Genomic DNA, 129,873 nt, shown 5'->3' with positions numbered 1-129,873 from the left:
ACAATTTATTACTTCCTCCACTTTTTAATATATGACGTTTTGCTTTTTTCGAGGTGAACCTTTGACTTTAATATTTACAACAAAATATTTGGTAAAAAATTATAAAAATTATACCATTAGATTACTTATGAAAAACTCTTTCATATGAGTATACATATCACTATATTTAAGCATATAATTTGAGAGATATTGAAGAAAGAAGTGTGTGTCTCGAAATGTGATAAAGTCATATAAAGAAAAATAGAGGGAGTAAGAGCATCTCCAATGGTTACCTAAAAGGACTTGCTTGCAAATAAAAAAGATTTCAAGCTACTTGCTTAACCATTGTAGCACTCTACATAAACTAGCTTAAATTGAGCTAGTAGCTCAAATGGTCCTACAAGAAGAATGTAACCAATAGAAAAATAGTAGGTGTATTAAGTGGATTCAATTAAGCTACTAGTAAATTAGCTTAATCATTGGAGCAAATTGTAGCTTGAAATTGTTGTGGCTTAAAAAGTTGATGTGGCAAAGGTAAACTAGTAGCAACTAGCTTACCCATTATAAATGCTCTAATAGATTAAGGTCTTCGGGTCTTTTCCTTCAAAAAAAAATAAATAGATAGCCATTCCTAAACTATTGTATTTTGATATTTTAAAACAATGACCGACATATTAACCAAATCCATAATCATTATAAAATAATATCACTACAAAGTAGCATCATATTATCATATCAAAATCAAAAGCAAAATAAATACAAGTGTAATACTCGATTTTTTTTTTTTTCTTGTAACAAAATATATTGGGCTTCCACAAATTTGGTTAATATAGGTTCACATTTAACAACTCTACTAAGGTTCACCACCAAGTAATAGCCCTTTAATAACAGTCGAGCCCATTAATCGGTAGTCAGGATTAGAGGCGAAGGGGCTTGGGCCATACATGAGTCGGGCTTTTCAAAATTCTTGGCCCAAAAACAAGCTGGTTTGAGACAGGTTAATAGACCAAGTCTTTGTAATCTTCTTAAAATGACTTATCCGTACAAGCTTATCTGTGAAATATGTTTTGTTGGTCCCAATTAAGTCATTATTAGCAATAAGTATCAATGTTTTGAAAATGTGTCCTAGACATGTTTTGAAGATTACTAAGATATGATACCCTACCTATATTGTACACTTTCCAACTCAACTCAAAACTTGTATGGTTGATGACAACTCGTTTTGCTATAGACGGATATTTTGCTGACGGATATATCCGTTTATAGCTAAAGACGGGTCAAATAGTTTGAAAGTGGTGACATTTTTTGCCCCCACCACCCCACTTGTTGTTTTGTCCTATTAGAAATGTGGTATTGTATTTAACCCTTCTTTAGATATAGACGGATATGTGCTGTCTATAATGAGTTTTTGTGGGCTGATGATCACTTTACACATTAACAGCATAATATGGACACTACAATAGGCCTTCATCATTGTCAAATGTCAAGCTTTGTACCCTTAAAAGTTCAATAAACGCCTTGAGAACATTGTTGTCCTTGGCATCACGCCTATATAACCCAACCAAGGTAGGCCATCCTCCAGTCAAGTCAAGTTCTATCTTACAAGTTACAACCAATCGATAATATGAAAAGTCGAGGAGTAATCCACTAACTTAGAACCTCTTCTCTTACACAACTAAAGTCATAAATTTAACGATGTAAGAGAATGTTGTATTATACGTTAACTGTACGTAGAGATGACAAAGTTGACCCGACTTGACAAATCTGACCCAATTCGATAGAACCTGAAATTTAAAGTCTAAAACCAACTCGTTTCTGACCCGATAATCAGTGACCCAAACATGAACCCAACCCGACCCGATATTGACTCGATAAGATTAATGACCCGATAATTGTTAAGCTTAATATAAATCAAAATGAAAAAGATTTAGGGGTCGTTTGGTTCAAAGTGTTAGAATGGATTGGAATGGAGTGTAAATCCAGGGAGGTATGGAGTTAGATACCCATACTTGTTTGTACTTGTTTGGTTTAACCTTGGAATGGAGAAGAAAAACAATATTGGGTGGAATGGAGTTAGAAAGTTGGGGGAAGATATGGGTATGGGATTCCAAGGGGTTGGAATGGAGTTAGAATCCATTAGGTATCTAACTCCATTCCAAAATGTTCCAACCAAACACTTGAATGGATTGAATCCATTCCAATCCATTCCAAAACCTCCAACCAAACACCCCCTTAGTATTTACCTTTATACATTTGATTTGATAACAAAGTAACCAAACCAGATTAGTATCTCATTTGACTTTATGCCACTAAACTTGATAATGACTTTACCAGTCCCGACCTGACACATTAATTGACCCGAAATGACCCGACAACCCAGCCCTAACTCGACGCAATTGGGTATGCTGACCCGATATAACTTGAAGTCGAAACGACTCGAGCCGGCCCATGACCTCTCGCAACCTGACACATCAATTGACCCTAAATGACCCGACGACCCAGCCCCAACACGACGCGAAAGGGTATGCTAACCCGATATAACCTGAACCCAAGGGCCGAGACGACTCGAGCCGGCCCAAACCTGTCCTGATTGCCACCTCCGGTTATATGCATGGAAAATACCTCAACATAAACATATATATTCCGAATAAACATGAGCAAAAGCCCTTAAAAGAACAACAAGAATTGAGGTTTTGAATCTTCATAGTTATGTAATTAGAAAGATCCAGGAAACTTCAGCTTTATACACATAGCAGTAAGCCAGTACAGTAAGTACCAAAATAAACTAGCAACACTATATACTTTCATTTACACTTCTCATTTCCAATCTTAATTACATTGGAAAATCATCAAAGCCATTGATTGCATCCCCACAATTTCCCTCTTCCTTATTGAGAAAACTTCGGTTTTTAATTCCGCCATTCAGGCCCCTCTCGTCGACTGTCCTCCACCTCCGCATGCAAACCACTGGTGTCCTGCACACATAAGGCCAATGTGTCTAATTATCCTGCGATTAATTAAATCGGAACAAATCACTAATAATTCCGAAACCAATCAATGTACTCCGTAACTACTTATATACAAATGCTAGACTACTAAGACGGTCTTACACGATAATTATTAATTATCGAAACTAAATTAACAAAGACATACGTAGAGCATCTTCAGCGGAGAGTCTGCGATCAACATCTTTACAAATCATCTTCCTCAACAAATCCTTAACCGCACTCGAAACACCTCCGAAAACCCGAGTCGGAAACCGAAGGTTTCCCCTCAAAACCTTCTGAAAAACTTCCTCAGTACTCTCTCCATAAAACGGCGGAAAACCCGCAATCATAACATACAAAACGACACCAGCACTCCACACATCAACCTTCTCACCATACCCTCTACCTTCTAGAATCTCCGGCGCCACGTAATACGGTGTCCCTACCACCTCCGTCATCGCCACATCATCCCCGACCAAAAACCCGGCTGAACCAAAATCACATAATTTCACCCGGTTCGGGTTCGATCCTTCCCCCCGGTCGAGCAAGATATTCTCCGGTTTAATATCCCTGTGAACAACCCCGGTTCGATGGCATTGCACAATTGCGTGCAGCAACGACGCCGTAATTTCCCTCGCCTCGTGTTCCGGCACGTGAGATTGCGAAACGATGTCGTATAATGTAGGATGAGGGGAGTAGTCGAGAACGAGGTGGAGGTGAGTAGGTGTATCGTACGCGCGGTGGAGACGCGTGATGTAGGGTGACGTGGAAAGGAGAGAGAGTGCTTTAGGTTCGTTAGTTAGAGAGAGAAAGTCTGTTGGGTCGTTGATGACGGTTGATTTGTTGATGGATTTAACGGCGTAGATTTCGCCGGTGGCGCGTGAAGTGCAACGTGAAACGACGCCGAATTTGCCTCGAGCGATTTCGTCGAGGAGATCGTAGTCTTGGAGTAATGGAAGCATATTTAGGTACGGGTTGCACAAATTCTTGTTTAAGACGGAAATTGGATTAGTTAATGCGTTTAGGGTGGTTTGAGAAGAGGAAGGGTAGTTGGGGTGTAGTTGTATTTAAATAGGTGAGTGAACGGAATGGAATATTCCAAGGTTGATCCAATGCAATGCAACAAATCCCATTCTGTTGCAAATCTTATTAATTGGTGAAATAAATTCAAATCCTATTAAATCTTTTTGAGGAAAGTTATTTCCGTTGTTTAGTTGAATGTAAACTACCCAAATTATCATGTACGAGTACACTAGATAGGTCTATTATTTGTGTTACTTTATAGTTTATATCGGTTAATATATACTTTATCCGTCTTAATTATTTATTTTTTATTTTAATGGTATTTTAATCAAAAATAAATAAATTGAAATTTGAAAAGTTATTTCAGTTGGGGTGTGGTTGTATTTATATAGGTGAGTGAACGGAATGGAATATTCGAAGGTTGATCCAATGCAACAAATCTCATTCTGTATCAAATCTTATTTCATCCTAATTCTATTACTGTATAAATCTTATTGAAATTTGGAAAGTTATTTCGGTTGTTTAGTTAAGTTATACTTTATCCGTTTCAATTATTTATTTCTCGTTTTATTGGATTTTAGTTAAAGGTAATTAAATATATTGAAATTTAAAAATTTATTTCGATTGTTTAGTTGAAGGTAAAAACTACTCAACTTGGTTAAGTTATCATGTACGAGAACTACATATTATCTACAAAGTAACGGTATATCGGCTAATATATACTTTATCCGTTCCAATTATTTATTTCCCATGTTATTTCGGTTATTTAATTAGCTGAATGTAAAAACTACCCAACTTGGTTAACTTATCATGTATGAGTACTAGATATTATTTATTGTATATTGGTTAATATGTACTTTATCCGTTTTAATTATTTATTTTTCATTTGATTGGTATTTTAATTAAAGGTGAATAAATTGAAATTTGAAATGTTATTTAGGTTGTTTAGTTAAATGTAAAAACTACTCAGCTTGGTTAATAGTAGTTATCATGAACGAAGTATATTAGAAATCATTTACTGTATATCGGTTAATATATACTTTATCCATTCCAATTATTTATTTACTCATTTTATTGGTATTTTTTAATCAAAATTAAACAAATAATTGAGACAGATGGAGTAGTTATCTATTTAGCTTATGGATGTACTACTCAATAGTTAGTTACTATTATATCTTTTCATTATCGGTTTTGCCCTAAGCAAGAGCACACATTAGGAACCTAAATGTGGAATATTTATAAGATATTCTCATTAAAAGTTTAAGTATAAACTCACTTTATCATTGTTTATGAAAATATCTTACGAATCTTTACATATTCAACTTATTAATGTGTGTCTTTAGGACACGTATTAGAATAATCAAGTACTCGTATCAAAGAATTTTAAAATATCACATTGACAATTTGACATACATTGGAAAGAAAAATAAAGGCTTAAGTAACGTAAGTAGTACGGAGCACTTCATAGTTTAATGTTCTCTTTGTTCTAATTTTATCAAAATATTTCTTATAAAGAATATAAAAAATAATTATGGAATACATAATTTGGATCGAGATAGTATCATTAAGATATAAGATCGTCGATTGAATTTTATCCATTAGTTTAAAATTCAATTGATTGACATAGTTCTTTCACAAATTCGTATCCTGCTGAGAATAATTAAGTAGATATACTACAAGTACGTATTAACCGAATATACTAATTCGAAATATATACAATTTCACAAATTCTCATCTAAGACGGATATTACCTGTCTTAAGGTTAAGACGGCTAAATACATACTGTATCAAATCACATGGCAAGTTAGCTAGAAAATGTCAAAAATTTGTCTTTATTATCATTATTATGTATTAATATTTGACCCGTCTTAATCTTAAGACGGATAATAACCGTCTTAAACAAGGCTTACCGATACAGTATAGAGTATTAGAGTGTAATTGGTTGAATGGCCGTACAGTCTTGGTCGTTGATTGTTGGGATACGCCTGATAAGTCGATAAGCGGATGACGATTAGTTGGTCAATGCCGTACGTATGACGTAGTATTTTAATATACAAAGAATTCGATTATTGATAGGAGTTTTAGTTGTTGGAAATTTCTTATTTTGGATACATATATCCAAATTTCTATCTTGTAAATTGCTACTCATTTACCAAGAATTTTCGTATATTCGGACATTTCTTAGTATAGTTGTGTTTCTCTACAATTCCTACTTTCCAATTTATAAACATAATGATTTTTTTTTATCAATTTGATTTTTTTTTGGATCGAAATCTAGAGTTTTACTAGCAAAAAATATTTACAATGATTTGACATAAAAATATTTATATTTATTAGAAAATTCTTTCACTAATTTATTTATACCATTGTAAAAAAAAAAACGATAGGTCAAACCGTCAAAGTATCATCTTAAAAACCTACAAAGTTAAAGAGATAAACGTTGATGAATCAAGGGAGTATAAGGTTTTATTTGGTAAGCTAGCTGAAATCTGCAAGTATGCAACGCTTATTGAAAAATGAAAAACTAGTTGATAGCTGAAAATTAGGAGCTGATTAAAGGCAAATTAGATGAAAATACAACCGATATTGGTAAAAATAAGCTATATATAATTTGGTCAAATAAACTACGAATAACTTATTTCTCACGTGTTGCAATAGGTAGCACTTCGTTTCAGCTAGTTAATTTGATTAACTAACTTATTGCTTACCAAACACTTGAACAAAAATAAGACATTTTGATTAAATGAGCTACATAACTCAAACAAGCTATCTGAAATGTCGTGTCAAATAGAGTTTGTCTATTCCCATGAACAAAAATCGAACCTCTAATCTCATATAAGGAATATGGTGAGCAACCCTCATACACTCATTTGGCTCATTTGGCTCATTTGGCATATACCCCAATTGAAATGTTGAAGAAACAACATAAGAAATGAAGCATTCCAACGTGTAATGTAGTGGTTACGTACTTGATTAATAATTCAATAGAGTTAGTAACCCTCTAGAACCACTAAGGTCAGTTAGGAATTAGTAAGCTTCAATAAACCTATATTTGGACATTAGTAGTTTAATTAAAGATACATACATGATACATTGATTAGCATTACCTTCTCTAATTTATGTGGACCATCTACTTTAATTGATGAATAATGCTTACATTAGAGTATGAGACAAAATATCAACCAATAATTCTCCTATTGTGTTTGTGATTAGATATTTAGGTGGATAATGTATCTCATGATAATGCATATAAGATCTCACAATTGTAACTTGAGAATAAATTATGGACTGTATATATGAATTAGCTTAATTGGTAAAGTTATGAAACGTGATACTTATGATCTGGGTTTAAACCCATTATTAGCAAAACCGTCCTTTAAACTCCCATTACACCCAAAAAAAAGTAAATTGTAGACTTTCAAATTCGAAAGCACCCGGTGAAACATCGTTTGATAACTTAACATAGTAGTCCATAGTCCATTATCTAGTTGTTCGAATTGGATCAAAATCGACTCAATCTATTACCATGCAAGTGATACGGATACCCCCATTGGATGATGTTTCTAGTTGTACTAGCCTCAACTAAAAGGATTATATATCGACCCAAAAAATTGGAAACCTAATCACCTCGCGTAATGCCATTAACTTATTTATCCAATAAATTCTTGAAATTTGTTAAATAACACGACCTCTAAATTAAACCAATTTTTTCGGTTATGTCGTTGCATGTCAATTAGCATTGTCAAGATTTAAAAGCATGTCAATTAGCATTAATCACTATCATTTTCGACGGGTTAAGGTCACTATAATGAAAATGGACGCAATCAAATTCTAATAATCTAATTAATCATAAAAATGTGACTCGCAACAAGTTTCGTTTGCAACATAGTAACACACTAACACTAGTAATAAGCCAAAAAAAAAAGAGAGAGAGAATAAAAATGATCTTGTCGCTCATGCAAAGGAAGCATGCGCCTAAATTCCATGCAAGATACCTAAGCTACGTAAATACTACGTACGCGTCTATTAGAGAATGTAGAAGGATGAAACTAGATTATTGATAGTGGCTTTTAGGGAGAACGGAGAGTCAAGAGACTAGACAACGCTCAAGTACATATTAAGGACATTCACAATTTCACATTGCACCTTCCATTTTGTTTCTTTAGGTTAGCTTATTCTTATACCAATTTAAGGTACTACAAGATTTATTTGTGCTTCCATTTATTTCACATTTCACCTTCCATCAGTTCGGATAATCGGATTTTTTGTTCAGCCCTAATAGGAAGTTAGGGACTACAAGATTTATTTGTGCTTAACAAGAAAGAGAAATTCAACCACAAAGTTACTAAGAGGTCGTTTTTTTTTTTTAGGTAAGAAAACTAGATTGATCCTCTAGGGTAGGACCAACATATCTCATCCTTTCGAATGAGGGAGGTAAGTTGAAGCCACCGGCTATCAAACCACCTCGAAAGAGTTGGACATGAATGTCCAACAGAAGCCATGAAGTCAGCAACCGTGTTGGCTTCACGAAAGCAATGTTTAATTATCACTTCATCGAAAAAATGAAGGTCTAATTTCACATCCTTGATAATACTAGAAATTTCCCACGGAATTTGCCAAGTACCTCGAATCGAGTTAATAACACATAAGTTATCACCCTCCACAATTAACTTTGAGATTCCTAAGTATTTAGCTGCTAAAATACCTTCTTTTAAAGCAAGTGCTTCCGCAACAAGGATACTATTGGATCCGCACATTTTTGCTCCCAACAAAACGACTTTACCATTGTGATCTCTTATAGAATATCCTAAAGCAGCTTTATTACCTTCTATTCTCGATCCGTCAAAATTTAGCTTTAGGAAACCGTTTGTAGGTTTTTCCCACCAAATCTCTTCCTTACTAGAATTGTTTCTAGCTGACTCTTCTACCTCGGGATTGTTGAGATCCTTAAATCTAGTCACATTCCATGTCTTAGTGTTATTATTACATAAAGTAATAAGTTTGCTGATACTTAAATTAAAATTATTAAAGATAATATCATTTCTATGGAACCATGCATTCCACCAAATAAAAATAATCTTTATAAAGTCATCTTTTGGAATTAAATCCTTGAGATAATTAAGTTTCGTTAGAAAACTTTGACTTGTAATAGTGCTATAATTTGACAAAAACTCGTTGAAACTAATAATGTTCAGGTCTTGGATGACAGACCCAATCAAGGGACATTCGTAAAAGAAATGATCTTTATTTTCAATAGGATTGTTGCACAGAACACAATGAGGTGGGACATCAATACGACTCTTGAGAAGTCTACTTTTTGTTGAAAGGCCCTCAACACAGGCTTTCCAAAGAAAAAATTTCAATTTAGGAGGAATATTCAATTTCCAAATCCGCTGAAATTCACATTTGTTAAGAGCTTGATCGAACAAACTTTGCGCTAACCAAGTTGCTGTTAAGAGGTCGTTGTTAGGGTTAGAGGTACATTAGTGAAATAGGACAAAGAAACGGACTATCGTACTAGTCGTTATTTAGTCTAATGGGCTTTAAGGGAACAGGCAAAACGTGAGCGGGTGGCCAAAATTATACTCCGTCTTTCTTTGGATGTCTCATTCCATAAGAAATCTTAGTGGTCCAATTTTATAAGTTTGAGTTTTGGTACTTGGAATTGGATCTTGAAAACTAATACTCCCTCCTATTTTATATAAACTTCTCTCTTTCTTTTTTCATCTATTTACAATATCTTTCTCATTTCCTTATTTAGTAAAATTTTATACTTATTTTAATCACATTACCCCACAACAATACCCCACCTCACCCCACAATAATACTTATTTTAATCACCCCACCAATAATAATACCCCACAATACCTTCACTCTCTCCAATTACAAAACCCCACTACAATACTTTACCTTATTTTAATCTCTCTCCTTAATTCTAGTGCCCCCATAAATAGAGAGGTTTATCTAAAATAGGAGGGAGTATGAAATATTTGACTCAAGGCCAAACACAATAATTTGAATATGACCTAAAATCATACACAAACCAATTCGAATTGTACTTGTTCCAAACTAAGATAAATAATCCTACTCAAACCAATTCAAATTGTACGTATTCCACAATAATTGCATTTATTCGAATTGTATTATTCCATAGTTTGGTTGGAGTTTTTCTAACGCATCAATCCATTTTGATATTTGGTCGGAATATTTTTGAATAAAATTAGATACTTGGTTGATGGATTATGTTGGATGTAATGCCTTGAGGAAAGGCAAAAACAAGTTTTGTTGTTTGTCCCACATTGGTGGGTAACAATTTATATATCTTCCATTTCTTACATGGTTAAGTTATAAGTGAGTGGACCAAATGGGTTTTTGTTTTGTGTCTTGGGCCTATGGGTTTGGGTTTAAACACACACGCGTGCCGCTCAGCCCGATCAAACCCACGCGTGTCGCCCGGCCCGACCTCGTTCTCTCGGGTAGAACACATGCGGTGCGGGCTTGGCTTTTACCCTTTCTTTTTGGTCCTGTGTGTTTTTGAACTGTCTAATTTCATTTTGGCGTGTGCGGAATTAGTCAGTCTTTGTGACTGTTAGTGGGTGCGGTTTTCTCTCCCCACTTTCAATCCTTGGCTGCTTTGTTTTAGGATGTTGTTTAGGCTCCTTTAACTGTTCTCGTTTTGCTATAAATAAGAGCTTCTTCTGCACTTTAAACACACAACAATCAGAAACTTTTCTCCTCTCATTCTCTCTTCTAAAATTCTAGGTTAAGTATTTACTCTTGTTCCAAAGCTCCTGGCCTCGAGTGGGCGAGTCTGGGTGTTACAGTGTTAGACCTTGGGGAACTATCGGTGTTTGCTGATCGCCACTATGGTTGCGCCGAAATAGTTTTCAAGGTAGAGACCTTCATACCTCGTCGCTGCAAATCAGTTGTAGTTTTCTAATCTCCTTCTTCCATTGTTACTGCACTTTCGTGATAACAGATTATAACTTCATTTAGGGGTCGTTTGGTTCAAAATATTGGAATTGATTGGTAAGAAGTGAAATAATATATACTCCCTCTTATTCACAATAAACCTCTCATTTCATTTCGACACAAAAATTAAGAAAACACACTACCCCACCATATAAATAAATTTGAACCACACAAATACACTACCCCACCATACAATTAAATTTGGACCACACAAACACTTACCAAAAAAGGAAATAGGGAAGTTATTGTGAATAGACGGAAATGGAAATAAGGAGGTTTATCTTGAATAGGAGGGAGTAGTATGGAATTAGAACACCATGGATGGATTAGGACTTCATCTAGGAGTCGTTTGGTTCAAAGTATTGGAATTGATTGGTACGAAGTGAAATAATATGTAGTATAGAATTAGAATCCCATACCTGTTTATAGTTGCTTGGTTTGCTACGGGAATGAAAAAAAATAACACTATTGGACGGAATTAGACTTGGTAAACGGGTCAACCAGATCCGGTTTGGTCGAGTCATTCAGGTCGGGTTAATTTGAATTCATGTCATTTTCGGATCTGTCATTATCATGTTATTTAAGGATAATGGATCGTGAGGGACAATAAACATACGAGCTGGGTGATGTTCATCAGGTCAATCCAGATCACGTGTCAATGTCGGGTCCTTAGTTCGGGTGTCCAGTATGGCTCATTTTCGGGTCGGTCATTATCAGTTTTGCCGTTACAACCTATTTTTCTGAAGTTTTATGAGGGGCTAGAGGTAAGGTGGGCTTTGGAAATTCAACCCTGACCCGAACCAATTCAAGGACAAGTGTGAGTCCGGTCCTACATTGAGTTGCAGTTATTTAAAAGAAAAAACGTTTATTTTATCAAAAAAGAAAAAAAAGAAACGTTTCTATATCTTCCGTTCATAATTTTGCAGTTTTGTTAACTTCACACCGGGACCTCTATTTACACATCTTATCGGGTATAGACCAGACAGACCAGTGGTGTGCTTGAAGATTTCACCTTCTCTAGGTAAATATTTCACCTTTCCCCTTCCAAATTATTTCTGCTTCAAATTTCACATCTATGTTACTACTTATTTACCTTAATTTAACCCTTATTTTTACCCAATTACCATAGTTTACAAACCCACTAAAGTTTTCACCTTTATGTTTTACAAATTGTTATATATAATATTATTTGTTAACAAATAATCAAAGTTAAACAAATGATTGAAACGGAGTGAGTATTAGGTTTTGTTTGTGTTATGGAGGCAAAATTCATGTAATTAATAGTACAAATAATTTACTTTCACTTCTGAATTATGCTAATTTTTTTCACCCTTGATTGTAATTTGTAACAGGGAAAAAGTTACTGCTGTGAACTGAAGTGAGCAGCATCTTTGCCCATGGAACACAATGGTAAATTTATAAATTTATCTATTTTATGTTAATTTTAAAGTTAATGATGATTTACTTGTTCATAGATGTGTTAATTACTACTTTTTCCGTCCCAATCAGTTGCTTACCTTTGAATAAAATACCCCTCACATAGAATAAGAAATGTAAACAAATGATTGGGGCGTAGGGAGTATTACTTTTGATAAGTTTAAGAGTTGCAAAAGATGTAATTTTGGGGTTAAAATTGACTTTTAGGGGAAAGTGCTATGAATCCGGGGGTTAGGCTTGCAGCCCTTATAAGCAAGAGGGGGAAGCTTAAAGATGAACTTCGGAATATCGAAAAACAGGTGAAAATATTGGATTTTGTTTAATTTATGTGGTTAGGAATTATTAGTAGTTCATTGAAGATGTTAATTTGCATTTTGATGTGTGTATTGTGTAGGTGTATGAGTTAGAGACCAGTTATTTGCAGGATTCAAATCAATTTGGGCATGTTTTGAAAGGGTTTGAAGGGTTCATAAATTCATCAAAGTCGACAATAAAGTACGTATTTTTCAAGTTTTAACTTTTAGGGTGTGTTTGGATTGAGTGATTTGGAGGGAAAAGAACGGGAGGGAGAGTAGGGGATTTAAAATCCCTTGTTTGGATAGCAAATGAGGGTGGAGGAAAATGGAGGGGGAGAGATTTGGAGGGATTCAATTTCCCTCCTCCAAGCCTAATCAAAATCTCTCCACAATAGGCAAGATTTGGAGGGAAATTGTATCCAAATACCCACACTCCATTCCCCCTCTCCTTCCTTTCCCTTCCTTCCCCTTCCCTCCTTCCCCCTCCCCTCCCTTTCCCTCCTTTTTTCCTATCCAAACACACCCTTAGGGTCTGTTTGGATAGCAAAAGTGAAAGGAAAGGGAGGGGAGGGGGAAGGAGGGAAGGGAAAGGGAGAAAAGGGAAGGGGAGGGGGAAAGGGAGAAAAGGGAAGGGTGTGTTCTCTCCAAATCTTGCCTATTGTGGAGAGATTTTGATTAGGCTTGGAAGAGGAAAATTGGATCCCTCCAAATCTCTCCCCCTCCATTTCCCTCCATTCCCATTTGCTATCCAAACAAGGGATTTTAAATCCCCTACTCTCCCTCCCTTTCTTTTCCCTTCAAATCCCTCAATCCACACACCCTTAATATACCCATAAGACTTTATTCTGCTACTTCATTGTTGATTATAGTAGTTTCTGCGAACGGTTGTTTGTCATGGCATGAAAACAATCTGTTATGTTCTATAGATGTTTCTAAAAACTTGAGATTGTTCGTGAAGTTTTTTTTCATGAATAGGTTAGCTTTCCCTTTTTCAGGAAGGGTGAGGGGATTCGTAGCTTTGGTTGAGAGGGTGAGGCCGTAATGAAATTATATGCTCAATACATTTCGGTACACAAATATTCACTTACCCACCTGGCTCAGTTTTTCCTGCCATCAGGGGGAGAATGGAACTCTTAAATAGCTAAGCGCTTCTTGAATCTCTCCCGATGCCTTGTTTAACACTTAGAAAGACCTAATTGACTTTGTTACTTGAAAAGTTCTGATTAAGAAGGGTGTAGCCGAAGCCGCAAAGTGACTGCTTTCTTGTATAATTTTTCAATGACTAGGAATTAACGGTATTCAGCACTTGAGCATTCAACAAGCATCTCCCCTCCTCCTAAAGGTGTAAGCTAAATTCAAAATTTTAGTGGCATACATCGTTATGAAATTTGTCATTTAGATTAGTGTCAAGGTACAAGATGGGTGGCAGTGGGTCTTGCTTCAGACCATTGCTTTTGGTCTGAAATAAGACGTACAACATGTTATCATTTGACAGTAAAATGTTTGTATTTTTCTGATAACATGTTACCATTATTTTTCCCACTATTTTCAGGGTAAAAAGTGACACCTCTAGTGATAACATTTTGTAGATTCACTGCTTACATTTTCTTAAAAAATGGCAACATTTTGCCGGTCTTATTTCAGACGGGAAAAGTGCCCGTCTGAAATAAGATTTTGCGGATGGGTGGGAAGCCCGGGGGCTTTCTGGTTTGCTGCAAGTTTTTGTGAGCTAGTTGTCTTCTTTTTGTATGATTTTCTCTTGGTTGCAGCTGTTTTATTTATATTCGATTAAATTTTTCTTTCAAAGAGGGACATGGGGTGTTTTAAGGCCCCTTGACAGGATGTTACTTATAAGCAGGTGCAGTTTCGTCTATTTGCAGATTTTGTGATAATGTATTGTATATCTAATATCGGAGAGGTATAAGGTACCGGTTGAATGTTGACCGTAAATCCGTAATTGAACCTTGCTACTTCTTTGATTCCTTACTCTTTAGATAATATGAGAAGGGGGATGCTCTAAGAAACTTAAGTGTGTGTTTGGCTACAAAACAAGGAGGGAAAGGGATGGTAGGGTGAATGAGGGAAGGTATAGTGCGCGAAGGGGAGGAGAGGTAATGGAGGCAGTAAGTTTTCTCTCCGGGCCTTTGTCGTAGAATTTTATTTGTCTTACCAGAGGTAACTGAAGGGGTCCATTTTCCTTCCCTACAAATCCCTCCACATCCATTGGTCTAACCAAACAAAGGCAATTACTTCTTCAGTTTCCTTCCCCTCCCTTTCCCTCAATATCTCCAATTCTCCATGTCCAACAGACTCTAGAAATTACTTTTTACTCTCAAATTATTCACCTTTCCCCCAACCTAAACGCAAGCAATATTTGTTGGTATTTAGAATTTTCTTCTTAGGCGGAGCTCGTTCTTGGATTTAATTCAGGATTTGGTTAGTTTGAAAGATTTTTGGTGGATAAATGGTTTTGGTGTAAGGCGAAATATATGGGATTTTGCGGGTTTTCAAAAATCTTTGAAGTGAGATTTGCTGGAGTTGGGTAAGAAATGTGTGTAGGAAAATGAGTTGGACATGTGTTTTTTTGGTCTTGGAGGGTGGAGGTAGACGTGACCGTGGGTTACTCTGGTCAATTAGAGAACAGGTTAAAGCAGTTCGAGTCATATAGGGTTCGGGCTGTGTTTTGTCAATATCGAGTTCGGGGTATTTTGGATTCATGCCGTGTCATAGTCGTTTGGGGTCACGATTGGGTGACGAGCCGGGTTGGGGGATTATCGGGACAATTCTTATATTTTCAAGTTTTGATCGATAATTACATGTTAAAACTATTCTTAGGTGCATATTTATTGGTACTAAGTTACAGCGATTTAGAAAAAAAAAAATGTCAGTTTGATCTTATTTTGGGTCATTATAAGATAATTCGCTAGCGGTTCATAGATCGGGTTGTCATTATCATGTCACAGATCATCGCTGATCGGTTTTGGTTCAGGTCGGGTAGGATTGTTATTGGTTATTTATTTGGGTTGGGTTGGTTCTGGCTCAACAAACTGTCGGGGTCTATTGAGTCAAGTGCATTGTATCGGGTTAGTTTTTGCCAGCTTTACCCGGAGGTCTCCATAGGATACTGGCTGGGAAATACTTATTTCAGTTACAACATGAAGATTAAACCTTTTAGGTAAATGAGGCAGGATTTGTACTTGTCTTCAGTCTTATTTTGATTCTTCTTTTAGTTTTATGACACTTGACACCGGATAAAATGCTTAGACTTTTAAATTTATTCCGAAAGTAACATAACTTAGATTTGGCCTCAGACATGCTCCCCGATCGTATAAGTAGTTTGATGCATTCAAATGGAGTACATATAAACGATAATGGCCATGGTCTGTGAAATTAAGATAGCTTGCTTGTAAACCTTTGATTATGTATTTATGACTGTTGCTTCATGCACGTTTGTAACGTGCTCGAGCTAAACTTGAAGAACTTCCTGCCTGTTGCTTCATGCTCTTTGCGGAGAGTTTATTTTGACTTTTACTTCCCATGTGTCAGCCAGTTCGTCAAGTTTAGCTTGGGCACGTTTGTAAGTGAAATTCGTACAAGTTTGTGCAAACGGGGTGGTAACTGGTAATAATGCAAGTTGCGTTGCATATGCGGTTAGTAAAGAAATCATTGCAGTGGACAAAATTTAATAAGGAAGCGTGAAAAATTGGGGAAGACATCCACTTAAGGAAAACATAAGGAATCGAATGGTATCAAGGGAGTATTTGTTAAAACAATTCTGCCTTTTGGTGTATTGAACTTGATGAGTTGATGTTATTGCGACTACTCGTATATTAGCTGTCCTTTATCTGTGACTTGTTTTTCCACAATGGCTGAAAATGTAACACATAATTTTCTTATCATTTTGGCGCAGCTTGAAAAGGCCCAGGAAGTTTCAACCTGAAGATAGAATATTCTCTTTGTCGTCCATCACCTCGCCTGCTGTATGTAACTGCTAAACTTGTTGCTTTTACGGTGCACTTAGAGTCCCTTCACTCCCCCTCCCATCCGAACTATATATATGATCTAATTATATATTATTATTGTTAGCCTTGACGCCCCTGAGGCATGAAAATTACTGATATTCTGACTTTTATGAGATTTTTACGTTAGCACTATTTTTATTGTACGAATCATTTGAATTTCACATTGTTATTAAACCTCAATTCAATTAATTTTGACTCAATTACACCTCAGTACCTCAGGCTACTGAAGTAGGAAACTCAAACTGTAGGTCAATATAGTGAAATATACCAAAACCGGAAGGCTTTCAAATAAATTTTACCCACCTTTCCTATTTGGAACTTTGTCATGCCTAAAAACCGGTTACCAGTATGTTTCAATTTTCATTGTATTTTAGATTTGGTGTTTCTATACTAAAATAATTATTTTTTGTTCCTTAATTTAAAAGTTATTTTTCAAGACACACATTTTAGATAATAAATACTCGTATTCCCTAATCATGCCGTTCTGGTTGTGGGATTGTTGTCCGGCTTGTCCCCTCCTTGACCCTTTTCCTTGGTTGTGGGGTTGTTCTCACTTTACTTTTTATTTAGGTTGAAGAGCTCAGCGGTGGACGTGATGGTAAGCTTTCACCTAGTTTCCATGCACTCTTTACTCCATTTGTCCCTGTCAATAATTTTCGTTGCACCTTTTGGAGGTGTTTCATAACTAGTCAATAGTTTACGTTTCCATAGTGCGTATGTTTCTTTTGGGTGAAATAGGCATTGTATGTGAAATGTCGATTATGCCCTTTGTATACCCTTCCTCACGGCATCCACTCAGCCATCATTGTGCATAATCTGAGCCACCCTTTCCCATCTCTCCAACCACCATGAGCCATCCTTGTCACCCCATCCACTACCGAGCCTAGAAAATCCTAACAAAAAATGCTCACACCATGTGACGTCTATAATCCTAGCTCCCAAACTCAACAAAAAACCTTGATCCACCCGAAAACAAATCCACCCATAAAGCGGGAAAAAACATGGGAAGTGGACATAGGAAAGATGGAGAGAGCTTGTCATAGATTTGATTGATGGTGGTGGTGAGAATGAGGTCTCTGGGGGAGCGTGGGAGACGGACTGTTATGTGAGACGGATGAGCAATTGAGGAAAGGAAAAGGGAAGGAGCTATGAGAATGTTAAGAGGGTGAAAGGGGAGAGCTAGGAGAGGGTAAATTGTATATTTAACCCTTTTCTTGGTCTTAGTACCAAAAGTCTAAACGCAAAAACGTAAACTATTGACCTGGACATAGCGAATATCTATTTGAAGAAGAGTTAATCTTATCATTTCAATTTCAATTTCAGATTTTGGTCCTGGCCGATCTAAGGGTGGAAGCTTGCCTGCAAATGGACAGTAAGTGACCAGTCGTCGTTTTATTCTCCTTATAAAGATCCTTCCGGACTATGCTGCATAGTTCCTTAACAAAATTTATATATCTGCAGACATATCCTACCTTAGCTAGTTAAGTCATTAAGCGCATGCCCATGAATTTGGTTCCGATCCATTGGCATTGAAAGTGCTCTTATTGCCAAAAAAAAACATCTAAACTTGCATCTAAAATTCTAAATCCATCCCACGATTGCCAATTTTATTACTGTGTGATTCACCGATGAAATTGTTTGTTTAGGGCAAAACAAAAGAAGGGGAGATTTGGAACTTAACACGTAGACGATTAAAGGTATAGATAGATGCAGTAGATTGCAGGATGAAGAGGGAAGTTGAAACATGTGAAACTATTAGATCGACGGGAATGTCTTAGGCTCTTCAATGTAAGTATCACTTAGACAGGTTAGATGATTATGTATGTATGTATGTATGTATGTATGTATGTGTTTGTATGATCATGTATCGTAGGCTCGTAGCCCTTCTGTATTAGCTACGAAATGTGTTGCTCCGTCAATTGAATTGAACTCCCTTTTGAGAGCTGCATTAAGTATTCATGTTGACATGGTCTTTGTTTTGATGGGTGCATGATAAAGACGCGATAAAAATCACCTTACCCAAACGGAAAAGAAGAGTATAAAGCGAGAACTTGAACGCGACTAATTCAATCTCAACTGACCCTAACCGATATGACCTGGTAGTAAATAAGCAGAAAATGACTAATTTGAAACAAAACCCATCAATTACAACAGTTAGTCTTCCTTAAGACGGAGGTATCTGTTTTAATAACAAATATCATCCCACATGGGCATATATGACAAATCTCTTGCTTTTCCTGTGCATTCTGGTTTTGTCTTTTTCATCCCACATGGGTATATTTGACTCGTCTTAATGTTGAAACAACCCAAATCCGTAATGATCGAATCAAGTCACCTGTTTACCAAGTCTACTTGTGTTGACCTATTATTTAGGTAGAAAAGGACAATGTTGAAATTAGTTTGAACAAACCAAACCAAGCAGTCTACTTGTGATTTTTCTTGACAACGCTTATGTGTCGTTTAGAGCCGTCACATATATTAACTGATTTTTCTTTCCGTCAAGTGGCTTCATTGCAGTTAGACTAGTAAAAGTGACCATAGGAGCATCCTAGGGCTTTTGGTGTGCATCATCTGGTAGGGGTGAGCAAAAATATACGATACGGTTTTGCTCACCCCTATCATCTGGTGCAGTTAATTGGAAAATGGTGTCATATAATCCTATCCTTACCCTGGCGCCTATTATTTTTCGAAGAGGCTCCGTGCTCTAGCTAAATGGGTTTAGGGCCGGTTGAACATATATAGTTTTTCAAAAAAGCAATTCTCTGAAAATGAAATGCTAGTTTGTATTGTGTGTAGAGTTGGCAAAAGTTGACCCGATCCGAAGAACCCGATCTGACCCGTCCGAAACCCAACCCGATACTACCCGAAAAATGGGTGAACTGAAACCGACTTGACCCGATAACCGATAGTAGCTTTATTTTTTCCAACTCGAACCCGACACGATCCGTGACCCGATATTTTCTCAACCCCATAGATGACCCGATAATGAACTAGGTTAGGGAATAATGGTTTAAATAACATCAAATTGACATTCATCTTAATTATTTTTACTTAAAATTACAATTAATACACATACACATTATTAAAGATAAAATTACCACCTAAAACTTAATATATACGTAAGATAAAATATATTCTGATAACCTGACCCGATATTGAACCGACCCGACTTGCCACCCGTTTATGATCCGACCCGAAGATAACCCGTCATGAACCAAACCGACTCGAATCCGTCACTAACCCGACATAACCCGAATGAATATGACCCGACCCGTTTTGACCCGACCCGTAATCGATCCGATTGACCCGATTGCCACCTCTAATTGTGTACTGGGTAATACGGAGTATATTGAATTAGTAATATGATCCACAGGAGTCATCAAGTTGTGTGTACTTGTCATCAAGTGGAATGTTTGGGATTTAAGAAGAGATTTGCTATATCACGCCCTCGCTTTTTTTTTCTTATTCTTTTTTATTTTTCATTTATTCCTATTTTGCCCTTAAACTATGTATTTAGTTATGTAAAATATTTCTAGTTTTTTATTTTATAATTTTTTGAGACGGTTTTTTACAAAATTAAATAAATTTAAATCGTACTCATTCATTCAAGACGATATTAAATCGTTACAAAAAATCGTCTAGAATGAATGAATGAAAAAATTATATCGTTTCAAGAATAATGATTACAAGATTTAAAAAATAAAATAAAATTTAGCGGCACACATAACACGATTTAAAAAAATACGAAAATTGGCCTCGTCATGTAGCTTACAAGACACAGGCACACAGCCAAGGACCCGTCATGTGGATTACAAGACATGGCCAAGGACATGTCGTGTGAATTACAAGACACGGCCATGGCACTGTCATGTGGCTTACAAGACATGGCCATGGACCTGTCATGTAAACCACATGACACACCCATGGTTCTGTCGTGTAAACCACACGACATGGCCATGGCACCGTCTTATAATTCACATGACACTACCATGGCCGCGTCTTGTAATTCACATGACACCACCATGGTCGCGTCTTGTAATTCACAAGACAAGGCCACTTTTTTTTTTTTTTTTTTTTTTTTTAATAGTGAAATTTTAAGTAAATGCAACAGTTGGTGGAAAATACGTCTTTTTAAGACCGGGTACATATTAAATTAATTACTCTAAAAATTGCCCCAAACTCAGTTACGACAAAGCGATAATTAAATCAAAAATGAAAAGTTCAACAAAAATCATTTACTATAATACAATTATTAGTTATTGTAAAAGATATTACCAAAATCAAATAATTATAAAATAATAATTTAAAAAACGTCTCCGATTATAATTTTGTAAAACCCGTCTCCGAAAACCATAAACTAAAAAACAAGAAATATTTTTTTACTTTAATTAGTTACATAATCCAAGGGTAAAATAGGAATAAATGAAAAAGTAGGGGGCGTAACAAGTAAAATAGGGGGCGTGATATAGCAATTTTGTTTAAGAATTGAAGATCATACATAGACTAGGGGTCCCTGGTAATGAACTAACTACTTGACAAAGCAGTTGCCATTTTGCATATTTTTCAACACAAATTCTTATTTATAACGGATAGTACCCGTCACAAGCTTGTAAGTTGTAACGGTTCAAATAAAATTCACATGGGTAGATAAAAGATAGACCACATTCTCTCGTGTACCCCCGAACTTTTTCGCTTTCTATGGTGTACCCTCGTTTTTTGCAAAAAAAACTTTGACTGACAATAATTCTCTGTTACGAGTTCAGAAAACGGGTAATTTTTTTTTTTCAAACCAATTATCTCGTCAAGGCCTTCAATTTGAAAAAAAAAAATTACCGCTTTTTGAACTCGTAGCCGGTAGTTATGGTTGGTCAAACATTTTTTAACGAATAAACTTTGACCGACCATAATTCCCGACTACAAGTTGAGACGTCGGTGAATTTTTTTTCAAATGGAAGACCTCTTAAAGACAGTCAATTTGAAAAAAAAGTTTATCGTATTCTGAACTTGTAGCCAAGAGTTATTGACGGTCAAAGTTTTTTTGCATGAAAAGAAGGGTATATCATAGAAAATGAAAAAGCTGAGGGGTACACGAGAGAATATCCCTAAAAGATATTATTTGTGACTCGCCAGACACTCTGATTTTTGTCTTATCTACCCATGTGGGTGATATTTAACCCGTCATAAACTTCTAATGAATCTACCCGTCACAAAAGAGACTTATTAATTGTCCAAATAGATAAGACTTGGCATTTGGCAATTCTGTCAAGAAAACTATAATGTTACTGTGTGTTCTTTTTGAGACTAATCTTTGTTTTATGGTGATTGGCATTTGAGTGGGCTCTCTTTGAACCTTTGCGTGTAAACGGTGTTACACAAATTTATTGTAAACGAGTAAGATTAATAAATACACAAATTTAAGTCAAGTTTGTCGATTAATTAGTTGGATACCTAAAGCGTAAGACTAGCGTCTTGTTTGTGACAGAGGTAATTGTTAAGTAGGTAATAGAGAGTTAAAAAACTAGAAAATGGAAGAAAGTGACGATGGTAAAAGATAAAAAAACACGAGAAAGATAGTACTCCCTCCTATTCTGAATAACTGTCCCATTTGCCATTTCCGTCTATTCACATAACTGTCCCATTTGCCATATTTGGACATGTTTTTTTTACTTTCCTACCCTTGGCTCTTTTCTTTATTTACCACATCAACCACCCTTAAACCATCATATTCAATACTTTTCATTATTTAACTCCTATATTCTTACCCCCTATACAATATTTTTCATTATTTTAACTCCATTCCTTAATTTTTGTGCCATTGTCCAAATGGGACAGTTATTCGAAATAGAAGGGAGTATAATAATTGCTCCATTGGGAGAGCAGAAGAAATTACCGAATTACCCATCTTCTCCAACAAGGCACTGCACCACAGAAAGGGTGCAGGAATTGGAACCTTAATTAGTAGTAATATCTCCGTCTTACCACTAGACTCGAAATCTTTGGTCATCAATTTGATGCTACTGTGATCAAGAAGCGTAAATAACTGTAAAGTTGTAATAAGCATCCACTAAACAAACATAATATTATAATTAAATAATTACTCCGTAATAAGCTGGAGGTTGAAATCATTGACCATCTTGTCTCGTTCCAAGTTTGGTACAAAAAGCATTATTTACCGTGGAAATTTAAACCAACTTGATTATTTAAATATATGAAAAACTCGTCAATTCTCTTCTGGGATCATCTTCACATTTTTGAAAATAAAATAAATTAAAATGATTTATTGACTCAAGGTAACCAAACTTTATCACATTACTTGATTGTTCAAATATTTGCATGGCCAATCAATCATTAGTGTCTTTATCTTTTACCTCGGTGCTCCGGTCATTTGTTATCCTTTTTCATTTTGAGGTGTGTCAGTCAATTGTTATCCTTTATATTTTAAGAATGAATTTGATGAGCAATTTGATTATTTATACTTAATTTGTTCTACTTGTCATTAAGTAATTGACCCCCTCTTCTTTCATTAGTCTTTATGCAAAAACTAAAGGACAATAATTGACCGAGACGGAGAGAGTATATAACACTCCTTGGTTACCAAAAAATTGGAGTGTTATAATAGGAATATTTATAATAGTTGGGCCTCAACCATCACCGAAGGAATAAGAATATTTATAATTGACCTTCGGTCACACTGGCTCTGATACCATGGTAGATTAACCATCTCAACCAAAACCTCAAAAACTCCTCAAAAAAAAACTCGAAGTGGAAACCCTGTACAACTAACCACTCTTCAAGCCCAACGGGCATTTGAGTGAAGAAGCGTAATAGGAATATTTATAATAGTTGGGCCTCAACCATCACCTTAAGATTTTAGTTGAGTTGGTTCATCTATCATGTTAATATTGTAATAAAGAAAAATATTTGGGGGGAACAAACATATTTTAAGATCAACTTTTGTTTAGTATCGACACTCTTTTAAGTCAAATATGGAGTACACAATGTTGTCCTCTCAAAATTTGTTACGTACTCCTTTTCATGAATTTCATCTCATTAACTTTTCACAAAATCTCATTATAGAGAGTACATATTCGTCTATAGTTAAAGACAGGTTAAATATAATACTAAATTTCTAATAAGACAAACAATAAGTGGGGTGGTGGGGGCAAAAAACGTCACTACTTTCAAGCTATTTGACCCGTCTTTAGCTATATACGGATATATCCGTCTATAACAAGACTAGTTGTTAACTTTTATCCTTTCTAAGTGTTTTTGATTTGATTTTGATAAGAAAGGTTGAATGAAACATTGGACTGATACTTTTGTGAGGGAGTTGCGTTGGATTTGTGTTTTGAATCTTTTAGTTGTCATTTCGAGTGATTAACATGAAAAGTTATTAGGGTTTTCTAATATTATGTATGGCTAGATTTTCCTAATATTACTTAGTACGATTAACATATGGTTTCCTAATAGCAGTTATGCGTATCATAATTATTTAGAATCTAAACTCTAAAATCTGTTACATGAAAGATGTCTTTACCAAGAAGGAGTCTATAAGAAAGTTGGAAACTGCGTCGGGTCTATAATTAAAGTTAGTGAATCTGTATATGACGAAATCTTTAACCATGTTGCTTCTAAAGCAACGTCTAAATCCTAAGAATGCAAGAATGTATGTCTCCGAGATCATCTAAATTGGTTGAACACAATATTACTAGAACTCCGTAATATTGATGTTGAAATTGAGAATGGGGTCATGGGGGGGTTTGAAAATTTCGAATAGTAAGACGTGTTGTTCTTGTAGTGATATTGTTCTCCCACAATCCCGTTTTCACGGTTTAATCAAAGAGAAATAAATAACTGAGACAAAAAGAGTACATTATTAGATCTTTTGCGAATTAAGAACTTAAGACAGCTACGCATGATGACATACGTTGCTTACGCTAAGATTATGTTAAGACATTGCTTACCCTTAAATTTTGTCCTCTTTTTTAAATGAAAATGAGGTTTGCATTCATAATCAAATTCAGTACTAGTGGTCAATCGTTATAAAAGAGAACCTTGGAAACGAGTCAATAATATTCAATGTGAACATGAGAAAAGCTTTATCTGAATTGAAATTGCTATTTATATTTTATCCTTAAAAAGGATTTAATATTCAAACTACTTATTAGAATAATAGAATTGTCTATGATTAGTAAACCCCCCGGCCATGACTAATTGTTACTCCGGACTTTTTAGCATTTAATTAATTTACTTTGAATAATTTATCGCAAAGTGGAAATATTTTCTTAGCCGTACCTAATATTCAACTTACTAACAAATTAACGTTAGATTTAGTCAACTAGTGCAAATTAATATAGTAAACCATATTATTTTAATGGACCGAGTTGTTTGTAAATGATGCTTGAAATTTCTTGAACATTCAATACTCCGTATCTCGTATAGTCTTATGTTAGCACAGAGCGTATGAATCATAATACTCGTTGTCTTAACAATAATACAAAGCACACCACTAAAACAACGCACGAAATAAGATAAAAAGATTGTAGGAGCGTCTTAAATCAAATAAACTTTGATCTTAAATAAATACTCCATTCGTTCCAATTATTTGTTGTCTTTTTTCATTTTAGTATGTTTCAGTCAATTGTTATTCTTTCTATTTTAGGAATACATTTGATGAGCAATTTGATCATTCACACTCAATTTGATTCATTTGTCATCTAATAATTGACCCCTCTTCTTTCCTTGATTTTTGTACCAAAAGCAAAGGACAACAATTTACCGGAACGGATGAGGAAGTATTTACATAATGCTAATTATAGCATGGTAATTATATATTTATATTCTTTATGTAAAGAAAATTTTCACAAGACATTTTTAAATAAAAGAGTTAGGCCATGTTTTTTATTTACCGAAACTAGTTGAACTAAACCGTGCTCATCTGAACAGAACTTAGGCCATGTTCTTTTGGACTTAGTTTTAGCTAATTTCAGTTCATATCAATTATATTCAGTCAGTTCAGCTTCATTAAATTCAATAACTCTTACTTTAGTTGAGTTCCGGTCCATTAAGTTAACTTAAGTTCAGATTAGTTCAACTCTTTTAAGCCAAAAAGAACATGGCCTTACAATAAAAGTATATATCAAATAGTTTAGTTGATAAAGTCATAATAAGATATAATACTCATGAATCATGATCTGGGTACAATTCCATCAACATCAAAAACCACTATCATAACTCCCTTTATTTAAAAAAAAAAAAATAATAAAAAAAAAACTCACAATAATTAAAAAATAAAGACCATTTTATTTGTACAAAGTGATCATAGATTCACTCCTTTATCGTCATTATTGATAGGTATATATAACCTAACCAAATAGGTATAATTTTCACAACTTCACCTATAATATAATGATGCCTATATTTCAAACATTTCACATTTCCTCAGTCCTTTTTAAATAATCAAATACTGTATATCTTTGCTATATTTCCGGTCTTCATTAGAATATCTATTATACCTGTGCACTAGTATTTAATAATGTTGTTACATAATCATGCATGTCTACTTTCTTCGTTGGACCTTCTTTAACTTTTACATAATTACTACTTTATGTATAAGTTTTAATAATAATATATCCCTAATCCCATGCATGCAAGTCCTGCTTCTTTTATTATTATAGAGTTTAATAACATATTCATGGATTTCGCGTTTCTTTTTAGCCTTTTTCCCCCTTAATGGTCGTACCGGTACGTAAAGTGTACTCTAGCTTTCTGATTAATATTGATTCTTTTTAAATTGCGTAATTATCACTGGATTGTCGTCAATCATGATCATAAGGTTACAATTGTTGTCTTGTTGACAACTTGACATATATTAGCCTTAATTAGTTAATTTGTGTTTTTTTAGTCTTGCATCCCCTATTTACTAAATGAATAGACGAAACTCCAAATTTTCCCGCCTAAACATATTTCCTAAAATAAAGTTTAGTTATTTTTAGCATATTTATAACTATGGTGCGCTATAATACACATAATCTTTCATATTTATAATCCTATTTGTGATATTCATGTCATTTAGTATTTTACATTGTACACAAAATTATCTCCAATCTTTTTATAATATAAAAAGGATTTTCTTTTTTGTTTAAAGAATCATATGAAAAAAAATCATTGATTTTCTCGGATAAAAAGTTGCGGCTAAATATATATTATCAGTAAAATTTTATAAATGACACCATTAATCTCTCACTAATAGGAAAAACTTTCATTGAAATACTCATTTCATGATTAATACGATTTTGACTTTGATTTTTCAAATCAAAATATAACGACGAGAAACGTAAAAAAAAAAAAAAAGATTAGTTAATTTAAATTTCATAAATATAATACACTAAAAAAAGTAAAACTCTATATATACCGTGCATACATTGCACGGGAGCTAAACTAGTATATTATCATAGCAAGAAATAGCAGAACTACGATTTGACATTAGGAGCGGAAGAATTTCATCGGGATTCGGGAGCGAAGGACTAGAGTGTAATAAAGTAATTCTCTTACTGCTAAGAGAATAAAACTTTTCAATAATTTTCCCCTCAAAATAAATCTGGCTAAATAAGGAAACAATACTCTATTTTTATTAAATTATTATCTTTTAATTAAGATATAATCTTTGATCATTATAGTCTTTTTTTTAACTAAATTATAATCTTTTAATTAAAATAAAATAAAATCGGTATAAATCTAAAATTCGTATATGAAAACCCGATAAATTGATCTTATTAGTTTCGTATAAAAAAAACTTATCACGGTACTTAATTTGTATAAAAAAAAATTATGAACTGATATTATTAATTTCGTGACAAAAAAGAGCTTTAAAATTATTTGAGAAAATTTATAAATTTACATCATTAGTTCCGTGGTAAAAAAATTCATTAAAATACACATTTATTGACTTTACTCAATCCTTTTGATTAGTTTTTCATTTTAATTTATTCTTGGATTTCTTCTCAAAAGGCCTCGTACTATTATATTTTATGAATACTTATAAAGACGTTCTTCCATTTTTACACCACCAATGTGGATATGGGTTTGCACACTAACAATTCACCTCTCAAACCAAGGACTATAATTGTAACTCGAACTTTGGCCTCCATGGAGAAATCGGAACCCCCCGTATTATCGGCGTGCAGACCCCAACCAATTTTTAGGTATCCCAAGCATCACCAAAACTTGATAACATGGTTATGGTGTCGATCACTCGCTCACCCCTGGTCAAGTGAGTGCTCTCACATTGTTCTGGTCATGCGTGTCCATGTGTACCACTCAGGTGCTACACATGCATATTGTACTCCTCTACCTCCAATACCCCATGGATCGGGCCCACCACTTAATCAGAAGTTCTCTAGAACACAACGGTCTCTGCCATCCAACTTAGAAAAGGCACACCAGACTTGTGGCACCCTACCTGATAAGGGTCCACTTAATCAGTAGTTCTAGTACACAAACGTCTATAGAGTCCCACAAGATCTATGACGCCTTTCGTCCATTTCGCCTTGGACCGGGCTTGCTCAAGGCTCCTCCCCGAGTTAGAAGTTCCATGCCTTATAGTTTACGTCACTTTCAAGTCTTGACTCGATACTTCATCAAGCCAGCGTACTATCCCATAAACTTGAGATTTTACAAACAGTCTGTCAAGATCGAGCCCACACGTCCGTGACTCGCGATTGTTATCTGTTTTGCTCTCCAAGCTCCACCATTTGTAATACTACTTGTTGTGCAGAAAGGCATTGATACCCGTTCTTATTGGTCTTTGCTGCACCGGTGTTCATTATCCATAATAATACGATATTTGATCCAGCTTATTGACCTATCCCAATTCGAAAACCCCGATTACATTGATGCTACATGAGTGGCACCCAAATGATCCGATAACAAAACATTCGAAAAAAGACTTGATTCGAATTATTAACATATTCAAACTCGGCTTAAATTACCCATTCCTTCCTTCGAGAACCCGGAGATCGAACGTTTCTCCCAATTCCGCAGGACGTGTTTGCCCCTTCTAAATAATGCAAAATTTTCAATTTTCTTATCCTCGTATTTTTGTTGATTTACCTCATTTCACAAGTAATTATCCTCTTACAAATTTTCACCACTCTAATGACAAATCCTAACCTTGTGAATACCGATAAATCATAATTTTATTCCATCTTAATAAATTAGCCAAATAGGAGAAACCTTTTAACCCCTTAGAAAACAAAACAAAAATAGTGGCATGCACATAATAAGATAAAAACTTTTTAAGAGCCAAAGACTGAGAAAGAGATAGCCTACTTCCAAGAAGTAGCAAAATTCCACTTTGAACCAATATTGTGACACTTATTTTCCTTATTATTATTAATAATAACAACAAACCTTTATTCTAAAGACTTGGATTATTCAAACTTGAGCAACTTTTTTTATCTTATAGTCTCTTCAATTCCACTCCTATATATATACACCCCCAACACACCCTCAGCTAAACACCAAATTTCTCTGACAACTTTTCTTATTGCACGAATTGAGCTCACATAACTTATATACCCATACAACAAAATCATTTCGGGATTAAGGCTCTTTTAAATTTTCGCGTAAATTTACAAAAAGAAGATGGGAAGAGCTCCATGTTGTGACAAGGTGGGACTAAAGAGAGGACCATGGACTTGTGAAGAAGATCAAGTTCTGATTTCATTCATTCAACAATATGGTCATAGTAATTGGCGTGCTCTCCCTAAACAAGCTGGTAATTTTACATTTTTTTAAACAACTTATTTAATTATACTTATCTGCAGTGGCGGAACCAGGATTTGAACTTAGCGTGTAATATTTGTACAATTTTGTTAACTTGAAATGGGTATTTGTTCAGGTTTGTTACGATGTGGGAAGAGTTGTAGATTGCGCTGGATAAATTATTTGAAACCGGATATTAAAAGGGGTAATTTCACTAAGGAAGAAGAGAATACTATTATTCAACTCCATGAAATGATGGGAAATAGGTTAGTTCTAATTACTTCTTAAAATTTATTTAATCGATTTTCGTCTTAATATGTTTGTAATTTAATTTAGACAGTATCATACAAGAATTTGTATTTTATCTTAACGTCTTTTTTTTTTTCGTTTTTTCAGATGGTCTGCCATAGCAGCAAGACTTCCAGGACGAACAGATAACGAAATAAAAAATGTGTGGCATACCCACTTGAAGAAAAGACTCAATAATCACAATCAAACACCAAAATTACGAGGCAGGATGATGATCGAAGAAAATCTTCACGATGATACCCAAAACAACGATAAAAATGCGACCACTTTTTCCAATTCTACTAGTGCCAATAATTTCTCGGATATCACGAGTGATGAAGCGCGAAATTCTTCTCAACAATCTGGTTTTAGTGACGATTTTAGTTCATTTACCGACGTTTCAAGTATTGAAGCGCCAAATTCTATGGATGAACAAAAATACGAGGCAAATGAGTCGGAATTTGATCAATTTCCTATTATTGACGACACATTTTGGTCGTCACCAGAGTTATGTTACGACTCATTTAGCATGGATGTCGTATTTCCTAATGGTACTGAAGAGAGCCAGTATCAATTTCAGACATGTCAAAATGTCGAGAATACGTCAGTAAATCAAGGGGATAACGTCGATTTTTGGTTGGATGTTCTTGTCAATGCAGGTGGGACATTAGAATTGCCTGAATTTGGGGACTTTTTTGTTGGATAATTTAATTTGTTGGATGGATATTCTTAGTACGTACTGTGTTATAGGAGTATACGACTATAAAGGTGGCGGAGACGAAAATTCTTTAAGAGAGTATAGTACAATAGCATTAATCTCGTCTAATCGATTTTGGTTTCAATAGTATCGTAAGAAATGTATGATGATTGATGAATGAATAACTTGAGAAAAATGTATAATGAAAAAAAAATTGACTCGTTAGTAATTTGCCGTTAATTGAATTGGGGTAGTGAGTAGTATTTAATTGTGGTTATTCAGTGCAGTTCTTGACACAATTTTCATTATATTTACAGAGTATTTTGTATATCTTATCTGAAACCGTTTCTGTACAACATAAAAAAAAAAAATTAACGATGTATAGTAGAAATGTAGAATGTCATTGATTTCACTAGGCAAAGGTGCAAACTCCATCTACTCGATCGAGGAGATGTTACTTGGAGAGGTGAAGTATCAAATATGAACTTAATTAAAATTTCAATTATTATCTGTCCCCTTATTGTTTGCTCCAAGATCCGCTTCTATGGATGGACAAAAGTTACTGACCAATATGTTGTTATTGAGACTCGTTTGGAAATATTCGATAGAGGTGCGTGTCCAAGTACTGGACTCTTCTATTTTTGTTAAAAATATGCATATTTTGGCTTAAACTGAGGTGTTAAAGTACCACACACTTGTCCAAGTGTCGAGTGTGGGATACGGGTACATGGGGGGAATCAGAAGAATCGGAGTAACATAGTACAAACGTCTAAGAAAACATCGTACGTTAGTGTACAAGATTGGGGATTGAAAAAGTAGAGTAGCAGCTTGTACTGGTTTACCTAGTCAATGGTGAATTGGTAATCAACAAGCTGAAAATAACAGTGATACAAACTGTGATCTTACGGCTAGCTACTTAGTAAGAAAAGTCATAAATTTGATTAATGCATGATTTCATGCTAATCAATTGCATAAAAGTATGGAGTCATAAATAATTACAACTTGCTGTTATAAAGCAAGAATCGACATGAATCCCTACACTTTCTATTTTCAATGCATATACTCTCAAGTCTCAAGTCTCAACCAGGCAATAAGTAGATTATACATCTGATGTACTACCTCCAATTTTATAGTTTATGAGCATTATAATAAAGTTTTTGAGTTTTGTTTTAAAATTTCTGAGTTTCACTATGAAATTTATGAGTTTATTCACTTAAACATTAAACTCTAAAAAATTACAATAAAACTCAAAAACATTACATATAAGTTTAGTTAAATTTGAGTTTTGACGGAAAAAAATTAAAATCCAACTTATAAACTTTAATATGCTCAAAAAAATACACATATGCTCAAAAACAAATAAAGTTTGAGATAATAAGCTAAAAAAAAATACATATATGCTCAAAAACAAAAAAGTTAGAGGACATCCGATATATGTTCCTTTTTCTCGTTTAAAAATCCTCCCATAAACCAATTTTATGTTACTTTCTCTTTCGGTTTCCTCTTCCCCGCAAAATGGAATGTATTAACCCTCCTTCATTTCTTTTCAAAAATGGAGAGGATTTTAATTGTCTTACTAGAAAATGTGTGGAAGATACCCAACCTTATTTACATGTCATGACGATAATTTTACGAATAAATAGTAACAAAGTTATATGGAAGATAGCATCCCCCTTGGAGAATAAAAATTCTCAACAATTTTTCCCTTCAAAATGAATTTGGTTAGATAAGGAATAAGACTTTATTTTTATTAAATTATTATCTTTCAATTAAGATATAATCTTTTAATTATTATCATTTTTTTTAATTAAATTATAGTATCTTTTAATTAAAATAAAACAAAACTGGTATAAATCTAAAAATTCGTATATGAAAAACAAAAAAACAAATATTATTTGTTTCGTACAAAAAAAACTTACCACTTACTTAATTCGTGTAAAAGAAATTACGAACTGATATTAATAATTTATGTGACAAAAAAATTCATTAAAATTATTTAATAAAATTTATAAATTAAAATCATTAGTTTGGTGGTAAAAAATTCATTAAAATACACATTTCATGACCTTACTGAATTTTTTTGATTAGTTTTCCATTTTAGTTTTTTATCCTGATTTTAAAATATGAAAAATTAATAATATATATTTTTAAAATCTATAAATAGTACTCCCTCCACATTTCTATGTTCTTCTCATTTCATTATAATACTACTCAAATATAATAGAGAAATGGGAAGAACATTAAAATGTGGAGGGAACACAATACATTAAACTAGATGATCTGTCGTTGAACAACAGTCGTCTATTAATCTGTTATACCCAAATATCACTGAGTCTTCACATCTAGCCCATACTTCCAGAATCATGGGACGACAAGGTAACTAACCCAGCTACAAAATTACAATTAAAGCGAAGCCCAAATGTTAAAAAGGACTAAGAAATCCGACCAAAAAAATACAAGGGTCATGAGTCATGACTCATGAATCCTACAAAGACTATCAAAAAGGGAAGCAATCCAGCACCCAACTGTGAAAAAATGGCCCGAAATAAAACTTGAGGCGTATATTTAAAGTTGGCAAAAGATGACCCCGAACCGGACCTGACAAGCCCAAACCAACTTGTGTAAACCGATTCCACGTCATAACCAAACTCTAACCCAATACGAGCCAACCCGGGTGACCTTAATTTAATTAGTCATGCTAAACTGCAAAATAATAGAAAGCCAGATATGGCCGAAAGCACTCAGTAAGGTCATCCTAACTTGTTTATGAGAATGTAAGAGAACTTTGAGAATGTAAAGTCTATATTCCAAAAGTTAAAATTTTGCCTTATAAAAATTTGAATTATTTATTACGGAGTACTATGACAAATAAAATAAAAAGTACAATAGAGGTACTAGTACGTAATTAGATTTGGTAAAGCTGACTCGATTCGATAAGGCTGATTATCCGAGATCAAAAAGAGACTCGAAATTGTCTGACCCCAGTATGATCTGAAATCCAAATTAACCAGATTCAGCCTCGGCATGAACTTTGATTGACCCAATAATGTTGACTCAACCCTAGGTGGCCCAACCCAAAACCACCTGGCGTAATTTATGACCCCGATCTGAAATGATCCAAAGTGACCCTTAGTGACCCGAAAATACAAGTACTAATAAGTCATATTACTATTGTTTACATCAAAATAAAGGGTTGAAATACTAACTAAAGTGTTGTAACCATTAACCTGATCCAAAACGAGCCATACCCGGGAATGACTCAACCTGAAGTGACCCAAAACCGAAATGACCCGGTAACTTGACATCTGAAACTGGCCCATAACCCGAAACGAGTCGACCTTATCTGAAACGAAGTGTGTGCCAGCTTCGAAAAGACCTGGTCCAAACCAATCTGGTTGACCTATTTTCCACCTCTAGTCGATATAAATGGAGGAACATAATATTATGGTACAAATTCATATTCTACATCGGTGGTGTAAAAATGAAATACATCTTTATAATTGTCCATCAACACTAATATATACTACGAAACTTTTTTAAAGTATCCCAAAAACAAATAATTAAATATGTGTGGGCATGATGAGCGATTCTAGGATTTGATAGATGGGGTAAGTAAAAAATTTTACAACGAAAAATCGAGTTATACATTAAAAAATCTTATTTAATTGAGCAAAATGTATGGTGAAAATTAAAAAAAATTGCTCAAATGAAGGATTAAACTCATGACCTCTTAAGATGAGAAAACCTATGACAAACCACTAGGCCAACATAATTAATATGCAACTTTACTAATCAAATTTATATTTATTTTTGACAAAGGGGGTGCGGATGAATCCCCTATACCCCCGTCATAACCGCCCCTGTGTGGGTTTAACTCAAAACGGACAATATATAACGTATTATTATGAACAATAAAAACTAACGGAGCAGAGTCTAACAAGCAATGGTGGAGGGGGGCTAGCAGGGACGGTCGCTTCCGCTGACATTTGAAAATTTTAGTTAAAGTTTTCGAATTTTTTCAAGGTCTCCTTATAATATATATTATTCTTCTACCCCCGCTGAAAATTTTCACCCTGCTAACTTAAAATCCTGAGTCCGCCACTGCAAATAGAAAATAAAACAAAATAGTGCCATGCACATAAGATAAAAACTTTTTAAGAGCCAAAGACTGAGAAAGAGATAGCCTACTTCCAAGAAGTAGCAAAATTCCACTTTGAACCAATGTGACACTTATTTTCCTTATTATTATTATTATTATTATTAATAACAACGAACCTTTATTCTAAAGACTTGGATTATTCAAACTTGAGCAACTTTTTTTATCTTATAGTCTCTTCAATTCCACCTCTATATATATACACCCCCAACACAACCTGAGCTAAACACCAAAATTTTCTGACAACTTTTCTTATTGCACGAATTGAGCTCACATAACTTATAGTATACCCATACAACAAAATCATTTCGGGATTAAGGCTCTGATAAATTTATAAATTTTGGCGTAAATTTACAAAAAAAAGAAAAGAAAAAGATGGGAAGAGCTCCATGTTGTGACAAGGTGGGACTAAAAAGAGGACCATGGACTTGTGAAGAAGATCAAGTTTTGATTTCATTCATTCAACAATATGGTCATAGTAATTGGCGTGCTCTTCCTAAACAAGCTGGTAATTTTACATTTCTTTTACGACTTATTTAATCATATTATTGTCCAGTGATAGAGCCAGAATTTGAACTTAACGTGTAATATTTGTACAATTTTGTTAACTTGAAATGGGTATTTGTTCAGGTTTGTTACGATGTGGGAAGAGTTGTAGATTGCGCTGGATAAATTATTTGAAACCGGATATTAAAAGGGGTAATTTCACTAAGGAAGAAGAAGATACTATTATTCAACTCCATGAAATGATGGGAAATAGGTTAGTTCTAATTACTTCTTAAACTTTATTTAATCGATTTTCGTCTTAATATGTTTGTAATTTAGTTTAGACGGTATTATATAAGAATTTGTATTTTATCTTAACGTTTTTTGTTTTTTCATTTTTTTTCAGATGGTCTGCCATAGCAGCAAGACTTCCAGGACGAACAGATAACGAGATAAAAAATGTGTGGCATACCCACTTGAAGAAAAGACTCAATAATCACAACCAAACACCAAAATTACGAGGCAGGATGATGATCAAAGAAAATCTTCACGATGATACCCAAAACAACGATAAAAATGCGACTACTAATTCCAATTCTACTAGTGCCAATAATTTCTCGGATATCACGAGTGATGAAGCGCGAAATTCTTCTCAACAATCTGGTTTTAGTGACGATTTTAGTTCATTTACCGACGTTTCAAGTATTGAAGCGCCAAATTCTATGGATGAACAAAAATACGAGGCAAATGAGTCGGAATTTGATCAATTTCCTATTATTGACGACACATTTTGGTCGTCACCAGAGTTATGTTACGACTCATTTAGCATGGATGTCGTATTTCCTAATGGTACTGAAGAGAGCCAGTATCAATTTCAGACATGTCAAAATGTCGAGAATACGTCAGTAAATCAAGGGGATAACGTCGATTTTTGGTTGGATGTTCTTGTCAATGCAGGTGGGACATTAGAATTGCCTGAATTTGGGGACTTTTTTGTTGGATAATTTAATTTGTTGGATGGATATTCTTAGTACGTACTGTGTTATAGGAGTATACGACTATAAAGGTGGCGGAGACGAAAATTCTTTAAGAGAGTAGTACAATAGCATTAATCTCGTCTAATCGATTTTGGTTTAAATAGTATCATAAGAAATGTATGATGATTGATGAATAACTTGAGAAAAATGTACAATGAAAAAAAAAATTGACTCGTTAGTAATTTGCCGTTATTTGAATTGGCGTAGTGAGTAGTATTTAATTGTAGTTATTCAATGCAGTTCTTGACGCAATTTTCATTATATTTACGGAGTTTTCCGTATATTTTATCTGAAACCGTTTTTGTACAACATAAAAAAAAAAATTAACGATGTATAGTAGAATGTCATTGATTTCACTAGGCAAAGGTGCAAACTCCATCTACTCGATCGAGGAGATGTTACTTGGAGAGGTGAAGTATCAAATATGAACTTAATTAAAATTTCAATTATTATCTGTCCCCTTATTGTTTGCTCCAAGATCCGCTTCTATGGATGGACAAAAGTTACTGACCAATAATATGTTATTGAGACTCGTTTGGAAATATTTGACAGAGGTGCGTGTCCAAGTACTGGACTCTTCCATTTTTGTTAAAAATATGCATATTTTGGCTTAAACTGAGGTGTTAAAGTACCACACACTTGTCCAAGTGTCGAGTGTGGGATACGGGTACATGGGGGGAATCAGAAGAATCGGAGTAACATAGTACAAACGTCTAAGAAAACATCGTACTTTAGTGTACAAGATTGGGGATTGAAAAAGTAGAGTAGCAGCTTGTACGTACTCGTTTACCTAGTCAATGGTGAATTGGTAATCAACAAGCTGAAAATAACAGTGATACAAACTGTGATCTTACGGCTAGCTACTTAGTAAGAAAAGTCATAAATTTGATTAATGCATGATTTCATGCTAATCAGTTGCATAAAAGTATGGAGTCATAAATAATTACAACTTGCTGTTATAAAGCAAGAATCGACATGAATCCCTACACTTTCTATTTTCAATGCATATACTCTCAAGTCTCACCCAGTCAGTGAGTGGATTATACATCTGATGTACTACCTCCAATTTTATAGTTTCTGAGCATTATAATAAAGTTTTTGAGTTTTGTTTTAAAATTTCTGAGTTTCACTATGAAGTTTATGAGTTTATTCACTTAAACATTAAACTCTAAAAAATTACAATAAAACTCAAAAACATTACATATAAGTTTAGTTAAATTTGAGTTTTGACGGAAAAAAATTAAAATCTAACTTATAAACTTTAATATGCTAAAAACAATACACATATGCTCAAAAACAAATAAAGTTTGATATAATAAGCTAAAAAAAAATACATATATGCTCAAAAACAAAAAAGTTAAAGGACATCCGATATATGTTCCTTTTTCTCGTTTAAAAATCCTCCCATAAACCAATTTTATGTTACTTTCTCTTTCGGTTTCCTCTTCCCCGCAAAATGGAGTGTATTAACCCTCCTTCATTTCTTTTCAAAAATGGAGAGGATTTTAATTGTCTTACTAGAAAATGTGGGGAAGATACCCAACCTTATTTACATGTCATGACGATAATTTTACGAATAAATAGTAACAAAGTTATATGGAAGATAGCATCCCCCTTGGAGAATAAAAATTCTCAACAATTTTTCCCTCCAAAATGAATCTGGTTAGATAAGGAATAAGACTTTATTTTTATTAAATTATTATCTTTCAATTAAGATATAATCTTTTAATCATTATCATTTTTTTTAATTAAATTATAGTATCTTTTAATTAAAATAAAACAAAACTGGTAAAACTCTAAAAATTCGTATATGAAAAACCAAAAAAGTGATATTATTAGTTTCATACAAAAAAACTTACCACTTACTTAATTCGTTTAAAAGAAATTACGAACTGATATTAATAATTTATGTGACAAAAAAATTCATTAAAATTATTTAATAAAATTTATAAATTAAAATCATTAGTTTGTTGGTAAAAAATTCATTAAAATACACATTTCATGACCTTACTGAACTTTTTTAATTAAATTTTATTTTAATTTTTTATCCTGATATTAAAATATGAAAAATTAATAATATATATTTTTAAAATCTATAAATAGTACTAGATTATAAACTAGAGGTAATCTGTCGTTGAACAACAGTCGTCTATTAATCTGTTAGGGTGAGATTATCAGTCAGACTTTCTCAAGTCTTAAGACTCTGCCACATCAGCTTTCCACTAACTTTTATTATTTCTTTATTGTTCAGACTCATCTCAGACTTTATACATTATCCGTCAGACTCACCTAAAACTCTACTTTTCCCCTCCACTTTATTTTTTTAACAAAAAGAAAGGACACATGTTGCCCACCCATTGGATATTTTTTCTTTAAGGTGGGGTCAAGACTCACCCAAAATCTTAAGTTGAGTCTTGGATTTCTAAGACTCAACTTAAGACTTTGTTAAGACTCTGTCAAGACTAGGGTAGATTATTGGTAGTCTTGAGTAAATCTTGTCTCAAGACTTACCAAAATCTTGTCTTAAGACTACCAATAATCTTACCCTTATACCCAAATATCACTGAGTCTTAACATCTAGCCCATACTTCCAGAATCATGGGACGACAAGGTAACTAACCCAGCTACCAAATTACAATTAAAGCGAAGCCCAAATGTTAAAAAGGACTAAGAAATCCGACCAAAAAAATACAAGGGTCATGACTCATGAATCCTACAAAGACTATCAAAAAGGGAAGCAATCCAGCACCCAACTGTGAAAAAATGGCCCGAAATAAACTTGAGGCGTATATTTAAAGTTGGCAAAAGATGACCCCGAACCGGACCTGACAAGCCCAAACCAACTTGTGTAAACCGATTCCACATGTCCTAACCAAACTGTAACCCAATACGAGCCAACCCGGGTGACCTTAATTAGTCATGCTAAACTGCAAAATAATAGAAAGCCAGATATGACCGAAAGCACTCCATAAGCAAGGTGAAATCATTTCTATGCAAATTTTCTCCAGTTTGTGAAATATGTAAAAAAAATTCACAACAACCAGTCGTAGGATTAAAATTCTAAAAGCTGGTAGCGGGCGGCCACAAGGCAAATCAGCTTAAATAGTTTCGTTTAACATGGCTTATTGTGAAAACTTTAGCTTTACGCTTGACGCGCCAGGAACAAGGAATTTAAGTGAGGCATGAGTAGGCCAACGCCTTCTCCTCAACAAGCTCCGCCCCAGTTGCATCCATTTTCTGCCTTGAGACCTCATCGATGGGAAGCCCTGTCATATGAGCGAAAAACTGTTAGTATTCCCAATGCTGGTGTCACATCTGGCCGGTGTGTTTCTTGTCAACATAAACAACCAAAACTTCGTCAAATATTTACCTTGAACGATGTTCCATTCTCCATTTTTGCAGGTCACTGGGAAGGAGTAGATGATTCCGGCTGGAACATTGTACGATCCATCAGAGTACACACCCATAGACACCCAAGTGCCCTGCGATAAATTATTGAATCAAATACAAAATACTGTAAGCTTCTTGCCACATGAAGGAAGGATAAATTACTGAATCAAATACAAAATACTGCGATAAATTATTGAATCAAATACACCAACCTCAGGGGTTCCGAGCACCCAATCACGGATGTGATCACATGCAGAGCTGGCAGCCGACAACGCACTGGAGAGTTTCCTTGCCTTGATAATTGCAGCTCCACGTTGTTGCACAGTTGAAATGAACTCTCCGTTCAACCTTCCAAGATAAACAAATCAACCGAATTTAACAATTAGCATTTTTTAATATAGTGCTACATTACAAAATGATTTCTGATTATTGGATCTGTCTCGCTTACCATGCATCGTCAGCTACAAGTTCACGAACAGGCTTAGCACCACTTTGTGTGTTCACGGTTGCATGGTTAACATCAGGGTATTGGGAAGATGAGTGGTTTCCCCAAATGATAACATTCTTAACATCAGATACTTGAACATTCAATCTCTCTGAGATTTGGCCAAGAGCTCTGTTGTGGTCCAGCCTTGTTAGACAACTAATGTTTTTTTCGGGAATCGAAGGGGCAAACTCCTTCAGGATCAATGCATTGGTGTTGGCAGGGTTTGCAACAACCAAAACCTGAAGAAACAGATAGCAAAAGGTCAAGATGAGGCAATGCCACAATAGCAGTTTTGAACTTTCCGTGTTGATGGGTAATAATAAGATATGGGGACCCAAAACCTGAAAATTAACAATCAAATGACTCTTACCGTCCATACGAATTATTTTTCGAGATAAAGGGAGCCAGAATAACATGAAATAAATCTCATCTTCCATTACTTTAGTTACAAACAGGACCTGGCTTGGGTAAGACTGCCTTGACATTTTCGCCATGGCTAGAGTCAGCATAGAAAGTTTCTATGTCAAGTTTTAAGATTCAAACTCTAGCTATTCGGACTTCTAAAACAGTCTATTTTAATAAAACAAAATACCTTTTATTTTTTAAAAGCTAAAGAGTAACATGAAGAAACAAAATTGTTGTGAGGTAGGTAGAGGTGAGGCCGACTCATCTCTCGCTTTGCTTTTTTAATACCATTCAACAAATGAAAATTGACAATGAAATGCCAAGACTTGAGAGGAGTTTGTTTATCTCCGGCATAAGAGAAAATAATTGCATGGGACAAAATACAAAACAGATAGGTGAAAATCACAACAAATAGACAGTGAAGAAGATTCTCGATGAAAATTCACACCAATACTACATTTCTATCATGTAAAGAAAGGGATACTAGATTTTGCATCACATTTTCTCAGCATGCTATAAGCTATTCTCTCGTGTACCCCAGAACTTTTTCGTTTTCTAAGGTGTACCTCTCGTTTTTCAAAAAAAAAACTTTGACCGTCAATAATTCTGTGTTACGAGTTCAGAAAACGACAATTTTTTTTCCAAACCAATTATCTCGTCAAGGCCTTGAATTTGAAAAGAAAATTCACCGCTTTTTGAACTCATAGGTGGTAGTTATGGTTGGTCAAAGCTTTTTTAACGAATAAACTTGGACCGACCATAATTCCCGACTACGAGTTGAGACGTCGGTGAATTCTTTTTTAAACTGAAGACCTCTCAAAGACGATCAATATGAAAAAAAAGTTTATCGTATTCTGAACTTGTAGCCAAGAGTTATTTATACGGTCAAAGTTTTTTTTGCAAGAAAAGAGGGGTACATCTTAGAAAATGAAAAGGTTGAGGGGTACACGAGAGAATATCCCAAAGTTTTATATCAAAACTACTCCTATTAGCAATTGAGGAGACTAAAGGCAACTACAAACCTTGCAATTGGGAGCAGCATGTTGCTCAAGGGCAGAAGCTTGGGACTTGTAGATGGAAACATTCTTCGACATCACGTCCTTCCTCTCCATGCCTTCTTTCCTTGGGAAACCACCAACCATGACAGCAACATTTACACCTTTGCAGGCCTCAACAGCATCAGTAGTAGCAACAACACCTGAACAAAAACACGAAACCTAGGATCACATAAAGGTCCCATTTGGCCGCTTGATGTCGAATTAGGGAAATAACATAACAACAACTCAACAACCTTTGAGAAGGGGAAATGCAGCATCCACAAGCTCCATCTTCACTCCGTTCAACGCCTCAGCAGCAGGAGGAATGTCAAGCATGTGTAGGATGACAGGCTGGTTGGCACCCAACATTATTCCCCTAGCGATCATGGGAACAAGGGCATATCCAATTTGCCCTAAACATCCAAAGCAACCATCTCATCACCTCAAGTCCATACAATTGAAAGGCTCACACTAACAAACTGATTTATCTAATTTTAAATCGGAGATTTCAGCACATAAATACATCAGTGTTAAAGCTACATAAAGCACCTTCCAACTGCATCTCATCTTATACTACATAAAATTGCAACACACAAATAACCAAAAAAATAGCTTAATGAATATGTTGGAAGTATCGTCATCTATTCACGAGAATGCAAACTATTCCAATTCAAGCAAGTAGCAATCATCATAACAAGTTTACAACAAAGACAGAAAACTTAAATGCATAATGGAAGAATTAAAATATATTTCGATGTACCTTAAAGCCACAAACCAGGAACAGAACATTTATAAAAGAAATCTAATCTGAGTTGGGAAATGCATTATGAAGTTAGAGGCTCAGACACGCACAAATTCTGTCATCGTGGAAGTATACATACGTCGAGGCATCATATACTCCAATTGTTCATCCAATAATTTCAGCATCGAGAAATGTTTTTGTCATCACAGCCTTTGTAAAGTTTTATCTTTTCACATACTAGGGTTACATTTATCTAGTCAATATCCAGAAGTCATCCATAAAATACAATGCCATGTTGCCAACAATCTTAAATAGCCACTCTAATGAATAGAACTGTTTGAAAAGAAAATTAATCAAAGCTCGAAAAACAGAAAGATGATCGGGGTTCAGACATGCATAAATGCTGTCATCATGAAAGTATATACATGCCGAGGCATCATATACTTTCAATTGAATTTAACAATAACATCAGCATCGAGAAATGTTTCATCATCACAGCCTTCGCACAGTGCTGGAGCTAGGGGGAGAGGGGGTGGATAATGGAAAAGTTTTGATCTTTAGTTAAAATTTTCGATTTTTACTTTACTTTTACCACATTCCATTACAAATTCGCTTCCCCTGAACATTTTCGCCACCTTTAACAATAGCTCCTGGCTCCGCCACTGACTTCACATAAAGCTCACAAACACGAAGTTCTCCCCTTTGTTATGAATCAGACTAAATAACTAGCTGAACTTTAAGGCTTTGTTTGGATAGGAAAAAAGGAGAGAAAGGGAGGGGAGGGGGAAGGAGGGAAGAGAAAGGAAGGGGAGGGGAGGGAAGGGACAATGGAGGAGGTGATTTTCCCTCCAAATCTTGCCTATGTTGGTTGGGAAATAATTTGCCTTATATGAGGGAAATGGAGGGATCCATTTTCCCTCCCCTCCAAATCCCTCTACCTTCATTTTGTTAACCAAACAATGAATTTCTCATCCTTCCAATTCTCTTCCCTCCCTTTCCCTCTAAATCCCTCAATCCAAATACACCCTAAGGGTGTGTTTGGATTGAGTGATTCGGAGGGAAAAGAAAGGGAGGGAGAGTAGGGGATTTAAAATCCCTTGTTTGGATAGCAAATAAGGGTGGAGGGAAATGGAGGGGAAAAGATTTGGAGGGATCCATTTTCCCTCCTCCAAGGCAAATCAAAATCACTCAACAATAGGCAAGATTTGGAAGGAAATTGTATCCAAACACTCACTCGCCATTTGCCCTCCCCTTCCCTTACCTCCCTTTCTCTTCCCTCCTTCCCCCTCCCCTCCATTTCCCTCCACTTTCGCTATCCAAACACACCCTAAGTCTTTAAGCCCCTCACATCAACTCAAATCAGCAAAACTAATTCTAAACTAAAACGCTTTGCATCAAATTTTTCGATCCAGAACAATTTTAACATACACAAGATTCTTCTCAGTAAGCACTAAACTGAATTAACTAACAAAATAAAACCAAAAGATAAAAAAATCATCAGAACACATGTGCAGATTCAAACAATCCGAAGATCATAAAACCCTAAAACATATACATAATCAAGAAAAATAACGACGAAACAACTTCTGTATTCGATAAATAATCGAAATTTAATACTAAAGTTTGCTAATTCTAATTCGGTTTTTCTAACATGTAGCCCACGGTCACGAGCCGATACTAATTTGCGAGTTTAACAACAGAAGCAATAAAGTTTGCTCATTTTAATTCGGTTTTTCTAACGTATACCATGTGCCCCACGGCCACGGGTACATGTTAGAAAAACCGATTCTAATTTGCGGGTTTTAACTAGTGTATGAATACGAGAGCAGAAGGTATTTATGAGACGGAGGGAGTAAATAAATATAATTATAGATCAAATAAATGAATTGGTAAGAAAAGTGAAGAAGAAGTAATACCGGCGGCACCGGTGACAAGTACGCGAAGGGGTTCAACGGCCATTTTTCTCAGGTAAAGAAAGGGAGTTTGGAGACGAGTCAACTCGGAAGTGAGTGAGTGGTGATGAAGAGCGAGTTAGAAAGTTTTGGTGGAGCCAATGAAAAGTGGAAGGTATTTATAGGGGGAACTTCGATTGCCTTTTACGCAAATTTAATTCAATCACTTGAATTTTAAGACTGGATAACGAAAAATATACTGTAAAAATGATAAATAACACAAATTCTTCTTGGGAAATTCCAGCTTGTACTCATCTGGTATGGACTAATCCCACTTGTACCCTTTCTTTTCAGGAAAACCCACTTGTACCCTTTAATTTCCTAGTTATTCTCACTTATACCCCTTGTACCCCTCTAATATTGACTAATTTCACTTGTAAAAGAAGAATGGGAAATTCTCACTTGTACCCCTCTAATATTGACTAATTTCACTTGTACCCCTACTTTTAAGGAAATCCAAACTTCAACATCCTAGTTACATAGAAATCGTGACCATAAGTCCATAATATTAAGCACCAACAATTAAGACGTGAAATGAATTCTCGCTTGTCATTATGAAGTGGGGAAGAAGTGTTAAGTACCATCAAGACATCAAGTAAGATTTTAAAGGCTTCATAAACAATATGAAGAAGCATATCTAATTGAAATATTTGTTTTCTCTTCAACAAACATCGTTTTCCCCCTCCAAATTCATTTTATTGGACTCCACTTCATTTTCAACATTCATCTTTAACCATTCTTCCCCACTTTATGCTCAACATTTATCATTTACTATACTTAAGGGTATAAGTGAGAATAACTAGAAAGTTGGAGGGTATAAGTGGGCTTTTCTGAAAAGAAGGGGTACAACTGAGATTAGTCAATATTAGAGGGGTACAAGTGGGAATTTCCCATTCTTCTTTTACATCGACTATTTTCGTCTTTTTTAAAGGACGGGATTTTGTAGTCATTTTAGTTTTTTTAAATACCACAATGGTTTAGCTAAATTTACAGTTTATGGTAACATGTTTTCTAAAATTGGTCATATTTAGCTGTAAAATGGTATCAAAATCCCGTCTTTTTGAAGAAGACTAAAATGATCCATCTGAAAGGAGACTAGCCAGATTGAGGGTAAACTCTTCATTTATGTTAGTCCATTTTCTCTTTTAAATTCATTTAATAATAATTTCCCTATTAAATCTCATTATTCCTTTCTTTTTATATGCATAAATTTAGAACCGTTTAATAATACTAGAATACGATCTGGGCTACCGGAAAAAAATAAACTCTCTATTTCTTTTTTTAGGAAATGAAGAGGATCTCCACACGTATTGAATTAGACTATACGATCTATACTCAACTATGTTTATCTGAAAACTTAACTCAATAATTATTTATATTTTTTGTGGTAATTATTACTCCCTCTATTTCAGATAATAGTTATCTATAACGATTGATTAAAATGTTAGGAATATAAATTTTGGATGAAATGATTAGTTGATATTTTTAATAAGTCTAATCATATTGTATATAGATTTGTTTAGTTAGATTCCTATAGTAAGCGTGTAAAATGACGAAGAACGCGATGTCACTACTCACTAGTCATGAATCATCCATCAATTATTCTGTATAGTATAATGACATTCAATTAAATTAGTGATCTCGCCCTATTTGATTCCTACTCCGGTAGTCCGGTAGTTAGCATGTAAAATGGCTGGGGCAATACTGGCGATGTTGTTTTATTTACCCGTGGACGGATGAAGGGTAAAGTAAAATAAATGCAAAGTTATTAAATCCAGTTCCTCTTTATTGTCTTAAGCTTGTGCTGAAATTAGCCTTAACAGCAAAGTCTCTAAATCAATTCAGCCTATTTGTTCAAAAAAGATATGCTTTTTAAGCTTTTCTGGTTCGTTTTCTGGTGCAGATTTCAACTCTATCTAATCAGAATTAGCCTTAGATGTATAATTTGGAGCTAATTTAATCTTGTTTCATTTGGCCAAGGTGGGAGCTAGTGGTTTAACTCTTCCCTTAGACAAAATTCCATGACTTTAGCTTGATGCAGACCAGGATAAGACTTAAACTAGACCTTGGATTGTATTTCTGTGCCAACAATTCTGTATTGGCATGTTCCTCAATTCCCGTTACAACCTTCCCTGAGCCTGCTCGTCCTCAGAGTATTCATAATAAAAGCTAAGCTCCCCAACATTGAATGTTCCATACACTCCATAATCACGGGGCAAGTCAACCTTATAAGCACTTCGGCCTATCTTCTCACTTATCTCAAATGGCCCGTCAGCTCTTGGCATTAACTTGTTATTTCTCTTGGATGGGAACCTTTCCTTCTTCAAGTGGCTGAAACTCTTTCTTCTTCCTTGGAATCCTCCCCTGTTTCTTATAGACCTCATTTGATTTCTCAATCTGTTTTCTAACTGTACATGTAACTTCAGCATTTGTTCTGCAGCCCTCTTCTTAGTATCAAAATTCATCTCCTCCCTTGGGACATTTGAGAGATCTAAGGGCATGAGAGGATTGACCTCATAGACGACCACGTCAAATGGACTTTGACTAGTGCTGGATGAAGGTGCTGTGTTGAATTGTAACATTCCGTTTTGATGATTGATCTTCTTTTGTGGTTGAGTGCTATTGAGTGTTATGGAAGTGATACAAGGTTGGCAACATTATATTGTGGTTATTGGGTAATGTTATGGAGTCAGTATTGAGAGCCTATGCTATAGTTGAGACGATATCGTGAGCCATGTTGTGGAAGGAAGAGTAGTTTGTGGAGTTGGTGTTAAGTGTCCATGTTTTATAGGTTGGATTGGAACTTCGCGGTCGTGTTTTGTTTTGTTTGTTGTTTTGCTTTGAGTCGGGGTAATGATTTTGTGGTGACTTGTGTAGTTCCTTGGTGTTGTTATATGTGGTTGGTATAGTCTTGTGGCGTAGTGTTGTGCTTTGTTTTATAGTAGAGTGTGAACTTCGGGACGAAGTTCTTTTTAAGGGGGGAAGATTGTAACACTACGGATTTTCCTTGGTGACTACTCGACCGAGTAGCGCCTACTCGGCCGAGTAGTCTTTGAGGTTGTGTGTTGTTTTGGTTCTGCCGAGGAACACTCGGCCGAGTATAGTTAACACTCGACCGAGTATGGGACACTCGGCCGAGTACACACTTACTCGACCGAGTGTCCGGTTTGGCGGAGTGTTATTTCGACGGTTTGATTAGGGAATGTTTAGGGTATTTTATATTTCCGCGTCAGTTTCTAATATCATTGGAAAGCTTTATCATTCTACGATCTCTCCCTAATCACTCCCTAATCATCCTCATATCTCGTTGTGTGTGCAAATCGTCGTGATCCTTGCGTGTAGTCTCTTATTCTACTTCATGGTAAGTTTCATTCCCTTGTCATTTGTATTTTTTTTTGGGGTTCTTGTATATATGGAATTGGGGAAAATGGGATTGTGCAATGTGTAATTGTAGTATGTGATTATTGTTGTAGGTGACGACGTGATATTTGTTATGCATTTGTATGGTCGATTACAGCATAGCGGGTTGCGAAAAGGTAGGGTTTCCCCCTACTCAGTACTGTTAATTGATTGAGATTACTATTGTATTGTAATTGTTGTTATCTGCTGATCATCGGAGTATGGGTGTTGTGGTGACGGTGGTGAGGTGATTGTGTTGTGGCAAATGTGATCTTTGTGGTTTGTGTGATTGTGGTGGAGTCACTTGCGGGAGTGGCTTCACACCCTAGTTCGCCCTCCGTGGAACCCGCCATGGGAGGGGATGTGCACATTAAGGGACAGGGATTGTTAGTCGCTCGTTGATGAGCTGGACTAGGTGGGGATGGGCTGCGGTCACCCATCGGCGGCGAGGATTACCCGTTGCGATGGGTAATGGCGGGCTACACACTTCGGTGTGTAGTCGGTTCTTGTGCGTGAGATCGATGATCAGCTAGCGGTAATGTTGTTGTCTTATATTGATTGAGTAATCTGACCCCGTGTTGTTGTTTTGTAAAACTGCGGTGATCCATTCGGGGATGGTGAGCGGTTGTGACAGTGATACATTTATTGAGCTTGGGGCGATCATGGGAGAGTCACCACGCTGGATTAGATGACACCATCACGAGCTTTAGTTATTGTTTTGGTAGTTGTTGCCATTTGGATAATTCGTTTATTAGATCTTGGAGACTATGTAACCTTTATAATTACCGTACATTAATATATGTGTTTGACCGTTTGCTTTTGATATATACTAACCTCGGGCAACCGAGATGGTAACAACCTTTCATGTCAGTAGTCCTGGTAAGGTACCTTGGTATGAGGGGGTGTTACAAAGTGGTATCAGAGCCGACGATTCCGGCACCTAAAATAAATGAACCCAATGAACTTAGGGAGTCTAAATAAAATGAACCCGGGAGAGTTGTTTGGAGCTACCGCAAAGACTTGGGAGACGTCCCGGAGTCGCACTAAGGCCCTTACAATCTCAAGCCGGTCACATGGGGGAAAATTTTGTATGTTGAGTCGTGTGTGTGTAATACTTGTAACTTGAGCCTTGTATTGTTGTTGGATGAAATGAAAGGATCTGACCATGGTGGTATATGATAAAGGAAGTGCGTAGTTGCGTGTGACGTAACCTGGAGCATGTTATGTGGTTACTGCTTGGCTTTTGAAACGGGGTGTGGAGTGTCATATATAGATGGAAAATCTTGTTTAATTGTGTAAACGAAAGGTGAAATAATTGGAGTATGTGTAATGTGAGGTAGGATGTATTTATATGATCATGATGATGTTAATGTTTGGTTGTTAGTAGTAGCATGTGATTAAGCTCATGTGTCTATGCATATGAATGTCGTTTTTAATCTTCATGTGAGAATGATAAAAGTTCATCCATGTACTGGTATTTAGAAGTATTAAGTTGTTTTTGTTACCTTATGCATGTTCAAGTTGTTTTGGCATTAGAAAGCTTGATTTATCTGAATACCGATTACGGAAGGGTTGTCTTAAAACTGTTATAAGTCAAGTTCGAGAAATGATATTGCTATGATTCCAAGTTGAGGTGATAGCTTGTCCTCTTACGATTCTAACGATAGGTCACACGCCCAGAATGACCAAGTAACGAGTGAGATATGACTGTTTTATTTAAACTGGACGGTGCTGAGAACTGCACCTATACTCGACCGAGTAGTCCCTACTCGGCCGAGTGTCTTTTATACTCGACCGAGTATTACATATTCGGCCGAGTAATCTCTCTGTGATAATACTGGTTAGCGTCTGGAGTCGTGAACTCGACCGAGTAGTCTCATACTCGACCGAGTAAGGTCTACTCGGCCGAGTATTCCCAATACTCGACCGAGTAATCCTTCTGCGGCAATTGAGTTGCTTCTGGAGTCGAAAACTCGACCAAGTAATATAGTTACTCGACCGAGTACCTTGTACTCGACCTAGTATGTTATGTACCCGACTGAGTACCTCATTGGGCGGTCACTTTGAGTCGGTGGCTATGTTCTTACTTTTGTTTTGAGCCGGTGGCTATGTTTTTGCATTGTTTTGAGTCGTAGGGTAAATACACATGTATGTTTTGAGTCTTAGCGCATTCTTTTATATGTGAGACGGTTTTGATACGTAAGTTACTGGAAGCTATGACATGGAGAATGACGGCTTATGAGGGACATGTGTTGGGTAAGGAAGACATGTGTTAATGTGGTTGTGAAGGATAGTGGAAAAAGAAAAGGGAAGAATGATGAGCTAATCGAGGTAAAGAGCATGTTTTGTGAGATATGATGAGTGAAATAGTCGTGTATTGAGTAGTATAAAAGTAAGTGTATATGGGCAAGGGTGATGTAAGTGTAAAGAAGCATGAGAATGAAAGATTGAGATGAGAGATACGAATAGTGACATTTCGGGATGTGTAAGGACTTATAGAGGGAGACGGTTAACATTGTGTTGCTTAAGGATATATGTAATGAAAGGTTGCTTTAGATGGATGGAGAAGAGGGGTATATAGTGAACTTAGATAGAGATATGTCGCGACGTGGAATTGAAGATGGTGACCAAGTTTGGGAATTTGGAATTTTCACGATGTGAGCCTAGTGAGTAATTCTTTGGGCAGCTAACGGTATGAGATGAATTTTGGTTTCCTAGTGATGTAAAAAGGGAGATGCAATTGTTTTGAACTTTAAACTTTGATTCTATGGATAGATTAGTGACAATTGGGAGTTATAGTATAATGAGAGAAGACCCATGGTAAGAAAGAGTGAGATGATATCGACATAAAATAATGGGAATTGAGTTTGGAGCAATGTGAAGGTAACCGGAGCACTAGAGAGTTAGATAGAAATAATGAAGAGTTGGATCATTAAGGGAGTTGTCGAGGGTAAAAGAAAAGAATAAGGGGAGTAAAACTAGGAACATGTTCACTGAGGATATGTGATATAAGAGTAAGGAATCGTAGAGATGTATGATACTATCATGAGGATTTGAGTTACAGTTATGTAGAAGTTCCAGGACAACATGATAATCATGAGTTTCGAGGAATTAAAGAAAGCAAAAGTTGGGTAAAGAATTTGCACGATATGAGATTTGGTGGTGTGTCGGGTGACGATACAATTACGGATGAAATTGGAAATAGTGTTGAGGTGATTTTTGTTGATATATTTGATGTTTGTTGTTTGGGATGAGAACCAAAGGGAGGAAAAGGATTGTTATATTAAGAAGTGATAGTAAGAGAGTAGTCACATGAAAAATGTTGGTGTCATAGTATTGTCACTAGTGGTTGAGGATGATGTTATTTTGGGGAAGTTAGTTGTTCTAATGAGGTTGATTTTGTGAAGGTGATTAATGTTTGGTTATGAGGGATTTTAAGGTATGGATATATGAGGTATTCGTTGGTAGTTAGGTACGATGATATGGCTACGTTCACGGTGGTGATAATTGTGTGTAAAAGAAGATATGTTATGAAGGGCACCTGAGTTAAGTCTGGATAAGAGATATTCATTGTCAAGTGGTAACTTACGTGATCAAGATTGACTAGTTGGATGTGATTACGGGTCTATGATATGTGTAAATATTTGTGTGAGGTTCTAACCTCACAAAAAGTGGTATGGTGTGATAATTATAAAGTTGTTATATGAATGTTTTGTAATTTATGTTGGGTACGGTATACTAATGGAATGAGGTTCAAAAGGTAATAATTTGATTGGTCTGGCATGGAAAGTTAAAAGTGTATGTGTAATGATGATACATGTTTATTCCGTGAAATGGTAAGGATGATGTTCATGAGATTTTGTCAGTTCATTCCGTTTAATATGTTGTGTTATAATCTAGTAAAATGGTTTTGAATGAGTTTCTTGTTCGAAATGTCATACTGAGTCAGTGTTTATGGGAATTATATGTGATTGGGATGGTTATCGATGTGGTTGTGGTGCCTCGGGTGGTGATCCGGCACGGTACTTAATGTTGTGATGCGGGTATTTTCGCATCAAGCGGTACGTTGGTTGTGGTGGCGGTTTTGCGATGCCGTCACCGGTTGTGGTGGAGTAGGTGAGATGTTTACGTTACGAGTTTTCGAAAGTGCTTACCGCTTAAACATATATTGTTGTTTGTTTGTCTTGCTCCTGGTGAGTTTTGGTTGAACATGCAGATCGTTGTTTTGTTTGTTAATGTTTCTTACCGTTTCGGTTTGAGAATGAGGGTAGAGTATGATATGAAGGAGAGTTGTATATGTTTTTGTTGTTGTCATGGTATAGTGATATTTTGTTGATAGTATACGATTGTGAGAAGTTGTTCTGATAATTTTGACCTTGTTTCAGGATGAGATATCGGTAGTCATAGTCATGACAAGTGATTCGTGGAATATGTGTTATAATGATCTGAAAACGGCAGGCGGTTCATAATCTTTTGTTGAGATAGTGAGTGCAGGATATTGGGAATTGGTGTCATGTTAAGTTATGTATGAGTTTTGCAGTAATGAAAGAAAAGAACTTGAGGATCTAGTATGAGTGTACGTAACAAGTGTGGAATGTGAGTTATGCTTTTGGTGATATGAGTTTTATATAGTTTATATAGAGAGGTGTGTCATGTTGCGGTAATGTGGAAGATTTGAAGTTTTGGGTTAAGTTAAAGATTTTGAAATTGAAGGATGAGAGTTGTTTAAGTAAGAGAGCCTAAGATATATGCATGGCGACGGTTCAGATTATAAGTGGTTATCTTTGACACGCGGTGGTGATGGGGATAATGAGAAAATACAGCTAGGATTTAGTATTAGCGAGTTACGGGGACGTAACATTTATCTTAAGAGGAGTAGGATGCAATAAAGGATAAAAGAGATTTTGATGATTGTACATATGGTAGTATAATTGGAAGTAGAGTGTTGGTGTAGCATAAAGGTCGGATATTTGTTTTGATTAAAGGTCATGACCGTGCTTGTAGTAGTTCAATGTTTAGCAATGAGAGAATATTTCAACAGTGTGATAGTTGAATGACAATGATTATGAGTCCAATAGTTTTGACAGTTGGAAGATGACGTTTATGTGTTTGAGTAAACTTCGAGGACGAAGTTCGTTTTAAGGATGATAGAATGTAACATTCCGTTTTGATGATTGATCTTCTTTTGTGGTTGAGTGCTATTGAGTGTTATGGAAGTGATACAAGGTTGGCAACATTATATTGTGGTTATTGGGTAATGTTATGGAGTCAGTATTGAGAGCCTATGCTATAGTTGAGACGATATCGTGAGCCATGTTGTGGAAGGAAGAGTAGTTTGTGGAGTTGGTGTTAAGTGTCCATGTTTTATAGGTTGGATTGGAACTTCGCGGTCGTGTTTTGTTTTGTTTGTTGTTTTGCTTTGAGTCGGGGTAATGATTTTGTGGTGACTTGTGTAGTTCCTTGGTGTTGTTATATGTGGTTGGTATAGTCTTGTGGCGTAGTGTTGTGCTTTGTTTTATAGTAGAGTGTGAACTTCGGGACGAAGTTCTTTTTAAGGGGGGAAGATTGTAACACTACGGATTTTCCTTGGTGACTACTCGACCGAGTAGCGCCTACTCGGCCGAGTAGTCTTTGAGGTTGTGTGTTGTTTTGTTCTGCGAGGAACACTCGGCCGAGTATAGTTAACACTCGACCGAGTATGGGACACTCGGCCGAGTACACACTTACTCGACCGAGTGTCCGGTTTGGCGGAGTGTTATTTCGACGGTTTGATTAGGGAATGTTTAGGGTATTTTATATTTCCGCGTCAGTTTCTAATATCATTGGAAAGCTTTATCATTCTACGATCTCTCCCTAATCACTCCCTAATCATCCTCATATCTCGTTGTGTGTGCAAATCGTCGTGATCCTTGCGTGTAGTCTCTTATTCTACTGTTGATAAGTTTCATTCCCTTGTCATTTGTATTTTTTTTGGGGTTACTGTATATATGGAATTGGGGAAAATGGGATTGTGCAATGTGTAATTGTAGTATGTGATTATTGTTGTAGGTGACGACGTGATATTTGTTATGCATTTGTATGGTCGATTACAGCATAGCGGGTTGCGAAAAGGTAGGGTTTCCCCCTACTCGATCTTTGTTAATTGATTGAGATTACTATTGTATTGTAATTGTTGTTATCTGCTGATCATCGGAGTATGGGTGTTGTGGTGACGGTGGTGAGGTGATTGTGTTGTGACAATTTGTGATCTTTGTGGTTTGTGTGATTGTGGTGGAGTCACTTGCGGGAGTGGCTTCACACCCTAGTTCGCCCTCCGTGGAACCCGCCATGGGAGGGGATGTGCACATTAAGGGACGGGGATTGTTAGTCGCTCGTTGATGAGCCGGACTAGGTGGGGATGGGTGCGGTCACCCATCGCGGCGAGGATTACCTTGCGATGGGTAATCGCGGGGCTACACACTTCGGTGTGTAGTCGGTTCTTGTCGCGTGAGATCGATGATCAGCTAGTGGTAATGTTGTTGTCTTATATTGATTGAGTAGTCACCGACCCGTGTTGTTGTTTTGTAAAACCTGCGGTGATCCATTCGGGGATGGTGAGCGATTGTGACAGTGATACATTTATTGAGCTTGGGGGCGATCATGGGAGAGTCACCACGCTGGATTAGATGACACCATCACGAGCTTTAGTTATTGTTTTGATAGTTGTTGCCATTTGGATAATTCGTTTATTAGATCTTGGAGACTATGTAACCTTTATAATTACCGTACATTAATATATGTGTTTGGACTGTTGCTTTTGATATATACTAACCTCGGGCAACCGAGATGGTAACAACCTTTCATGCTGGGGTAGTCCTGGTAAGGTACCTTGGTATGAGGGGGTGTTACATGAATGCAAATTCAGGATGTGCCAGTTTCAAATTCCAGTCTTTTAAAACTTGCTGATAATACACTTTTTAATTCTTCCCAAAGGCTTATTAGTGACCTTTGTTTGTCCATCTGTTTGAGGATGATGATATGTACTGACCAAGAGCCTTGTGTTCATCAACAGTCTCCACAGAGTCTTCTAGAAATAACTCATAGATTTCGTGTCCCGGACGGACACAATAGTATTTGGAACTTCATGTTACATGCATTCGCAATTTCTTTGAGATATAGCTCAGCCACATTAGCTGCATCCTCGGGTTTCTTACAGTCTATGAAATGAGTCATCTTGTTAAACCTGTCAACTACCATCATTATAGAGTCCTTCCCCCCTTCGAGTCATTCAATAATCATCAAACTTAATATTTGTTAATTGATGGAAGGACCTTCTTCAATCGATAATGAAGACTTGAAATATCGTCTCAAATCTGAGTTTTGATCAAACCTTGGTCATTTTTTTGTGTTTTTATTATTTCTTGAATGCATAAAATAGCATACAACACCTAGGTTGCACGGACACTCCTCATAATCGGTGTTCCCGTGTCGGACACGACACTCGTCGGACACACGTCAAAACGTGTCGGACACCTGTAAGGCCGTGTCTAACTTTCATCTTTTATTTGGGCACGTGTCCGACGCGTGTCCATGGTATTTGGACACACCTTCAAACGGAAAGTTGAATTTAAGGTAAATGGCGTGAATTGTTATATGGTTGAATTTGGTGGGCAGATGATGTTCTTTAGACAAGTAATGAGATGTCGAAATAGATTGATTATAAGTTAGTTTTTGGTTTTAGAAATGAGATTAAGTTATATTTAACGTCAAATTTTACCTTCATTTATTTAAATTTAATATCAAGTACTTTTTCAAAAATAAAATCACACATATATAACTACAAAATATATATTTTATTAAATTTAAATAACGTGTCCCGTGTCCTAAATTTCATGGGATGCCGTGTCCGTGTCCGTTTTGGTGCAACCTAGTACAACACCCCCTATAAATAATGACCCGTCTTCTTAACTGACAACATTTCTATATATAAAATATAAAATAAATAAAATATTAAACTTAATCAATAAAAGTACTTCACTTAATTTTTTTTTTTTTTTTACAAATACTTGTTTTAATCACTCTTATAATCGAATAACAATCTCTATATACAAATATTACAACTTTACTAGTTACAACTCAACCTCCCACTCGTAGCAATCAAAGTCATTCAAAAAATAATGAATTGACACCCTCCCCTTAAACAAAATGAAAAGGACGGACCTCTTAAATTTTAGCTGATTAAAAATTCAGACTTAAAAATAAAAATCCACACCGTGAAACTTCAATCTTCACACCATCTTATTGTAAAACCGTCTTACATACGACTTTAACATACCAAACATGTAATCATAGTGTCACACACTTCGAGCTAATATTTCTTGAAATTCAATTAGAGATTGTTCACGTTGAAGTTGCATTTGTTGACGAAACTTTGATATAAATTCATCCGCCTTTTCATCAACTCCTCTTATTGGAGGTAACTTTGAAGCATACTCTTTCCAATTTACATGACTCGTTTTACTATTTGACCCATTTCCTTTACCACCACTACCACCACCAGTACTACTCGACGAAGTATTCACATTATTACTATTATTATTACTATTATAGAGTTTATCCACATAGACAGTTGGTGGAGGGTGATATTGGAAATCCCTATAAGAAATACGGCCTGCCGCCCCACTTGCTGGCCGCCGTCCTTTATATGGACGGCGATGCTGGTTAAGGAGGCGGCAGGCGGATTTTGTGATAGAGGAGGTGAAGGACTTCCAAGCCTTCTTGGAAGAGGAAGGTAGTTGCTTCAACTTCTTTTGTATGAACAAGCAAGACATCAAATGGGTTTGGGTTTGGTTTTTGTGTATGAGATTATGAGATGATTGTTGGTGATGTAATTATGGGTGGCTTGTTATATACTTTGTCTAGTTTTGAAAGATTTTTGAAAAATATGTCTAGTTTTGAAAGAATTTTGAAAAATATAAGGGATTGTAGGTAGGTATATGAGATGCCTTTGTGCCTAAGTTTTGGTACATATTGCTTTTGCTAGGCTGGGGTTTACTAAAGATGTTGGGCTACTTATCTTTTTCCTAAAGTTTATGGAATCCAAATTAAATCAAGAAAAGTTTGGGATATTTTTTTTGCGTTATTAGATGGTGTTGAACTCGGTATTATTACTCTAAAACTCCATAATGCTACATATATATATGCATATAATATATGACAATATGACATTATACACTTGTTATTAGCATTATATTCCATGTTGGCGTAGATACTGTACTTAATACTCAGTATCACCTAATAACGTACTATAATTTCTAGAAAATACATAAACGTAATTGGTTAATTTACAAAATTATCTTATTTTCTGTGTAATACTTGATCGACTAAGTTTAAACTCATTTCATAAATACTACGGAGTACTTCATATCATATACTGTAGTAAACTTATATATCATCTGTGTATTTGACAAACAACCATATTTAATTAAATCTACGTTATTATTTTAATTTTATTTTTCTATGTAGTCTCTTACTCATTTATTGATTAAAACTAGCTGATTAACTTTTCAATTGCTTGATATAAATTGCAATGACTTGTACTAATAGGGAATGCGTTGATGTGGAATTGCATAGTGGATGCCTAAAACTAAACGGAAAGACTGAACGCGGATGTTGAAGAGAACCCCACATCTTGTCTAGTACCATTCACTTTCGGTGAACCATATGTTGATTCTCGAGAGTCTAGGGCCCTAACTAGATTATACTTCGTATCAAAGGAAAGTCCTTCACCTTTTTAAAACCCGTTTTATTGGTTGAATGGAATTGAACTAAACTGAATTAAGCTGAACTGAATTGAAATTTGTTGAGATAAATAGAACTAAAATAAGATAAGCTGAACTAAAGTGAACTGAATTAAACTGAAGTGAGTTGAATTAGAGCTTAAATTAAGCCGAAAAGAACAGACATTATTATTCCCCCAATTCTACTTTTATTATCCTCTTTTCCTTTAAAATATATTTCAAATTAATTATACTCTTTCTAAATTTAATACGCTAAATGATTAAATTATCAATATTACCTCTAATTTTAATCATGTTTAACTAAATTACTTTTGTCCGACAAACAAACACACTATAATCGACATAAATTGACAACGTACTCTATCGATATTCCATTTTGTTGTTTCATTGATATCAAAATATAGAAAGGATATATTAGGTAAGAAATCATTTCATTGCATTGTAGGAGAAATGCTTCATTTAATTTGTAGTAACTTGAAATCATGTAACATCAATAGGTTACTATCTCTAATTCTCTATCTATGTATACAACCATTGTCGTTTGTCACGTTCAACAAACTTTAAAAAGAAAGGTAAGCACATCACATGTCTTTCCACCTTGTTGATCATGAACATGTCTTAGCCTAATTTCCTTTATACATCAAATTTGTAAAAGGCAAAGTTCACGGTATTCCTTTGATCGATAGATCCCCTCTAGCAATCTAACATGCTTTTACACCTCATTCCCAACTACAATAGGTCCCTTTTTTATACCGTTTGAAATTACAAATCTTCAAAAAATACGGATTGTTAGGCAAACTCATTGATATTTTCAAGTATCTAGTCAGGTAGATGTACTACGAAAGAAATGATTTTGTAGGTAAAAGTGTAAAACATCCCCCTACTACTAAGAGAATAAAAATTTCTCTTAGTTTTCCCTCCAAAAAGCATCTAGCTAAATAAGGTAATAAATAAAATTTTCTTTCATTACATTATTACCTTTTCAATGAATATATTCTTATAAATAAACTCTAATTTTTAAAATAAATTCATAATTATAATTTTTTTATTAAAATAAAATAAAATTGACATTAAATTATAAAGTATAAGTTGTTAAATTTTTCAGTAATGCAATAATTATTACTGTAGAGAATAACTTGACACATGCTTACTATTAGCTTCGTGACAAAAAACATTCACTAAAAAAAATTCACAACTTAAATAAAAATTTTATTAGTTTTCCATTTCAGTTTTTTGTTTCATCTATATATCTATCTATATTATTAAAGGAAGCTTTTTTTCGAGCGATTACAGAGAGTCCACCTTTTCCAAATTACTCCTATATAAAATAAATAAAAAAAGATAGAATTGAATATTATATATGAACTTGATCAGTAGTGGAGATTTTCTAAGCATATAAGTTTATTTGATAAACAATTACTCAAACGTATAAGAGTCCTAACTTAATTCTAATGATGGTATGGAGCACTATAAAAACAATGAATCCATAATTTGTTAGTCATATTGATTTCTTTTGTAATACTCCTATTTATCATTAAATTACTATTATTATTGCACTCTTTTTGAATTGTAGTTTTTATGTTTACAATGTGTTCATAGTAATAAAGGTGTTTGTTCTTATCTAATTACGTTTTTTTTCTCCTTGCAGTGCAATGTCAAATATTATTGGATGATGTATATGAGGTGTCGGCTGCGACTCGGGTACGTTGTTGTTGTTGAAAAACTAACATCTATTCATCCACAAAATTTTTTTGTTCAAGTTTATACAAAAATTACATAGCATTAGAAGGATTTTGTATTCAAAGAAAATAATAGATTTTAGGTTATCCATGATATTTTAATGTTAATACTAATTTAGCTTGGGATCATATATAAGTATACAAATATTCATTTATACTTCATATGTTGCAGGAGAAACCACCAAATGGCCAATACACGCGTGCATTAGAATGATAATGGTGATTCCAACTTGCTACGAGTCGGAGTACTTAGCGTCTACAAACTTTCGGTTTTAGTTGCTAAATTAGGACCTCTTCATTTAGAAGTTAATTATTATTGTATTTTGTATGAATTCGTCGTAAGTTTACTACCATGCTAAGATATATTCATATGTATCGAATATTAAGTGTTGTAAAGATATTGTTTCTCATTTATAAAATAATTCTTCAAATAAAAGCAATTTGAAAATTCGTAGGAATCTACTTTATTTTTCCTTCTTCCTCTAAATTCGTAAGAACTGTGGTTTATGTTCTCAAATTTATTTATTTTAAGAACTATCTATACATATTGTACATGACGGACCTTAGGTGTAATCATAGTACAAATTTAGGCAATTTTCATTAATTGTTTTTTAAAATTTAATATTATCACTTTTTTAAATTCATAGTTAGAATACTAAGCTCAACCTTTTATGAACTCTTTAAAAAAAATATTTTCTGATAATCATACGGAGTAATACCAATGACATAAGAATTTAAGTTTCTTTTCAGGTGTAACATAATTATACAAAGATATGACTTTATCGTAAATTTTGTGATAATGTTAATTTGTAGAGAAGCTACTTTATATGTTTTAGTTGAGGGTAACTTATAACTGGTCAGCTTAAATAGCATTCGGATACAAACTGTCGTAAAAGTTGGTATAGAAACATAACACCATTCATAATTCTATAATTACCGGCTTACCATGATAGGATTCTTATATTGTTTGTGTTGGCCGGGTAAATATGATTCAGTAAAATGATGCGGAGTCTTACATCGAGTAGTAAATTGGTATTCGCATAGGAAACCAAAAAACTCGCGGAAATCTTTATCATACTAATGAGATACGGAGTATATCATAGCCTTACCGAATACTACGATAATGCTTTGTTTTACCACACCCTCGTATGTCCGTAATAGCTATTACTATAAGAGAAGTACGTGAGTTTCCCTTGAACAACTTATAACCTTATATTATGACTAATCAAGACCCAAACATCTACAGACGATTATTTGAGTTACCCCTTTCATTTCAATCATTTGTTTGCCTTTAATAAAAATATCCCTAAAAAAGAATAAAAAAGGCATAATTGGTACAAAGGAAGTATTATTAAATCAAAGGAAGTGTTATTAAATAGTAATCCTATAAACCTTATATTATGACTACAAGATCACTAACATCGTAACCACCATCGTAATAGGAGAATAAGTTAACAATCTTGACATATATGGAGTTCTATTTTGTACAATATTTCATACAAATTACCATCCCTTATGTGAATTAATTTTACAATGCTATCATGTTTTTTGTTATGTTGTCATACCTAATAGATTAGTTTATTAAAAGCGATCGAGAGAAGGGCACAACCGATATATACACACTTAGAGATAAATAAATTCAATTTGGACTTAGGAGTAATTAGAAGTGAACTATCTATTTAATATGGGTCATGCACTATTCTAAGTACAAAAAATGATTAGCTTGCTTGAGTAGGACATAAGTTTCTTAATTAAGTTTGAAAAACACAATAATTACCTTCATATAAATTAATTGGTCTATATTTTCTGTGCATATCAAGAGTAAATTTTGTAAAGTTGATTTTAAAGAAAGTATATAATTATAAAATATACAAACCGGATGTCAGTTTCTTTACGAGTAGAACGACAACACGAAGTAGCACAATTTTGGATCACACTTTGACATCTTTCAATTACTACATTATACATGATTGAACACTATAAATAAGAATATGGATCCTGTGTTAGTTTAGCTTATGTCATCTAATTTAGTCACTTGCAGTCAGAGTTGGATTTAAATTAGTTGCAAAATTTTAGTAGTTAGGCCATGTTCTTTTGGATTTAAAGTTACTCTCTTTAAGTCCAGTTCAGCTATTACAAGTTCAGTTGAGAAAAGTTAAGCTCCTATAATTTCAGTTCCGAAAAGTTAAGTGTCTATTATAAGTTTGGTTCAACTCATATAAGTTCGGTTACAAAAAAAAGTTCTATAAGTTAAACTCATATAAGTTCGGTTTAGCTCATATAAGTTCAATTTAGAAAAGTTAAGTTTCTATAAGTTCAGTTCAGATTCTATATGTCCAGTTCAGCAAAAATAAGTGCAAAAGAACAGAACCTTAAAGCTTTATTACATCATAACCATAGGATATTAAAGATTGGCCCGGGCATCGCCCGGGCATTAAATCTAGTCTAGTATATATATAAAAGAGAGTTTTTTCGAGCGATCTGAGAGCGTCCACATCATCAAAAATTAATTTAGGAAAGTATCATAAATAATAATTTTTGATGTAAAAAATAAAGTGGAGAATATTTTAATTATTATAATATATATATATTTCCTAAATTATATTCAAGTGATATTTCCAATTTTTATATCAAACTTTTACATTTCACTTGACAAAAAAGTATCGTTAAAAAAATTATTAAAATAATATAATTAGCTTCGTGGTAAAAAATGCTATCATTAGAGTATAGATTTTGTATTATTTGCACATATTAAAAATTTTTAATATGTAAAATTGTGTAATTCTTAGTATGTTTTGTCCCACGTTGGAAAATAACGTAGGTGTGGTGAATATACGCGAAAGTGGTAATTAGGCCCCTTAACTCTATTCAATTGTGAAATTAGGCCCCATAAGTTTCAATTGGAGCAATCAAACCCCTTAAGTTTCACCATAAGTGAAATTCAACCCCATTTTTAAAAATTTCACCAAATTCTTATATTAAAATCACTTTTAATACAATTTATCAATTATAAAATATTTCTTTTTATGATTTTAAAACTTTTATATTTATATTAAATATTGAGAATTATTTTTTTGAATTTTATTGTATATAGACAATTTATGATATATGTATAAATACTATACAAGTTATAAACAATTTACTAAATATGTATGTAAAAGTATTTTTCAATGATTAATAAATTGAACAATTTCGTAAAATTATAATTAGTAATTTTTAGTATATAATAAATTGTTTAATACTAATATAAAATATTTTTAATTAATTTTTTTGTAAAAATTTTAAAAATGGGGTTGAATTTCACTTTTGGTGAAACTTAAGGGGCTAAATTGCTCCAATTGAAACTTATGGGGCCTAATTTCACAATTGAACAAAGTTAAGGGGCTTAATTACCACTTTCGCGGGTGAATATACTACATATAAATAGTAGAATTGTCCCACATCGAAAGATTAGTATAAGGTGATGTGATCCTATGATTATAAATAGGAGGCATATTTGGAACTTATGTATCACCCAAAATTTTTTGAGTATCATAAATATTTTTTTAAAGAGCTCTTAGGATTTTCTATCATTATCTACGATATGATATAAAAAATAAAGTGAAAATCGTTGAGAACTACCCGGGAAAGAGTTAAGAACATGAATAAAAAAATTAAAAAAATAAAAAACTATAGGTTTGTTTAATGTTAGTCTCTTGACACAGTACAAAGCTAAAGATTTTACTAATGGTTGTCTTCTTAATGCAGTAATAGAGCGTTAATGAGTCGTTATATGTACAATGTAGAGATTTATATCTAATGATCGAGCTAAGTGGTTTTACCTTCAAAGAAAAATAATATGTATACAATAGTGGTTTTTCTTTTTAAGAAGAGACATGTACTTATCTTTCACATTGAAAAATAATGTAGGCATGATAAACATATTACGTCTAAATAATTAAATTATGTATCTCACATCGAAAGAATAGTATACGGTAGGGTGATTATATAAATATAAATAGGAGGCATCCTTGAAACTTAGGTATTAACCCAATATTTTTTGATATAAAAGATATGTAATTTTTAGTATGTTATAAGTCCCACATTGAAAAATAATGTGGGTGTGGTGAATATATTATGTATAACTAATAGAATTGTCCCATATATATATATATACATTTTCTATATTATATACAAGTGATGTTTATAATTTTATATAAAAACTTTATATTTCATTTGACAAAAAAGTATCGTATGAAAATTATATAATTAGATTGTGACAAGAAAAATGCTATCATTAGAGTGTAGATTGTATTGTATTTTCTCATTATTAAATCGGATTGATGTCAAAGTAGGTGCGAAAAAAATGGTGTATGTAGTATGTTATTTGTCCTACATTGAAAAGTAATGTAAATGTGCTGAATATACTATGTATAAATATTAGAATTGTCTCACATCGGAAGATTACCATAAGTCAGGGTGATCTTATGGTTATAAATAGAAGTCATAACCCTAAATCTTTTGATTTTCTTAAGTATTTTCAGATAGAGCTCTTAAAAGAGTTTGTATTTCTTATTATAATATATACTCTGTATTTCTTATTTTATATTCAAGTGATGTTTGTAATTTTTTTATAAAATTTTTTACATTTCATTTGGCAAAATAATGTCGGTAAAAATTATGAAATATGGCGTCACACCTCATATGAGTAATGGCGTTATGACGAAAGTTGTCAAATGGTATTCTGGGAAAGAAAAAGGTGAACATAGCCACATAGGGGTACCATTTGCAGAAACTTAAAATTAGGGGTACCATGTGTAATCTATCAAAGTTCAAAGTTACCATGAGAATTTTCCTATATTATAATGATATAGTTAATTAAATTTTCATTTAAAAGAGAGAGATATCCGTATCAATAAAATAATAAAGGGGGTATTATTTTTTAATTGTTATTTTATTATCAGCCCATCAAACTTAACATCCATTTAACAGCCTTTACATTAGGGGTATCATGGGAAAAAAAATGGAACCTCAAGGGTACCATAGGACATTGTTAAAAGTAGGGGTAACATGGAAAATCTGACAAAATTAAGGGGTACCACGGAAAATTTCTGTATCTCAATTATGATAATTTTTTTTTTAAAGAAAAACAACATACAAATATTAATGGAGAGTACTTTATCTTATTATTAAATTTAAATATAACTATTAGATATAATAAGTAGCAATTGTCCGTATTTGGTATTCGGGATCTGGTTGGATGTCGAACTAAGTGCAAAAAAGATGGTGTAATTCTGAGTATGTTATTTGTCCCACATTGAAAAACAATGCAGGTTTGATGAATATATACTACGTATAAATAGTAGAATTGTTCCACATCATAAAAATAATCCGAGTTTGGTGAATATATTACTTATAAATAGTAGAATTGTCCCACATTATAAAAATAATCCGAGTTTGGTTAATATATTACTTATAAATAGTAGAATTGTCCCACATCGAAAGATTGGTATAAGGTGGGGTGATTATAATGATTATAAATAAGAGTTAACCCACATCATCAAAAAATTAATTTAGGGAAGTATCATAAATAATAATTTTTGACTTAAAAATTAAAGTGGAGAATCTTTTAATTATTATAATATATATATTTCCTAAATTATATTCAAGTGATATTTCCAATTTTTATATCAAACTTTTACATTTCATTTGGCAAAAAAAGATCGTTAAAAAAATTATTAAAATAATATAATTAGCTTCGTGGTAAAAAATGCTATCATTAGAGTATAGATTTCATATAATTTGCACATATTAAAACTTCTTAGTGTGTAAAATTGTGTAATTTTTAGTATGTTTTGTCCCACATTGGAAAATAACGTAGGTGTGATGAATATACTACATATAAATAGTAGAATTGTTCCACATCGAAAGATTAATATAAGGTGATGTGATCCTTATGATTATAAATATGAGGGATATTTGGAACTTATGTATCCACCCAAAATTTTTTAAGTCTCATAAATATTAATCTTTTATTTTATTTTTTTTGAAAGAGATATTTTAATAATATGTAAACAAATTATTAGACATAAAATGTAAACATTAAACCCTTATAACGTTTTTTTTTTTTTTTTTTGCATTATATTTAAGTTAATTACCCCGTTGCAACGCACGGGCATTCGAACTACGTTTTTTTTTTTTGCATTATAAATAAGTTAATTACCCCGTTGCAACGCACGGGCATTCAAACTAGTATCTAAATATAATGGAGTGAACTGATATATATTAATGAGGTGCAAATTTTAAAAGTATAAATCCTCCTATATATTAAGAGAATACAACTTCTCTAAAGTTTTCCCTCCAAAATACTCAAACTTATATATGGAAACAAATTAGATTTTCATATATTAAACTAATTTTCCATTTAAAATAATCTATACATAAAAACTGTATCTCCTATTATTCACTTCGTGACGAAAAAAGATTTTTTTTTTTAAAAAAAATTTGATGTAGTTAAAATATTTTCATAAAAAAACACAATTCATGGAATTATTCAATTCTTTTGATTAATTTTAATATTAGTTATTTTTTATAAAAATTCGCGAGATATAAATCTAAAATCTATAACTAATAAACTAAAAATTAGAAGGCTTATATTTACCGCGCATTTGCGCGGGATCTACACTAGTTTATATTACACAATTACATATTTCTATGCATATCACAAATTATAAAATAAGATCGTTTTATAATTTGAGATGGTTTTTTATTGGTTAAAATAGATGACGTTTTTATATATAAAATGATTGTTTTCCACTACTAGTTGTTGCACCACGCCCTATCGGGCGCGGTGCCCCAATTTTTCGAAATGTTAAGCGTAAGTAGGAGTATTACATAACTGGCGGATTTTTTTGAAAATACGTTGTCTAGTGCCAGCTATTAGAGAATAATCGTCGGATAGAAGGCGAGTGACAGCGCCACTAAAACATAGGCAGTTTCTTTTTGGGCAAACCAACCTAAAGAACCCGATAACAATACGAGAAGACTTAATCTTATACGCTGCTGCCCGACATGATATGTCTCGTAAACAATTTATGGGCAAAGTGCGCAAAAGGAGTCCTCGACATTAGCATAAGCTTGGGAAAGCGTCGTTGCTTTTCATTGAGAAAGATGTTCAACAAGTTTAGTAAATTTTATTTTTTAGTCTAGTAAATTCAATTTTTTAAGTTTCACAATTAAGACTCCCGAGTCCAGAGGCATTTTTAAGAAGATTCACAAGTAGATTACCTCTGGTGATAACAAAAGACATTGGTTTGACATGTCCAACTATTTCATTCATGGCATTGTAGATTTAGCTCTCACAAGTTGCCATTAAAAGTGAGGATAGGAAAATTCCATGGAATTGTTGCCCGACAACACCAATGGGTTCATGGACTGTTTGCATGTGACATGGTCCATCAGAGAGTGCAATTAGTCCATGAATCATGAAAGTACAAAATTTTGTCAGAAAATCAACAATAAATATTACGCATGTGTATCACTAATTTAAACATAGTTCAGATACGAGGTATATCTTTCCTGTTGAACAAGAGGTAAGCACAAAGTTAGGAAATTAGAAATTACGGACAAGACTTTTGAGGAACAACAGAAGAAACTTGTAGAATGAAATGCATCTAAAAGCAGGCAGTTAGTTAATTAGGTGAGCAATCCTCTTTGGCCAAGGCCCTCATTGAGTGCCGAACGAGCTACTGCTTAATTGATATCCTTGCATCACCTTCAAATTAAGTTGTCGGGTGAGTCTCGTGTCAAATATTTTCAACTTTTTACCTGAAATAATGCACTGCTAATAAGCTTTTCCTAAGCCGATTTGAGGTCCCTCCGGCGCCTGTCTAAGGTTTAAGGTCCCGTATTATGGGTTTGACTTCGGCGTTGTTGTTGTTGTTGTTGTTGTTGTTGTTGTTGTTGTTGTTGTTGTTGTTGTTGTTGTTGTTGTTGTTGTTGTTGTTGTTGTTGTTGTTGTTGTTGTTGTTGTTGTTGTTGTTGTTGTTGTTGTTGTTGTTGTTGTTGTTGTTGTTGTTGTTGTTGTTGTTGTTGTTGTTGTTGTTGTTGTTGTTGTTGTTGTTGTTGTTGTTGTTGTTGTTGTTGTTGTTGTTGTTGTTGTTGTTGTTGTTGTTGTTGTTGTTGTTGTTGTTGTTGTTGTTGTTGTTGTTGTTGTTGTTGTTGTTGTTGTTGTTGTTGTTGTTGTTGTTGTTGTCCCGATGCCTGATTGTTCCAACCTTGGTTATGAGAATCACTATGAAGACAACAAAGAGTCTGATACATGAACCATATTTCGTTTCTGCTCCTACTCTGAACTCTTATTTCTAAACTCACCTGACTCTGAATCCCTCCGCTTGTCCCATTGATACATAAGAAGCTTGAATATTCAACTTTCACGGGCTGAGCGATAGGCTCCTCAATTGCAGCTGGTGTACTGTATCTTGAGACCATTGTTGCTCTTAAGCTACGAGTTCTTCATGTGCACTAAATCCCTGGGGAACAGAGTTGTTGATGTCCATTGCTTCTTCTAGCCTCTGTAGCCAGAGAGCAGGGGAAAAAACAATAATACTGATGATATTTGTCAATTAGACTCAGGTTAAACTATTCCTTTAGCAGAGATTTTAACATGAAAACTAAATCTACGGAATCAATACAAACAATAATAAATATGACTGGAAAAGCTATCAAATTTCTGTTTAGTCTGGCCACATAGTTGGTGAACATCACAAGAATGCAGTTTCCGCCTAGATTCCTTTGTACTTTAAAAGACCGCATCAATTTTCATTGATAGGCAAATTACTGCAAAATGAAAAGGTTGCCTAAAGTAGAGATCTACATAATCCATCGTAAACTTAAATTCCAAACTAACTTCCACTATTAAGCGTTCCTAAATGGTCAATTTTGTCATACTGGACTCCTCAATTACCAAATCATCATGTTAAATAACCTCGGTAATTAAACAACACAATACAATACAAGAACTGAATAAATGTATCAACGTTTGCATTCCTTAATTCGTAAACACGAATCTTTCTCTTATTTCTCTAAGAGTTGTCTTTGATTTTACATATTCTCTACGTCTAATAACCTCTCCCTCCCCCTTATTTAAAAACTTAATAACATAATATCTAATCGACTTTAATTACTGCGTTCCATCGTCAGTTCTGAGGCATACAATAACCAGTCGCCTCCACAAAATCCATACGTGGGCGCTAATCTACAAGGTCCGTAATTTCTCTTCTTACCTTGTTAGCTTAAGCTTTTAGTTATATTTCACAACAGTTTGGATGGGCACGTGCATGATGACACATGTGTAGGTCTTGGCAAATCTAGTAGCCATTAGTAAAGTCGATTATGATATGTATGGTGCTCTTTCCTTTTTTTTTTTATTGATTAGAAGATGGGAACATAGGGTATGAAGGTTGAGCTGTGATTGGGTGGTCCAATGCAAACTACGCCAATATTTATAGGCAAGACACTATCTAGCGAGGTGGCATGTGAAAGCACCTAAGTGTCCTGAAGTAAGTTAAATGTAAGGTCAAAGGTTAATCTAAGATAAGCATAAAATTAATTGCCCACAACTTAGACCAGCGATCTCCCTAAGGAGCAAGCATAAACCAGCCGCGGGAAGCAAACAGTCGCATAAAATTAATTGCCCACAGCTTAGACCAGCTATCTCTCTAAGCAACAAGCATAAACCAGCCCTAAGAAACGAACAACCATAATCACTTGGCGTAGATCCTAGGCGAACGTCTGTAATATCATATGGGAAGCACCACGAATTAGGACCGATTCATCACAAAACCATACGTACTGGTACAAACCCACAAAACCATAACCACTAAGCATAGGTCATAGGGTTGTCTTAGTAAAACATAAAACTCAAGAGACTCACATCAGGTGGATACAATTACAAGTTAACACGATAATTAGAGCACACATTATAAAAGGCATACGAGCATTATAAAGAGTAACGGTAGTTAGCATACCATTAAAACAGCTAGGGGCGCCACCTACAAAGTTCAAAAGTTGATCTGTAGAGTCTAATCGATATCAACTGGTACAGGGCAAGCAGAAGATGCTTTCACATACAAAGCCCGGGAGCAATAGCAAGAACAGGCAAGCCTGATAAAGGAAAAGGGTAGGACAACCCTAAAGCTGGAGAGGTTGGGGGGTCGTCAACAGTTGGGAATTTCTGTGAAAGCACGGAGCAATCACGAGATGAGGCAGCTCAAAGAAACCATGCTATAATCAGAGGTAGATAGAGGAAAAACTACAATTAACCAACTAACTAAAAGCCGGAGCCAACAAAAGTATGGAGCACCCAAATTAACCAAATAACAAAGTTCGCGAGCCACACTGTATGTTAGTTCAAACTAACCAATTAATCTCGATTAGTTGTTTACCTCTGCAAAATTACCAATCATCAACTACAAATGTACCAGCCCACAACCAGTTATAAGTAAGGGTAGACAAATCAATAAGCTACAGTCTTTAAATACAAATAGACCTGTAAAAAACAAAAAATAAAACACACACAAAAAAAAGCATTGTGCATATCGAGGCTTAGCATAACAAGTTCGGTTATCGAAGCTCTGTTTCTTTCCTTAATTCACCGAATCCTGTTTGACGTGGGCTAATTAGTTTGCGTTTTCATCTATGATTTGCTTGGATTTCTAAAGTGTCGAAGCACGGAAAGCTTATGGAGGTATGTCGACCCTAGGCAAATAATCAATTATCAACCCCAAACTCACCAGTTCACAACCAATAATACACCCTTGACGGTTTATCGGGGGTGTTATTGTACAGCAAGCAGAAACAAATCATGACCCGAATCAACAAATTCAACCCCAAAATTATCATCGAAAATAGAAACACTCTAGCAAAGAACCCCTAAATCGCCAAACCGGGTTGCTTGAGAGTCGGCGGGACATCGAAAACAGATAGAATAATCGAAAGGGTAAACAATTGAAGAGAGGAGGAAGGGAGAGCAAAGGTCTTACACGAAAAATGAAGAGATGAGAATGAGCGGAGAGGAGAACACGGTAGAAGGCATTTTTTAACGAAAATTTTAGGAGTCATGTGCAAGGCATGCTTTTGAATAGTCTACCACTATTCCTAAGGAATGAATTTTAGATGTTGATGCATTTTAAGAGGTTATAGATAAAACTGTTTCACATACACACAGTAATAAACTAGGAGTAATATGCATATATGTTAATATGTACAACTTGCCCTATTAAAATTTGGCTTTCCATATTATTTTAGAAAGTTACTACTCCCTCATATTCCGGATAATTGTCCCAATGTTGAAATGACACAAGAATTTAGAAAGTGAGTGAATAGACGGAAATGAACAATGAAAAGTACTACTAATAGAATTGGTTAAGGGTGAGTTGAATTGTAATTAATGAAAAGCTAGGTTGCACGGACACTCCTCCTAATTGGTGTTCCCGTGTCGGACACCCGTGTCGGACACGACACTCGTCGGACACACGTCAAAACGTGTCGGACACCTGTAAAGCTGTGTCTAACTTTCATCTTTTATTTGGGCACGTATCCGACTCGTGTCCATGCATGGTATTTTGAGCCGTGCCCATGGTATTTGGACACACCTTCAAACGGAAAGTTGAATTTAAGGTAAATGGCGTGAATTGTTATATGGTTGAATTTGGTGGGCAAATGATGTTCTTTAGACAAGTAATGAGATGTCGAAATAGATTGATTATAAGTTGGTTTTTGGTTTTAAAAATGAGAATAAGTTACATTTAACGTCAAATTTTACCTTCATTTATTTAAATTTAATATCAAAATCCTTTTTCAAAAGTAAAATTACACATATATAACTACAAAATATATATTTTATTAAATTTAAATAACGTGTCCCGTGTCCTAAATTTCATGGGATGCCGTGTCACGTGTCCGTGTCGTGTCCGTGTCCGTGTCCGTGTCGGTGCTACCTAGATGAAAAGTAACAAGGGGTAGTATAGTCATTATGTAAGAAAAACCATTACCAAAAAGGGACAATGGAACATTATATGAATAGACGAAAATGGACAATAAGAGTATAAGACAGTTATCCGGAATAGGAGGGTCTAGGGAGTATTAATTATTAACCATCATGGATTTGGAGATAATGCAAGTCAATGAATGCTTAGTGTGACTAGTGCCCTATTGATCATCAAAATCTGAGACACGTACTCAGCCAAGGTCTCAGTATAAATAAAGCTATAAATAATGCTGAATGCATGCTAAACAGAAACGAAAAGAATAGTAAACAAACATGCGCGTTTTCTTACAGAGTTGCCGTCTTAGCTCAGTGGTAGAGCGCGTGGCTTTTAACCACGTGGTCGTGGGTTCGATCCCCACAGACGGCGTATTTTCTTTATCAACAAATCTCATTGAAGACGGGCGATATCCGTCACAAGCTTGTGACTGATACCGTTTTCTCTCACAAAATACCCATTGAGAGATAAGTGGGAAGCACATGGGGGGTGCCCCACCTTGTCCCCTCTCCCTTTTTGTGAGAGGTCACAAGCAAGACTAGTTGTTTCTTTATTGTTTCAAAAACTTCTATATTTATTTGCGCTTTGTATCAATAGCACCACTTTATTTTTTAGAAACTTCTATATTTATTTGGGCTTTTGTATCAATAGCACCAAAATGGAAGAAGTTTATAGATACGAAACCGAACTAAGAGTTAAAAGCAAGTGCAATGGAAGAAGTTTATATAAAGTTCTTCCTTTGACATGTAAGATTTTGACAAAATTAATAATTAAGAACTTTTTGGTGCGATGAATAAAGTTTTTTAATGGGATCATAATTAATTTGTTATCTCTACAATTTCTTGTTTTTTGGGAAGAACTTGATTCTTCTTTTCAAACCCAGTTTATTCATTTAAGAACAAACTTTATTAACCCAGTTTGCAGGGCCGTCCCTGTAGTTTTGGAGGCCATGTGCGAAATCTTCAAGAGAGACCCCGTAGCATTTTTATAAAAAAAAAAAATTGGGAAAAATTTAAAAAACGTACCTTAAAAAAGGAATTTTTTATAATTAGCTTATTTCTCATTTCTATAATAATTGCATATATAACTACAAATGCCTTTTTAATCACCACCAAGAATGAAGTTGCATAGTGGTTCGATAATCTATATAAAAGCTGGAAGACCTAGGTTCGATTCCTCGTAGCTTTGTTTTGTTGAAAATTTAAACAAAATGTAACCTGAGCCAAAAATCGAACACCAGACCTTTTCATGATATATAGCGCACCTCTTACCAGTGAGTCACAGTGAGTATTGCACTATCAATGCGCTAAATTAATTATTATCATCTACAGTTATGTCATGAGATTGGGCCCCTTAAAGTTGGGGGCCCTATGCGGCTGCACCGCTTGCATATGCCCAAAGCCGTCCCTACCAGTTTGTTTATCATAATTGCTAAATTCTACACGCAATTTTATTACGTCCAACACATTTTTCCTTTCTTTTCCACTAGTACCCTTTATATTAAAAACAATAAAAAAATGTATAAAAAAATAAAAACAAATTAAGAGTACACAATCCAGCCCCGACACCCCTTGCTCCTCCCTCCCTCCCCAGCCTCGGCCCCCCGGTCCCCCTTACCCGTCGTCGGCCACCCTCCCACGATGTCGACTACTCCAGCCCTATGTCGACACATGAGCACGGTCGACCCACGTATGTCTTTGATTCAAACGCCTACTTTCTTTTCTCTCTGTTGCCGACAACATACCCGTTACTCCACCGACCTTCATCCTTCTCCGTCGCCGATTGGTTGGGTGGGTGGCTTGAGGGGCGGTTGGTGGTGCAAACATTGGGGGTGAGTGTGGTGATCCATCAGGGTGATTTGGGGGAAATTTCTTACTTTTTAGGGTTTTTGTTTTGTCTTGTTTGTTGGGGGTGAGAAATGAAAGGGGTAGAATTGGAATGAGGTCTAAAAATGTGTAGATTTAGTAAATTTGTGTACGGGGTTTAGCAAGTCCTTTGTTTATTTAAGGACAAACTTATTTTACAATGAGACAAACTTTTTCTAAAAGTTCTTATTTACAAACAACAAACCCATGTCAAAAAAACTCGATTGTAATTACTCTAAATAGGTAAATTATACCATGCACCCAAGAGTATGGTGCATGGTACTCTCTTTTTTTGTAATTTTTTCTTATAATAAATAAATCTTAAATATAATAAATTAGAAAATAATAAAAAATATCATTATTCATAATTTTTATTTCTCTACAAATAGAGATCATATTTGATATATTTTGTTATTTATTTTATTTTTTTCTCAGATATTCACATCACAAAATTGACATATTCATATCATATCACATAATTATTTTTATTCCTTTAAATTATTTTGTATTATGCGGTTTTGATATGAAATCAAACGTTCATGATTATTGTTCAATATATTTGAACAAATAAAGTCATATTTCACTAAACTATAAATGTCATATTTCACTAAACTGAAAGTGAATATAATAGAACCAGGCCAGGTGATGAATATCACACTACATAATACACATATTTATCAAACTATATTAACATATTCACTAAACTCAAAGTGAATATGATAGTGTCATATTATGAATATCGCACTATAAAGCACATACTTCCTCCATTTCATTCAATTCCATACATTTGCCTTTTTGAACACTATTCAAAAGTAGGGAGAATTTTCGATACAACTTCTAATATATAACATAAAATATAGTCATGTGAGATCTTGTTTTAATTGTCTTACCGAGTACATTGTAAATAACAAATTTTTATAATTTTTACTAATATGTAACTAAAGATATGAACAAAAGAAAACGAGTATTGATATACGTGTATAAAGCAAATGTATGAAATTGAATGAAATGGAGGAAGTACTCATTAAACAATATTGTCATATCCACTAAATATAAAATGAATATAATAGTGTTATATGGTGAAAGTAACACTCTTAAACTGAATATGAGTGATAATTTTCTTTAAAGTAGCACAAATTCTCATTGAAGACATGACATATCCGTCACAAGCTGAAGACGGATACCATTTTACCTCATAATATACCCACTTTTTCTCTCTCTGCAACACTATTCATGTGGTCCCCTTTTTTCATTAACCTATTTTGTTACCATTTTATCTCACAAAATATCCGTCACAAATGGTAACCCGTCACAAGGGAGACCAATTGTTAAAGTAGAAGATGAGTGGGGAGTTGGATGGAGCATGGAGGATATAAGAATTGAAATAAATAACCGATTTGCAAGGTCTAGGCTACGTGGCAAAACGATGACGCGGGAGATTCTAACAAAGTGAAGTGAAAACAAAGATAAGAATTCGAAAGAAAAGTGCTCACTCTTCTGACTTCCTCCATAAAAATGGCGACGACGTCGTCTACCGCCGCCATTACTGGTTGTTTCACTTCACCATCGTTTTTCCGGAACACTCGCACCTGTAATGGCGTCATATCCACATGCCGCCCCTTCACGGCGGACATACGACGGCGGACACCGGCGTCAATCACGGCGGTTAATGCAAGCGCCGGCGAGAGGAGCGAGTTGCAGTATAGGAAACTCGGCGATTCTGACCTAAATATCAGCGAAATTACTCTCGGAACTGTAATGCGACACTTAATACAGTTTTATTAATACTCTTTCCGTCTTAATCATTTGTTTACCTTTCATATTATTCATGCGGTTATTTTAATTAAAGATGAACAAATGATTGAGATGGAGTAATATATCTTTTGCTTTCGCACTTTACTCTTTAATTAGAACAATGTGAAATTTCTATGTTGTTGTGCGGATTATGATTTGCTAATTTCTTATAAGTATATTTTCCAGTGGCATTGGTGTTGATTGTTTATTTGTACGTTTGATTGTCGAGTAATAGAATTTACGAGGTTAAACATTGACTGGAAATTCTAACTGGACGAACTAGTAATATACTCCCTTTGTCTCAATTGTTTGTTCGCTCTTTTTTATTCTTTGTGAGGAGTATTTTAATCAAAGACAAATAAATGATTGGGACGGAGGGAGTAATATTACTAGTTCGTCCAGTTAGAATTTCCAGTCTATGTTTAACCTCGTAAATTCCCAATCGTTTGTTTGCTTTATTTTATTATTTGTGAGGAGTCAAAGGCAAAGAAATGATTGGGACGGAGGGAGTAGTATCGTAACTTAGGAAAATAGTGATGCTGTTAACTAAACAATTCTTGTTTTCATTGCTTAGCAGTGACAGCTCATGCTAGCCCCTTTCCTCTGCCACTGTTTGTGAGGGGATTGATGTTTTCGCGGTCATTTAATTAGTTTGGAAAGTAGCTAGTCTTGCTATAGACGAATATATCCGTCTATAGCTAAAGACGGGTCAAATAGCTTGAAAATGGTGACATTTTTGGCCCCCGCTACCCCACTTGTTGCTTGTCATATTAGGAATGTGGTATTGTATTTGGCCCGTCTTTAGTTATAGATAGATATGTGCCGTATATAATGAGATTTTGTGTTTTGAAAGAGGTTAACTTTTGTGTGTGTTTTAGTTTGATCATCTATCTAATGATTTACTATGAAAGTATGAAAGTTGGATGGCAAGAAATATTTTTGTGTTGGTACATTGTTCTCCAGAAGTACTTTAGACGAAAAATATGAATCCGCTTTATAAAACAATCATGTCCAACAATCTGACACCGTGTTACCTCCAACACTTTTAGCTGGGTCGATTTAAGTCATTTAACATAGCCACATAGGTGTAATATTGCTCGAATTGTTTGATTAATCAAGATATTGTTCAACAATAAACAACATAGTCATGCCAACTCGAGCTCATACCAGTTGAAATTCCTGCTCATGTTTGTGTGTCTATAGCAAGTACAGCTTTGACGGTAGGACAGTATCACTCAGTTCAAGTAAAGCCGTTGTTGGATGTTAACGAGTTTCATATACGTGCATATAGGTTTCTTGTATACCTTGGCGGCTTGGCCGAGCCTAATAATAGGTTTGTATACCTCTTTGTAGATGACATTTGGGGAGCAAAATACAGAGAAAGAAGCTCATGATATTCTGAATTATTCTTTTGATCAGGGCATCAACATTCTGGACACTGCAGAGGCTGTAAGCTACCCCTTTCATTTTTCCATCTAGTAGCATAAATACTTTTCAAAAATTCTGTCCTTGAGCATTGTATAGGCGGAATGCTTTAGTGGATGCGTGTTTTACTTGCACTTTTGGGATTTTACTACTTATAAGCTGTAGAAATTTTCTACTCAGAAAGTTGGAAATAGTAAATAATGCTGTTGAAAAGATTATTCAATTGTTGTAACTTGTAAGCCTCTGAAAAACATGGTTTTGCAGTATCCCATCCCAATGAAGAAAGAGACGCAAGGAAGAACAGATCTTTACATAGGTAGCTGGCTGAAAACTCAGCCCCGCGATAAGGTATATGACATGGATGTCACTTGTCAGAGTGCCAGTGTCATTCGTTGAATTATTCAAGTTTTCTCATATTTACTCTCAGATTCCATATGGTGAACTTGTGCTCTGTGAATCTGTGATTTTTCTATCATTTGAGTTGCTATAACTTGAGCGTTGTCTTTCATCTACCTTTTTCAGGTTATTATAGCAACAAAAGTTTGTGGTTATTCCGAGCGATCAGGTTATATCCGCGACAATGCAAAGGTATTGCGCGTTGATGCTGCCAACATAAAGGAAAGCGTGGAGAAAAGCCTTAAGCGGCTTAACACTGACTATATTGATTTATTGCAAATTCACTGGTACAATTTTCTCCTTTATTACATTAACAAAAAAATTTCTCCGTCTTCAAAATTTCTGACATTTATGACTCCGCATCCCTTTTTGATGGACTACTGATTAAAGAAAAATTTCGTTTTCTCAGGCCAGATAGGTATGTTGCAATTTTTGGTGAATTTACTTATGACTTCAATAAATGGAGGTCGGGTGTGCCATTTGAGGATCAACTTAAGGCTTTACAGGAAGTTATTGATGAAGGAAAGGTATTGCATCCTTACAGAAAGTGTAGGAATGCTAATGCATCTTGCAGCTATTTGGCAAATATATAGATCTTAGCCAAAATTAGTCTCAAAATAGGAAAAGGAGGGATTAGACTATATATTTGTAGTTGTACTCTGAAGTGGCTATAGTTGTGAATCACGCTGTCAGAAACTCAGGTTTGATAAAGATGAATGAAACAATGTTGTTTTTCAAAAATATATAACATGTAAATTCGATATGTTTGCTTTCACAATGTCACAACGGTTCCATTAGTTTCTGTGGGCTGCGTGGATTCTATGCTATGAGATATGTGAGTGGCTGAGAAACCTTATGCAAGATGGTTTTGACCTCTGATCCAAATTAAGGCATAATTTCCCATCAAATTTGCATTTATCTGGATCTTTGTGATTAGACTCTAGAAGATCTGTTGTGTTTTATTTTCCTCGAGAAATGACTTTTCTTTGTCGGAACTACCTCTTTTTTTCCTTTTGACACTATTACTAATACTTATTTCATGATCATATTTGTATCAACTCACTCATTTTACACGTTACATATGTAGGTGAGATACATTGGTGTTTCAAATGAAACTTCGTATGGAGTGATGGAATTTGTCCATGCTGCAAAAGTTGCAGGCCTTCCAAAGATTGTTAGCATCCAGAACTGCTATAACTTAATAACTCGGTGCAAGTTTGAAGGCAAGTTTACGTAATCCAGTGTATTTACACAACATTTTGTTCCCAGAGAATCCAAACCCGTCTCTGACTTTGATTTCTTGAGAATTCAAATCAGTAGGAACTTTGTTAGCTGCTAAGTTATAATTTCGCCTTGATCTTTGAGAATGTTTTTTAATGCTTTGCAGTTGACCTCGTTGAAGTTTGTCATCCAAATAATTACAACATTGGTCTGCTCGCATATTCTCCTCTCGGTGGTGGAAACCTCACTGGCAAGTACTTGGATCCTAAATCAGATGCTTCTAAGAAAGGAAGATTTAATCTTTTCCCCGGTTACATGGAGAGATACAATAGCTCCTATGCAAAGGTCAGCTCTTGTAAAGATATCCTTGTCTTATATGCGCAGATGCGCTAGTTACATTTCCTTTGTCCTGGTCATTTGTCATCTTGTAAAATCTCTCACAAAAATAATAAAGGTAAAAAATTGACTAGGACGGAGAGAATTTATTACTGACAATCTGAGTACTTAGATCAACGGGTAAGATGTTAATCTATCTTAAAACTATTGGACGGGAGCTTTACCACCATTGTGGTTCTATCTTTGTCACATGGGCCGAACAATCAGATAAAAACGCCTACAGCGCGGCCTTTGATATCTTTCTTCTTTAATGGTGTTATTACATCATTTCCATAGCTTTCTGTCAAAAAAAAAAAAAAAAAAAAAAAAAATCATTTCCATAGCTTAGATTGACAGTTACCTTTTTGTACTCCGGCTTTGTTATTTTAGTCCCTACCCTTTCCCTTGAAATTGCCAGTCTGCTTGAGTAGACGTGACAATATCGATCTTACTCGACTTGAATAACAAATCCCGAATAACCTGATACGAACTCTCGCGTATCCAAAATGGCCCAATCTGATTGCTAGGACTAACCTTGACAACTTGAGTCAGAAAATAATAACAATGCCTCTTGAAAATATGGAGACTAATGTTATGTCTCTAATTTCAGGAAGTGACTACGAAGTATGTAGAGCTGGGCAAGAAACACGGCCTCTCTCCGGTTGAGTTAGCTCTTGGGTTTGTCAGAGATCGTCCATTTGTAACGAGTTCCATCATTGGTGCAACGTCTGTTGATCAACTTAAAGAAGATGTTGATGCCTTTTTAACATCACCGCGACCATTCTCACCAGAACTTATGCAAGAAATTGAATTAATTTTTAAGAGAAATAAGGACCCTGCTATTGATTGATCCTTTTTGCCAAGCCATGTAAGTCATGTTCCATTTTTGCCAAATATAATCATTTGAAGAGATATCCAGTTTCTCATTTTGAATACTTAAACTGGTTGTTCATTGAGTTAATAGCTATTGATTAGCTATTTGTAATTTTTGTCATTGGTGTAGCAAGTGACGAACAGATTTTAATATTTGTGCATGTTTTTGTACTGGGATTTGAACGAAGTACAAAAATCGACGAGGCTTAACACGGAACCAAAGACCAGTGGTCCGAACCAAAGACCAGATCGGACCGGACCGAATTTTATTTGGTCCGGTTCACGGTCCACCTATTTACTCTACTTTGGTCTTCGGTCCGGTCCTGGACCAAACCGAATGCACCGCGGACCGGACCATGGACCGAAGTTATATAAGAAAAGAATTTTTAAGATTGCAATATTATTGATTTTATTTTCTACTTTGTTTTTATATTAGATGTGTAATTATGTAGTTAAATTTAATAAGAAAATAATGTTGCTTATTTTGATCGTTAAGAACTTCTCGACAACAATATTTGGTTCATTTGGTCCGGTCCGGTCCGGACCACGTGTTTTTATGGTCCAGACCAGACTGGACCAATATTAATCTGGTCCGATACTCGGTCCATCTCTTAACCCTTATTTGGTCTTCAGTCCAAAGAGTTTGGTCTGGTCCGGTCTGGTCCCGGACCAATGAACACCCCTACACCTCTTATATCCCTCCTCGTAGCCCCACCGCTTCCATCAAAATATGCATGCATCCTGCTCTGCTCTTGGCTGAGGCCTGACTTGTTCCCCAACTTCTTGAATTGCTGATTTCGGAAATTCAAGCGACAAGTGAGTTTGAGAACATTGGCTGAACTAAGGGGGAGCGTAGCGGCATAGGGGTGCTCGCACCTGCTGGAAAATGGAAATTTTGAAAAATTCTAATTTGTTGAAATTTGTCTCGAATCTTCAATTTAGCTCTCAAACATTTTGACGACTATTATTTTTATTTTAAATTATCATTTTAATTGAGCTATAAATTGTTCTCGGAAATTTATATTTGTGGCGTTAAGTAAATTGTTTTTTATTTTTTCTGGTCGTCAAGGAACTAGGAAAAGTCCCTTTTAATGATGTAAAAACCCAACCTTTCTCTTGTCTCATTTTTACTACTACTCGAATCATTACCATAATTTTTTTTTTTTTCCTCAAAAAAAAAAATTAAAATTAATACACTTACACGTTTAAACATAAATTTACCCATCTAAAACTAAATACATAAGAGAAAATATATGCTTATAATCTGACCCGATACTGACCCGACTCGACTTGCCACCCGCTGATGACCCAAACCGAAGATGACCCGACATGAACCGTAACCGACCCGACCCGTCGCTAACTCATCACAACCCGACCCGCTCTGACCCGACCCGTAACCAACCCGAGTGACCCTATTGCCACCTCTACCTGTAGTTGATGCACAAGGTTTGGATTAATTACGTATTGACGTACTTGGCAAGTCCATTAATGGGCATTAAGACATTTACGGTGAGCATGTGTGTGTCTCGATAGTTTATTGTAGTGAAATCTTTTGATTATGGCGAAATCTTTCCTCGTACATCGCGATCGATCTGCCCTTTTTTTCGTCAGTCGAGCATAGAAAGCCTAGAGCGGAACGAAAAATAGATCCAAATCATACTAGTAGAGTAGGAGTATTAGATTGGTTTGATAATTGTTCCAAAGTGAACAAATCCGATACTCTTTAGTCTGTATATGACAAGTCGGTGTGAAATTGTTTTACAGTTTTGCATGGATAGATATAATTTTGCTTGTAAGGGTGAAGTTTAGTAGCTAAAACTTGGTTGAAACTTCTAAGAATCTAGGTTCAAACCTCAACAAGAGCAATTGTGTGCGGCTAAAATGGCATGAGTTATGCCTTCTGAACCCTGTCACCCCTTAAAAAGGGTGGTTAATCTGGTGTACCTCATTTATCCAGTGCGCACCAAAAGTAATGATTACGGATTCCCTGCTCATCCAAAAAATCCTACAAGGGATAGAAAAGGATAATCTTACGATAATCTAGTTTGCAATAAATTATTGTAAAATTTGGATACAAGCGACCATAATTGTAGCACAAGCTACCGAATTTTAATAATATATACGTTTAAAACAAAGAAAGGTGGGTACATTGTCACACCCAAAAAAATCTCATTTGACATTGAATTATCTTCCCTCGAATGCTTGCAAAAGCGTAGGCCACGATATTTGTGAAGAATTTCATATTAATCTCATATGTGAGTAGGGGGGGTCTAACACCTCGTGTAACCACGGGCGGAGGAACCGGGCCTCCGGTTTTAGACACAGAATTTATAAGCCTTATTGATTAAATTCAATACAAAAATCAAATTATAATATCTTTGTGCATTTATATTTGGGGCCTCATTTTTTCGCGGTGCACCGGGCCTCCATTTATTTTAAGACGCCCCTGATTGTTAGTGTTTCACGATAAAGTAAAAAGGGAGATTTGGTACCATTTTATAACTAGGGAGCTACTTCTCCTATTGCCAATTGGTTTTAGGATGGAACCTTCCTTGTGTTGTTGAGTGATCTGTCTCTCCTCCGTTCGGGTAATGAAACACCCCCTCATACCAATGTACCTTACCAAGGACTACCCTAGCATGAAAGGCTGTTACCATCTCGGTTTCCCGAGATTAGTATATCAAAGTGACCAATTCCAAACAACCTTTATTAAAGTATAAAGAGTTAGCGATTACATGTTTCCAAGACCAAACCAAAGTATAACTGTGAAATGTCTAATAATTACAAAGAATGCAAGCTAAGTCTCCTGACGGCGGAAGCTAGACTCGAGTGATGGTTCCCCATAACTGCCCATAGCTAAACATTTGCATTACCTGTCACAATTTGCTCACCATCCCCGAATGGATCACCGCAGGTTTCACAAAACAACAACAACGGGGTCAGTACTGTTCAATCAAGATAAGACAAATACACAATGTAACCAGCTGATCATCCTCCCAAACAATCTCCCAATCTTACACAGTAACCGACTACACACCGAAGTGTGTAGCCCTGCCAGATTACCCATCACAATAGGTAATCCTCGCTGCCAGTGGGGGACCGTAGCCAATCCCCACCTCAATCCCGCTCATCAACAAGCGATATCTCTGTCCCTTAATGTGCACATCCCCTCCCGTGACGGGTTCCACGGAGGGCGAGCTAGGGTGTGAAGCGACTCCCGCAAGTGACTCCACCACAATCAACACAATCATCACAACATCCACAATCGCTACAACACCATAGCATCACAGCTGTCACAACACCACAACCGTCACAACACTACAACATCACAATCGTCACCACAACACCATTACTTCGATGATCAGCAGATAACAATAATTATAATACCAACACATCTTAAATTAACAGACAGAGACTGAGTTGGGAAACCCTACCTTTTCGCAATCCGCTACGCTGCAATCAATCGTACAAATGCATAGCAAACACTACATCGTCACCTATAACAATTATAATCAACAATCAACACACATACGATGACCAAACCCTAAACCCCCAAATTAACTCAAAATAATAATCAGGACAAAATCCTAGAAGACAATCTATTAACTGATTACATAGCACTAGAGACTCACCAACGAAATCGAGACAAAAGACAGAAGTGTAGACTTGCGATCGACCAATTAGCCAAGATAATGATTAGGGTGATTAGAGAGAGAGGTGAACGTCATTAGGTTTTGGTAAAAATGATTTAGAAACTGTAAAAACATAATTTATAATAATCTCTATCACCTTAACCAAATCGCGGAATTAAACCCGTCAGACCGGATACTCGGTCGGTATAGATTATACTCGGCCGAGTACCCTCTACTCGGTCGAGTATTCATCATACTCGGTCGAGTGTTCCTCGGCAGTAGCCAAACAGACTCCACGACACACACTACTCGACCGAGTAGGCCATACTCAGTCGAGTACCAACCTATAAAATCCGTAGTATTACAGGTAAGGCTCATGCCCATTTGCATGATGTAACAATATTTAACGCTGCGTATCAATATTTCTATACCCGTTTATTGATAATATATCTCGATTTAGTTGAATGTGAGCTAGTTCCTTTGTTTCAGTTAATAGTTATAATTATTTTATTTTGTGAGGGAAAATAAGTCAAATATAAATTATTGATTGAGATGGAAGGAATATGTTATTTCCAAGTATCTAGCCTGGTGCGAGAATCTTATTGCAAAATTGATAAAGTAATTAACCCTGAATGACTAATTTTTTTTTTTTTTTTTTGGTGCGAAAGAGGGGCAAAGCTCGGAAATTAACTACTTGCTATTGCACGAGGGTTAGTTACCCCAAAAATGTCCTCCCTAAGGATTGGACGAAGCTCATTAAGAGGAAGATCTAAATGCGTAATTAAAGTGCTCGATGTGACCCCCTTGTTGGCAAGAAAATCAGTTGCTTTGTTAGCTTCTCTGTAAGTGTGCTCTAGTTTGACCCTCCATTGAATTTCCTTTATCAATTCTTTACACTGTTTGACGATGAATTTCAAGTTCTTGCTCACCAATTGATCTTCGTTATGAGGTTGACATAAGGAGAGTAATTAACCCTGAATGACTAAATTAATACTCTCATAAATAACAGATGCATATATGTACCCCAAAACTTGAGACCAAAGCTATTTATTTATCATTAATTTTATGTTTGAACATCTCACATTGTAGCAGTGGTTAAAACTAATGAAAGAGAACTCTACCTTTCTAGATATTACACTCGACTCAAATTCGGACTAAATAAGATGATAGTATAAACAAAATAAAAAGTAGGGTCATCATCCCAACAAAAAAATTCCATTGACACATTGGTATTAGAGTTTCTCGAATGCTTAAGAGGCTCTTATTAGTTGGATAACAGTTGGACTTTATAAGACCATTTTCAAACAAAGGTCGCGCTAATTAGATCGTGACTCGGTTTTACTCTTAATTCACTTTATTTATCTTGACCTACTTTTATTCTTTCAAGCAGAAAGTCACGAACTAGGTCATCAAGCCAATCATTTTTCACTTTCCAACCAATCACATCTCTCCACATTATATCACCTTTTCACATATTTTTTTTTATTAATTATTAATATTGTCAACCACTCACATATCTCCACATATAAGGTCATGAGTTGGGTCAATTTGCTCCAACAAAGATCACAAATTAACCTCTTCTCCCCAAAGGTGACCATAATTTTTTAGTTAAATGGTGATTAGTATGACCAAGCAAGATAATGACCTAGCAATTGACCTTGGACATGAAGCATTCAATTCATTATGTTAGATTTGAATTCCCTTGTAACGTCGAAAATATGCATGCCAATATTATGAACGGTGTTAATGAATTTGGATTTACATCTAAAATTTTATCTGTAATTTTTGATAATGTATTTAGTATGACTTCTGTTGATAACATGTTAAAAACTATTTGTCCATCTGTTTCTTTTTATATGTCATTCTCACTTTTCAAAATATTTCTCTCTTCAATATCTCTCAAAATATGAGAGTAAACATAATGAAATGTATACTCATTTGAAAAGTCTTTTCATAAAGAATTTTAATTATAGTATAATTTTTATAATTAATAGACTAATATATTTTTGTAAAAATGATAGTTAAAGACTCACCTCGAAAAACAAAAACGTCATATAATATGGAACAGCGGGAGTAGTTTATATGAAATTCTTTATTTTAATTTAAATGGTCAATTGTTATGTTAGATGTGCATGTCATGTTTTAAACTTATGTGTTAAAGATAGTCTTGTATGTTGGCATTGTTGTCAGAATCGCGATTCGATCCAACGATTCTACGATTTTACGATCCAAAAATGCTTGACCGATCCCGAATCCTCCGATTCTATCATAGTTGTGGAATCTTATGATCCTATTAATTTGAAAATTTATAGAAATGAGATCATAATATGAACCTACAATACACAAAGTTTGGATGCAAAAGGTTTGGATTAATTACGTATAACATTAACGGTGAGCATGTGAGTGTCTCGTTAGTTTATTGTAGTGAAATCTTTTGATTATGGCGAAATCTTTCCTCGTACATCGCGATCGATCTGCCCTTATTTTCGTCAGTCGAGCATAGAAATAATAATACATACATTTAAAACATACCAAGAAAATCCCATTGACGTTGAATTATCTTCCCTCGAATACTTAGCAAAAGTGTACGCCACGATATTGACGCTGCTTATCAATATTTCTGTATCTGTTTATTCGTAATATTTCTCGATTTAGTTGAATGTGAGCTAGTCCTTCTAATCTAGTGAATAATTTACAATTACTTTATTTTATGAGGGAGAAATAAGTCAAATGTATATTATTGATGCAGACGAAAGGAGTATGTTATTAAATGGGTTTACAAGTGTCTAAGCCTGGTGCGAGAATCTTATTGCAAAATAGATAAAGTAAATTAACCCTAAATGACTAAATTGATACTCTAATAAATAACACATGCATGTATGTACCCCAAAACTTGAGACCAAAGCTGATAATAATACAGATTTAAGACTGTGCAAATATGCTATTTGTAATTAATTTAGTTTTCTTTTCAAAAAAAAAAAAATTAATTTATGTTTGAATAGCTCGCAAGGTAGCAGTGGTTAAAATTAATGAGAGAGAACTTTTCCTTCCTAGTAGTTATACCCGACTCAAATTCGGACTAAACGAGATAATAAAAAAAAAAAAAAAAAATATAGGGGCATCATCCCAACCAAAAAAAATCCCATTGACTTTGGTATTAGATTTTCTCGAATGCTTAGTAAGAGGCTCATATTAGTTGGATAACATGTTGGACTTAATAAAAATGAAGCATTCACTTTGTTAGATTAGAATTCACTCCCAACGTATGCATGTCAATATTATGAACGGTATTAATGAATTTGGACTTACACCTAAAATTTTATCTTGTAACTTTTGATAATGCATCTAGTATGACTTCTGTTAATAACATGTTAAAACTACTGTAATTTACATGAAGTTCTTTCAAATGGTCAATTGTTATATGTTAGATGTACATGTTATGTTTTAAACTTATGTATTAAAGATAGTTTTGCTAGCGTTAAACATTATCATGCTAAATTTAAAAATACTGTTACACATTTTGATATGACTAAGTGGAGACGTCAACAATGACATGATTTTTGTAAATAAAACGGAGTTGTTTACAAAAAAATTCTCCTAAAAAATAACACTTGGCCGAATTCTATGTACACTATATGTTGAATGCTCTAATAATAAATTATAAATATCCTTTTACAGTTTTTTGGAACCGGAATTTTCCAGATAACAAGTTATTTAATTTGAAGAGGATTGGCAAAAAATAGGATTTTTTTTTTTTTTTTTTTGTGTGTGTTGATTTATTATGTGCTTTTAACAATGCAACAAACTCTTTCTCACCTATATATAAACCTAGCTACTTCTCCTTACTTTATTGGCAATGTTTTTTCTATTGCCCAACTTTATAACACACATCCTGATAATGTTATCTTTAGCGGGTTTCTTCTCCAAATGGAGTCCAAGTAGCTCAAGTATTGGACCGACGACATTTCTTTTGTTTTTGCTTTTACTACGATTTTAGATCCTAGATGGAAATTTGGTGGTGCTATACAGTTAGTTTCTATATATAAGAAACTAGCGTCTTTACCTTTCCTTGAAGATTCGTATAATTATCAAAGAAATTAATTAGAGGTGCTTTTTTTTACTGTATATATATAACCAATTAACCATGCATTATGACTTATGAGTATGTTTTAGGTAACTTTACTTGTGTTTTGTCTCATCCTAGTTCAGGTGGTGGTAGTAGTAGTAGTAGTAGTGATGGTGGTATGGTGGTATGGTGCTTTTCAAGGAGCGAGCTTTAACTCTTTTAAAGGTTTAATTGGTCAATTACAACAGAATCGGCAACAATTTACCCCAGCAACCAACTTAGCAAAGTATCAAATGTACATTAGCTACGATTATATGTGAGGTATTTTAGAAAACGAGGTCAACAACCTTGATCTTTTGTAACGGTGGCGAAATCAAATTGGGTCACGTTCGGTGATGTCCGCATGCAATCGCGAGGGACTTCTTTAGCGTTCAAGTGTGTTCCGTTGCATTCCAAAGTGTTTTTAATTAGTGCCGCAGAAAAGACTATTGGATGAAAAATGAACTAGTCTAACAACTGAAACCCTTCGAACGTTGGTGTGCTACAAGGATTGGATGGATGCCGAGGATCTAAAGCAAGACGATATTGATCATGAAAGCGAAAATGAATCCGACCAAACAAGACCGAAGCAAACGCATAATTGCATATTATCCCCTTACTACTAAGAGAATAAAAGATTCTCTTAGTTTTCTCGCCTAAGCAATATTTCTCATAATTGGGCCCTTTTTTGGATTATAAACTACTTATTTTTAATGGGCTACAAGCCAATTTCTATTATTAGTTGCCATTAAAAAAGTAGGCCTTACATCTGATTTATATAGTCTACCTATGAAACATGATTGCATTACAATAAATCGCTACTTCATAATTAATAGCATTTCGTATAGGTCATTTTGTAATAATATATTTAATCTAAATTTTATAAATATGAAAATTCATATATTCTCCGCTAAATATTTTACGTAATTTTAATTAACATTGTTTATAAAAGATATTGACAGAGAGCTTTAACTTCTAATACTATAAACTTACGAATAAATATATATTCTTACACTTTAACTTAATATCTATTATCCATAGTGTGTAAATATTTAAATTTTATCATCTTTATTTGCTAAGCTCTCTAACATCCCGATCTAAAAAAACCGTGCATTTATGCATGGGATTTACACTAGTATTAGATTTTTTGTATTTTGTATTTTTTTTCTTATTTATTTTGTTACATTTAGATTAATATATAATGTTAACATTGTTTCATCATTTTTTATAAAAGTTTGAGGTTTTTTTTAATATTATTTCTAATTATTTAATTGAAATTCTTTTTCCATCTCATCTATCCATTTACATACTAATTTTTTATAATAAATTTTATTTATGCCTATAATTCAACCCAAAAATACAAATAAACTTAAAAAAATCCTAATTATAAAAAAGCAAATAAAGTTTAACTTTACTTATTAAATACATTAATTAAATACATTTAAATAATTACTTATATTAATTATTTATAAATGAAAAACATTTTTTTAAAAAATATTTATAGGAAATTGGGTCAATAACAACGGGTCAAGCACGGCCCGACCCTGTGGTTGACTAGTAGGCCAGGGACGGACCACGGTGGGATAAAGGGAAATTTGGCCTAGCAAGATGGCCCGATTATCCGCGTCTGGGCCAGGCCAAATTTTGGATTGGGCACGATGGGATGACATGTGGCCCGCCTACAGTATTAGTAGGGCTACTTAATTCTGTACCCGATTATTTATAATTTTTCTCGAGAATGCTTGTTCGAGTTTCTTAATGCAAGATGGATAATGTAAATTAACCCTAATTAAATTAAAATTAATACTATGATAAATAACACATGCAAGTACCTCAAAAATTGAGATCAAGTTGATAATACAGATCTAAGATGATATATAATATTAATTTATACGGTTGAACTGAGGACCTAAAAGCACTATAAATAGAAACCAAGAAACGGCAAAATAATCATCACTTATCTATCTACTCATCTTTAGCAAACAAAATCAAAATATATTCCAAAAATATAATAATAATAATATGGCTACTTCCTTTGCCTTCATTTTCTCCAAGATTGGTCTTTTAGGGCTTCTCTTCGTCTTCCTTGCCATTTCCGGTACTTATACTTGATGCCTATCAAATTTACATATTTTTAGGGTTTATCTTATTATGTATTTCTCATCCACGTCCATTTATTTACATTTGATTAAAATACGTCTCACGCACAAAAATATAAAAGTAAACAAATCATCGAGATAGGGAGTAGTACGTTCGTCTACATCCCCATAGAAGCATGCATGCACGTTTGTAATCTAAGACCAACTTTTTTTTTTTTTGTGTGTCGACCATGAGTATTCCTTACCGACAGTTGTGCAATCTCCTTAGGGTACTGAAGGCAATTTAATGGGTTGACTCCTCCCAAGTTTGACTTTTTCATTCGCAAGAGTCAGGAATCGAACCCCTGACCACTTGTTTAAAAGATGAGAGTCCTTACCACTCACACCAGCCAACTTTGGTGAAGACCAACTTTATTTATCTCTTGTTTTAGTTGTTTATAATAAGAGGCTCATTATTATTGTGGGTTATATCATATGTAGGTCCGAGGACGACATGGGCAAGGCAGTTGGATAACGAAGAAGGCATGATCGTCAATGGTGGCTCGAGGGCGGAACCAATAAGGTTAAGGATGTTTACTGAAGAATCAAAAGACAATTACGCTGATCTTATGTTATACTCGTATGAAATGGCGGAACACGTAAATTATAATGATTTGACAAAACTTGAATGTGGAGGCAAATTTATTCCATGCGTTCGTTATATAGTCGGTAATACTTGTTGCAGTGGTTTCGATTGCGTCAGCACATCGCCCTTAAATCCTGCTGGGATTTGCCTCCCGTAAGATCATACACAAATTCTAGAATAAGACGGTTTTAGTAACACGCTCTTTTATTTTCTATAAAAAGTCTATTCATTTATTGTTATCAATAAAAGAGTGACTTTTATACAAATATACCGTCTTTTTCTATAGAACGTCTTTCCTTTAATTGTTTTTCACAAATAAAACGTGTTAGATATATATTTTTATTATGCGTTGCAATAAGTTATGACATGCATGTATTCATATGCTTATTGCAATAAATATATACAAATATATTTCTAACATAGATCGAGTCTAGTCTTTCCCTTTTAAGTCTATGTTAGGTTGTTACTTGGTTGTACTTTCGGTCGATCGTTTGTTTTAAGTTGGTGTCGGTTCGGATCGGTTCAATGCTTTAGTGTTTAATCATTCTTGTATTGTTCTATCGAACCATAATTATTATCAAGAACTCTTTATGATTTGATCTTATGTTGCACTTGTTTTTTTCTTTAGCAAAGATCGAAGAGTATGTTATTATTAATAGGAATATTTATAATAGTTGGGTCTCAATCATCACCTTAAGGTTTTGGTTGAGTTGGTTCATCTATCATGGTATCAGAGCCAGTGTGACCGAAGGTCACGGGTTCGAATCCTGGCGACCTCAAAACCCCTCAAAATGCTGGAATACCAGCATACGGTACGAGGGAGCCGGTGCACAACTAACCACTCTTCAAGCCCAATGGGCATTTGAGTGAGGGAGCGTAATAGGAATATTTATAATACCTTAACCCAGAGATAACACAGATTTTTACCAGCGCATTTTGTCCTCATTCATGCGCATCACGTGAACCTTATCCCAGGAAGTTACCAATCGCAAGACTAAACTACGTCAGACTGTGTACATGGCCCACAGGTAAAACTCATGCGCATTGTGGGAAACTCCCCAGGAGTTCACCCATCCTAAGACTAATCTCATCCAACCACGCTTAATTGTGGAGTTTTGTTGATATGAGTAGTAATTTCAATCCTTTTAAGCACTAGTCAGATTTTAAATCCATCAATGGACTTCTTTAAGGGGTTAACCCACACGAATAACATTTTCGGTTTAGTGGAATATTACAATTTGTTTAACTTTGAGTCTTTCCCTCTTATGTCTATGTAAGGTTCTTACTTGATTGTACTTTCGGTTGTTTACATCGACCAAACAAACAACAATGAAAATCAAAATTATATACAGTCAATTCCCATGAAAGTCAAAACTTTCGAGGCTAGTAAAATAATTCTTAGAAGGCCAAAATATAAACTAAACACGCAAAAAAAAATGAATTAGGATATGAAAATTTGGGCATACATACCACAATATATCATATGAATTAGGTCAAGTCTATTTTTTAGGAGTACTTGTTAGACATCGAGTCTTTCCGAGCAGGACGATGGTGAAGGATGTCGTGTATGTCGGTCATGCGAAGTTGTAGCTCCTCAACGGAGAGCATCGTCTTCCAAGTCTTGAACTCCTAATTACCTCCAGGTCAATTAGTATAAGTGTATACTATGTCGCAGATAAGAATCGAACTCCCAACCTCACAGTTGGGTAAGAGAGTTCTTAGGGTAAGATTATAGTCAGACCCTCCCAAGTCTTAAGACTTTGCCACATCAGTTTTTCACTAACTTTTATTATTTCTTTATTGTTCAGACCCATCTTAGACTCACCCCAGACTTTATACACTATCCGTCAGACCCAACTCAGACTCTACGTTTTTACTCCACTTTATTTTTTTAACAAAAAGAAAGGACACTGGACACATGTTGCCCATCCATTGAATAATTTTTCTTTAAGGTGGAGTCAAGACTCGCCCAAAGTCTTAAGTTGAATCTTGGATTTCTAAGACTCAACTTAAGACTTTGTTAAGACTCTGTCAAGACTAAGGTAGATTATTGGTAGTTTTGAGTGAGTCTTGTCTCAAGACTTACCAAAGTCTTATATCAAACTGTTAAGATTATAGAGGGGGAAGTATTTCATAATAATGGAATCGTATTATTGAATTGTGTGTCTCATTGAATACATGGACACGATTTATATAATAAACCACATTAGTCTAAACCCTAGACGGTAGCCGTCATAACTTAACCCTAATGATATTCGGCCCTAATGGGCCTAATATCCTAATACCCTCCCGCAATCGTAAAGATTGTACATATTACGAACTTTACGATTGGAGAATTACAATAAAATCAAGATAAAATTAAAATAAGAAAAATCAATCTTCATCGACTTCTTCATCTTCATTATCCATCTCCGTCTTCGCAAGGTTGGTAAAATAAACAACAAGGTTGGTAAAATAAACGAGTATTAAGACTCGTTAGAAATTTATTCGAACAAGAACGTTAAGTTTTTCGGACTTGTCAAACATCAAATAATTTGTTAGGAACACTAATCGGACCTAAACAAATTTCAGTAATACGGAAAATTATCCGTTAATTTAAAGTTAGGAGAACGCTAAGTTTTTCGAACTCCAAATAGATCGGAACCACCATCATGGTGATTAAAGTTGCGTAACTCGCCAGTCAATTTAAATACCACCTTAATCGAAGAAAAGAATTTTAAATCAAAATAAAGAAAAATAGGGACGAAGTGGTGCCCCAGCCACATCAATAAGATGATGATGATTCTTGATTATTGTACTTAATGACAAAACCTACGTAGAAGGTAATTTTTTTTTTTTTTTTTTTTTGAATTCAGAAAAAGGAAATTGTTTGTGGTTGAAAATCCTACCGGTGGGTGTAAATTTCCGGCACCCACCGGTAAGAAAGCGGAAGCGGTTTATAGAGACCTCAAGAACGAGGCTCTGATACCATGTTAAGATTATAGAGGGGGAAGTATTTCATAATAATGGAATCGTATTATTGAATTGTGTGTCTCATTGAATACATGGACACGATTTATATAATAAACCACATTAGTCTAAACCCTAGACGGTAGCCGTCATAACTTAACCCTAATGATATTCGGCCCTAATGGGCCTAATATCCTAATACAAACTACCAATAATCTTACTCTTAACACTCAAGCTAACTCTTGTTCTTTGTTGTTCACATTTAATTAGAGCTCATATTTAATACTCGTATTTAGCAACCAAAAGTTCAAAGTAATACCATCCCCCCTACTACTAAGAGAATAAAAATCTCTTAGTAGTTTCCCGCCCAACTCCCCCCTACTTTAATGGGCCCGTGCTTTATGTACTTAAGTCATCACAAATAAGATGCTGATTAATGGGCCTTTGCTGAGTTGAGCCCACTATCTAATTAAGATTATAGAAACATATTGATTTCAACGTATAATCAAAAAAAATTGATTTCAACGTATAACCCAAAAAATCTTTTTAACTTTTCTAATTAAGAATCTTATATGGAAACAAAATAATTTCCCACTGATTACACCACCATTCTCACGTATAACCAAAAAAATCCGACTAAGATAATAACAATCCTATATGGAAACAAATTGTTTCTACATAATTTCGCAGATCTCATTACAACCAACCAAAATATTTTTTTGGGTTTTTCATTTGCTTCAAAAATTGTTTCTACATAATTTCGCAGATCTCATTACAACCAACCAAAATATTTTTTTGGTTTTTCATTTGCTTCAAAAATTACCCAAAATATACAATATCTCATATCAATTTATCAGAGATCAAATCCAAAATATACAAATCTCATATTAAGCTAATGATTTTATTGTATTTTCAGCTTTATAAACAAAATCTTAATAATGTCGTGCTGTAGCACGGGTCCTATACTAGTTAACTTCAAGAGTTTACATTATGAGATTCCAATTAGCTCTAGTAGAAATATTGTAAACTTGTCAAATTTTACGAGAAAATGGAAAGAAGATAATTTTTGGAAGATACCGAAAGTATACGAAGAGATGGAATCGGCATAGCTAATTGTTTGGGCCCAATTTGACATGATAGATCGGCAAAGATTAATTGGGCCGAAGAATAAGGTGAGCTCATAAGCCTAGCAATTATGCGAGAAGAGAAGGAAGCTATGGGTCACGGGTAGCTGATTAAAGAATGCAAGCCCATTAGATGGACTACAGCGGCCTTGAAGAGCAAATAAGACTAGGGTTTAGACGTCTTGCTCTTCTTGTACTCGTGACATACCATTTAGGGGGTGTTTGGTTCGCGCGTGGGTATGAGTTTGGAATCAGGAATCATACCCAGGTGGTATGGATTTGAAATTGATTCCTCATACCATGTGTTTGTTTCAATTTCGGGTGGAATGAGATCGAACTTCATCAAGGTTAAAAAAAATCTAAAATACAACATTAAAAATAATTATTTTTGATACTAAAAAATCATGAAAATGAATAGTTAATCAAATAAATGTAAAAAAAAATTATTTAAAATGTTCCATTTAAGTTTTTTCATGTTTTTTGGTTTTATTACTTGATATCCATGGGTATCAATCTCATACCCACCCCCTCCCTTGGGTATGAGAAACCCATACCTCATGGGTTTGAGGTATGGGTATGAAACCCCTATTTTCGCCAAACAAACACTTAGTATGGATTTGGCTCATTCCAAACGCATACCTCATACCTTTATGAGTTGAACCAAACACCCCCTCATATTTGCTAGTGAACATCTTGGAAGGATTCCGTCTTCTCCCCGCGTTATTTGTTTGCAACATCGGGTTTTCTGTGTCACCAAATATCTTGTGTCAATCTCTTGTTTACGCATTTATTTATTCGCATCGATCACAATCATACAGACGCAATCAAATCACACGATTAACATATAAGACTACTTATTTGTTACTGATGATTGCAAAAGAATGATTAATACAGCGACTTATTATACAGACGGAATCACAAGTGGTTATTTGGTTTTTGAAGGAGAAAAAGAAGCTACCTTCGGCACATGCTCATCTTGTTCAAATATGTAAGTGTTTTTTGAACGATCACCCTCGGCCCGTTGAAGTTCATCATATATATACAGAGAGACCAATGCACGTGCAGACTATTACTCCCTCCTATTCATTTTAACTCTCTCCTTTCAAAATGGCACAAGAATTAAGGGGAGGGTTATTTTATTATAAAGTATTATGGTGGTGTAAGGTAATTGGAGAGAGGGGAGGTAGTATTGTGGGGTAAGATGATTAAAATAAGTATTGTTGTCGGGTAAGGTGATTAAAATAAGATAAAGTATTGTGGGATATTGTTGTGGGTGGGGTGATTAAAATAAGTATAAAACTTTACTAAATAAAGAAAGAGGGAGAGTTATATGAATAAATGAAAAAGGAAAGGGGGAAAGTTATAATGAATAGGATGGAGTATTTGGGAGCCGGATGACATACCTAATCATTTGTTCCGGCTAATGCAGCAAGATATTGGAGGAGTGTCGTGGCCACGGATTGTAGCGTTTTATGCTTTTTAGTTTGTCGTTTTTCTACTTTTAATTTTTATGTTTGTTTCTTAAGTTTTGGGTTAATCCCGCTCCTTGTAAGGGGTTGTTTGGTTGCCTCAGAAAAATACAAGAATTCCAAAATCCCATGAATTGGGATTTAAGGCTCTTGTTTGGTTACCCATTTTTTTTCAAAATGGAGGAATCTAGAGTTCCATAGGAACTCTAATTCCTACATCATGTAGGAAGTGGTGACCACTGCCCCCTTGGTCATTCCCAATTCCTGTGTTTTTTAAAGTAATATTTTACTATTCTACCCCTATTAAAAACACAACCATTTAACTCTTCTATCAACCGTCATCTTCTTCACACAAATTTTTTTTCCTCCTGTGCAATTTTCATCATCACTTCAGCAGGTACTCTCTCTTCCTCTCTCCCCTACTACCTTTTTTACCTCAATCTTCCATGTTTGTTTTACTGCTGTGCTCTTCTGCTATCATTAGTTTAAGAAGTTATGCTACTTTAATGCATATGGTTTTTTATAATTTATGCTACTTTAATTTATTTTTATTAGATTTTCTGATAATAAATGGGAACATTCGGACAATCATTTTTTTCATGTTGTTAAATCTTGTAAGCTAAGATCAAATTTCGTATGTCATATATATGAATTAAGGGTGCAGTAATAAATTTTAGCAAAAGGGTAAAATAGTATTTACAACAAAAAATCATGGGAATTGAGTTATCCAACCAAACAACATACAGGAATTTATTTCATGGGAAGTGTCAATTCCTTGATGGCAACCAAACAAGTTTTGGGTATTTCCCATGAATTACATGTAGGAACTCAATTCATGTGAATTTCTACTTCCCACATGAAATAAATTCCCCCATGAACCAAACGACCCCTAACAAAAAAAAAAAAAAAAACATATAAGACTACTTTGAGCCTAATTTAACATATTAGGTAAAAAATACCAAAACAATAATTGACCTAAATATGGAACTCAATTTTCTAACATGATGATCACAAATTTATTAATATGTTTAATTGTACTCAAGCCGAAGTATTTTCGAATAAAAACTCAATATCCTACCATTTATTCCAAATAAATATAAAAACCGAATGCAAATATGTAATGAAGGAATCAGCATTTGAAATTAAGTGGACGAGAGAATTTCAGCGAGGTCGAACGAATAGTACCAAAATTTCGAAGTATAATAATTCTAGCTGGGGCGATCGTCCCTTTTAACCCTCTAAATCCACTATTAATCAAAAGTATGTATAATTATATGAGTATTCTTAATTTATTAATATAATCTTAGTAACATTTAGATAAAGTTGTGGTTGGACCATTTTGACAATTATGGAGTACTTCCTATAGACCTAATACCCGAAGTTATCACAAATTTACAAGTACATGGAAACATTATTCCTATGAAGCTCACCTATATGATAACGAATTGACAAATGTTGGTGCATAACCACGAATTGATAACGAATTGATTATTGTGGTTGGGAATACTTGGGATAACCACGAATTGGTCGAATGCTATACTAGTAGCATTAAATTTGGGACATGACTTTTTTTTCCGATTTGTAAATATCGTCGGCGTTTTAGTAAATATCGTCGACGTTTTCATTCCAAAAGACGATAATGTCCTTTGCATAATTACACTATTTTCTCTCTCTAAACAATTTTCTCTCAAATTATATTAAAAACCAACTATATTTCGATCTCTCATTGCATTAAACCAATTAAAAAATGTTAAAAATTAACGCACATCGACTAGAAAAATTAAATAAATTTTAAAAATCGGCAAATAAACGTATTAAACACGGTTTTTTTTTTAAAATAAAATGAACTAGTTCATGGACTAAATATTGAGATTCAACAATCGACCATGGACCAAACATTGGAAATCAACGTTTGCCGTGGTCCAAACGTGGGAAACCAACGACGGCCAACGTTGGTTTCCCACGTTTGGACCACGACAAACGTTGATTTCCAATGTTTGGTCCATGGTTCAACCTTGGGGGTACAAATTTCAGATTTACGCAGAAAAATTGCAATGTTTGTTATTACTAAGTCAATACGTGACGTAAATAAATTATCGAATAGATTTAGCGGTGCGGAAAAAAAAAATTAACCAAATAATGAAGCGATTAAGTTGTTTAAGTACCGGTGATTCGAGATCCGTCGTGTTGTTAGTTGTTGTTGTTTAATTTAGTTGAAGTTGAGAGGAAATTTTTTAGAGAGAGAAAGTGTTGGATGAGTGGAAGGGCAGTTATCGTCTTTTTTTTTAAAACGTCGTCGATATAAATCAGCCCCTTATTTTTTTGAGGGATATGACTTACATACACCTACAAGAAGATCACTTCCCAAAATGGACAGATAAGTATGAACAATCACAAATTATTATCGTTAATTTACTACTTACTCCTCTCAGTATTGTTTGCTTTTAATTTTAGCACAAAAACCAAGGAAAGAAGAAGCGGTCAAGTATTAGATGACAAGTGGACTAAATTAAGTATGGAGGATCCAATTATTTATCAAAGACATTCTTATAATAGAAAGATAAACAGTTGATCGAGATGTGAGTCACCAAAAATGGAGCACAAAGATCAACACCTTTTATAAAAGAGATTGTATAGTGTGTGTAATTTTAGTATAATTCGAAAAGCCAACATAAAGAAAGACATTTTAGGTTAATATTGAATATAAATTATACTGGTCAAGAATTCATTCTTTTTCAATTAAGTAAACACATAAACCTATCACCTTTGTTTTCTTAGGTGAAAAATTAAATGGAATTGTTTAAGCTAAATAAGGGATGTAAGCTAATGAACCCTTCAACCTATTTTATATATCTGACCAAAATTTCATTTTACTCCTATAATATATCTATTTATATTTCATTTTTTTTACAGACTCCTACAAGTTCTAGTTATTAATCAAAAAAAAAATATTACAAATAAAAAAAAACTTGTTTTAATAGTAAACATATAGATATCATATGATAGGGTAGTTGTTAGTAGAGTTGGTCAAACCTAAGAGCTGACATTGACCTCGCCCCTTGGGTCGTTCTTTTCCTGGTCCACTTTGACCCGTGCCCGACCCAACCTATCAAAAATTAAGGTCGTGCTCGGGTCGAGCAAATCCTACCAGACCCGCCTTCAACCCACTCCTTAACCCTACCCTGGGCCGGTTCCGGTTCCACCTTCATCAGGCCTGTCCCGGCTTGGCCTGACCCGTCCCTACTTCGCGCGTGTTCGGGTTAAGCTAGCCAGGCCAACCCGCACCTAGGTCCGCCTGCACATTTGACCCCTCCTAATTTTTAGGTAATAGTAAAAAAATTATCTTTTCATTGTCAAAAGGTAGTATTAAAAAAAAAAATTACCCTTCAAAAGAATATTAGCAGTGGTGGAGCGAGGGGGACTAGCAGGGGCCCCCGCCCAGCCGCCCCCGATGGCATTTGAAAATTTCAAAATTTTTAGTTAAAAATTTTTGGATTTTTCCGAGATTACCTTATAGTATAATCATTTCGCCTCCGCTGGTGTAAAATCTTGGGAAAAAATTGCTCAACAATTAACAGCTAACCGGGAAAAAATACAGCGTATTCATTTTTTAGGTAGGCGCTCAAACTAGCTCAACAATTAATAGCTAACCGTGACAAACGCCTTAACTGCCGAAAGGCTCCCAAATTCGAATGAAGGAATACAGCAACAATTATGCTGCCTAGTTAGTGATTGAAGTCCTTGGGCCCATAAGCCTTTAACCTAATTTTGTGGGGATAAAACGAGTCACAAGATCAAATTTGATATAGACGGGATTCGAACATAGATCATTATACTTCGTCTGACTATACCATCTAATCTAACTAACATCTGATTGTATTTTTGCTAAATTGTAAGTATCATCATTATTCATTACTCATTATTAGTCAAAATGCAAATGTATAACCTCTCATTTTTTAAGATAAAGTACTAACTTTATCACGATATTGTCCTACATAAACTCTATTTCGCTATCCTCGTTGCACCATCTATTATAGAATAGGTGAACTCAAAAAATTTCCCACAAAAAAATATCTTTTTAAATAAGGAAACTATTGATAATTTAATTATATTCACTAAATAATGAAATTAATAATTATAATGTATTTCATTATGTAATTCTTTTCATTAAAAATTAACTTTTTCATCAAATTTTATAATTTTCACTAAACACTAAACTCTAGTATTTTAATTAAAATATAAATAATATAAAAATATAAACAATTAAATCTTTTATTGATGCTATTATTTGAGAATTACTTGACTCATACTATGTATAAACAAAACTATAAATCGTTTTGATTACTTTCGTGACAAAAACAAATGAGCGAATTAATAAATTGAAATCATTAGCTTTGTGGTATAAAAATAGTTTTTAAAAAATACATTTCAGCACGTTAATCAATTCTATTTGATTAATTTTCATTTTTAATTTTTTTTTCTCGACAAAAATACAATAACGAGAAAAATGAACAATTAATGAGATACCACTATTATTTTGCAGTTCAATTTACTCGGTTTTCTTAAATAATTTTACAGTTCAATTTTTTTTCTCATATCAAAATATAATAACGTAAAATATGAAAAATGGGTGGGGTTTTAATTTAGCATGATTAAGTAATATAAAAATAAAAACTCTATAAATATCGTGCATTCATTGCGCGAGATCTAAACTAATTTGATTACTAACCGTATAAAATAAATTCATCAATTACTCTCAAACTTACCCTTAATAATTAAAGAAAAATAATTATGTAAGAAAACTATATTGATCCTTTAGGCCGTTTAGGGTAGAACCAACTTATTCCCTCATCTCAAATTAGTTACGGAGTACTTTGATTAACAAAAGTTAGAGTAAACATTTTCCAAAGGTGGAAAGTAATTAAATTAGCCAAAACAAATAAAAATAGGAAAAAAAAAATGAAGAAAATTAGGCGAGAGAAAGTAAGAGAGATTTACAAATGAGATAGAGAGAGAAAGTGAACACACACACAAAAATGGTGGATCATACAAAAAGCAACTTATTAATTAATTATTAATTGATTAATTGATTGATTCTTCAACCTTCAATTTCTCACTTGATTTTTCTCACTTCAACAATTAAAATTAGGGTTTCAATTCTTGAATTAGGTGATCTTTTTTCTCTCTCTAAAAGTCTTACTGTTTAGTAATTTGTGATTATTTTAATGCTTCACTGCTTTAATTAACGCAATTCAGTCCACTATTTCCGTAATTCTAGGGTTTTGCCTCTTACTTCCACTGATTTTGGGGATTTTGTTCTTCGGCTTGATAATTATTGCGAAAGTTTGTGATTTTTGTGTTTAATTGATTGTGATTTTCTTGTTTAATTGGATCTTGTTACTGTGTTTTGATTTGTGAGGTGAATGATGTAATTTAAGGTGTTTATATTGTGTTTGATTAGTTAGTATAATTAGTTTATGATTAATTTTGGTATCTTTAAATCTTGAATTATGCATTTCTTTCACTTTTTCAGTAGTTAATTGCACGTTTCGAATTTTATAGATTGTTGTTGAAATTGAGTGGATAAATTCACTGTTTTTGTAGTTGAATTGAGATAATATGTTGAATTATTGTGTAAATTTCTTTAGAAAAGGAGATTGATGTTGTTGAAGACGGTACCTTTACCGTCTTTTGGTTAATAGTCCGCGTTTTTGTTGATTTTAATCGGTCGATTTTGATGCAGGAATTACATCCTTGTGTAACTGATTGGTTCAAGAAATTAATTGCAAGTTTTGAATTTGAGATTATTGTTGAAATTGGATGCATAAATTCAGTGTTTGTGTAGCTGAATTGACATAATATGTTAAATCATTGTGTAATTTTGGGTGAATAGGAGATTGAAGTTGTTGAAGATGTGGTTTGTTTATTGTTTTATGGAGGAGTTATTATTACTCGACGCTTTTGTTGATTTTAATCTGTCGAATTTTATGCAGGAATACGTCCTTTTGTTTCTGATTGGTTCAAGTTAGGTTATAAAAAAGGGTAGAGTGATTTCGCTGTTGAAGATCTAGTGCTGTGTAATGTGTAATACCGGTTTGTAGTATTTAAGGGTTTACTTTGTTATTGGTGAAGCTTAGAACAAAGTGGGTGTTGGAAGTAAGTAAAAGAAGATGGATGCGACGAAGAAGTTTTTCGGCAGGTTTAAGGCAAAACCAAAGGAAAATGGGATAAGGAAAAAAGAGGATAGTGTGACTGTCAGCAAAGGGAAAGAGCGGTCGAAAGCTCCTGTCAATGAGGAAGCACCCTCCACTGCTACAAAGCAGAAGGTGGCAGCCGCTAAGCAATACATTGAGAAGCATTATCAGGATCAAATGAAGAACCTGCAGCAAAGGAAGGAACGGTAAGGATGCCAATAACTTAATGTTATCCGAATTGTTTTGCCATGTATGTGTTAATGTGAAAGCAATGGAAATTTTAAGTGTTAGCTTATTAGGTAATAGATTGCTCAGTTATATTCCCGGAGAAGCCGTGCTTCACTGCTTTGCTCTAGTCGAGCTTTGCTGTTAGGTTTCGAGTTACTTGTTCTAGCTGATTCTTGATTGCTTGGCTCAATTTGAGTTCTTTGGTGGTTTAGCTCCTAGGAATGTTTGTAATTCGTATAATGTTTGGGTCGAGAAACCTGTGGGTACGTAAAGTGTAACTATGTACTCCCTCCATCTTAAATATGATCTTCCTGCTTTCCTTTTTTTGCCGTCCCAAAATAATCTTCTTAACTTTGTCCCACTTCTTCTGCTCACATTTTTCAATTATACAAACTCGTCTCCGTGCAAAATGAAATTATAATTTTGAGATGGAGACGGTAACTGTATTAGCAGCATGTCTTTGCTAAGCTTTATGTTACTAGAGGGAGGTGTGTGGTCGTAAACTACTGCTCCAAGCAACGTGGTATTAAGGCTCGATTGTCGTTGTGATGTGTAGTGTAATTTGCATCTTGGAGTAATTGGGAAGTCCTTGTTAATAAGACTTGTGATGCACTATCTACCTGCTATTCATTCCTTGCAAAATCCTTGTATCCTTTAGCCTCGCCAGTCAAGTGATTTAGGCACCAATCCAAAACCCCTTATATTACACGGTTCTATACACGCACGCAGCTGGGTCAGTGCAACACTTGATGATGGCTGACGAATGATAGATGTATAAGTAGGAAGTGAATTATTACTAATTCTAGATGCTGAATGATTTAAGTCTTTACAAATCTCCTATTATTTTTCATCCAGCCGTGATATGCTAGAGAAGAAGTTGGCTGATGCTGATGTATCTAAGGAAGAGCATAGTAACATACTTAAATATTTGGAGAATAAGGAAAGGGAATATATGCGACTTCAGAGGCATAAAATGGGAGCAGATGATTTTGAGCCATTGACAATGATAGGGAAGGGTGCATTTGGTGAGGTATGTTTGCTTTTCTTGTTCCAGCCTCCTGCTCTTTATTGCGTCTACAAAATATTTATGCAAGAATGCACTGTCATGGTCTACCCTCATCTGCAATACTATTTAGCAAAGGAAAATTCTTTAGCAGAATAGGTATCCAGATCTTTGTGTGTATGGTTAACTTATCTGTTAATTGAGCTCTGTTGGTTGATGTAATTTCCTGTGTGGCAATAACTGTTCGCTGATTTAACTTCAGTTCCTCTTTCTGATTAAGAAAGATATGGCGGTTGTTTGATGTGATAAACTTTACGAGCTTTAGTGAGGTACATAGGCAAATAAGGGAAAGGAAAATGGAGGGGGAGGGATCCATTTTCTTGACCATAGGAAAGATTTGGAGGGAAATTGTATCCAAACAAGCTCTTAAACTTGTCTCTATAAACAAATTTTATGACAAAGGATTTTCTAAAATTGAGTAATGTAGGAGTTCAGTGTACTGAAGGTTTACCATCTCCATCTTTCTGCAGTTTTGTTATCTTAGTAAATTTTATGACACTATTTTCTGAAATTGAGTATTGTAGGGAGTTTAGTGTATTGAAGGTCGACCGTCTTCTTTCTGCAGCTTTGTTATCCCAGTAAATTGGAATTTTTTTACTAATTGATTACTGTATAACATGCACATTATTTGTTTCTTCGTTGTCTTAGGTGAGAATTTGTAGAGAAAAAACAACTAGCCATGTATACGCTATGAAGAAACTTAAGAAGTCTGAGATGCTTCAAAGAGGCCAGGTATTATTGATTATGTTTGGAACTGGCAGTCACTAGTTGAGATGATGAAGGCAATTGGCTGAATTATTGTATGTTCAAATTGTTATAGGTTGAACATGTAAAAGCCGAACGAAACCTGCTAGCCGAAGTTGACAGCAATTGCATCGTTAAGCTCTATTGCTCATTTCAAGATGAGGAGTATCTTTACCTCATCATGGAATACCTGCCTGGAGGTGATATGATGACATTACTTATGCGCAAGGATACACTGACAGAAGATGAGGCGAGGTTCTATGTGGGTGAAACTGTGCTTGCCATTGAGTCTATCCATAAGCATAATTATATTCATAGGTGCGTGTCTGTTTGAGCTGCTCTTTTCTTTGAAGATAGTTGTGTGGCGATAACCCGTTGCTTGCATTCTTGCAGAGACATCAAACCTGATAATTTGCTGCTAGATAAATATGGTCACATGAAGTTGTCAGATTTCGGGCTATGTAAGCCACTGGATTGCCGAAGTATTCAGGAGAAGGATTTTTCCGTGGGCACTAACCTAAGTGGCGCTCTTCAGCGAGATGGGCGGCCAGTAGCTTCAAGACGGACACAGCAGGAGCAGTTGCTGCATTGGCAGAAAAACAGGAGGATGCTTGTAACTACACTTTCCTAAAAACGTTTTTACGTCGACCTTAATAAGCGACCTTAAAGTTGTTATTGTGGGTTACAATGGTTCTTTCATTAAGTAGGTGCTTAATGTGTTCTATACGTATATTCAGGCTTATTCAACTGTGGGGACTCCGGACTATATTGCTCCTGAAGTGCTACTGAAGAAAGGATATGGAATGGAATGTGATTGGTTAGCATCGATTTGCCTTGCGTATTTTTCTAAAGATTTATGAACTTATCATGTTATTTCAAGCTTAATTTCAATGTGATCAGGTGGTCTCTGGGTGCTATTATGTATGAAATGCTTGTAGGATATCCGCCTTTTTATTCAGATGACCCTATGTCAACTTGCAGAAAGGTACGCGTGAACAGTTGAACTTGTGTAATTACTTACATTACAACAAGTTTTGGATAAGGTTGTGGTTGTCCTACAAATTACAATATGGTATTAGATTGTAAGGTTTGGGATGAGTTTTCAACTTGGAATTTTGAATCCTTGCCAATCGTCACTTCTCACTTGTTATTTGTCACTTAAACCTACTATTTTAACAGTCTTATGAAAAGCTGATCTTACTCCTATGTCTATCTGCATTTTATGTCACAGAATGGGTGATTGTTTGATGTGTTTATTTACTCCTCCTTTTTTGTGCCACTGTCTAATCATAGATATGGTGGTATGGGAGGTTTTTATCCTTCCTTTATCCTTTTTTGAGGCACGGTCTAGTCTTAGATTCGAAGGTGGGAGAGTTTGTTGGAGAGGGGTCGGGAAGAAAATTTGAATTCTATGGGGGTATTTTCTGCACCGTTACACAGACCCTATCATTATCAATTTCTTAATCTTATAACTGGAAGTCTGTCTATTTATGCAGATTGTTAATTGGAGACATCATCTTAAATTTCCGGAAGAAGCTAGGTTATCTCGGGAGGCAAAGGATCTTATATGTAAACTTTTATGTAGTGTTGAGCAACGCCTTGGGACTAAAGGTGCAGATGAGATAAAGGTATACTCGTATTTCATGCTTTATACTGAAGAATTCTCTAGCATAGAGTAATGCTTAGAATATTCCCTCATTTTCTTTGGTCGTTAGGCTCATCCATGGTTTAAGGGCACGGCGTGGGATAAATTGTATCAAATGGAAGCTGCTTTTATTCCTGAAGTAAATGATGAGTTGGATACGCAGAACTTTGAAAATTTTGAAGAGGTTTGTAAGGTTTTAGTTGTAACTTTTTGGTTAAAGGATTAGTGTTGTTAGTGATCTATCTCAATGTAATTATGACATTGCAGGTAGATAAGCAATCACATCCAACTAACCAAAAGTCTGGTCCATGGAGAAAGGTTAGTTAGAAGAATTTTTTTTGGCTTGGATATTCTGTGTGCTTTTTTCGTCAATAGTTGTAGTGTTTTTTTTCCTTGTGTAATAATTATATATAACATATTGCCCCTTGACATAAATTCACACGTAGAGTCTTAGAGATACTGAATTAGCTTGCCATGTTACTTACCCACGGATAGTATAAGGTCACTTTTTTTTTTAGTTTTGTACTTCTGTTCGGTACAGAAAGGAACCAATTATTTTGGGATGTTGTGATGGACCAGAAAAGGATTGAGAACAATATAAATGGGATGGAAGGAGAATTTCCATAGTGAGCTGCTGGCCTCTTCTAAGATAACTGATTCATTGTTGTAGGACCTGATAGTTTTGGTATAGAAAATGAGTTATTTACATTTGTTCCCTGTGTATTACACTGTGGCACACTCATTCACGCAGTAATCTAGGGGAAGTTAGGAGTCCTTGAATGATGGGTCATGTTGCTCACGTGACATTTGGTACTCTGTATCCCATAGAATGACTATTACATGGTTATGCGCTTATAGTTGCGTAAGCATCGAGGGCATGCACAGTTTTAGGTATCGCTGTAGGACTTTTTCGAAGGTGTGTGCATCCTACTTAGATTGATGTTTTATTTATTTGACGAACTGGTGGATTTGTTATGCTTAGATTTGGGGTACAATCTTGTTGGTTATTGAACATGAACTTCTACTTATTGACTCTTTTTTGTTTATCTCTTTGCCTAAGGTGGTCAGTTGATAGAATGTTCTCTTTCCTTACCTTTCTTTTGTTTGTAATTTGAACTTGGCATCAATTCCTAGCTGTTCTTCTGATTGTCTTATTCCTATCTGTTTTCTGCTGCAGATGCTTCCTTCAAAGGATGTGAACTTTGTAGGATACACTTACAAGAATTTTGAAATCGTCAATGATCATGAAGTACCTGGAATCTGTAAGTTTTCCCCTCTCATGTGGATTGTGCTCTCAGCTTATTACTATTATGCTCCTGGTGTTAGTTACACACTGCATTTTTTTTTTGCCATTGTATTACTCGTATCATATTGGGGCTCAACTGTTTGCTGTAATATTTCTATTGACCGACAATCATGGACATCCCAGCATAATCTTTCAGAGGGTACTTAGCTTCTGATTCATGTATCCTCTTTTGCAGCTGAATTGAAGAAAAAGAATACCAAACCCAAGAGACCAACTATCAAGTCGCTGTTTGGTATGTACTCTTTATCTGGTACTCCGCAGGATATACCAACGTACCATTGCCATTCATGCGATATCTGTCCGTTATTTTTCCGTACCCCCTTCCCTAGCCAAAAAATGGCACGTGTTACTTTTGAACAACTGTGTGAATGGAAGTTCATTCTATTACTTGGCTCAAGAAATCACTAAAAAGTGACACAAAATCTCATTGAAGACGGGCACTATCCGTCACAAGCTGAAGACGGATAGTGCCCCTCTCACAATATGCAAGTGGCACTATCCATGTGGTGCTCCATTTCCCCCCACTTGCCCTCCCACTTGCCTTATTGTGAGAGAGGCACTATCCGTCTTCAGCTTGTGACGGATAGTGCCCGTCACAAGCAAGACTAACTGAAAAAGTGATTACATTATTGTTTGGTCTGCACAATCCAGTTAGCCATGTCGGACCCCAAGGGCGGAAAAGCTCTCCATACTCAGTTTAACATTTTACTGCCTTCTTAAGGAGCGAACTCGAGTTCTTGTTAAGCTAGATCAGTGATACAAATGTTTTGGTCAACTGGAATTACATGGATATCTTTCACGTTTAGGCTTTTGAGAGATTGGGTTTTTGCCTTTCTGAGACGGGCCTCTTAATTTGAGGTTTTCAGAAGAGTGAAGTTGTACTCCTCACTCATATACAAATTCTTATATGAGTGTCGCATGATAATATTAGCAGGAGAGTACGAGACTGACCCATATGAGAGTTAAAATGGGTAGTTACTCTTTCGTTAATGGGTATATGCGAAAGATATATAGTTAACTGGTTTGTTTTGATCTTATATCAACGTGAGACCATCTTCAAGAGACTAATTACTTATCGTAACCCTATTCTTTTTACAGATGATGAGCCTCAGTCCCACTCTAATTCCAGCCAGCCTGCTCAAGGGAGTTTCCTAAACCTTTTGCCTACTCATGCTGAAGTTCCTGAGAAACAGAGAGAAACATCGCTGTAAATTTTACTAACTTGTCTGCATATCAGATTTGATAAAATCACATAGGTCGTCTTAGTTTGATTTTGGAAGGTCATTATCGAAAATGTATTGAAGAAGGGTGCGCGCTTTGGGAAAGGGCAATTGGCCTTAATATAGAGTGATTGTTTTGGTTCTTGAATTGATGTCAATCTTTTGTAAATTAATAGCCTACACTCCACAGGTGTATATGTTTCATGTTCAGTTAATTGTTTTTGATGTGTTTCGTCAGCTTTCTCCATCCGAAAATGTAATTAAGTCGATTGCCGCATTGTGTAATATTGTCTCAGGATTATCTTTGATTTTTTTTTATGTTCGTATTTGTACCCATCATCCATTGAGTTTTCGAAGATGTATGTATACCTCTTGTGCAAAAATGACAGACCGATCAACGCGTTTTGTCAGGAGTTCGGAAATCTTTGATCATTTTTTTTCAAATTGATCATCTATACAAGATCTGCGCTTTGGGAAAAAAAAAGGTTGCATCCTATGGCTAATTTTTAGTTTTGTAACTGAATAAACTTTGATTGATTATGACTCGATAGTAAGTTTGTACATGATGCAGTTTACATTTGGGCAGTGTTTGGTAAACGGCGTATTGGCCAAGTTTTAGCTGATTGGTAAGCATATTCTAAAATCGGTGATCTTACTCCATTTTGCAAAGAAAACTAACAATCTACTAATCATAATATGTCAATTAACAAACACTCAACCTAATTCTGCTAATTATAATATGATAGGCAAACCTTCTGATAAAATCTAACATTGATAAAATTAATCCCTGATTACCAAACGGGGCGTTTTGGTTAAATAATCTATTACTACCCGAATACGGGTCAAAGCATCTTACTCCGTATTAAATATGGTCAGTAACACTACGTCACAACCGCGACAAATTGTAATGTGGCAACTCTTTATCACCGTTTTCAGCAGTGTGAGGAATGAGGATCGATCTGTAGTCTTTTGGTATGCTTCGACAGTAAAAGCTACGCATTTTATTGAGAATCAAGCAAAGCAAAGCAAATAGAGTCGTTCATACTCCATACACAAAGCAACAGTTTTATTCCAGTAAAGAAAAATAAAAGCAACAGTTTTATTCCAAGTAAAGAAAAAAAAAAAGGAGATTGACTCTTGAACAGAATCAACTTATTTGAGCCGCTGTGGCTAAATGATACCGGTAGCTCTTAACATTGTGGTGTTCTTCAATCAGTCCAAGTGGCTCTAAGCGCCTTGGCCATAAAAGCGTACCGATCTGCAGCTTCATCAATCTACAAAATGCAACAATGCTTTTTAAATTTCAAAAAATGAAACTAAATGACTAGTCCGTCTATCCCATTCAATTTTTACGTAAATTTATTTGGGTTGTCTCGATTGAATTTTCCTTAAGTTGTTCTCTGCAGATGTTGTTTCTTGAAAAAAAATAAATTAATTCAATGTCGGAAACTTGACTTTTTTGGCGGGAAGAGTGATTTTAGCAGTTATCGACAAAAGGCACTAACTTTTAGATACTGTTTGCGAAAAAAATACAGAACTTTAGGTAGTGCTTTCTAAAATGATGTAAACTTTAGGTATTGATTGACCAAAAACTCAAGACTACATGTGAAAGAAAGAAAGATACCTGCTTCATCGTCGCACGTCCACAATGTGAAGCTTTGCGCTCAATTCGAGCAATTATTGGATTTTTCTGAGGGGAATCCTCTAAACTTGTGCAAAGAACATGCTGCAAAGTCTGCAAGTGTATACCATTATACTTTCAGGGTACAGAATGTGGGATACTCTAGGAAAAAATCATTTCGATGCATTTTTTTAAGCAATTTTCATCTTGGGCTATTCGGAAACAGCCTATTTGTATTGACACTCTGATTATGTCAATTTTACTTTGAATAATGTCGGCTACACAGCAGAGAACTTACAGCCAGCAGTTTGAAGGAGTGAAGAGGCACCACACGATCATCATGATCAGCTGTCAGTATCATAACAGCAGGGTATTGTAACTGTGGATTCTTAGAGTGCTCCCACGGCCTCCTCACATTATGTATCGGTGAGTACCTGTGAAGGTGAGAGTATTCACTTTAGGAACTAAAGAAGCGGGGAATAGTAATCTGTTCATGTAACTGTCCTTCAGTTTCTGCATGAATTACCGATTCCTACTGGCTGGCTGCAGTAGATTTAATTATTCCCATTAACCATTGTATATAGTAGGACTGATCTAAGTTACCTGAAAATATGATCCAAGGTTTGATACAAAAAAATCCGCGAAAAAAATCATTCAGAAGGACTAGGAAAGTTAGAGACAAGGCAGGATATCCGACATAGCCATGGTAAATCACTGTACGAGGATCAACAGAGCACTATACAGTCAATCATTACTTCCAAAAGGTTAAAAACTACGGAGTACTCACTTTATAAGCCAGTTAAAATCTTCCTCTTTGTCGGAGCAACCATAATCCGATGTCCAAAGATAACCTTCAAAGCAAACATTTTCATCAACAATAGTTTCATTGTATCAACAATAGGAAAAACCCCAAATTTCAAGCGGAGTATGTTCCTCACCAAGGGTAAATTTATGGAATCGAAGCATGTCCATTACACCACAGTTGGCTTGAGCGCAACCAAAAAGGTCTGGTCTCTGTAAAACCGATATGATCACTATACGGTGGATTAAATAAAAGCTATGCATAAGGAATCAATGAAAGCAGAAGCGACTGAATACCTGATTAATGCAAGCAGCAACAAGCAGGCCACCATTACTGCCACCTTCAATACTCAACTTTTGAGGCTGGGTATAGCCACTAGAAACAAGATACTCGGCTGAAGAGATGAAGTCATCAAAAACAATCTGCTTCTTATCACGCCATCCTGCATGATGCCATTCCTCTCCATATTCACCACCACCTCGGATATTAGCCACGCAGAAGACAGCATCAAGGTGCTTCAAAATTACAATGCGACTGGCGGAAAAAAATGGTTTGATACATATGTTGAACCCACCATAACCATGTAGTTCACATGGATGTGATCCATCCAAAGAAATTCCCTTTCTTGCCACTATGAACATTGGTATCTTTGTGCCATCTTTGGCTGATACAAATACCTGAAAGTACGCGAGTATTTAAGGTTTAGACCTTTCAACATTTAGCTTCAAAATCATATAGTATCGTGGGAACACGTGTAAGTATGTGTGTGAGTGTGTGACTATTAATATTAAAACTTGGTACTCGCAGTTTCATAGTCATCAGGTAAAATGAGATAAAGCATTCACAGAAGAAAGCGGAATGGAAAAACTACTACGAACAAAAGATAGAGAAGAACATAATAACATTTAGAGGAGAGGTTAAACACCTGATTAACCTCAAACTCGGAACGGTCAAATTCAGGAACAACACTTTCTCGGAAAATCTTCAACTGTGGAGTATCTTCCTTCAAATCACACTGATAAATTATGCTAGGAGTCAGGAAGCTTGTAAACTTGAAAAACACAACACTATCTTGTGGTCGTGCAGTGATTCCATCAATAACTCCGAGGTCAACGGGTAAGCGATGCAGTAGAGAGCCACTCTCTAGATCTCTAACCTCCAGAATATGTTTGACATCACTTAGGTAACGGACAAGAAGTTGGTTTCCATTAACAGCGTGTGCTGATTCAAGCACATCCTTCTTAGACTCTGGAATCACCTCAGTCCATATGTGCGGATTATTCAAATCAACACGAACTATCTTATTTCTTGGAGCATCCTTGTTGGTTAGGAAAGTAAACACAGAGCCCTCATTAGCAATTGCTGTATACGTTGCATCAAAATCATCAATAAGCTTTGTGAAAGGAAGCAAGTCCTTCCCCCCACGCAAACCTTCAAGCCCATTAGGCAAAGTTGTTAAATCCATATAGTAAACTTTGTTCAACGCATCACAATCCGCTGATATATAGAGTAGGAGATACTGAAATGTCACAAAAGAAACAAGACATAATAAGCGTATTTTATACAATATAATATCATCAGAACAAATCATACATAGTCAGAAGCGGATATGGGGAACACCATGAAAATTCCAGCAAAATACTTCCACCAAAAAATAATACAAAATGCTTAAAAAAAACATTGACAAAACTCTACCTTTCCATCATCAGTTAAATCAGATTTCAAGTGATGTGTGGGGTTATCCGGGTCTCTCCAGCACAGAATATCTTCAGACTGATCGGTACCAAGAAAATGATACCTTAACTCTTGATTGAAGCTAGAATTAGTCTTCATCCCAGGTTCTAGTCCTTCACTGCACCAAAGAGCCATAATAAATTCAAATATATGTACTGCATAGTACTATACTATTTTTCATTTTTAGAACACAGACTATGCATAAACCAGAAGCGTTGTTCCACTTATCAACGTTCAAAGCCTCTTGAAAGACACACACTAACAACAACATTATCCTAGTGTCTTAGAGTCTTCTGCGAATTGGCAGAATAAGGGAATTGGTGTACAAACAGTTCAATCAATTAATCATCGTTTATTTTCTTTTGCTGGCATAGCTACTGTCATTTACCTTAATACTTGTAACGATGCTAACCAACCAAAAGGGGTGAGGAGGGATTGGATGTGTATGTTTATTTGTGCCCTTGTAATATAGAGAAAGCTATATCAAATTGAATTATAAGTGAAAACAAATGGCCATCAGCTATCTCATTGAAAAATGTGTAACACGGGCCAAGGTGGTATATGTAACAAAGAAGATTTTTGGTGGAACCAGCAGTCACTTACGTGGCGGGTGGATATGGGGCAAAGAAAAATCCTTTAGTGTCATGCGTCCAGTGAATACCACTAAACTTCACCTACAAGAACAAAATATCAACCAAGTCAGAGCACTATCATCACTGCATAGTCATATTATAGGGTTGTAAGAATTGTACCGATTCATGGACGACCGCTACTACTATTTCAAAAACTAAAATTTACCAGCTTAAGTACTTGACACTATATATATATATATATATATATATATATATATATATATATATATATATATATATAAACTTACCCATGATAAAGAGTCAGGTAAAACACTCCGGTCTTCAATTCTCATCACTTTGATAGTCAACCATTCTGAAAAACCTGAATTTATACCAAATGCGAGATATTTGGCATCCTCGCTTACAGAATACTGGTGCAATCCAGATCTTCCACCTTCTCTAAGGTTAGGATCATATAGCACCTCTGGCTTTCCGTCCAAATCATCCTGTAAGATATACAAATTTCACTAGTCATGAAGCATGAGTATTGTAGTTGTTATCGTTAGTGTTACCATCTTAATGACTCGCTAGATTGATGTGACGGTGACTTCAATGAAAGAGAAGTGAATTGAACACTTTCTAAACCAGGGAGCTACCCCTCCTATAGCCAATTGGTTTTAGGATGAACCTCTAGACTTACGAGGTGGCTCTCTCTCATTCCGAGTTCCTACTGATTCTATTCCTTACACCTGCAAATTTTATTTAAGGTACCACAGGAAAACAAGACAATGTACTTAATCTCCAACACCATACTTTCATCAATCACTAGAAAACTAGTGTACTCCCTCCATTACATTGTGTCTTATCATTTTCTTTTTAGAGGTCTAAATCGCAAACTTCAACAATAGTTATATTTAGAAAATAGATTATGTTAATATGACTTTTTTTTTTAAAAAAAAAAGTAAAATATATTCATTAATATTTTAATATGATCCTGAAATATTTTCAATTGTTATTAAAAGAGTTTTCATATTTAATATTATAAACAAAAATAATACTATATAAATACAAATAAGCGTGTCAACGGTTGCGGATCCAGAAAAATTTTCTTTTCTTTCTAGAGCCCCGAGAAAATATTTACCCGAAAAGTAAATTTTTATTTTCCCTAAAAAATGGACAAAATACGCATAAAGAATTTGTTTTCCGTTGTCTCGGGACTCCCCGGAACCTTATACATAATACATTACACATAGCTCCGCCAATGGTGGTCAAAGTTGCGTTTTGAAAGAAGTAATAAATGTGGAAAAACACAATGAATTTGACAGAATATCAATTTTATCAATGTCTGTTTTTGTCTTCCCCCTTATCCCCTAATCATATTATTTTCTCCCTGTAATATTTTTACGGAGTAAGTGTGAGAACTGAGACGGTTTTTCAAAAGACTTATTTAATGACGAAATGGAACATTAAAAAGATGAATCTCTCGAGCACAAAACCTGCATATGAAGCACATTTTGCGCTTGAAGTCCAGAATTATAAAAATGAAAATACTTGTCAGCACGCTTAAACGGCACACCGCAACGCGGAAAATTCACAAGATCCGTGATTTTCTGCTTGATCTTATCCCTCAACTCACATTCTTCAAGCACTGAATCAGCAAGTTTCACTTGATTATCTACAAACTCTATCGTCTCTTCCGAATCCTGTTCCTCTAGCCTGTACCAATCAACGTCAATAGAAATAAATCCATTACTAGTTTAAGACCGTCTTAACTTAAAAACGACATTAACATCCGATTAAAATAGAGGCGAAAATAAACAGTAAGTCTCCCTTATGAGTTACGACGGTTTTACATGTGACAGGTCAAGTATCACAAGTTTGTGACGCATATTGTCCGTCACAAATGAGAATTTGTGATTAAAAAATATTTGCGAGACGGTCTCACATAATAAGCGAGATAATATGTTTGACTTTTTATGTCAAATCTTAATTTCTACAGAGTACTTAATTTTTCTCACAATTATCTCCATCGTAATTAATACAAATATTGCTAAAAACTATAGTCAACATTGATAATTAGTCAAAAAATTCAAATTAAAGTCCAGAAATTCATGAAAATGCTGCTTTCAGCATGTAAATAGTCAAATCAAATAGTCACTTCGACTCAATCATTTATTTACCTTTAATCAAATACCTTATAAATATTAAATGAGACGGAACGAATATAAATAGACAAATCAAATAAAATCGTAGATGAATATATCCGTCTTAAATTTAAAATTAGTCAACAGAATAATGAGACAAAAGTGTACTCTCAGGTGTCTTAATAGGGCGTTATTTGACCCGTTTTAATCTTTGAAACGCATGCAAGTGGTTGATGAATGGCGAAAAATAAGAATAAAGAGAAAAGGAAGGAGTTGATACCAACGGTAAGGATCGGCGACTTTGACACCGAAGTAATCATCGACGACGGTTTCGTCGCGGCGAACGGGAGGGTAGTTCAAGGGTTTGGAGAAGGCGGAGGAAGCCATGGGAGAATGTTGAGAGAAGGAATGAAGCTTTATCTTATTATTATTACACTGAATTTATGCTTATTATTAGAGAGAGAAAATAGTGTGAGGAGTAAGTACAGTGACGTTTCATTTTTAGGTGAAACAGATTATATTACTCCCATCCTCATCAATTGTTTTTCTCCATTTTTAAAATAATGGTCAAAAATAAAATATTTGTCGTTTTGGGTCGGTTTTGAAAATATTTGTCAAAATGGTGTCCACGTAGGCTCGGGATTTCTGGACCTAAAACACGCCACTACAAATGGCGTGTTTATAATGAGTAGGGAAAGAAACTTCATTAAAAAATGGACTAAAACAAACACGCCATTGGGAATGGCGGGTTTCGGAGGGGAAACACGCCATCCGGGCATCCCCTATGGCGTGTCTTGTGTAAATTTTTTTTTTTTTTTTTTTTTTTTTTTTTTTTTTTTTTTTTTTAAGTTTAGTCAGTGAGTAAAAAAATTGTTGTAAAGACACGCCACTACTAATGGCGTGTTTCTTCACAAAACACGCCATTAGTAGTGGCGTGTTTCGAGCCTAGAAATCCTGCCTACGTGGACACCATTTTGACAAATATTTTCAAAACCGACCCAAAACGACAAATATTTTATTTTTGACCATTATTTCAAAAATGACTCTTGTTTTTGACATAAAGATTAAGAAAAGAAAAAAAAGTAATAAGTAGAACAAATTACTATCAAATTACTCATTAAATTCATTCCTAAAATAAAAAGGATAACAATTATCTGAGACACCCAAAATGAAAAAAGAACAACAGGAAGTACTACAGTAAGACTCCCTCCAATGGTTTATTCATCTTAATTTTTAGACGGTTTAAATATATATCACTTCTGTACATAAGAATGTATTAGGAAAAGCAATATATTTGTCTTATACTCCCTCTCATTCTTTCAATTCATACTATAAGTTGAATATATGTGAGGAGTATTTTATTCAAATGGTATGAATTGAAAGAATGAGAGGGAGTATATAAAAAGATGGTATGATATTTGATAAAGTATGTTTTAAGTTTAAATGGATAATATCGTCTTAAACGAGAAATTGTGATATTGTTATTATTTTTTACTATTTTTTGTGTATTCGGGTGATGTATTTATGAATCACGTGTTTGACGATGAAGAGAGATGGTTGTTGAGTGTTGACATTGATGGAAACGAATGATTGGGCCTCAAAAGATAAGCAGGTGATAGCTTGCCAAAAAGGTTAATTGGGGATTTGATAAACGGGTTAATTGGATTTATTTTTTTGTCGGAATATCTTTGACTTTATAAGAATAATTGGTCTCTCTGATGGGTTACCATTTATGGCGGATATTTTGTGAGATAAAATGGTAACAAAATGGGTTAGTGGAGAAAGGGGGCCACATGAATAGTGTTACAGAGAGAGAAAAAGTGGGTACATTGTGAGGTAAAGTGGTATCCGTCACAAGCTTGTGACGGATATGTCATGTCTTCAATGAGAATTTGTGTTATAAGAATTTGGGTTAGATCGAGTTGGGTTATTTTGGATTAGTAGGGGTGTTATTGTTGTCAACTTCTATATGAATAATGGCCAGTTTACAACAATAAATATTCGAGTTGGGTTTTATTGATTCAAGTTAATTTGAATAATGGGTCATGCTTCGGTGTGCAGTTCGAGTGTAGGTCGGATACAGGCCGGATTATTCGAGTCCGGTTTTTCGGGCCAAATTAATTTTGCCAAGTCAAGTTAATTGGATCAGTTTTGGATTTGCAAGAGTTTGGGATGACTCGAGTGAGTTTTTGCTATGTTATTATTAATATACAATTTTTTATTTTTAATAAGATATTTAAATAATAGTGTTATCTAATTAATTGTTTATTTTCTCGTTATTATATTTATTTATTTTTTGGAGAAAAAAAATAAAAAATAAAATTAATCCAAGAGAATTGAGTAATGTGTTGAAATATATTTTTTTTAAAATATTTTTTATATCATAAAACCTAATTATTCTAATTTATAAAGTCTCTCAATTTATTTTGACATAAAAGTAATAAAAACGATTTATAATTTTAGTTCTATGTAGTATGGGTTAAGTCATTCTCAAATGATAGCATCTACAAAAGATTTAGAAGTTTATAGTTTTATATCATTTATATTTTAATAAAAAAAATTATAGTTAGAATTTAATGAAAAGTATATAATTTGATAAAAAAAATTAATAAAAAGATAATAATATAATGAAATAAATTATAATTATTAACTCTATCTTTGGTATAAAAAAAAGGTGCTTGTTTGGTCAATTAATTGGTAAATTAAATGTCACATTATCAATAACTTCCTAAATTAGTTTTTTGGAGGGAAAATTTGTGAGTTTACTTATTCTTTTAGTAGATAGAGGCCGGATTTGGGTACAATGGTCATTATGTGACTATGAACTCATGTTGAATTACATAGAGTTGGGTCAAATTGATTCTGAATCGAATTTGTTTTTTTTTTTTTTTGGATGTGGGCCAGACAAATGGGTGAGTTGTAGTGAATACCAAAGGAAATATACAATCCGTCTTATTATAGACGGACACTATCCGTCTAAAGTTGTAGACGGAAGTTTCAATTCCTTCATTTTAGTTAAAAAAAGGCAACCAAACAAGTGGCTAAATTCCCATGTTTTTAAGAGGTGACCAAACAACTCCTAAAACTAGTCATTGTCTAAATTAAATGGCTGCCCCTCATTAGACAAAGAGGGATTTGCCAGAATTCTCCCATTTTGAAGAAGACTAACTGTTAAAGAGTATAAAATCGATCTTGAAACTTTAATCATCAGCTTAAATTTTTGTTTGAGATGGTTTATTGACATGGTATCAGAGCCATGTGACTAAAAGGTCACAGACTCAAATCTTAGTGTCCTCAATTTCTAAAGTGGAATATTAAGAATCAGGTATGTGGAGGCCTCTAGTTGCATTCGTGTGAGGGGGCGTGTTAGAGTATAAAACCGATCTTGAAACTCCAACCATCAGATTGAGATGGTTCCTTAACAATAACTAAATTAGTAAATACAGTTGAATTTTTTTGTGAAGTCTTAAGCATTAGGTTTTTGTTTTAATTATTTTGTTTAATTTAGTTTAAATTTAAGAGAGATCCATTTTGAAAAGGAATTTGGACAATAAATAATAACTTGTTTAGAAACACAAAGGGTGATGTAAAATACAAATTCTTATTTATGATCGATACTTTTTATCACAAACGTGTGACATCCCACGAGGTACAAGTGGGAGAGCAAATAGAGGCAGGAAATAGGTGGTGGATTGATATATTTATTCAATTGGTCTCCCTTGTGACGGGTTACCATTTGTGACGGATATTTTGTGAGATAAAATGGTAACAAAACGGGTTAGTGAAGAAAGGGGACCACATGAATAGTGTTGCAGAGAGAGAAAAAGTGGGTACTTTGTGAGGTAAAGTGGTATCCGTCACAAGCTTGTGACGGATATGTCATGTCTTCAATGAGAATTTGTGATATTTATTGGCGGTTAAATGTTGATGTCCGTCGCATGGGCTTACAAAAACATCGTGGCGTACGAGCTTTGGAATTTGCAGGTTAGGTGCCAGGTGGGAACAAGATAATGAGATATATATATATATATATATCGGTACGGATTCTCTCCATTACCTAAAAAAACCTCTATTACTTTTAAACGGTCCGGATTAAATCTTGGGACGATCTAATGGTTGTAATTATTTCATAAAAGTAATGTTTAAATGAGTGAAAAGAGAAAATATATTAGAATAAGAGTGTATTAGAGAGATAATGGAGATAAAGTAATGGAGAGGATCCAAATTCTATATATATGGCCTATAACTTCTTGAAAATTGAACCTTTCTTACTAACTTAATTAATACAATTGGTCTCCCTTGTGACGGGTCACCATTTATGGCGGATATTTTGTGAGTACAAATGGTAACAAAATGGGTTAGTGGAGAAAGGGGACCACATGAATAGTGTTGCAGAAAGAGAAAAAGTGGATACTTTGTGAGGTAAAATGGTATCCGTCACTCAAAAGTGACGGATATGTCATGTCTTCAATGAGAATTTGTGTAATTAATAATAGTGGCTAGTGCCGGATTTAGGGAAGGTTAGTATAGGAGTTTGTTTTTGCTGGTTAAGGAAAAAATTTAGTTAAAATTTCTATATATTTTTTTAAAAAAAGTTTATGTTATGTCATTGCTTGTTTGTCCCTGTTAAAAATTTTCGCCCCTAATTGTAAATCCCGACTTCGCCACTACTTAATAACCTTTTTTTTCTAGTTTAGTACCGTTCCTATGTTGTTCGGGTGAATTGTTTGACTTATAAACAAACTTATTTATAGTGTGAGACGGTCTCATACTTTAAGATGATTCATTTGTATTGAGCAACTCCAATGGTTGCATTTAAGGACCTGCTTGCAAATATTGTAAATTGTCAAGCAGTATGCTTACCATTGGAGTACAAAAAGTACGTCCTGCTTACGAGCGGGTGTACCTTTGGCAAGCTACGTAGCTTGGCCTTTAAAATAATAAAATAAATAATTAAAAAACAATAAATAATTTGTATTATAATGTTTATTTGTTAGTGAGACATTTTAAGCTACATCTATTGTAACTTACCATTGAAGAGTATTGTAATTTGAAAGTTTTTTTTGCTTAGAAAAAATATGGGGCAAGGCAAGCTACAAGGTCTTGTAGCTTGCCATTGGAGTTGCTCAAGTCACTTTTTTTTATTGGTTGTGATAAATGAAGTTTTATAGAAAAGAAACGTCTCACAGTGTAAGATTATCTTATTCTAAAATTTGTGTGAAAGAAGAGCATCTTCAAGAATAGCAAATTTTCAAATAAAATACTCCAATGTATCTAGAGTGATATCAAAGTTCATCGTTGTCAAAAGAAAAAAATGGACAGGAACTCAACGATTTTCGTCTTTTTGACAACCAAGGGGTAAATATGAGATTCCTAGAAATTGGAACTCAATTGGCAAGTATAAACAAACAAGCACTAAAATAGAAAATTTCCCGAAACACAAATTTCTTACCCTTTTCTCCCTTCTATGATGCAAACGAGGTTGGTATTTTACAACGATTCAGAATACCACCTTATAAGGCGTTTAATAAAGAAAAAAATCTCCACAATACAAGTATCGCCATGGAAAACAAAAGTTACTACCATTTAAGCTCTTTGAGCGCGAATAGGGAACTTTTAATCATTTACATTTCTCAAGATCAGCGAACCCAAACAAAGGAAACCCATCGAAAAATAGTTGAAAGGCTTGATTTTGATTTCTAAAAGGACCAAAGTTGTTAACTTCTTCGACCGGCGCCAATCGACAAGAAGTCAAAGCTCCGTAGGGTATCGTCTCGACCAGGTCTTACCGAAGAAATACGGGCCCGAGAAGATGTCCTAGACTCCATGCCAGGCTGTACCCTTTGAGTCGTAGAAACACGACCACTGGATGACAGAAGCTGGCCCGATCTGCCGTCACTGGGTCCACCAGAAGAGCTCGGCCGGCTTATTGAAACAACAGCTCGTTTTGAAGTACTGCCATTTCGAGAAGTACGACCTCGTTCAAGATCGCCTTGCTGATAAAGTAACAAAGAAAAGTGATGTTAGTAGCAAAAACTCATATCCTTGCACAACAGAACAGACCCATCATTAAGCATGAGGTGTACCGATGTACAAGGTGCGAGAGGGTGCGACAAACCACATCGTTTTAGCAAAAAAATTTATGATTTTAAAAATAACATTTATCGCAACATTATTGAATTTTAAAGATGAGTAACATGGCAAAGAGGAACATAATAAAAGAACGTATTCCATTAACTTACCATATCCTTGGACGTTGGATCATCCATTGATCTATGATGTGAATGATCTCTTTGCAAACCAGAGCCTTGAGCATTCCTTCTTGCAAAAGCCTCAACGGCCCCAGAAAATTTATCCCGGATATCTTGTCCCACTATATATTGAGTACAAACATAAGTTACATAATGTGTGAGTTCTGATGCATAGACTTACCCTTTGTTTGGACGAACGGATCTAGAGGGAGGGGAAGGGGGATGGGGATAATTTCATTTGTTTGGATAGTAAGTTGGGTTGGCGAAAATAGAGATGTAGGGAAGGCAGAGCCATCAAGCTAAATAAAAATATGACAGAAAAGATTGGATGATAAACATCATAGCTTCAATTTAGAGTTGCTCATGTCGCCATAGGACCCGACTTATCCAGCCAGTAAAGTGCATACAGAAAATTCATTCAAACGCTCAACCTGCCAAACCAAAATCCGCTCGCCAACTTGTCTGTGGGTCACAAAATCCAAATGAGGCTGCCAGTGACCAACTCAATCTCATAGGACCCAACTCATCCATCTCGCCAAAGTAACTACAGACAATTATTTTTAAAAAATTTACCGAGGCCTGTCCCGCCAGCCATCTTGTTCATGGGTCTCAAAATTCAAATGGCCTTAACCCGGTGTCTGACCACATCCTAAATGTTCATCTACTTATTCCTCTCTCACATAGTCACATCCTCCCTCCTTCCCTCCTAGATAAGTAGATATGTACAGTATCAAACTTTACCGTATCTTTGGATACAAAAAGAGAAGGGAACAAAGGGGGAGGTAGGGAGGTGGGGGTTGACCAATGTCATTCCCTCCAAACCTTTCCTAAGTTAGCGATATTTTATTACACTTGTAGGGGGGGAGCAAATCTCTCCATATCCCGACCCTCAATTTCCTTCCAACTACACGTTCAACCAAACAAGGAACTGTGTCCACCCAAACATTCAAGAACGAAGTCCACATCATTCCACCCAAACAAAGTCTTAGTCATTGTCAATCTACAACAAAAGCTAGGGTCTTCTTCTTTAGCTGTCGCTTAGGGCACTACCACAAATAATCAAGAACGAACAACATATCGGTAAACTAAATTCACAGAATTAAACCTCTAAGTATTACAAGCAAATTAAAAGCGCACATCGCACTTGGAGAGATTAAAGCAATTTATCAAGACAAATTCTTAAGAGTTACTTCCTCCATTCAACTCCACTCTACCTATTTCATTTTTGTACACTATTCACAATTGTGTATTCAATTTTAATTTTCTCTCGATACGTAAGTGGAAATATATTCATGTGGGATCTTGTTTGATTCGTCTTTACGAGTACATTAAAAATATCTAACTTTTATAATTTTTACAAATACGTAGCTAATGATATTTAGCGCGTAAAACACGCGTTGGCAAACGTGAAAATATATTGTGGTAGAGTGGAGTTGAATGGAGGAAGTATTTGTTTACCTTTGATTAAAATACCCCATAAAGATTTAAAAAGGTAAACAAATGATTGGGACGGAGGAAGACTGGAACACTAACAAACTCCAGTTATCACATTAGATGTCACCTCCAGCCACCTATACCATCCACACCTCTAGCATCCACGTGGTCTCACCCATAAAAATGCTGCGCCAGCACAACATTAATGACCCCTTTCCGAGAAAGGATTCACCAGCCACCCAAAGAGTGTCAATTCCACTCATTTGGTTCCGGACAATATGCAAAGCCGATGGAGTAGCCCGGAAAAGGGGTTAGGCGCACAACACGTCAGGTCGAAAATCAAGTCTTAATTCCTTAAACCCTTTTGGGCAGAAGTAGCGAATTTGGGGACAACAGCTGTGATACTCCGACACGTCAGCTCACCGGCGTGTCGTGTGTCGATAGGACACGATACGTAATATGACACGTGGTACGTACCCGATACGCCGGAAAAGGACACGACACTGGTACGGTGTTGAAGATGACGTGACACTGATCTGGGTTGTTGCTTTTTCGAAAAACTATCATCGAAAACCGGCAATGCGTCGCCGGATTTCGCTGGAGATTGAAGACGAGAAAGGGTAGAGGCGTAGATAGAGAGAGAAGATTGTACGAGGGAAAAAGTAGGGCCCTTTTGGTCTTTCCACACTGCTATTTAATTATATTTACACTTTCTCTTTCTTTGACAGATGTTTCACTTTCACGTGGGTGGTGCCTTGTTGTATACACTCTATTGAGATGCTGAAAAGTCAAAACTTTTCATTTCCCACAATTAATTAATTATAAACATAAGAAATATTTTATAGGTCCCACTTCAAAGAACCCAAACTCCCTACAATTACTTCACTTCTCCCTCGAAATTTAGCAATGCGGTGTCGTATCAGTATCTACAAAGTTGGTCAAGACACTCCTTTGACCGTGTCGCCGTATCATTGATTTTTCATAATCGCGTGTCCGATACGCCAATACGTATCGGATACGACACTCCTCTCACGTGTCTGAGTAACATAGAGGGAAGGTGCTCGAAGGGCGAGGTGGTTACCCTAGCCATCAGGAGGCTTCATCGATTCTTGTTGTGGGGTCAAGGGTGAAAAGAAGGGCATTTGGAGTGAGTGTTTGAGCGAAAGGGTGAGCTAGGGTCACAATGTTCTGAACAATACTATAACCTTAAATCTTAAGGTGACGGCTATTTGCCAATATGAACATGTGTAATAAAACGCAAGTAATTATGGACGGTGGGGAATTAACTAAATGTATATGCTATGGAGAAGCGCAGACCTGAAGTCCGATCAGCTCTTTCAGCAGATGGTCCAGAATTTAAAGTTGGTTTGGTTGTTGGCTGGAAGATAAAAATCATATATAAGAAAAAAAAAAAAAAAAAAAAAAGTTGAAAAACAGCAGAAAGAATCTTATACGCAGAAAACACACTAACCCGTGGACGAGAGCTTGAACCAATCTGTGGGTATTTCAGTATTGTCCAATCAAATACATAGTCAAATTGGTAACCTGTGTCAATAGAACCGGTCAGGATTCAGCAATTTCTGAAATGACCTGAGAATAGCAAGACCTCAGACAACATCGATTATACCTTCTCTAATAAAAAGGTCCCTGAATAGCCTCTTAAGATAAGAATAGTCTGGCTTGTCATCAAACCGTAAAGACCGACAGTAGTGGAAGTATGATGTGAACTCTGATGGATAATTCTTGCAAAGCACCTGTAATAAATTATTGGCAAATTAACATCCGCACTTAAGAAGAGCGCAATCCATAGATATGTAAAGAACTAAAAATAGATAAAATATAGCAGCTTAGCAAGTGAAATAGTTCTGCTCAATGCGAGTACCTCAATAGGGGTAAGCATTTTCTTTTCACTAATTTTGTCGTACTTCTGCTTTTTGGTACCGGCTTTCAACCCTTGCCATGGGAGACTGAGAGGAGAGATCACAAACGTAAATTAGACATATGAAATGGGTAAGACAGTTTTATAAGGACAAAATGGTAAAATAGTGCACTTTTACCTCCCCCTCAAAAAATACATTAGCACATAGCCAAGAGACTCCAGGTCATCTCTTCTGCTTTGTTCTGGTTCAACAAATGAAAACTATCAGAAGGATCGTCAAGATCCAAGGTAACAATGACGTTCACCACTGTTTGTAAAAAAACTAAAAAGCAGGGAATTAGCCAGAGAAATAAATGGAAAATGATATGTGAAGAGGCAACATTTACCAACACCCAGATGTGTATTGACACTTGCATATCGAGCTGTCCCTGTTAGGTTCTTATTTTCTCTGTACAAGGGTAATAATAGGCATTAGATAGGTGACCAAAAAGTATGTTTGATTAAGAGATCCACATGAGCACTTTCAAAGTACCTGTAAGGTATGTGTTTGTGAGTTTGAAGATCACGAAACTTTTTTGCAAGTCCAAAATCAATGGCATACACCTTAATGGGAAAAAAAATGGCCATTAGAGTTTAATAAAATGCCAAGAGTTTAGTTTACTATAACTATTAAAGCCATAATGTATTAATGTTCCAGCAAACTTATAGAAACTTCTCACAAAACCAGTGGACAACCCCATCAGAACCAGAATACGCAACAAGGGCACACTATACAAACTTTTGGGTCCGCCATTAAGGAAAGGATGGAGCCATTCTGAAACCAATGAACTACCAAGCAAAAAATTCAGGCCACCAATTAATACATAACAGTGCATAAACTGGAATAAAAAAAATCAACTGAAGAAAACATTACGTCACCAGTCAGTCAGTCACTAGTAAATACCTATTAAGAATAATGGTTCCACAGGCAGAAGCAAACACTTCTGCGTCGTATTACTGTTGAAGACAGTAGGGGAACTTGGTTTGAAAAACCAGGAGTAAAATTATCACGCAGATATAAATCCCATTATAAATTGTATATTTCCAAGGGTAAGATAACGCAAACTACCATCATGTTAGGATCCTAGTCATCAAAACATGAGTCTAAGTCAAAGGATGGAATTCATTATCTTCAAATAAGAAACTACCAAAAAGGGTGTTACTCTAAAGCTCCTTAAGGCTCTCACCTCTCGGGATTGACGGGCCCAAAGATCAAGAATACATCAAAACATTTTCGGGTATTCATCTAACTATACTACTATAGTATGAAGTGTAAAGCTGACATTCCAAACACCTGAGTCACTGATTAATTATTTAATTACTTCACAGAGTGAAGGAAATGGGAAAGGGGGAAAAAACGAAAAGAGAAACATAAAGAGAACAAAGTCAAGAAAGGGGTACTACGCAATACAATCGTTGCAGTCTCAAGTTTGTTACCCCAAACACATAAGAAAGAACATAAGAGGATGGTATTTTTCACCATTAACTAGTAAGCTCGAAAGTTTCCATTTTCTAACGGATCCAAAAACCCATTACTCTTTGAATCTGAATTATGATGGAGTAAAGCATAATGGTTGACTAAAGTGGTTGAGCTTCTTTTTATTGTGAAGTAGCTACACTTCAATGCCGTTCTCGGCGCAATTATCATATTAAGTCGTTCCAAAACTGACACAGGAGTAAGGCTACATACATTCGTTCCCCATAACCAGAAAAAAGTACAAGAAAATTCATGAATAGATTTTCAAGAATAGGGAAGCAACAGATGTACTACGAATGACTGGTCTCCAAACATTCAATTTGAAATAAAAACCACACAATTGTTCTCCACTTCTCTTACTTGATGAGCTTAGAAACAAAGTACATTTAAAATCTAACTGATGCAAAAGCCAACAGTTCAGATAAATTACAGAAAAACTTTCCCAGAACATACCTGATTTGCCTTACGTCCAAGGCCCATTAAAAAGTTGTCAGGTTTGATATCACGGTGCAGAAAACCTCTAGAATGCATGTACTCCACTCTATTGATCTATCAAAGAGAAGGAGAAATCAAATTAAGACAGAAGCTCATTTGAGGACAAAGGGCTTGTTTAAATGGATGGATTTGGAAGGAAAGGAAAGGGAGGGAGGGTAGGGATTTAAAATCCTTTGCTTGGATAGCAAATAAGAGTGGAGAGACACGGAGGGGAAGAATTTGGAGCAATCCATTCTCCCTTCTCCAATGCAAATCAAAATCCCTCCACCATAGGAAAGATTTGGAGAGAAATTGTACCCAAACATCCACTCCTAGCCCCTATTTCCCCTTCCCTTCTCTCTCTTGCCCCTCCCCTCCCCTCCCTTTCCCTCCTATTTTGGTATCCAAACAAGGCCTAATTGTACTTGAGGTAGCATGTTACCATTTGATCAGCAAGCATTAGAACGGTCTTCAATGAAAACTTGCGGCTGCAGTAATTAAACAAGTCTTCCAAACTTGGACCAAGAAGGTCAATAACCATAACATTGTATTCACCTTCTACCCCGTACCACTTCAGATGAGGAATTCCCGCTTTATCACATGCAAAAAGCAGAGAGATGAAGACAGCACACCATTAAGTCGTAGTACACAGCTACACATTACATGCACTAAGTCACAGTGCAAGCTATAAATTTATAGGCAATCTGAAAAATAAGAAAAGTATTTGGCACTTACTGCCTCCCTGAAGAAGCAGGTACAACTTTGACTCATAATGAAGTTGGGGGTGCTTTGTCTTTGCAGATTCCTACAACAAACAAAATGCTCAGGAGTGTCAAATATGCCGGACAAGACGAGAAGATATTCTTTTTGCAGCTAAGGTAGTTTATCACCAAGTATAGTAAACACAGATCACAATTGTACAGACAATAAACAACTAACTTTGTGGCTTAATTTCAGAAGATGTGAGATGCACTGAGGCGGCAAGGACCTCCAGTGACAAGGCACGAGGCAGGAAGTGAAGCCTCACACCTCATGCACGTGGCAAAAAGATTGTATTTTCACAGTAAAAGTAGTTTAACAATACTTTTTTGGATTTTAAAAAGGGCCAGCATGTAAGATAGAGATAACGGGGGCTCCACATGTGCACTGCTTGCTGCACCCCATGCACAAGGAGCTACAAACCATTTTAGCTAGGCTCAAGCGCAATCGAGGGCATGCTTTTTAGAACTACGTTATACTCTACATAATAATTACGAATCAAATTAAATCACAGTTCTATACTGGAACAAAAAAAATTAGTCCTTTGGTCGATACACTGCCATACACATTCACACCTCAATCAGTTACTTCTTTGGCCATTCCGTACCCTAAATGGCTAAAACTATCTAGTACATCCAAAATACAAGTACAACTAATATAACTTGAACTAGTGCGACCAACTATAGTTACAACTTAGTTCATGAAACGGTGAGGCAAATTTTAGAAGCCTCCAACTCCAACAGCATACATAACCATACAATTTACTAAACAATAATCGAAAGTTGACGATTTCATCAATAAAAGTACTAGGGACCAGACACAAACCAGCTTAACAGCCACTTCCTCACCAGTCTGCACATTGATACCTACACCAAAAACATATTTCAACCCACAATTAATTACTATAACATAACATATACAAGCATTATGGATGATCATAACGCGGAAAAAAGGACAAACACCAATAGATATACCTAAGTAAAGCTCCCCAAATGAACCACTACCGATTTTTCGACCGAGCTTAAACTTGCCACCAATTACACGATCCATGTTCATTTCTAACACCAGATAGCTTAAGATTTTACTACAATAACACAAATCTTAGGAAACAGTGAAAAATGAACTAACTTCTACTATAAAATTTATAGGTGAAATTGACCAAACTTTTTGGTGATCAGATGAAATTTTTTATTTTTGCAAAATCAAATAAAATAAAATAAAAAAACACTTTTTCCCCAGAAATTAAGAGGAAAAAAATGCCCCCTTAAACCAGCTTTATTTCTACTATACAGATCTAAAAACCACTAATTTGACTAAAAAAATTCAATCTTTTGACAAATTAGATTAAACCCAGATGAAATAATAGAGAAAATTAACTACCCTTTTCACAGATTAATCTGAGATTAAGAAAAAAAGGGGATAGATAAGATTGATAGAAACCCTAAAACCCCAAATTCAACGATTGCGATTATTAAAAAAAGGCGATTAATTAAGCGAATCAACAAACTCCATTGCCCTAAAATTGGCAAAAAGTTGAAATCAAAGCTTGATTAAGAAGAAAAAGGGGAAGAACAAAGGATAAAAATCGAATCTTTTTTGGGAAAAATAAAACTAGGGAAATTGTACAGTTTTTTAGACTAACTATGGATCTAATGAATTACTGAAGAATGAAAAAAAGAAATGGGATTTTTGGGTGGAAATTAAGAGAGGCGATGAAGAAGAAGGAGATGATGAAGAAAAGGAAAAGAGGAGAAGAGATAAAGTAAAGGGATGAGATAAAAGAAAATTAGGGAAGAAAAGCAAAACTACAAAGTCTAAAATGTTGTGATTTAGTTTAGTTTTAAGGGTGGTTAAACACTAATTAATTAAAATTAATTAAAATATTAGTTAGGAGTTTGAGGAGGACTTCTACTCCTATGATTTATGATTACTTTTGATGGGAAAAGGATTACTCCACATGTCCTTGAGTGGCCTAAACAAGTGAGACAATGTATTAATAGTAGTAGTTAACACAATCACATCTAACATTTGTGCTCTTGCCAACTTTAAATTATGATATTTCGGATATATTATATCAGATTCCATATATATTTGAGTTTTTGTATATTTTTTTTGGGCTTTATAATGTTTATAAGTTACATGTTAGTTTTTTTATGTCAAAACTCAAATTTTTCTAAGCTTATATATAATATTTTTGAGTTATATTGTAAATTTTTTAACTTTATGTTTAAAAGAATAAACTCAAAAACTTTATAATAAAACTCATAATTTTTAAGACAGAACTCAAAAACTTTACTTTAATGCTCAAAAACTATACCATATGATGTAATACATCAGATGTATAGTCCACTTACTATAAATTATGTAATTAGGTGTGGAAATAAGTTCTTTCATTTTGAGAAATGACATTTGACCACAAAATGGTTGAAATGAGAATTAGTGTTGTTAAACTAAATATGGGTAAAACTAACTACTATTTTGATTGAAAAAATAGTTAGGAGTGTTAGGGAAAAAACGGCTTTTTATTAAGTTATTTAAATTTGAATGTCGGTGTTTTCAAAAGTCTTATTTTTATCACTGAATATTTATATAGTTTGTTGAATTTTTTGGTATTTGGATTCGAATTTGATAGCATTAAAGTTGTCACCACAACTTGCAAAAAGAAAGGGCAATGATAACGCCATTACCATTTTTGTTAATGCCACTCAAATTGTGAGAGAATGAATAGTAAAATACTCATATAATTGACTTGTAATTGAGTGGCATTAACAAAAATGGTAGTGGCGTTAACATTACCCAAAAGAAATGGAGTTAATATCAAAGTTAAATAATCATAATATGTCGTTAAGGTGCAACACATCTATCGGGAGGCGAAAAAATGCGTTGATTGGTTAGAGAACGTTGGTGTTTCTCAAACCCAACAGCTGGTCACATTCGATTTATGATTTTTTTTTGTGTTAACCAGGAGTATCTCTTACCGACAGGTGGGCAATCTCATTCGGGGTACTGAAGACAATTTAATTTAAGAGATGAGAGTCACTCACACCAGCCAACTTTGGTACTTGGTCACATTCGATGAGGAGGGATGTTGGACCATCTTTTTCGTCTTATTCAACGAGATCTTGGTGGTCTTTGACAAGGCTAATGTTGTGTCATCTTAATCAAAGTAAACATAACTCGTTACTAACTAATAGTCAGCAATAAGAAGGGTATCGTATCCACAAGGAGGCGGTAATA

The 129,873-nt window shown here is 35.0% G+C and overlaps 9 protein-coding genes and 3 non-coding genes across 16 annotated transcripts; 6 read left to right on the top strand and 6 right to left on the bottom strand.

The window, feature by feature from the left end:
- Positions 1-2,705: 2,705 nt before the first annotated feature.
- LOC141656504 (phosphoenolpyruvate carboxylase kinase 1-like) lies at positions 2,706-4,047 on the bottom strand. Its single transcript, XM_074463416.1, has 2 exons — positions 3,133-4,047; positions 2,706-2,954 (listed from the first exon to the last, which is right to left on the bottom strand). Exons 1-2 carry the CDS (start codon positions 3,926-3,928, stop codon positions 2,902-2,904), a joined length of 849 nt encoding a protein of 282 aa, XP_074319517.1. The 5' UTR covers positions 3,929-4,047; the 3' UTR covers positions 2,706-2,901.
- A 7,828-nt stretch (positions 4,048-11,875) lies between these two features.
- LOC141656503 (uncharacterized) lies at positions 11,876-18,683 on the top strand. 2 transcript variants are annotated; one of them, XM_074463414.1, is made up of 8 exons: positions 11,876-11,982; positions 12,314-12,371; positions 12,606-12,697; positions 12,793-12,893; positions 16,605-16,674; positions 17,287-17,314; positions 18,040-18,088; positions 18,363-18,683. In XM_074463414.1, the coding sequence occupies exons 2-8, from the start codon at positions 12,359-12,361 to the stop codon at positions 18,394-18,396; spliced, it is 387 nt and encodes a 128-aa protein (XP_074319515.1). In that variant the 5' UTR covers positions 11,876-11,982; positions 12,314-12,358; the 3' UTR covers positions 18,397-18,683. The 2 variants fall into 2 exon arrangements, with proteins under 2 accessions (XP_074319515.1, XP_074319516.1); XM_074463415.1 differs by lacking the exon at positions 11,876-11,982 and adding an exon at positions 12,130-12,192.
- An 11,053-nt stretch (positions 18,684-29,736) lies between these two features.
- On the top strand, positions 29,737-30,475 carry LOC141654713 (transcription factor MYB15-like). Its single transcript, XM_074461833.1, has 2 exons — positions 29,737-29,747; positions 29,878-30,475. The coding sequence occupies exons 1-2, from the start codon at positions 29,737-29,739 to the stop codon at positions 30,473-30,475; spliced, it is 609 nt and encodes a 202-aa protein (XP_074317934.1).
- Positions 30,476-34,994: 4,519 nt separating this feature from the next.
- On the top strand, positions 34,995-36,240 carry LOC141655825 (transcription factor MYB15-like). Its single transcript, XM_074462860.1, has 3 exons — positions 34,995-35,130; positions 35,253-35,382; positions 35,515-36,240. Exons 1-3 carry the CDS (start codon positions 34,998-35,000, stop codon positions 36,110-36,112), a joined length of 861 nt encoding a protein of 286 aa, XP_074318961.1. The 5' UTR covers positions 34,995-34,997; the 3' UTR covers positions 36,113-36,240.
- A 2,874-nt stretch (positions 36,241-39,114) lies between these two features.
- On the bottom strand, positions 39,115-44,253 carry LOC141656506 (malate dehydrogenase, cytoplasmic). Its single transcript, XM_074463418.1, has 7 exons — positions 44,123-44,253; positions 41,719-41,877; positions 41,450-41,625; positions 39,984-40,261; positions 39,748-39,883; positions 39,516-39,627; positions 39,115-39,411 (listed from the first exon to the last, which is right to left on the bottom strand). The coding sequence occupies exons 1-7, from the start codon at positions 44,163-44,165 to the stop codon at positions 39,317-39,319; spliced, it is 999 nt and encodes a 332-aa protein (XP_074319519.1). The 5' UTR covers positions 44,166-44,253; the 3' UTR covers positions 39,115-39,316.
- Positions 42,300-42,418, bottom strand: LOC141658361 (small nucleolar RNA snoR126). The gene has a single exon (XR_012549251.1). It is a non-coding gene; the product is annotated as a small nucleolar RNA snoR126 (small nucleolar RNA).
- On the bottom strand, positions 42,637-42,707 carry LOC141658362 (small nucleolar RNA snoR126). The gene has a single exon (XR_012549252.1). It is a non-coding gene; the product is annotated as a small nucleolar RNA snoR126 (small nucleolar RNA).
- Positions 44,254-71,398: 27,145 nt separating the features above from the next.
- TRNAK-UUU (transfer RNA lysine (anticodon UUU)) lies at positions 71,399-71,470 on the top strand. Its single transcript has one exon. It is a non-coding gene; the product is annotated as a tRNA-Lys (tRNA).
- Positions 71,471-74,376: 2,906 nt separating this feature from the next.
- LOC141656502 (uncharacterized) lies at positions 74,377-79,258 on the top strand. 2 transcript variants are annotated; one of them, XM_074463413.1, is made up of 9 exons: positions 74,377-74,718; positions 76,111-76,206; positions 76,447-76,530; positions 76,705-76,865; positions 76,988-77,105; positions 77,666-77,801; positions 77,966-78,144; positions 78,785-79,042; positions 79,178-79,258. In XM_074463413.1, exons 1-8 carry the CDS (start codon positions 74,479-74,481, stop codon positions 79,022-79,024), a joined length of 1,254 nt encoding a protein of 417 aa, XP_074319514.1. In that variant the 5' UTR covers positions 74,377-74,478; the 3' UTR covers positions 79,025-79,042; positions 79,178-79,258. The 2 variants fall into 2 exon arrangements, with proteins under 2 accessions (XP_074319514.1, XP_074319513.1); XM_074463412.1 differs by lacking the exon at positions 79,178-79,258 and having other exon boundaries at positions 78,785-79,115.
- Positions 79,259-99,898: 20,640 nt separating this feature from the next.
- On the top strand, positions 99,899-107,789 carry LOC141656501 (uncharacterized). 3 transcript variants are annotated; one of them, XM_074463409.1, is made up of 14 exons: positions 99,899-100,219; positions 101,044-101,450; positions 102,328-102,502; positions 103,184-103,267; positions 103,356-103,597; positions 103,673-103,892; positions 104,017-104,096; positions 104,180-104,264; positions 104,776-104,907; positions 104,995-105,108; positions 105,192-105,242; positions 106,102-106,186; positions 106,406-106,462; positions 107,329-107,789. In XM_074463409.1, exons 2-14 carry the CDS (start codon positions 101,221-101,223, stop codon positions 107,439-107,441), a joined length of 1,668 nt encoding a protein of 555 aa, XP_074319510.1. In that variant the 5' UTR covers positions 99,899-100,219; positions 101,044-101,220; the 3' UTR covers positions 107,442-107,789. The 3 variants fall into 3 exon arrangements, with proteins under 3 accessions (XP_074319510.1, XP_074319509.1, XP_074319511.1); XM_074463408.1 differs by having other exon boundaries at positions 106,406-106,641; positions 106,849-107,789; XM_074463410.1 differs by lacking the exon at positions 99,899-100,219 and adding an exon at positions 100,305-100,393.
- A 639-nt stretch (positions 107,790-108,428) lies between these two features.
- Positions 108,429-114,855, bottom strand: LOC141656499 (uncharacterized). Its single transcript, XM_074463407.1, has 12 exons — positions 114,604-114,855; positions 113,676-113,895; positions 112,488-112,685; positions 112,211-112,281; positions 111,569-111,725; positions 110,799-111,392; positions 110,170-110,550; positions 110,010-110,085; positions 109,859-109,922; positions 109,370-109,505; positions 109,075-109,185; positions 108,429-108,724 (listed from the first exon to the last, which is right to left on the bottom strand). The coding sequence occupies exons 1-12, from the start codon at positions 114,708-114,710 to the stop codon at positions 108,659-108,661; spliced, it is 2,181 nt and encodes a 726-aa protein (XP_074319508.1). The 5' UTR covers positions 114,711-114,855; the 3' UTR covers positions 108,429-108,658.
- A 4,896-nt stretch (positions 114,856-119,751) lies between these two features.
- LOC141656498 (casein kinase 1-like protein 10) lies at positions 119,752-128,601 on the bottom strand. Its single transcript, XM_074463406.1, has 14 exons — positions 127,611-128,601; positions 127,462-127,502; positions 126,613-126,682; positions 126,320-126,468; positions 125,857-125,952; positions 124,420-124,490; positions 124,274-124,335; positions 124,066-124,129; positions 123,891-123,975; positions 123,636-123,762; positions 123,480-123,553; positions 123,326-123,386; positions 120,566-120,696; positions 119,752-120,319 (listed from the first exon to the last, which is right to left on the bottom strand). The coding sequence occupies exons 1-14, from the start codon at positions 127,690-127,692 to the stop codon at positions 120,041-120,043; spliced, it is 1,392 nt and encodes a 463-aa protein (XP_074319507.1). The 5' UTR covers positions 127,693-128,601; the 3' UTR covers positions 119,752-120,040.
- Between the last annotated feature and the right edge of the window lie 1,272 nt (positions 128,602-129,873).

The sequence above is a fragment of the Silene latifolia genome, chromosome 5 (genome assembly GCF_048544455.1).
Source record: "Silene latifolia isolate original U9 population chromosome 5, ASM4854445v1, whole genome shotgun sequence".
Taxonomy (NCBI): Eukaryota; Viridiplantae; Streptophyta; class Magnoliopsida; order Caryophyllales; family Caryophyllaceae; genus Silene; species Silene latifolia.
This window is presented reverse-complemented; position numbering and strand designations above follow the sequence as displayed.

Coding starts and splice junctions, on each gene's coding strand:
- LOC141656504 (XM_074463416.1), bottom strand. CDS start 3,928: ATGCTTCCATTACTCCAAGACTACGATCTCCTCGACGAAATCGCTCGA. Junction 2,955..3,132: donor CTCCGCTGAAGATGCTCTAC/GTATGTCTTTGT, acceptor TTATGTGTGCAG/GACACCAGTGGTTTGCATGC.
- LOC141656503 (XM_074463414.1), top strand. Junction 12,894..16,604: donor TCATCAAAGTCGACAATAAA/GTACGTATTTTT, acceptor ATTTTGGCGCAG/CTTGAAAAGGCCCAGGAAGT. Junction 17,315..18,039: donor GCTCAGCGGTGGACGTGATG/GTAAGCTTTCAC, acceptor TTTCAATTTCAG/ATTTTGGTCCTGGCCGATCT.
- LOC141655825 (XM_074462860.1), top strand. CDS start 34,998: ATGGGAAGAGCTCCATGTTGTGACAAGGTGGGACTAAAAAGAGGACCA. Junction 35,131..35,252: donor TGCTCTTCCTAAACAAGCTG/GTAATTTTACAT, acceptor GTATTTGTTCAG/GTTTGTTACGATGTGGGAAG. Junction 35,383..35,514: donor CATGAAATGATGGGAAATAG/GTTAGTTCTAAT, acceptor ATTTTTTTTCAG/ATGGTCTGCCATAGCAGCAA.
- LOC141656506 (XM_074463418.1), bottom strand. CDS start 44,165: ATGGCCGTTGAACCCCTTCGCGTACTTGTCACCGGTGCCGCCG. Junction 39,628..39,747: donor GGGTGCTCGGAACCCCTGAG/GTTGGTGTATTT, acceptor AATTTATCGCAG/GGCACTTGGGTGTCTATGGG. Junction 39,412..39,515: donor AGAATGGAACATCGTTCAAG/GTAAATATTTGA, acceptor CTCATATGACAG/GGCTTCCCATCGATGAGGTC.
- LOC141656502 (XM_074463413.1), top strand. CDS start 74,479: ATGGCGACGACGTCGTCTACCGCCGCCATTACTGGTTGTTTCACTTCA. Junction 76,866..76,987: donor GATTTATTGCAAATTCACTG/GTACAATTTTCT, acceptor TCGTTTTCTCAG/GCCAGATAGGTATGTTGCAA. Junction 77,106..77,665: donor AAGTTATTGATGAAGGAAAG/GTATTGCATCCT, acceptor TTACATATGTAG/GTGAGATACATTGGTGTTTC.
- LOC141656501 (XM_074463408.1), top strand. CDS start 101,221: ATGGATGCGACGAAGAAGTTTTTCGGCAGGTTTAAGGCAAAACCAAAG. Junction 101,451..102,327: donor CTGCAGCAAAGGAAGGAACG/GTAAGGATGCCA, acceptor TTTTTCATCCAG/CCGTGATATGCTAGAGAAGA. Junction 104,265..104,775: donor CTATGTCAACTTGCAGAAAG/GTACGCGTGAAC, acceptor CTATTTATGCAG/ATTGTTAATTGGAGACATCA.
- LOC141656499 (XM_074463407.1), bottom strand. CDS start 114,710: ATGGCTTCCTCCGCCTTCTCCAAACCCTTGAACTACCCTCCCGTTCGC. Junction 112,282..112,487: donor TACCTGACTCTTTATCATGG/GTAAGTTTATAT, acceptor TTGTTCTTGTAG/GTGAAGTTTAGTGGTATTCA. Junction 110,086..110,169: donor TTGCTGCTTGCATTAATCAG/GTATTCAGTCGC, acceptor TCGGTTTTACAG/AGACCAGACCTTTTTGGTTG.
- LOC141656498 (XM_074463406.1), bottom strand. CDS start 127,692: ATGAACATGGATCGTGTAATTGGTGGCAAGTTTAAGCTCGGTCGAAAA. Junction 124,336..124,419: donor CACAAACACATACCTTACAG/GTACTTTGAAAG, acceptor ACCCTTGTACAG/AGAAAATAAGAACCTAACAG. Junction 123,554..123,635: donor GGACCTTTTTATTAGAGAAG/GTATAATCGATG, acceptor CTATTGACACAG/GTTACCAATTTGACTATGTA.